We start from the raw sequence: 125,928 nt of genomic DNA on the forward strand, positions 1-125,928 counted from the left end.
TACAATTTCACACACTGCAGAGAGAAATGGGTTCCAAGCTGTTGATCATTTACCACAAACACAAACACTACTTTTAAGTGCACTTGCTTTGGAGAAGGTTTCCCCAGTAGGCTTCATAGTTACAGAGGATTCCTTTTTCAGATGTTAAATGACAGTTTTGATTTGTAAACTACCGTGTTCAAGGGATTGTACACAAAGGATGTCTCAGTCTCAGAATCATTTGTTAAAGACATTCTGGTTTTAGACAGAATTGTTGTAGTTAAAACGTGTATCCTTTGGGTTCTTTGTAAGAACAAATGATTCAGATGTTGCAGTTCCTAGGTTTTGAGGAAAAATTGTCATGTGTGTTCTTTATGAAAGTTAATAGTCTTTTCCCCAAATGAACTAATGACAAGTATCTGTTTTACATAGAGACACATTCTAAATATCCCACACACTGTGCATGAAGGAGCAGACACTTGATGCAGATGTGCAAAATGTTTTTGCGTATTGGACAGGCAGACTGATTTTCCATTTCTCAGAGAATGCTGCAGAAAAATTAYCTTGCTGAGATTAAACAGTCTAATTTTAAAGCCTAGAAAAGTGGTAATCATGAGATACAGACTCTAAACAAAGCCATATACTGCTTACTTAGAAAGCCAAAAACTCCAAATCTCTTTACATTTCTCTGTTCTGTGCATAATTAAGGAGTAGTATCTTCTAACTCATCAGGATTATATGATTATAAGAAAGTWAAACAAAACAAAATCACCACAACTATCCTCCACTAAGCCAAACAAAAAAAATCYACCACACCAAATCCTTAAATGAAAAATTCTTTGCACGTACAAGGCCTAATTCTAGAACTTAAAATGCCAAATTCTGGTTTTGTCARTTTAGAAGGTTTACTATGCTTACTCCTAGAAGAAATGTTATTGCCAACAACAAAGTGACACCTGTGCAAATTTTTAAATACACCACTGCATTGCAGCATGAAATCTTGGACTTACAATCACTGGCCTTTGGCATTATCTCTCTGTTACCTGAGAAATCAAGGAATCAAAACAGTTTCTGTAGTTACTCTAATTGCCCATACTGGAAAACCTGAAATGGTTTTATAAAGCAGTGCCTGTTGAGTATCTTCCTTTGCTTTTTCTATTCTAATTTCAAGRTTCCCCTTTTCATTATAGAACTGATAAAGACAGATGCCATGTTTGTTGTCTCTCAAGAGGCCTCTTAAGATCATCTCAAAAAAGTAAGAGAAATGCAAGAGCAATTAAGTCCAGTATAGATCAATAACAGGATGACAGGTGTATAGTCTTTAGAATAAAATCTTTTATTCATCAATAAAACTATAGTTTACAGTAGTATTTTCTAAATAAATTATAGAATTTTCTTTTACAAGAAATAAAGCAAAATCAAAAATATTTCAAGGACAATATATGTACACAATGTAAGGCCTTGTTATAAATAACATTTTTATCTCCTTTTTACCAACAGTGAAAGTATCTTTAGAGGCTCATTTTCATATGGTATGTGCAGAGATTTGCCCTAACCCTCATACAACATCAGTTCCAATTTCCACTGATGTGGACCTAAGCTATTAGAACTGAGGGGTCAAAAAAAAAAAAAAAGAAATTGATTTTATTCACCACTGTGCTTATTTTTAAATAGGTGAAGCAGATAATAGGTTTTGCTTGTGCATAGTTACAGAGTGCATGCAAATGAAACCACTAGAGAACTGATAAGAAAATATCACTTTGAAGTCCAAAAAAGGTGATTGGCAATATTGTAGAAAGCAGCCTGAATACACAGTTCTTCACAGTTGAGCAAGCAACAGCAGATGACAGCAGAGTGTGGAATGTTTCATGTCATTTTTGTCAAGTCCATCAATCCTTTCTATGGTTCAAAGATCCTGACACTTCTTAGAATAAGTTCTGTTGATTATTAGTCTTTGTCTATTAGGCTCAGCAAATTCCTCCTTCTTAAATGAGGAGTGGAGAAAGTGCTCTTCATTAACCATGGTCACTTCTCTTAGTTTTTCTCTTCACATATTTGTTACTGGAAATAAAGAAAAGGCAAGTTAAAGAGTTGTGCTTGGTTTTTTTTACAGAATTATAAACAGGTAGCATCTTTCTTCACCTAWACAAGCTGCAGCACAATTTGGCAGTGATTCTCTTATGACCTCCAACCCAACCAAAAGCACCGGGTCTCTTTTCTTGTACAACAGCTAACCCTTATGCATTCTGCAGGTGTTGCAGTACTCTTGAACTAGAACTACTTGCTACTGCAAAATGCTGAACTCTGTGGATGTCAGAGAAGACAGAACAATCTGAGAGCACTCAGCATTTCACAACAGCTTATTTTTATTTTGCAGAAAAAAACCAGCAGTCTTTGTACATCATGAATAAAAGTGCTGTCAATTTTGCATGGTACTCTTTCCCCACCTGAAAAATCATATCTGTCAAAAAAATTTCAGACACAACTAATATTCTAGCCAACGTTGCAGCAATCATTATATTTCATACAAAAAAAATAAAATTACCTAATAATGTTAGTGGATTAGAGTTTTCTATACTACCTTCATGTAACAGAAATAGCTGGGCAGTTCTTTGAATCCCTGCAGAGTTAGAGATTAATTGAAAAGAAACTGTTCTTTGCTGAACATCTCATTATTACAACTCAAACTAAGGATAAACTGACAGCTGAAGAATATATTTCAGTAAATTGAATGCATCTCRGTTACTATATTCAAAATGGAGCACAACACACAAGCAAAACAAGGGGATCTGTAATAACTTTACTCTAAAGCCTTTTTAAAAAACATTCCAAAGGTGCAAGGTTTCATTTATTAAGCAGATTTTTAAAGTCACCTTTACATTGTATTTTTTTGATACAAGCACTTAACTAACCTTTAAATAGTTTGACAACTGTCTAATCTTGATTATGAACAAAAAAATCTCTGAAGGCATTTCTTAACCTTATCTAAGAGAAAGATAATCTTTATTTAAATCAATATTTTAGTTATGACTTCTAACACTAGCCCATGAACCTTGAGGAATGATATTTCAATATTATTCTCTGACAACCTTTACATTTCCTACTGTATTGTGGACCAATGTTAGGGTCCACCAATTTTGAACCATCACTATAACCAGTGATGCCAGTGAGCACAATGCCAATTTCTTAAGGAGCTGTTCTGTCTCTCTCTGTGGATTTATGGTCTGGCAAGTGAAGTCTACTACTGTATTAGTCCCTGGATATGCCAAGGCAGTAAATTGCTTAGCAAATGCAGAACAATTTAATATGCGAGCTTAAATTGTTGGACAAGTGAGTAAATTAAAGTAAGCAGAATTCTAAAATCAATACAATACAAGCTAACAAGCTAAAAACAATATAAAGCTAAAGCTAAAATTAWTTTTTTAATCAATTTTAAAAAAAAAGTTGAAAAATGCTAGTGCAAATAAACAAAATAATTTTATATGAAGCCAAGAAAAATTAATCAAAATTCTCATTAGTACTATCTCATTTCTGTCTGAAAGATCAGATATGAATAACTGCAGATCCTTTTCTAATGTATGTAGTGATCACTCAGCATAACTTTTAACTGTCTGGACTTACTACCATTTTTCGCTAAGGAGGCTATTGGTATTGCTGCTGGTGGTTTTATGGTATTCCACAATGGAATTATGACTTATTCTTGTTCCCTGTCCTCTGGTGCTTCCAAAGAATTTCAGTGATTGCTGATGGAAAAAATTCCAATAAAACTTGCATAACAGAGTTGGAGAAAAGAGACCTGAAAATAACTTGTAGCAACTGCTAACTGTAGGAGTCAAGCACAGAAATACTGTTGATGGTACAAATGCCATTTTAGAGCAGATGGGATTTTCAGATGTTCATATTTATGTCAGGTACAGGCCAGTACTGTGAGTGTAATTCTGGAAAGAAATCCATCCAATTCAAGTCACAGGACATGATACTCTAGGCAACATTGTATCCACTGCACATATTGATTACAGATAAAGGAATTTTTTTTTTTTTAATGAAAACTGAGTTTGCTGTAGCAATATAGTCCAAAATGATAAATAATGCACAAATGACACTACAGGATTCATTCCTATAATCCCTGCCTGAGATGTCTCACACTGTGTATATAATGAATTTACAATGTTTGAGCCTAGTTGAGGCTTTTTGTCTTGGAGCATTTTTGTGCTCCAGTTCTCTTTCCATGGATATGTCTTTGAGCTGATTGATTTCCTCTTATGGTGTTTTAAAAGCCCTGGGCATGAGAACATGTAGTTCAGTGATAATACATGCTGGCATTTTAGCACTTGGCTTACTCAGGCAACGTATTGCTTGTAATCTGAATTGGTACCTTTTTAATCTAATCAAGCACCMTGTCTGATTTTCATGCAAGGGTGACTGAAATGTTCCTACTCACATAGTGTTACTTCTGCAAGAGCACCTCTGCCAAACCACATTCAAGTGCTCATTTGTTTTTCACCTCCTACCAGCTTTCAGTTTTATGGGAGACATAGGCCTCYTTTTTCCTCTCCTTTGTGGGATTATGCATGGATGGATACAGGAAAAACATAGATAACAACAGAGGAAAGGAGCAGTTAACCTTACTGCATAAAACAATTTGGCTTGCCCCTTTTAGCCTCAAACAAGATTCTGTTTTGAGGAGAGTGCTTGATGGGTTCCACTATRTGCATATAACATGTTAAGGATTATTATACTCCCAGGGGAAAGAAAGCATGCTTGTAAGTGGGAGGATCTTATTTCCTTTCTCATAGTCCCAAAATTCAGGTTCTGTCTACCATGTTTTTCCACCAGCATCTTCAATGGAAATTGTGAGGCAGAGAAATGGAATCTTCCATAAAAAGAGCAACATATCAAAATTTGAGGTATGCTGTGCAGTGTGACTGTGTAACTTCTAGCTTGTTTTTACATATGTGCTTCCTGAGAATTGCTTTAATTTCAGCTGCACTTATTATTCCACAATAGCACCCTGAAGAAAATGACACCTTTATTAGCATTTAACTGAAATTATGGAAGAGAGTGCAGAAGAAAAGAAGTACTGAAGAGAAAAAAGAGTCAGGCGCTTTGAGAATTTCTAAATAGGCATTTTATAGACCAGTGTTTGTAAATCTGCTTACCTATGCCTCTACAGCAGCTTTGAAATACAAAATTAATCTTCAATATTATTTTAAGACTTAAGAATCCTATATAAATAAATTGGCATTTGGAAATAAAGCACACCATAACTAATTTTTAATGTAATAGTATAATAATATGCTATCCATCTGAAGAAAGCATAGCTATACTCACCAGRCTCAAAATACACTGGTCTTGTTCATCACTACAGTTATTTCATTATTTTATTTTACTGAAGAGTTTATTAATCCATATYCTCAGTAGCTATGACTTTTAAATGATATATAAATTTTATGACCCTTTCCTTTAACAATGGGAGGCAATGCTGTATTTCCATGTGAAAAATTCTGTACTGCCCAAGAGCCTTGCATAGTAGTTAAATATACAGAAGTATTCTCTAAGCAAAAAAAAATCATTAATGAAATCCTATAGGCTAGGATACAGGATGTTCCTATAGAACATACATTTATTTATTTTAAATCCTATAGACAGACCATATATTTATCTAAATCCTATATTTACCATTTACCATCAAATTATTTAAGATGTGCAGTGTCAAAATGGAACCAACTTAAAAGTTTGTCACTGCTATTTACATGGATAAACTTAAAAGTTTGTCACTGCTATTTACATGCATGTCCTTGTTCGGTTGGAAGTGTAAGGGAAATCAAGGCTACTTGAAGTAAATCAATTAAAGAAATGCTTTAGCCTTATACTCTGATTTTACTGATATTGTAATATAGTGTRTCAGCTATCTTTATACATAATTTCATGGGAAGGCCAAGAGCACACAATAGGATAGTTTATAATTGCACATGATGCTTTTTCAGGGACAGAAAGCTCATTCAAACAATTTGAGACTTCACTGCGGAACAGAAGGAGTAAGATGACTTTTAAGTCATTCCATWATTTCTAAGTGGAATTATCACTTTCAAGGCACTCCATAGTGGAGTAAAGTCCACCAGTGCTGGAGTAAAGTCTTCAGGATCAGTTGCACTTGCTGATCATAGCTCAGTGTTAAGAAACTTCTGAAAGATTTTTCTTATAATTTTTACTAATCAAATTCCACAGAACACTGAGACTCTGTTCTGTTCAACAACATCTGGTGATGTTTAACACTTTCCTGCTTGTATATCAGGTGACGATGCCTGAACTGGTAACAATAAATAGGGCTTCAGGAGAATTTTTAAAAGATACCAAGTTTATTTCCAGAGGAAGAAGGAAACACTACTTTGTTTTCTATATCTTGTTCTATTATTCTATGCTATTTAATTGATACTTAAAATTATTTGTATGAATTATTCAGTATTGTAACTATCTTACTAGAATAATTGCAATAATTTAGATTGACTTACACCTACTGGTCACTGCAGATTATGCTTTGTCTCTTTCTAGTCATAAAASCTCAATTTCTTAAACTATTATCTGGGTTAAAAGCTTTATGTAAAATAAACCAATATAACATCAAAGTAAACATGGATTTGAGAATGTATTTAACAGTGCTGCTTAGGGTGGCAGGTGCACAGAATGCTAGTTTGTACTTGGTCTTTTTTCAGAATTAAGAAATCATGGGCCCAGAACAGCATGCAGTTGTGAACCCAAGATGTCTCTGTATATGTGTCCTGGATCAGTTACCAGGTACATTCTCAATTTTGACATCAGCAGCACAGTGTGAGCTTGAATGGAGTTCCCTCAATGTAACACCCGCAACCCAATACTCTTAGCCATAGGAAGATTTTTTTTTTTCCCAACCTCTGTTCCACCTCACCTTACTTGAGTATCTGAATTTCCACAAAAAAATGTTCAGAAAATGCCATTTTTAAGCTTCCCTTTATATTAAATTGRCACAATATTATTTCATGGCATTTTTTCCCCATTAATGGGACAAAAAATCCATAGCTCTTAACTTAGAGGACTAAAATTTGTCCAAGAAGTTTAGCATTTCAAAGCAGGAGGCAGACATCMAAGTGGTGACTGAATGAAGCAACTTAAGGTATTTTTCATTATAATATATAGTGGATAAAACTACAGCAGCTTGCCTTGTGGTAGAAACACAGACAAAGATTATTAATCACAGGGTTAAAAGAAAATCTGAGAATGTTATTTTAACCCACATTCTTTGTCTTGTACATTTTAAAGGGCAGAATGCATCTTGTGACCTTTCTAACCAAGGTTTAGAACAGTTAATGCAGATATCGTTGATTTGCTTTATTTTTGAGACATACATTAGAATTTACTAGCCTGTTCCTAGTGCTCTCAAAAACACGCATCTTTTCCTTCTAACATACTTTATTTACCCTCCTGTGAAAGCAAAAATGCCTTCTGCTCAGCACTTATACTTTAGTATCAYTAAGTTTTCCCAGTCACCAGTTAATTGTTTCCACGTCTACTGAAGGTTATTGGGGGGGCATCCGGAAGTAACAAGTGAGTAAACAAAACAGGATCCTTAACACAACACAAACACCTTAAAAGCCTACAGGGTACATGTGATTAGGTTACAGCTCATTTCCACAACAATCTCAAAATTGTTAAGTAGGCATAAATACAGAGTGTGGGACATGAGAAAGAAGACAGGGTAAGTAACTTCTCAAGATGAGTTTGCTTAAGAAGTAACCTGTGCTTAGCTATGTTATCCAATCTTCTTGAAGCTGTCAGCTGTTCCATAATTAGACAGTTCAGGGTATGTGCCTTTACCTTGATTATTGAACTCTGAGTTTGTTTWTTTCAGGGTGTGGAGAAAGGGTGCTGCTAAGTTCAAAAAGCATCTATGATTCTCTCCACTTAAGACCTATTTATTTATGTTTCTTCCAGACCTTTATTCAGGGGAATAAACAGTGAGTATTTGTATGACTTCCAGAGTTGGGGTTTCATTATTTTTCTGTTGATACTCCTCAGTGGAATACATGTATACTTACTGCAGTCTCCCAGACATAATAGTAAYGAATGTTTTACAAGCTGAAACGTAGCCAAAGAGATCACCATCGCACCTGAAACTCATACAGACAGCTTTACAAAAGGTATTACCTGTGCCTGTCATTGGATTTTCAGAGCATCCACCCTACAGTCTTCAAACCTAAAAAGAAGTCCTTCACAGTCCTACACAGTGTTATGGGTAAATAAGATTCTTGCTTTATAAACTAAATTCAAAGGCTATCAACAAGAAATGGTTGGCCAAATGGTTGTTTTAATGGGGCCAAAAGAACCACAGAACAGCCCAAGTTGAAAGGATCATAAGAGATCACCTATTCCAACCTTTTGCAGGAAAGGGAGCCTGGGTGAGATTATCAAGCATTGCCATTCAGTTGCATCTTGAAAACCACTTGTGATGGGCACTTTATCACATCCCTGGGGAGGTTATTCCAGTGAATCATTACAAAATCAGGTTCATTCTGAATTGTTCTCCTTGAATCATTCTCATTGTAAAAACAGTTGCTTCTTACATAGAGAGCAGCCCTCCCTCACTACAACTGCCTCTTGAGAAAAGAAGGGTCTCAATCCTCTTTGAAGTCATACTTTAAGTTCTGAAAAACTGTGATAAGATCCCTTCTGAAAATTCTATGGGCTGAAAACACCTAACTTTTACAGTTTGTCTTTGCTCAAATGATAGGTTCTCCACATCTTTGACCATTCTTCATGGCATTCCCTTGACCCCTCTTCAGTCCATCTGCATAGGTTTTGAAACTGTGTGGGCTGGAGCTGGGCACACGACTTCCTGTGCAGTCTGACAGGACARGCGCTGATGAAGCGGGATGGTCACACCTCTCCCTGTTAGCAGTGTCCCCATGGATGCAGCTCAGGATCCACTTTCCCTCATTTGCTGCAGCAGTGCCCTGCTGAGCTGTTGTCTGTGAGTTGTCTGCCAGGGCCCCTGGGCTCCTCTTGGCAAGGCTGTTCCACAGCTCACGGGTYGTAGCCTGGCTGGACCCTTTGGTTGTGTGGTCCCAGGTGCAGGACTCTGCCCTTCTCTTTGTTGAGCTTTACACAGTTCCTGTGGCTCTCTTTCAGCCTGTCCAGGTCTGTGAAAGGCGGCTCTCCMTGCTGATGTGTCCATCTCAACACCCAGTTTAGTGACACAGCAAAYGCGGTGAGAGTGCTTTCAGTGTCATCATCCAGATCATTCATGGACATGTTACAACATGGAGCCCAGCACTGATCCTGGGGGAGCYCCATTTGTGACAGACTGCCAGCCTTAGTAAAACATACTGATCAGGAGGAAAGGAGCTATTGGGAACCTCTATCTTGTCAGCATTATTAGTAACGTTTTTCTCTGCCCTGTTTAGTAATGGGTCTGTGTGTTCCCTGGGCTTCTGCTTAAATGCTTATGTATCTGATCAGCTGTTGCTTCTTCTTGATATCTTTGGCCAATTCCAGATTTAGCTGAGCCTTGACCTTCATGTGTACARCCCTACAAGTCCTAACAAGGATCTTGTAGACCCAGAGAGCATCTGACCACCTTTCTATAAAAGGCGTGCCTCTTTTTTGCTTTTAACAACACTCAAAAGCTCATTGTTAAGCCTAACTTGTCACTTATTCTGCCTTCTTCCTTTCACTTTGTGGGCAATGGACTGTTACTGTTCTTCCAGTAGGATGTTATTTAAAAACTTCTAGCATTCACATGCTGCTTCGCTCTCCACGCATGCTTCCCCATTAAATCCCTCGTATTGGACCTCTGAAAATTCCAAAGTTGGCTTGTCTAAAATCCAGGGCCTTTTGTCCTTCTCCTGATCTTTGGTATGCTCAGCAGGATCTTAAACCCACAATATTGTAGTGATTGCTGCATCTGAGGCTATAATTTGAAGTTACATTGTTTCTTCAGTTTGTGAGCAATAAATCTAGCAATGCATTGTTCCTAATCAACACGATGACCAGCACCTTTGGCAGAATGCAGTCGTGATGTATTCCAAGAATCTCATGGACAACTTGTGCGTTGCTGTACTGATCTTCCAACAAATGCCTGGGTAATGAAAGTCACTGATGACAACCAGGCCCTTTTGGCTCAATACTTGCTTGAAGAGCCAAAATAAGTTTTTGTCAGCCTCGTCATCCTTGTTTGAAGGATGGTATCATACACCTAAAATAAGATCCTCCTTGGTGATGAACCATCTAATCTTCATCCTAAGACRTTTGTTAGACATTTTGTGGTCTCCATAGCTTACCTTCATACACTCAGATTTCTTTTTTAATGAAGTGCAGCTCCACCTCCTCTTCCTGTCTTAGCAAAAGGGTTTGCAGACATTTGTTATGACCTTGCAGTCATGTGAGTCTTTCCACCAAGCTTCTGTGGCTCCTATCACATCATAACTCTCAGACTGGGCATGGACCTGCAGTTCCTCTACTTATTGTCCAGAATTCATGCTTTGGTATAYATGTACTTGAGGTGGTTGGACTTGGCTTTCTTCCTTTGCAAAGTGATGGGAAGCATTCCCCACTACTCTAGTACACCTACATGCTCRGCCATACTTTGCTTATGAGCATGGAGATATCACAGCCCTGGATCCTCCCCACCAAGTTAGTTAAAAGCACAATTCAYTAAGTCAGTCAATCTGCTAGCAAGGTTAGGTTGTATTAGCAATTTTTCTGCTTCCCCTAGCATTCCAGGATTCCTGAGTCCCTCTTTTTTGAACTTTACGATGTTGAACAGATGATTCAGGTCAACACTAGATTAACAATGAGCCAAATTAACACAAGTCTTACAGGAATAGATTGATTTAATGGGCTACTTGAGGTCACCGTTAACTAAGTCAATTCTGCATCTAACTGTCCACTAGTACTTGCTACTGTTTTATTTCAGTGGAGGCAGGATGGACAGCAACTCCCCAGAATGTGCTGGATATTAAATTAGTAGTTATTTACTGGGTACTATACGTACTCAAGCGTTGCTGGCTAATGAGAGGACAAAAAAGTCAGGGGCACAGCCTACAGCAAAACAGGATATGACAAACATGTTTCATCTCGATGTAAGATCAGGCACAAACATGTTTTATCTCAACACAAGAAGAATTTTTCTGGACAAATCACTGGAACAACCTCTGCAGGGATATGGCAGAGTTCCCTTTGCTGGAGGGTTTTAAGCTGCGTTGAAAAAGGGTGCTAGATAATCTTATCTAGACTCTGTTTTCCACCAAAGGTTGAACTGGGTGATCTCTTGAGGCCCCATCATCCTGCACTGTTTTATAATTCTAAAATCTTAGGGATTACCTAAGACAAAAATCAGGTAGCTCTAGGGACAAGAAAAATAAAGAATGCAATGAACTTTATCTAGAAAGGAAACAGCCTTGTCTCTGTGAAACATTTATTAGAAACATGAACAGACTTCCCTGTTTTGATTTTTCATCTCTGGCACAATTCTTGCCATTTAAGTCAAGGGAAAATGTTATTAGGATACTATCAGAATTGTTTATGACTTATGAAAATAAGCCTTTGGAAAAAAAATGCCAAGCTTAACATACCTGCCTCCTGTATTTATACTTACAATTTCAAAACAGCCTAAAAAAATTAGATGCACAAAACTTCATTCAACTGGAACTGGAATTGGGTGCCTACTGGCTTTATGTCTGTGGAAGGTGAGCTATAGATACCAAGAGAACTCTTGAGACACAGGTGATATGAAGACAACAATAGACAGACTTGAGCTTATCTTTCAGCAGTCAGATAAACTGCTCACTAGGAACTGAAACAGCAAAGAAAAGATACATTTTTAATGTATCAGCCACCACAATTGGACAACCCTTCAAAGCAGGAAAGRGGGCCATTAATGTACTACATACTGAGCTCTAGTTCACTTGCTTCAAAATCACTGATGTAAACACAGAACTGTCCTTGCTGAGAAAATTTAATTTCTACATTGTAAAGTATTCAATGTGAAGAGGAAAGGTTTTGTTGTTGATATTGTTATTTTGGATTTGGGGATTTTTAACCTCCAATGGAAAACAACAGAAAAAACCTCCTACCATTAGAGAAAAACTGAAAGGTGTTTTTGGCATACTTCATTATTAATGCAATAGTTAATARGCATACAGATTAGTAAGAAATTTGATTTGGCACATCATATTTATGTAAACTTATGCATACRTGAATGAATGATACCTCAAAAAACCTCTGGATCTTGAAGTCCAGCATATATTTTAGTCACTGACTGAGCCTGAGTTTAAGGAATTAAAGGTGAAAAAGCCCGTAAGAAAAAGTTTGACAACTTACTAAGTAGACATCCAAAACTGAAGCATTATCRTTTTCCATTTCCAGTGTGCTCTGTTCTGAAGTCAGATAGATGGCACTGTCTCCCAACGTGAATGTTGAACTTGAAGGTAACCCTTTACTGCAAAGAGAAGGGAGACTACAATCAACCAAAAATCCAACTTGCAAAGAGCTCAGTTGTAGCTGAAAATTTAAAAGCAAGCTTCTCTATTAAACATAAAAATCTTGAAATACTTGAAAAAAAAAGGAATGTAAAGAAACAAAGATAGATGTGTTTGCAATGGCTAGATAATGAAAAGCTCAGATCTGATTAACATACAGCAACCTCAGATACATACATATTTTATTTTTGCACTTACTAAAATTTTATTAGAAAGTAATGCTATTCCTGRGCTTCAATATTTATTTAAAGAATGAAACTATGTCACATGATTACATTAATTTCAAAATACGTTACTTCCATATTACATGTGGTGTAAATTTTGATAGTATTTTGTAATTCAAAACAGGGAAAAAAAGATGAAGCAATTAGCCACATTGTAACATTACAGCATTAGTAACATTGGACTTTTCCATGCAGACATAGATGCCTTGCCTCCAAAAGTTCCAAAGGAAAAGTGGGAGAACAAGAGTTAATGTAATTAATAGACCTCTGCAAGACGAGATGTTTACAGAGCAGGTGTACTCCATTACTTTATTCATAGATTTATTTTTTTTATTTTCTGCTTTTCAGAAATAATGTGAAATTGCAAATGCATCTACATAGAAATCTTATTTTGTAAAACACTWGGTCCACAAAGCTGAAACACTCAAAGGTGATTTAATAGAATCAGATGCCCATTATTTCATGTCCCCACTAGCTGCCAKAAATTAGGCTCCAGGCTACCTTAAAAACTCAGCTGTCAGTTGTGCAGAAACATATTTTAAAAGTTCTTATCTATTTACGGACAAGGTGAAAAGCAAAAATTTTGAATTACAACTTAGTATGAAAACATGGTTACAGCCATCAGTCTAGATATGACTAATTTCCCCCTCTCTTTGCACTACTTTATTTCAGATGGGATATAACTTCAGAAAGGGCAAAACTAATGTGCAAAGCTCAGAATGAAAAAACTAGCACGTAAAGTTGAGATTCAAATGCTCAACAAAATAATGAATCAATGTCATACTGGAGAAGAGCTTTACATCCACCACATTACAATGTTCCCTTTATTATATAATGTACAAAACATCTTTTCAACAGCAAGACTATTTCCCATGCGCTAAGATGACCCAGGTCCCACTGACTTAGCAGCATTATTCTCACACCTGTAACTTATAATCTATTGAGYAGCATAAAAGAGTAAAAACAAAAATCTTGTCATTAATCTCTTAACAGCAATACACATGCTGTCAGCAGGTGGTAACCAAAGTTCAAATTTCTACAATAGCATCATCATTGCTTCATTTATTGCCAGTTTTAATGCAGACTGGTTTTAATGAGACTGGTAAGGCAAAGAAAAATTGGGGGGATACAGGAGAGAAAAAGTGAAACCCCCACATACAGTGTTTCAGAAAGAACAATTCAGTGGAACACTGAATATAGTTTTAAAGAATATAGTTTTGTAAACTTTTAATATAGTTTCAACACTGTATTGAGTTCTCATTCTCTATTCTTAGGCTGAAAAAGAAAGAAAAACCAAGGGAGAAAAAAAAAAAAAAAAAAAAAAAAAAAAAAAAAGAAAGCACTTCTACAGGTACTTGCTCCCATTCAGTGATGACCAGCCACAAGGGGAATGCTCAACTATGCTCTTGCTCTCCTCTGGCTAAAACATTCTATTTGATCTTGGTTCTTAATTAAGAAAAGTAAAAAAGAAGCAAAAATAATTCCATCACTAGCGAAATGGGAATGCTTTGTTTTTCTTTAAGCCACAATTATGTGTTACTTCAATCATAGTCAAATTTTCTTTCCCATGGGGATTCCCCCAGTGTYTCAGTGCATCTGCTCATAGCATTTAAGCATTCAAGTCTTTTTCCTCCACCCAAATGCTCATTACCATGAAGCTTGCATGAATTTAATTCACTTTGAATCAGATTCAGAGAAATTTGTTTAAGCTTCAGAAGCTAAGAGTAGTGAGTGCACAAACAGAACATTTAGACTTAACACATGAAGGTTTGTTTATGTAGAACACCAGACTGGGGAAAGGGATGTTTCATATTCCTTACAACAAAAACCCCAATGCCTACAAAYAGCTACCACTGGAAAAAAMCAGCAAAATATTTTACTTTTATTTTCTAGGCTCTCTTTGAAGAAGTTGTTCGACAAAAAGTCAAACCGTTGGACATTTTACCTCAAAGTCTGGATGCTTCAGGAAGCTTGACTGAATAAGAGAAAAAAACCCGTAACTCTTGAAAGCTCTCCAAAAGTGATCTCCACCAAGAAGCAACAAAATAAGGCAAACAAAGAATTGAAAAATATACAGATAAGAAGGAAGAAGAAAGAAACTACATATACATCTTAGAGAAATGAGGTATAGAATGCATAAAATGAAAAAATAATTAAGATTTCACATAGATTTTTTTTCCACTAGGCTCAGATGTATCAGAAGGAGTCAGCAGTCCTCCTAATAGAGCCCCCTGTATCTTGCCATTACTCTTAAGACATAAGTCCCTTTACATCATGAGCTTTTGTTTGGRTTTGGACCTGGAAGCCATGAGACCTGCTAAAAAATATGTTGGAAAGAGACCTTCTATATTCTTGAAATATTTAAAACATTAATTTAAAACATCTACAGTTTGAAACATTTTTAAATATTTTAAAACAAGTTTCAAACATTTCCAGATGCATCTGTAAAGACACTGACCTTCTTCAGCTCTTCACAATTCTAAAAGCAATGTCAAGTGAGACAAGAGTGCTCATGACATTCAGATTTGTCATCTTTAATTTAATTTTTCAGTACTTAATAGGAAAATTTTTCTGGAATGGGAAAAAAATCCTTTATCATTTTTGCTATAAAAATAAACCTTAATACAATATGTAAGTATTGCTTCCTAAGGTAAAATAAATCAACCCTTTCAAAGAAGTGGTTTTGGACTTAAAATTAAATTTTCTACTGGAAAACAAGCCCTTAGGTACTAAAATATCTCTGCATCAAATATAAACCTACTTGAGGAATGGAAAATATTTGAAAATTTTAATAGAAGAAATAAATTGTCAATTCTATTCTTTAACTGAAGGAGTACTTGACATTGCTCATGACAAAACCACTTGACTGAGATACAGCTTCATGGAACAGAAACCAGCTGTCTTCTGACAAACAAGACAGTCTATATTTGCTGAATAACAGCATATGTCATATTTGTCGGGTTGTTTTGTTTTTTTAATTCCTTTTTCCTTCTGTTTTTTAGGTCCAGGTTTGTTTTTTTTGTTTTTTGTTTGGTTTTTTTTCTGAAAAATACAGCCATTTCCCCCTCTCCACTCTCTTTCGTTCATACTGTTACTAATTCCTCTTCACACCATCTGGATAGCACCTCGGGTTTCCTCTGCATTTTCAACCGAGGAATAAGTTGGTGAAAATAATCAGCTTGCAGCTTGGAAAAACACTCCTAATAAGCTGTATGTTTACGGCTGCTGCTCAGACTCTGTTTTTCATTTTAATCACAAGTCCCCAAATGCTGCTCTGCATTATCTGCCAATTAGTAATGCTAGTTCTAATCTGTACCAAGCCAGCTTTACAAAAACCCTCCTCACAACACACAGCCTCAAGAGTTGGCTCCAGGGCAACACCTCTGTCTTCTTAACCTCAGAMGCAGCAGTTTCTCCCTTTCTACCACAAATGCTGAGCACTTCCAAGGAGAGATGGTGCTGATTGCCTTTCTTATGTTAAATGCCATTTCCTCCCCTTGGGGAAGGACTGCATTACTGGATAACAGAAACAGAGGGTAATTCTGAAGGAAAAACTCAACCAAAACAGAAAACATGGTGTGTGCTTCAAGATATCCAAAAGTATTACTGCTCTCTTTTTAATGAAAAAATAACAACACCTGCTTTCTTAGTGGTGRGGGCACATAATGCTCATTAGCACTAATAGGAGTCAAGGAGCTGTACAAGTATCACATTATTACTATGCGCACAGGATTGTACCCCTTTATTACCTTAAACCAGAAATTTGTGACAGGTTACAAGAAAGTTAATGTACTCTCTACCTTGTGTTATTTTAGTTGGAGGAACAAGGGAAAAGCCTGATGAAGAAGATACCAACTGTAATTCTATTAAACAACAAAGCAGATTGTCATAGTTAATTACATATTTAAGGATTGAAAGTAGGCACACATTTGTAAGCAAATCTTTAATTCAGGCTTGTTTCAAAGACTGCTCCAAGCTTTCTGTTTATCAGAGGCAAATGGTAAAATGATGAATCCCACATCACATAATTTTCTAATATTCAAAGAAAAGAACTCCAGAAAGAAAAAAACTCAGATATCTATAATTCAGTGCTTCATTGAAGCATGGGGGTTTTGGTGATTTTGTTTCCCTGCTAGCTTTTCCCATGAGAGGACTGAAGTTCCCTCAGTGAACCACACCACTATTTAATGAGAAATAAAAACCTCCATCAGGTCCTAGATGAAGAGGGCACACCTAGACCAGCRAAGATGTTACCAGGTAAGCTCTCATGACAGATCTCTTGGCTACAGTGTAGAATGTTTTGACAGAAAGTGTGGAGAGAACCACACATCTGCGAATGCTGGTTCAAGGTGTGCTGTGCCCTCTTGTACTGATGAAGTCAAAGCATGCATACGTGGACTGCAGACACTAACAATCTGATCTTGGAAGATAAGGATGTGCATGCTAATATGTACAACATGTATGACTTGGGAGGTTATTATTGACTGAATCACAACTGGAAAGTAAGTAAGTCTAGATATACAGTCMAAGTGTAGACCTGATAAAAACTTAATTTATTTTAGAATTATTTTGGAGTATCTGTACAGGAAAGTATCATGGACTTACTCACAGGTTTTCTCTACAGTTAATTTATAGAGTAAAGRATATTTGAAGTGTTTTAAACCTGAATTCTTTATTCAGACAACTCTACCATTCTCTTTTCCTGACTGATACTGACACAAACTTCTGTAGTTTTAGTTGATGCTTAAAGCAAATGAAAACTTCCAGTACTCTGTAACTTTACGTCTATCAAAGAAAAAACTTGGTAAAATATTGTGTAAAACTGGAGTCCTATAGATAACCTTTGACAGAAGTTGAAGTGAACTAACTTATTTCTACTAATGCTTATTCATCAGTAGTTGTATTTCCTAAAGCTTGTGTAGAAACATTCTTGCCCTCTATTTAAACTTCATCTTTATCATGCCCAAAACATACCTCGTTCCAAATTTTTATAGCAAACCATMAGACATATGSAAGATGTCACATCAGTGAGATTTATTTCAACTTAATGGAAGTGGAAGCTATAAATATGACTTTCATCAAGTAATGCTGCAASAAATTTTACTTTTTATGTAAATGCAGTTCACAAATATTTAGCAGGAAGAAAAATCCTACTGCCTCAAGATTGCTTCTAAAAATAACCTGATCTTTGTGGGCAACATGCAGTTTACAGTAAAGAACTATATCTTGTCACACGAGTGCATTTATCAAATTTATACACTGAGTAGTTCAGGATTCCAAATTATTCCAAACAATATTCAAGATGCTTGAGTGGCTACCCTTCTTGTTGAAAACAGGCAAACAAAGAAGAAATGGCTCGATACAATGCACAGTAAAGAGATTTGCAAGCAAGCAAGGTGATTCRATGCAGCACATTTCAGGTGCACAAGGAAGTGTACAGGCAATCTCCCAGCAAGACTTAGAGACTTAAGGATGGTATTGGACAGACATAGCTGAAGTAAATTCAAACACAATTCAAATCACATTTAACCTAGCTTTATAGTACCTGCGCCACTTTCCTTAAGACTTTCTGGTTTTTATCCTTCCCATATTAAAATATGACAGGTTGYAATCACACCCATGGAGGAAGTTTCATAGAAATTCACTTCAGAAAATGKTTGTTATGGAAGAGTTTAAAGCAGATTCAGCAGTGTACGTTCAGAATAAAGAACAACTTTTCCTTTTCTTAGTACATCACTATTTTCTGCAGCTGGTTCAGGCTACAGCCAAATTACGAGTAGTATTTCCTACCCTGATCTTAATATGGTTTGATTTATGGTAGAGACTAAGGTCTAAGCAAAGTTTAGATATCCAATTTAGTTTTGGAACATGAAGAAAAAGTCATATAACATTTTTTGACATGTTTATGCTTTCTATTTCATGATCCCCAATTACAATAATTACGAACAAATACATCATAAATCCTACAGGCCTTAGGCAACCCTCCTTCACTGGGAAGGTTACAGAGACACCTGCCCCATCTGCTACTTATTTTGCAAAGCCTCTTTCTATTGAGCACATAGTCAGATTTTCAGCAGAACAGTGGAGAATCCTTTAATACATACACAGACTTTACCTGCTAGAATAGAGYGTAGGTCGATCACGTAGACAATGCTCATCTACATTCAAAGAAGAAGAAGAAATTGTGGTTGCCAAAGAAGCTGCTTCAAACAGAGATGGAGTGCTTGGCACTAGATCTGGCCGGTGGTGCGAACCCAGTACTGCTTATGGAGAAATAAAGAACGTTAACAAATTTCATTTCAAATTGAACCCAGGAATCTGTAAATATATGGAGTCCTATAGTGCCCTCATCAGCTCCTGGAAGTTTCTTAATGTTTGAACTGATGAGATGATCAGATTCATGATTCATATGATCAGATTCATATGGCCATACCCACACTCTTTTTCTACAGAGTGAATTTCAGCTGCTAATCAATACATTTAGCAGAATACAGAGCAACTCCGAGGTCAAATATCAAGCAGAGGTATGAGTAATAAATTATTCTCAGTTCTGGGACTATTCCCATGCTACCAGGGCTCATTTATCAGATGGGACWAGGTGATTGGTTCTGCATTCAGTGTGGCTGCAGGCAAGTTCTGAAAGGGGCAAAGTTGGTATTTTTTCAAAAAGCCTCTAGGAAGAATGAACTGAGCTTCAAAAGACTTAATGTGACATTCAGTTTGTTTAGAAGTCAGTGGAAATGATAGCACTGGCTTTGGCCTTAATTTGCTACCTRGGCATAGAATAAGAAATAGAATAGAATAATTTGACTCTGATYTTGAGAGATCACCCTTACTGGGAGGTTTCTAATTACAGAACTTCTAGAGCTTACACAAAATTTCTTTGAAAACMTCGTTTAGGTTGTTGATTTGAAAGACAGTACCTTCTTCATCAAGGCTGGCATAGCTTTGTCCTTCAGCAAGAATGCCATGCTTTTCATCCTTCCACTCCTGGCTAACTGCACACACTATTTCTTGTGATGCTGCCTTTAGGGCTGTGATGGAATTGCACCGTTTCTTTGAAGGTGAAGGCTTTAAAGCTGCATTACCAAATGAATACAGGTGTTGAATGATGTCATCTTATCTTTCTGCACATCTTTAACAGCATACAGAAAAGTAAGTCATATGGAAAGTCTAAGCTTTGCGTACAGATGAAGAACATATCCAGCTACAAATCCACTTAATAAGCATTGTATTAAAACTAGAGCCATAGGTATTATTATTCGATCTGAAAGAGAGGTAATTTTGTCTTTTTTAGTTTCTTATTGCTTATTATAGGACAATAATTAAGTCACTGACATCACTAAGTTAAAAAATTCCTATGGAGTCTCAACCCATGTAATGAGAGACAGAATGATACAGAAAAAAAAAACCAAACAAGAAACCAGGAAAGCTGAAAAGACATTTGGAGTATTCCGGGACATTACAATCTTTTTTTTTTTTTTTTTTTGAGCTGTGAACTACTGCTAAGTAATGATACTGCAGAATTTCCATTTCAGACCCATGTGCCAAACATTTTCTTTGGGTGAAATAAACACTTCCAAAATCTTGATGGCCTGCACCCTCAAGCATGAGCACCTCTTTTTTAATTCTTATCAGGTCCTGCCAATTTAAAAAGCATTTTGAGTGAAACGAGGAACTGATCATTGCCACTACTATTGAACCATGACCCCCATCTGTAGTTCTTCTTCTGAAGGATGTCAACTAATTCATTTAGTGTTTTTCAGCTGCTGACTGCTGMTCTCTGTGCATCAGTTACACTATAACACTTCATTCATTGCTTTACTAAAAAGTTCAAATTAAAAACATCAAGTCACATGTCTGAAGACTGAAGAAAAGGATCAGATGCATAGCTGTAGAGTATTTTTTAAAAAAGAACATAGTAGATAGCTGCTGACCTAGACTACGCCCAAGACTAAATCCACTTATTAAGTTTTTGTTGTTAGTTGTGCACAGTTGTTCAGTGCAGTAGGGGAAAAAAACAACAGATTCAGAACAGGGCATAAGTGTTTAAACTGAAATGTCTGACTCAAAGCTTAGATATAATGCTCCTGAAGGCAGGAATACTCCCARTTCTTTATTTTACGAAAGAATGATAAAGTATTTGAACAATTATCCTGTATAAAAGTACATTRACAGCCCTGTATACAGAGGAAATCAGTAAGAGTAGGGTACTGAGACTGGTTAATAGACTGGAAAAATGAGACAGATGAATTAATATCAGGGAGAAAATTAGGTGTGATATCCTTTAATTGTACATTGTAGGCTTCAAATACAGAACAGGGTGTCTTGTCCTGGAACAAATATAGCAGTCAGAATTAGAAAGTACTGGGGAAAAAAGACTCAGGTGTTGAGGAAACATATATGGCATTTATTTTGTCAAACAGAGGTATAAAACAGTGAGGAGCAGACACTCCTTATTCTTTATCAATGCAKAGGAGTTCCTTTGGGTATTGTCTCAGACAACAGAACTCCCACCCGTTCTCTGGCAAGATTATTCTCAGATTTAAAGAGAACTATGTCTCAGGAGGCTCCTTTCTCCTTTCAGCTGAACTTTGCTTCATATTTTCTCATATTACATCAGACTCTTTTATTTTCCTATTAATCAATCTTTCCCAAAGGCTTTAACTTTTAACACCTTAAATCATTAATTTACTCTAGTATTTGTAGTCATTCTTGTTTTTCTTAAATACCCTTTACTTCTATCATTTGTTTGTATTTTGCTCTCYCTCTGTCCACACAGACTTGTTTCTCGCTCCAGATAACTAATGAAAATGTTAAGAGACCAKATTAACACTGGTCAAGAAGTATTTGCAAAACACCTTCTTAGTAGTTTAAGACAATGCCGTTGCTCAATACTCCTGTAGTATTTGAGCCAAGTGTCCCTTCCATATTTTGACACTCAAACTCCAAAGCAGATACAGTTCCAYGAGCAGGACTATGAAACTGCTAACTCAGAGCCACTTAAAAGTACACATTCTTCTACAAACTAGATAGTTCTAGCCCATCAGTTTGTACTTATTTGTCAAGAATTCTGCTTCATGAAAAAAAATTAAAACTGAGAAAACATTCTCTTCTATATGACAAGCAAAACCAGTTGTTCTCTTACAAGAAAGAAACAAAAGATGCAGTTTCAGGATCACTTCCATGGTTTAAAAAATAATTKTAGTAAAGGAGGAAGTTAGTATGTATGCATGCTGTTTGAAACACCTAATCTGTATGTCTTACTGTAACGTTATATACAACTTGTTATAATTATTGGAAAAAAACCTCATTGTATGTGTAATCAGAGCAGCTTTTCCCCRAAGAACAGCCTGGGCCACATCAAACCCCAAGCACTCACCTTTGCMTTGCCAGTATATTTAGCCTGTCTTCCCTACAGCCTTCCTTACTGTACACACATTCAGCACATCTCAGCAGCTGTCATAGAATGATTTGAGCTGGAAGGGATCTTAAAGATTATCTGGTTCCAATCCTCACTGACCCCAGGGACACCTTCCACTAGACCAGGTTGCTCAGATCCCCATCAAAACTGGCCTTGAACACTCCGGATGGGGCATCTACAATTTCTTGGGCAACCTGTTGTAGTGCATGACCAACCTCACTATAAAGAGCCTCTTCATTACATCTAACCTAAACCTACCCTTCCTCAGCTTAAAGCCATTCCCTCTTGTCCTATCACTATATGCCCTTTAAAAAGTCCCTCTCCAGCCTTCTTGTAAGCCTCCTTTAGGTACTGGAAGGAGTAAAAGATTGCTACAAGATTTCACTGGAGATATCTCTTTCCTGGGCAACTCGCTTTATTTGACTTCATAGGAGAGCTCTTCCATCCCTGTGATCCATTTGGTGACCCTCTTCTGGACTGTGTCCAACAGGTCCCTGTCCCTCCTGTGCTGGGACCCCAGAGCTGGTGCAGTGTTCCAGGTGGGGTCTCAGCAGAGCAGAGCAGAGCAGAGCAGAGGGGCACAATCCCCTCTCTCCCCTGCAGCCCACGCTGCTTTGGATGCAGCCCAGGACACGTTTGGCTCCCTGGGCTGGGATTGCTCATGGCTGGGTCATGTCCAGCCTTTCACCCACAGCACCCCGAGGCCCTTCTCCCCAGGGCTGCTCTCCACCTGTTCATCCCCAGCCTGTGTTGATATCAGGGGTTGCCCCAACCCAGATATATCACTTTGCACTTGGCTTTGTTGCCTGATGGGTCCACTTCTTGAGCTTGTCCAGATCTCTTTTGTACCCCAACACCACCCTTCTCTGCACTTGCAATGCTTCAGATTGAATTTCCTYTCAGTAGTATGACCAACATAAAAATTATCCATCAAATCATTAATATTTCTAAGACTCCCAAACAGTCTAATTTTCCTGAAAAGCTGTCATAACAGATCATGAATACAAGGGAATCACTACTTAGGGTTAATTAAAATTTTCTCTTTTTCATCTACAGATACCTTCACTCTACTTAAAATACCTTAAATTTTTTTAGTACAGCTACTCTGAGCTTTCTCCTTTCATCTGTCTATCCTATTCTTATTTAGAATTACACAAAATACTTACCACCTACTCTCCTGTYTTCTTGTTGCATCATCAGTTTTTTCTTTTTTTTTTTTTTTTTTTTTCATGCACCTTTAGACATAATCATGTATGTCATTTCAATCTGCCAGGTCTCTAACACTGGTTTTCCTGGGCAGGCTCTGAATTCACAAGCTTAGTTGGTCTTTAGAAAAGTATTATCTTTACACAAGATACTTTAGAAAAGTATTATCTTTACACAAGATGCAGAGCAACAAAGGCCACTACAGTCTGAAAAAAATTGAAATCCAGCAGTAGAAAATGTAGTGAAAATAAAACTTAATCTGAACTTTTGATGGAAGAACCCTGTAGGAAGGTGTCTCTAAACTTTTTTGTAATTTATTTTTTAATTGGTAAGAAGTTCAATTTCCCTAAGTTGAGTCAGTTTTGCCTGGGGCAGTAATTGGTGAATGATCTCTCACTGTCTTTATTTGGACCCACCAGCCCTTTGTTATAACTTTTTCCCCCATCTAGCCGAGGAGGGGGAATGATAGAGYGGCTAGGTAGTCACCTGAAGCCAACATTAGTCCATTTCACCCACTAAGTAGCTAAAAGAAATATGTGCCTTAGCCTTGAGAATTAATTAAAAGATTAAGGAAGAAGAAATGGAGGGGATAATTAGATATCCAAATTCTGGTATATTTTTCCCTGATACAGCACAGAAGAAACCTATATCAAAAGGAAGAATACCTGATGCTGAAGATGGTATGTAAAGAAACTTTACTTCTGGAAATTAAATAAATTAAAATCAGTGGAGGTATTTCTACAAATAGGATACATCATTAGATCATGAAACTTATCTTTCTAGCAATGCTAACATACAGGAACCTCTTTTACCATTAGGCAGCCTGATGTGACAAAAATACATAGAAAATAATACTCTGTAATTTTACTATTATAGTACTAACTTCCCAGAAATTTAGTTTCTTAATTGGAACTATTAAGGTGCTATATGGCATTGAAGAAAGGCTTGTTTTACTACCAAGACAGGAGCATTATAAAGCTATGATTATCAAAATATTTAAGAGTGGAACTCACTACTTCCTTACCTTGAACTTTTTTGAAAACTCTTGCATTCATAAACTTTAAAAATCTGTCTGCATAAAAACTTGGTCGATGAACTGAAACAGTATCCTACAAAATTGAAAAAGGTYTCGGTCACATTTTCCATAAGTAAATCACAAGTATGGTGTCAAGAAAGAAGCTGGACACCTCAGGTGAACTATATTATACATTTCAGGCACAGTCAAAACTAGTAAATCATTACAATTTTTTTCCCTTTTAAAGGTTAACTCTTCAACTGTTTGAGTATTTCATTTATGAAATCATGAGTTAGGAATGATACAGCTATATCCTMCAAAATCTTGCAAGCATTTGAAATATTTTTTTTTCAAATAATGTATATTTTTCAGTTAGAGGTTCATCAGTGTCTTACTAAGTGGCTACTCTTGTGTAAGCTGTATGGACAAGCTCATAATATTAGTTTGATATAGTAAATATTAGTAATATTTAGCAATATTTAGTAAATATTTAGCAATTATTTAGTAAATATATAGCAAATATTAGTAATTTGAAAGCTCAACAAATAAGATCAGAGCATGTATTGGGAAGATTTCAGTGGTAGCTCAAGCCACATGACAATGTTAAACTACAAATATACCAGAGCCAGTTTTTTCCTGSTCAACATGTGTCAAAGTTCCATTATCTAAAATATCAGGAGTTKAAAAAAATAATTAAATCTACTTACCCCATCATAAACAAGTGCTTTCCAAGAATGTTCCAGCTTCTTCATTAACCTAAGTATATAAAACACGAAATCAGAACCTCTTTGCAAAATTTCCCCTTTTATGAGTAATTTCATCTTATTCAGTGAAACTTCATTGAAAATTGAAGTTCAACTCACCTGTAAGATTGGAGAATATCAATAATACCCATAAATAGAAGCAGCTTTTCTCCTTTATGGCTTTTGGCTGGAATACCTCCCATTCTGAGAGAAACAATGTAGTTAAAATATGTTTTAAGATATTTTTCATCACCAGTTACCAGCTGAACTGAACCCAGCTGCAAACCCAAAGGAATGAACAACATTAAAGCCAGATGCCACAGTGCAAAGTCTGTCAACTGTGAGTCACTTAGCATGCAATTGATTTTAAACAGAAAATCTGAAGTATCTGGGATTCAGTGGTAAATATCCACCATCAAAAAAGGAGGGGTATTTTAATATACTTCTTAGATAGAACTGGAAATATTCAGATGATCTGAAAATTGGAAAGAAGTGTTTATCAGTTTATTGCTAAGGAAATTAAGTGACTTTAGATAAGGGAGCCAAGGAAGGACTCAATTTGTCAGGATCTGAGTAGCACTATATTAGCTCAAGTGATGTGGGAGTCCAGGATGGCAGCTAGTGCTACACCTCTGCCATCGTACGACAGCATTGACCATCTTCTGTGTGAATGTGAGTTGTAAAAACTGAGTGAAATAAAGCATTAATTTATATTCTAGAGCTCTCAACATCTGAAAACTCTCTATGAATGCTAAATATAATAATTCACCCATTTGTTTGCTGTAGGTTTAAGCATATATTTCTATATCATTAGAAATCATTATCATTATCATGTATTTATCTACACTTCCTTGAGAACCAGGAGAAAAGTACATCCTTAATTTTAAATTAAATCCTTATTATAGTGAGGGACGGATTATATACAATGCTGAATGGTGAAGATAAAGCCCTCATCAGCACTTAATATATTATGAAGGAAACAATAGAATAACTATTGTCTTTTTATCCAAATTTCTACTGAAGTTTTTGTTAGACACAAAAGAGAAAATCCTCTTAAGCAGTTCTTAATCTCAGGAAATATCATATGTGTCTGCACTTCAGTGGTTGATGATATCATTCTATGTATTGAATTTAGTATTTCAAGATGAAAACAACTGCTGTAGGAATATCCATTTCAATGTTAATTTATAGTTTTCTTCTTATTAGGTCTCACCAGGCTGCTTCCAGTTAAAATTAGATTATAGCTGTGACTCTTGTATTAGTTGTTTAATAATATCTCCTTTATATAAGAATGCACTTGTGCATACATAAGTCACCCTGAACTATCATGCTGCYATGTATTTAAAGATGATCTATCTATTAATCAAGATTTCAATTTCATGCTCTGTGKCAAATATTGATGATGCAGCTTTTGGGGAAAAAAAAAMCCCTCAATCTTTCACATCCTGGAATGCAGCATACTTACGGATGTTTTGCCTGTTAATAGTTCTAAATAGTTTAAATAGTAATTTTAAAAGCAGGTTATGGTACTTACGTATTTGTTGTCTCTGTGGAGACGGAGTCTCCTGACTTCCCAGGGCCCTGTATAGATTCCATGGCTGTGGAATAGAGAACTTTCTGCCCTCCATGACGTTTTGCATCTGATGTGCTCTGGGAGCACTCTCCTTCCTTTTCCTTCATGTTACTGTTCAATATGTGGATCCCCAAAAGCAGACTGTAATCCATGATCTTGAAACTTTCAAGAACCTACCGACAGGAAGAAATGGCTACACTGAAAAAACAAAGCAGCATTTTGCAAAGCTAAGGGAAAACAGGCTTTCAAGGCATAAGCTTCTCTTATCAGGAAAATGGGTGAAATTGCAGTCAAAAACCTTTTACTCCCCCACATAAGTCAAAGTGCTAGTTATCTAATTAGCTCAATGCACTTGTTACAAGAGAGAAAGAAAGATGCATAGGTGAGATGTAACCTGATGTTATTTTGTAGTCACAGAAGATAATTCTGGGCAGCACATTTTCATTTGTAGCAAACAATCAGTTAATGGTTCCATCACATACTCATGAACAATAGACTTTTAAAAGGAATTTCTAATCCATGTTCCAGACCTTCCTGAGGTTTTTGTCTATACAAGTCTCTTATCTCCCCTCCACCTCCTGTTCATAACAGAAAGYGTATTCTTGGAGAATTTTGAAATGTCAGAAAAAAAATTTGCTACCACCCTCTCTTTAGCAGTTAATGCGACTGGAGTACAAAAATCATGCACCTCTCTGCTAGGCTAAATAGGGCCTATTTGAACTCACAGGACAAGTTTTACTTCTGAAGCATAACTTAATTAACCAGACTTTTCTTCTAGTTGTACCAACCATTCCTGTCTCTGGCTGCAGTCAATTTCCCTTCTTTTCCCGTGCATATGTAGTTTCATTTAYTTTTAGTCAGCTACACCATAATGAAATCTGGCCTGCTGTCATACTGTCAAAGGCAGTACAGTTCAAGTCAATACCCAAACATGAGCTAAAGCAAGCTGTGATTACATCTAGTAGTATAACKAAACTGCTCACAGACAGCAACTGTGTTAAATGTCTTACCCAATAGTAGTGCCAAGTGGAGGGAGGRACACCACTAGCAACCAGGAGGGATATGCTATGCCACTCACCTCTCCATCACCTCATGTAGCTCAGTAGTGATTAACGAKATGTTTTGGCACATAGTGCCCTAGGACAATAGTGTAATATCAAGATTCAATAGTAGGACTTTTACATGAATGAGAAAAACAGTGATTTTACAGAGATGACAGAGCAGTAACTCCAGGCGCATAATTTTGATGAAGATTATCCAAGCATAAATATTTTTGGTTAAGCAGAAACATCTCTTCTCTTTAAAAACGTGCAATTTTAGCACCTGTGCAGGTCTAAAAAACAACTGGCAGTAAATCACTAACTTAGTATGGATCTGTATGTCTTGTAATGTTTTCATGCCACTTACCCTAATTGTTGGAAAAAACACTCATTGTTCAGAAAGCAACAAACAGTGCTGAAACAAAGCATAACACACTGCAATCTAAGTGCAGAAAGGCACAACCTCACTCTGATTTTCAGACTCAAAGGATGACTTTAAGACATTGTAGGTTTACTCTTGCACAGAATGATCCTACACAGTGGTGCTTTAGTTCAAACGGAATAAGAAAAAGGCTGCTAATGTGTGCCTTTAATACTCTCCATCTTCTGATGACAGAAATCACAAYGGGTTTCAGACACAACAAAAAAGAGTATTCTAAAGTACCACACCACAAGATTCTGAAATTTTATTGTGCATTGTGTGGCAATGTTGATGGTTTAAATCATAAATTGCAAAAATAGCACAGCTAACAGGTACAACAGCATGTAGTAGCAAAAAAATTCTAATTTTCTTAATTGCTTACTTATTGCTACCCTTTACTCAGACTTTTTAAAGAAGAAATTACAATATAATATATTCATTAAAAATATGTAATCACTGAATGTGTGTCATCAAAATGGAAGTAAATTCTGCATAGGCTGAAAAATAACACCTTAGTAGTACAGTAAGCCACACTGTTCATTCAGAACCAGATTACAGTAACTATTCAGGCTTGGGAAAGGCATTGACACTTTTATTTTWTGTTTATAAACTTCTGCTGACAGCTGTGCCTTCAACATATTCTTTAATGCGTTTTGAATTAGGTCGCATTAGACACATGATGATTTTACTGTACTAATTACATAACCTAGGTCTAGGACTGAATGTAGCCTCATGGGAGGCTGTGGTGTAATGTGCTGCTTCTTCCACAGGGACTTCTYATGTGATGATATTAATCCTTCTGACTACATCAATTCATCACTTAAATGCACACTACTTGTACCGTACAACACACTATTCTTTGAAAATTTATGATTTTGACGTAGGATTACTGAAAAAAATCATAAAACCAAGTAGTTATTTTGTTATTCCAGTTCATTATCAGACTGAAATACTTTCACATCCCAGTGGATTAAGTGCAGTATGGATTCTTACAAACAGCACCTAGCATATGAACTGTAGCCTTTTCACCCCAGACACTCTGTTCACAGCCCTACTCAGAGACAGCATTGTTCTGTCCACAAAGTGTCTTCAGCTTATCATGACATGATCTGGCCCTGTCTGCCTACAGGTTTGATACACAGTTCTGATTACCTCCCCTTAGTAATGTGATAACCAAACCAACCACTCCTTACGCAAATGAACCTTTGTGACCATATCTAAATATATTTCGTTCCCCGTTTTCTAATGAAACTTCTGGTAAGAAATAGTTAACCAGAATAACAACGAAGAATCTCATAAATCAGCACTCAACAAAAACTTACTTTGTGTTCAAACTCCTCAGTCTATATTGAGATAGCAGTTTTACTTCTTGATAAAAGTAAATCAGTAAGATTTACAGCTGCATATATCTGAGGGGTTCTCACATATGAATCTTTATGAATATTTAAAATACCAAATTGTCACAATTTTTTAATAYGTAAGCAACATTTTGCGCACAGAGCTGTACAAAATAATATTGGTTCAACAAGGACAGGTTACAAAATGCAGAACATCGAGACATTTCTGGACATGCCGCATTCTATGAGAACATAAATGGCTCAAGGCTTTTCCTGTGCTGAGGTTCATTTGCAGACAATTTTGATGATTTTAGAGCTGCTTTTAAGATGCAGCAAGTTTTTTGCTACAAAAGGATAAAAATAATAACCTAATCTAATGAAAAAAAATCCACTCGAATTACACAGCTATATTCATAGCTATAGTCAAAAGGAGAAAGCTTGAAAAACACCTGACTCTATCCATATGAGATCACTAGAAACTGACATTAACTCCTAGAAATACACTACCTGTGTAGCTAAAGGGAGGAAAAAGCTCTATCTTTGGTCATGTAACCATTCTGATATGCACCTTGCTAGCAAAATAGCACTGTGAGGTTTCAGCAAGAATGGTCTTAACTATGCTGTGACTAACAAGTAAGTATTGTGTTTGATCATGATAAGTAAACCTTTGGCTCATTAACATGACAGTAAATGGTTCATCTTGATAGTATTTATATAGGCGTTAATTCACTAGCTACACAGATTTAGTCAACACAGTGTTGTCACTTGGTCACCCAGTACTGCTCGCAAGGATGACTTCAGCTGCTCTGAAAACCTCCAGATGGCAAGTGTCACTCACCCCTTGTAGCCTTAAACACTATTTTATTTCATACCACACAAAAACTCATGGCAAAATGGCATCACAAAATATGTTGTTCCAGACCATGAAAAATTAACTCGGTGAATCAGATTTTTTTTTCTCAGAGCTAATCAGATGTTAAAGTATGCTGTGAATCATCTTAGATATGGTTACGCTCCACTATCCTTGCCTACAATTAACAAAGCAAAACAAGTATTTCTACACTGATATGTCATTTTTATTTTACATGCAGCCAGCCCAAACTATGCACTAACCAAGAAATCTGCATTTACATTTGCTATCCATGCAAAATAGCATGCAAAAAAGTTATCAGATAATTTCCATGAAAGGGTCAAGAAAAATACTACTCAAAAGGAAAGAAATTACAAGCTTATGAAATGCAGGTACTAAAAGCTATCATGCAAGGAAGTATTTCCTCTCCTACAAGCATTTTGGAAAAGGGACATAGGAATTAACCCAATAGAAAGAAGATTGATTTCACAATAAATCAATAATTACACTTCAGCATAAGGATCTATATGAAAAATACACAAATTAAAGGACGATCTCACAAAATAAGCATTTCTTAGGAACACGTGCACAAATGTCAATGCCCAAAAATGGATCTGGTTCAGAATAAATCTATTCCGAGAAAATGAATCACCACATTCCCACCGAAGCATATGTGGATTCACTTCCCATTTCAACAGAATTGTCAAAATATGTTGTCAACTAGCACTCCAAAAACTAACAACCTGGATTCTGATTTTAAAAGTAAAAGTAACTAGAAATTTCTGATGTCAATTGATACTACAGGAGTGATAATATATACAGATACAAGAGATCTACATCATCATGCTATGGTCATTTTCCTCAAACTACCATTTTTGACAAAGAGCTGTTCATGTAAGATTAGTACATTCTCCATCTCCATGCCACACTGTGCCATCTTTTATTTCTGTCCCATGCTGTAGTTCAATATTTCATTAAGTTATGCCAACACTACTACTGTATGCAAGGATATGCTGTATAATGCATCACTGAAATTATTTGGGTTAAAGAAATATCTRTTTTGATCAATTGAAGCATTAAAAAGGCAAAAAACTGTGACACATGCCACGCATACCACTAAGGGATTTGAAAAATTCTGTGAATAAATATAGTCATACAAGGTCTCTGTCCCAGTTGCTACAGCACAAAACAGGTGTCCGTTCATTCCATAAAACTTTTGCAGCAACTGACTAAAACAACAGACTAAAACTCAAACCTCAAACTTAGGAGATATGACCCTCTTTATATGCAATTTTGAATTTTCTTGTCTTAACAAGCTTCTTTGTTAGTCACTTTTAAAGTGTAATTTCCTCAGAAAAGTCCAGTGTTCTTTGCCAAAAAGGTAAAATGCAGACTCTGAAAAGCCACTAATTTTTCAATAGTAAAAACTTGAAAAAATTTTGAAWTTTTTTTTTGTTCTTAAAAACTGCACAGTCACAATTTGTTTAATTGTTACTACTTCTGCAACAAGGCAAGCATAGGATGGCTACAGTAGTCGCAGCAATAGTCTGGAATCTGACAGCTGGTTCAAATTTTCAATTGTGCACATTGTATGTATGATAAATTCATGAATGCTCCATCTTTAGGAACACTGTAATGTTATACTCCTTGGTTCGCCTAAGGGGCAAAAACTGCAAAATTATCTGTGAGCAGAGTTTTCAGACACTGTCACATCAGGTGTGAACAAGCAGGGAAAACAGGAGCTGAACAGTGTTCTCAACCTGTACCTGCCCCAATGCAGATAATCTGGAGGCAACAGCCGACAAGGGATTACCACAAGCCACTCAGCTCCATTCTCTAATTGAGCAGGTCAGGCATCTCCTCACCAGCACTGCAGGGAGGTGTGACAGACTGTAATTGATACTCCAGCAGTAGTCCACCATTGCAGCACTCCATTCCCTGGGGAAGGAGCTCTGTGTCAGCTGTCGAGGTGGTCTGTGTCAGCTGAGCAAGAGGACAGTTCAACTAAGCAAGAGAGCCACAACACACCTTGGATGAGAAAAGGCAGCACACAGGACAGGCTACAAAGAAGGAATAGAGAAACTCTACCTGGGCATCTAGGGATGGCAGCTACGGTCAAGGAAGCCAAAGTCCAGATAGAGTTGAGATTGGCAAGGAATATCAAGAAACAAAGAAAAGCTTCTACTGCTAGTGGGAAAAGGCTGACCAATAAAAATGTGGCCCCATTGCTGAATGGGGCAGAAGTTTCAGTGACAGCAGTCATAAACCATAGCAGATCCCCATCACTGCCTTTTTTCATCACCAGGAAGTTCTGCCAGGCCTTTGAACTTAGTGATAGAGCTTGAGCAGGAGAGGGGCTAGCAGCAGGGATGCTTACATTAAAGAAGCAGGAGAAAAGTCTATTGCTTCCTGATTCTGATTGATATGAACAGTGGAAATATAATCCAAATTTAAGCAACACAGAAGAGAATTTCTTAGTCCTCAAATACTGGAAAGATTAAACATTTTCTTTCTTAAGTGAACTTTTAATTTCAACTGACTACATTAATTTTCTTGCATTGGAGTAGCAGTAAAAAGAGATGACAAATTTGAAGACCTAGAAAGCTGATCACTTATCACTCATGCWAAGTACCCATCCAAACACCACATGCGCAGAAAAAAACAGAGGCAAGACTGATGTCCTTTTCATTAAATAGATGGACTATTTCTAGTCTTTTTAAAGGCATAAGCAAAAGGCAGGTAGTCAGATCCAAACTCATTTGATGAGCAAATTCAGCTGCATGAAAGAAAACAGCATCTGCTCCCTCTGTTTTACAAGACAGGGTAAGACTTATTTGAACAGAAAAAAATGCCAGGTWATTTTTTATTGTATGCATATAACCTTCAGTGTGTTTATGTACATACATCTACTGATACGCACAGACATATACTTTATTTATGTGTATACACGGATTACTGTAGGATAATTTTCTTCTTTACATTTAATACTTTTGAAATTTAGCTGGCCCTTTTGGAACTCTAGACTAACTTTAAAGTTGTTAATCTAAGATTAYACACTGAAAAGAATTGTATTAGTTCAGGACTCAAATAACATGTAGCAGGAATTTCCCCAGACTTCCAGAGAACCAGTAAGAATCTCTTTATGCAAAACAATTAAATTATTGATTCTTGTTTTTACTTTTCAGTCCAGTTCCCTCTTTTAGATTTCCTTTATTATTTCCAATACAATAGATTCCCCTAGGCTTTGACTGGATAAGAAACCTTGGACAAGTGGGGGATGCTCAGAAAGGCATCCAGATCCCCAGATGCGACTTACTGATGCATTCTGTGTCATCACGCATCGTAGGAGCTCAGGAAATAYTGCAAGAGGCTACAGAAACAACAATGTTTGGTGTTAGATAAATGTCTCACGCTGAATATGCAGCTGAACATTAGGTCACACAGCTTTACAAACCAATCACAAGGCATTGCAGACTTCTGTGATAGTTAAACAAAAAAATCTATTCAACAGCAAAAACAATGCTTTCCATCTTGCACCACAGGTGGCAGTGAACAACAAACTCTGATATTCAGCATGTTTCTTCTATGTGGTGAGTTCAGAATAGACATTTTGCTTTTTTATTATTAAATTCTTAAGATTCCCCTCAGACAAAGCAATTTTTTTCTGTCTCATAGCTCTGTGRATCCTGGGAAGCTGAGAGATCTGGAGTCTCCTTTTTCCTACTTTATATTTTTTTACCCATGCTACAGAAATTAAAAAAAAATCTATTTTACCRCAATTCTCTGTATCCATAAGAGGAACTGATTCCATTCCCCAAAATCCTCGAAAARAGCAATGATACGTATCCCTCTCCTACCCTGAAAATGTTACATGGACAGCACTACTTTTCATCTGAGGAAGAAATTACTTTGCTCTAGAAATAAGACTGCTGCCACTAGGCCTGCCTTTCCATTTCTAGCTTACCRAGAGACAGAGTCACAGCAGCTCTACAAACAGTTTTATCATATGTAACAATGGTCCCACAGGGCTATTTATGCCTTCAGAAAAAATAATTAAAATCTCCAGATTAATGGAAATAATAAGAATAATAATCATAATCATTAAATMTACTGGACTTCATCCCTGCATTAATCTTTACTGCCACAGAAGGATCAGTGTAATCCTGGATGTACAGAGAAATAGAGGGATAGCCCTGGAACTTAGGGTTGTGCCAGATGACAAACTCAGTGAGTCAGCASTGTGCCTTGATGGCCAGAATGGCCAGCTGTACCCTGGGGTGCACTGAGCACAGAATAGCCAACTGGTCTGAAAGAGATGATTGTCCCACTACRCTCAGCACTCACCTCAAGAACTGCGTGCAGTTTGGGTCTCTACAGCGTAAGGAGGATATAAAATACTAGAATGTGTCCAAAGGAGGGAAACAAAAGTGGTGGAAAAACTACAGGGTATGACTTGTGAGGAGCAGATGAATGTATTAGTTTTGCCTAGCTTAGAGGTGACTGAGTGGGGGGAATGAATCACTGCCTATTTATGGTGGTGCAGAAAGGGTGGGGCTGATWTCTGGGTGCCTGGTGGTAGGATGCAAGGGAGCAGCTTAAAGCTGCATTAGGGAGGTTCAGAGTGGATATAAGAAGTTTTTTAGTGGTCAAGCTCTAGAATGGGTTCCCCAGGGAAGTGCTCGAGGTCCCTGCCCTGTTGGTATTCAAGAAGTATAAGGACATTCTATTCTATGACTCTATGATCTCAGCTTAACACAACAACAGCTTAACTAAAACACAGGCTTCTTCACTGACCTTACGTAGTTTTCCCTCATTAAATAACATGTAAAACAAAAGGAGGTTAAACAACATATACTAAGCAAATTGAGAGCAGATGAGAACACAGAATTTTAAACAGCCAATAATTTTTACTCACTCGACAGTCACGCTGTAGTGTTTTCATTAGTGCACTGTGTGTTTCAGAGTCAAAATACAATCCTTCATGCATATCTTGCAAGAAGTCCAGGTCTTTGAATGTAGGGTTGGACTTCTCCCTCTCTTTTCTTGATGCTCTCCGTTTGTAGGTGGAGCCTTTCAAGTCATATGTGAAATGCATTTTCAAGGCTCGTGGCAAAACATTGTTCATGACAACAATTCTAATATTAATGCCTCCAGACTGAACACAGTACAGCCCATAAAATTTGGGTAGAAGAGTCCTTGGATTCTGGTTCAGATTCTAAAACAAAAAAGAGATATTTTTAAATACATCTATTTTCAATGAACTTCCATGCTTAAGAAAGGGTTGTTTGTTTTGTTGGTTTTTTTAATGAGAGAGGACGTTAATAAACATGAAGAAAATTGTGATTGTTTTCTTATTTAGAATAGTTTCTCCAACAGTTGATTTTCTTCGTGGGTTTCTGTTTCAGAAGGCTAGTATAGCCACTGCTTTTTTGCCAGGAATTTCCATCTACCAAGAGCAGTGCAGTAACTGCATTTATGCAAGGTTTCTCTTTCTCACAATAAATAGCAGACTGGGCCAGGCCTAAAAGCATCCCATAGATTTATTTTTTTCTGACCTGAACAACCCTTGTATTTCACCTGCTGGAAGGAGTTTGGGTCAAATGTATTTCAAATCATCTTGACTTGGATTCTGAAAAACAGTACCCCTTTCTTCATGAGGCTTCACAYATTGAGGGTTAGTGCCAAACAACTAAAGGAGTGTGAGGTCATAGCAGAACCACAACTGACCATCAGAACAGAAAAGTGTGATATAATCCAAATTCCACAGCAGGCAAAAAAATTAGGTAGGAGAGGACAACAGAGGCGAGAGAGAAAATCCTCCAAGTACAACTGCTCTCAGTCATTGGCATGAAAAAGCAAGAAGGGGAAAAGTTACTTCAGGTTTTACATGATTACTAAGCCACCACATACAACTATCAGAAGCAAGTACTTTCACAGAAAGTAATCACAGTGATTGAAGTWTTTTCCTTTGGAAACTATCGCCTAGCTGTGAGAAGAAATTTCCCAGAAACAACACAAATTGGCCTTATGTATACTTGTAACAACCCAAAATTATGCCGAGCAGATTATCATGACTAGAAACAACAAAAAAAAGTACCTGCCACACTGTCCTTTTTGATGTGTCAGTACACACCGTTTTTTTTTTTTACACACAGTGAATCTAGGTAACTTTAGTGTAATGATGACAACATTCCTCATCTTTAGTACAAGTGAGAGGGTAATTTTCAAGTATTTACTTCAGAAAACAAAGCAAGAAAAGAAACTGAGTCACAGGTCTAATAATACAAAGTCTCACATACCACCAGAAGACTCTGGTCATTTTTATAAGTGGCTTTCCTTAAGGAAAAAAGAAAATCTACTTACTTTTAATCAATTGTTTTCCGTTCTGATGATACATAAAACCCAACACAATGAACTTAGAATTAGCCATCAAAAAGCTCAATTTAAATATTAAGTTTTGAACAAATTATATAGATAAAAATATCTTTGACATTATTGCTTTAATACATAAGAATGGAAATCAGAAGTAGTTGGAAACAAAAGTGAAACTGACCGGTCTAGTTTCTTTGTCCACTCTGAGTGAAATGCAAAGGGTAGACAAACACAAAATGGAGAAAAAAACGGAATTAGAAATTTAGAAACCTTATTTTGTTACTAGCTTATTAGAAGCAAAGTTTGGTATCAAATCAGATGGTGACATTAAGCTTCATCTTGAATGCTAAAAAAGCACTAATTCTTATCTTAAATATCTTTTTTGGTTTATATCTATTTTTTTCTGTTGTGTGTGGAGCATGAAGTAGAAAGGCAGGTAAAAATGTAAAAAATATTACAAAAAATACAGACAAACCAAATGAAATATTACAAAACAAATGAAGCTGAGTTTTCAGGAATGTGACATGAAACAGGAGAAATAGAGGTGAAATACAATCTTCAATTACTTACCATATAATAACCTGGCAAGAGCTTCTGAAGAAACTCAGCCTCTTTGTGTTGAACTGTTTTGATGATGAATTCATCACCACTAGTTACAAAGAATAACGACCCACTGGCACCTGGRTTGGATAATTCAATTAAAGGTTCACTGCAGATTGAGTACTGGAAGAGACAAAAATTTTTTTCACTGCCAAAGCATGGATTACCCAAACACAAGTTTAATACAGAGAACTGCAGGTTCAAATAGGCCCAAGAGAATAATGTAGCAATACTACTGCTGCTGAACAGCAAACTGATTCACAGTAATTTGGCTGAGGTTTGGCAGGACATGTTGCACAACCGTGCAACCGTGGAARGGCAGCTGGCAGCTGTGCATACAATCCCTCTTCTTGTTCCACTGCAACAGGTGGATGCGCCTTTGGCGTGAAGCCAGAGGTTGAGGCCGAAGAGTTGATCCTCACACTGTCAGCACAGTAAATTCCTGAGTCAAAAACTTTAACAACACATTTTCACTGCAACTGTTGGGTCTCCATATCCATTTTTAAAGGAAACAGATAAAAAATGGTAGAAAAATACACTGGGAGTAAAGGTTTCTCACTGTAGACAAATAGGCAAAACCTATTCTGTGAAATTTGGATTAAAACTATTAGACTAATAATCCTGGCATAGCTATAGCTACTAATTGTAATTWTTTTTTTACTATTTTTCTGATTGAAAACTGCTTGAAACAGAAAACAAATCAACACCAGTAAGCAAGAAAAACTGGGATGTGGGGAACCATTATTTTGCATATTTAGACAGGCTTTCTCTTCTACAGGACACTTTAAGAATTACAATCACATTAAGGAGGAAAAAGACGCCAAAGACTTATCCCTTACTAGCAAACCAGATATCACGCAGAGACTAATGTACATTTATTAAATGTCCACTAATTTAAACATCATTCAAATTAAGTGGAGAGTAGACATTAAGCTCAAAACCATAGAAAAATCTCTTTAYATTAAATTTGAAAACAGTGATAAAAGAAAATCTAATAATTATGTTCTTTTGTGAGCACTTGTACTGGAGATGCATGTTACTTATGGACTCAGTCCACAGACTTAATGCATCTTTTAATCCTAACTCCAGCTAAGGCTTGCAGTTTTTAAGACACTTTTGAATAATATATAAATATTTCCTGTTCCTCTCCCTGCTTCTGAGCCCATTCAGTTCCAATTAAGAAAAAATACCTTTCTTGTTAATCCTACAGCTGCAATTTTCTATAGACATAATGGCATAGAAAGWCATATATTTCTATAGACATAACCATACCAATCTGTAGCAATGCAAACCTTTAGACCAAATCAGCAGTTGTATTGCAGCACTTACATTTTTCTTGCCAAAATGTTTAAAGCTTCATGAATAACTGTCACTATGATAAACATTTGAAAGCAAGTATCCTAAACATTAAAGCTCAATAGAACAGTTTCACATAAGCACAAGACATTGACCTACACTCTGTGTTGGTCATTCTACRGTAGTATGCGTTTCTGTAAAAAAGTCTACCCACCATATGCTTTTATACAAAAGCCCAGCTAGTTTGGACTGGACACCTCTCAAAGCTAAATCTAAACCAAAAAGTAAGAAAATCCCCAAGAACCTGACAATTGAGTACTCACGATGAAGAAGTTTCCTTGCAAAATGACAGTATTCCATGATGTTTCCAGTGACAATTTAATCCTATGAGTTGTTCAAATGTATTTTACCCTTGTTAACCTGTCTGATTCCTGTAGTGCATTACCACTCATCCTCCTTGGGAAAGGTAAAGTTTTAAATCTTGGAGCTTTATCACTTCAAATTAAGAGTGTAAACTCATATATGCTTGCTTTAATTTCTATTCTTCTTATTTTACTTCTTTTGCCCTTCAGCCACAACTGGACAATCATTTACTACTTACCACATACCAYTAGTGTCTTTTGCTGTGCCAAGAGAAAAAAGAATCTGCAACAAGTTGTCTTTACTGGGAATTTCCCTCAGGGAATGGTCTTTTTGTACTTAAACTGACTGCCACAAATCTTATTCACAACATGCAGTCTTTCTATAATCTTTAACTTCTGTTACTGCAAAGGCTTCCTTAGATGGAAAAGAATTTGCAGGTGATAACAGCTTTACTCTAGGAGGCACAATCTTTTTAGCATCTGGCAACACAGCCTACATACTTTATCTTTTGCCAAGTCCATAAAAAGAGATAATATAAATAACACATTACATAATGTGAACTGTCATACATGGCCTTCTTGTCTCCAAACTGGAGAGGCATCAATTTGATGGATGGATCACTCAGTGAATAAGGAATTGGTCCACCCTAAGAATGGCCAATGGATGGCAAGGCATTGGAATATGTGGCCTAGAGAAGCTGTGGATGCCCCATTCCTAGCAATGTCCATTAAGAGACTGGATGGGGCTTAGAGCCTTTACTAGTGGAAGGCATCCCTGCCCATGGCAGTGAGGTTAGAACCAAATGATCTATAAGCCACTTCCAATTTAAACCATTCTATGATTCTATGTTTTATAAAACTCCTAAAGAACTTTCTTTCCTTGCTACTACCATTTATAATTCAAATTAATTATCTAWTTTTATACAAATCGTCATAAGGACTAGTAACACAAAATTCGTACATAGCACTTAAGACTTAAGACACCCACATTGAGACACCCACATTGAGACCTAAATAAAAGCAAAACCAGATAAATTTTGCTTTCGGATTTATTGTCCACGTAGGAAGAAAAAACATTGTAAAAGACTGGAACACAACAGAAGCAATATATTTAGTAATATATTAAGTAATGTTTCAGAACCATTTAATCAATTTTTCTTTTTTGGTTTTAAGGAAGCAGTTATCAATAATAGACCAAAAAGATTTTAAAACTCATTCAAAAAGTGCATARTATAACTTTGACTTATGAAGTTGCTAATTTGTACCAAGAGTCAGGTTTCCTGGGTGACCTACCATGAAACAAACTGGATGTGGGGCAAACACCTAGAAGACAATCCAGCTCTTTGCATGTACACTACAAAAGCACAACTACAGGAGAAATGGAATAGTGGATACTTGTCCTAGCAGTAAAATAAAGCACGCTTTTACAGTTCAGCAAATTTGTAACTTCATTTCTCTCAKGTAAACCACTGAACACTGTGAAACAATAAGTCTACAATTTATGAAATGGAGTGAACAAAGGAGTTATTCTAAAATGTTTCCATTTTAGTATGCTGTTCATGTTCCTCAAGGCTAGATAGGAGGAACATTTGCAGACATCACTTTGTAWTGAAGTAACACAAATAACACAAAAGTATTATATTAGAACTGAATTGAAAAAGGTCACACAACTACTGATTGTAACTTCTCTAGAAAAATTATATTTTTGTTGCTCTAGTCAGTTAACAAAGCAGGTTTTTTATACAAACCATCTCAAAAAAAAAAAGAAAAATTTTGATTCTAAAACATTAAAGATTACTTACTAATTTTATACTCCTCCACACATGAAATTGCTTACTGATTTGGGCACTCTTTAAGAATCCTCTTCTGCAATAAAACTAACATGCTTTATAGTAATTTGTAACTCAAATAAAAACTGCAAGCTCTTACCAAATAGTCATCAGGCTTGATACCAAAAAGTTCTCTGAAATAGCGGAAGGCAAGAGGTGCATACGTCTTAAATCTGAAGTCGGGGTAATGATGAGCAGGGGTAAGATTGCTCCCTTCACTGAAAGCAAACAAAAAAAAAAACCACCAACCAAATTACTGAGCAATTATTAGCAGYTCATTTTACTGTCAAACTGCCTAACTTGACCATTTGGCTGCTGAGAAAAGAGTAATAAATGCAGACAAACCTCTTTATCACCATTAATTATGTAATAAAATGTCTGTGAGAGACACTACCAGCAAATTGTGTTTTCTCACCTTAAAAGAAATTACTATTTTCACTACCTGTATGCATAYGTATATGGATCATGTTTAAACCTGAACAGGACAAGGTCTGCAGTTCAGGAGAGACTGACTTCACTGAGTATTGAAAACTCTATCGTGTCATGGCCACTGTGCCCAAGACAGCTCCAACCACAGCATTTCCCAGCAGCCCTTCTCTGTTTGTAAGCAGTGTAGCCAGCAGGGCTGCTTCCCTGGTAGGCTCACTTTCCAGCTCTGTTGGGAAGTTATCTTCACACATGCCAGAAACCTCCTGGACTCCTTCCTCGCCACTGTGTTGAGCTTCCAGCAGACATCTGTCAGGTTAAAATTTCCCACAAGAACACGGGCTGATCAACATGAAACATCAGCCAGCACAGATTACAGAATAATCCATCCACCTCCTCATCCTGGTTGGGTGGTATACAGCAGATTCCRCCCAGGATATCTGCCTTGTCAGCCTTCTCCCTGATTGTCAYCCACAGGCACCCAAACACTGTCCTTGAGCKCTGTGCAGTCAAAATGCTCATGATRTMCACATACARAGCCACAGTTCCCAATGTACAGAGCCCACCCCATCACCTCCCCTTCATTGCCTGTCCCTTCTGAAGAGCTTGTGGCCATCCAGTGCAGCACTCTGGTCATCCCACCATGTTCCTATGGTAGTGACTATYTCATAGCTTTTCTGCTGCACTGTGGCTTCTAGTTCCTTCAGTTTGTGCTGTACTCCATAGCTCTTTTTTTATATTTATCATTTCACTGTATTTTTAGGCCACAGTTACAAATGTCTCGAGATGAATACATTTAAGCTAAAGGAAAAGGTCATTAGCAAAATGCTGCTAAATTTAAAAAAACAAAACAAACCAAAATTTTTTCAAGGATTCATTTATGATGGAAACTGAGAGAGGGCTTTAAAGCAGAACAATAAAGTTCTACACTATGGTTTCAAAACAAACAACAATGCCTTTAAAACAAAGTCTTGATATTGAAATCAGTCAGATAGAAACCCTCTACCACAGTTCTGGGTATTAGAAAGCAGGTCTTTATTACAGCACAAAGGTCACTCGGAAGACCTTTCATCTAATCAAGTGTCTCAAGAGCAGGGTGAACAGAGTTTTTATCTTATACACTGATTACATACTCATTAGCTATCCCCACTTCCTTTGATTATGACATAGTCACACCTTTATCAGAAGTCCTTATACATATATATATATATTTTAAAATATATATTTATTTATATGTATATAAAGAATATATATATTCTTTGGGAGGTCCTTTTTACTTTGCTGTTCCTCGAGCTCTGCTTTTGAGTAAGCGCAACATCGCTGTTGTGCATAACTTCTGCTTTGTCAGCCTTGCAGAGCTGAGCTGGCATCCTGCTTGCTTTTTGCATGATTTCTGTTTGCCGAAGTCACATCCTTGATTTATTTCTCCAAGGTTGTGCTGTTCTGTTCTACTGCCCTTGATAAGACTAAAATGCTGTTCTGTTTTACTGTCCTTATTCAGTTTGGCCAGTCTCTGAATGGTTTGATAAATAGATAAATGAAAAATATAAGAGTTGACACAGTAGCTGAGATCAGCTTTTCCACCACTTAGTTACTCATTTACCCTAGCTAAATTATTCAGAAATGCAACATGTACCATTATGCTTAGCAATACAAATATCCAAAGCCTCCAGAAATGTATGAGACTTCAGACTGTTGAACAGGAGACACAAGGAAGGRAAAAACCCAACCAAATTTCTGTCTGGAATTCACACATAAAAATGTGGTTGTGGAAGGCCAATGATTCATGCAAAGCCAATAGATTGCTTCTGCTTCTTGGAGTGCTAAACCCTGCAGGTAAGAGTGAAGACTGTCCAGTCCTAATGAACTCTTTATATCTACTAAACACTTTACAGTACRATTCCAAGTATCAAAATCAAATCCACATATGCTTTGTTGTTCCATTATAGAGCCAAAAAATGGAAATCAGTAGGATACAAGCTAAAGATCGTAGTTTTATTATACATTTAAGATAGACTTTCATAATGCACTTTCATAAGGCCTTTCAGCTGCTCTGAACACTGCCAGGCTTGTGTGACATTAAGTTTTATACAGCTGGTTGTGACTCATTGAATTTTTGTGCATGATGAGGACGGTCACATTACACTCGGAACCGGAGGTCATAGTTGTAAATGCATTTAATTGTCACAAGATAGAGCCAAGAACATAACAGAGTGTTCTCTACTGAAGCATCACATAATTATCAGGGAATAGAAAGCATCTAAACTTTAAAAAGTCCTACYTTTCAGTACTAAATACTTTAATAAATCTGCTTCTTCCAGCCATAACTTCTCATGTGAAAGCATGTCAAATAGATTCCTTTCGGTACCAGAGCATGCACTGTCACTGGAACTTCACTGAGGTGAGATGAAGGTAGGAGGTTTGCTATGATAATAGCACAGCTCTGAGCCATTTCATAAATGCATATGAAGCAAAATGACCAATGCTCAGTCGGCAGATGCATCATAGTGCATAGCAAGTGTAGATTTATTGCAAAACRCAGCAATTGTTTTGGAATGGCTTTTACACAGAGGGTAATTCCATAGAGCACATGAGATTACTTTACTACAGATACGACAGTCAATTTCACTATGCAGACAAGTTTCCTTAATCTTTATAAAGTCATCCTTCAAAAAATAACTTCTATTTAAGGTCTACAGAGTATTTYATCATACCCTACTGTTTCTGTTAATCGTATTAATTAGTTTCAGCTTCACTACCTAACAGAATAGTTTACTGATCCCAACAATAAGCTCTTCTGTAATTTAAAAGGCAAGCTTGACATGAATTTCTTGTTAGAACGCTGGAAAACAATTTTTSAAGTTTTCTTGATGGTACTTTTAACAGAAAAAGCACCCTCACTTMCAGTAATTTCCCACAGTAATGAAAAATTTTCCAATTTCTTATCAATTTGTAGTTCATGTGACAAGTATGAATTGAGCATAGCCTCACTCTTGCCTGAAAAAGTCAAATTCCTCAATACAGAATGCTTGATGTAAGTACATCCCTACCCTATTTAGAATTATTCACATTCCACTCTATTAGCTATCAAAAGAATCTATTCTGTGCTTTCTCTCCACATTTTCTTGATGCATTTTACAGTTTCACTCTAGTGGGATTAAAGTATATGCGCAAAGCACTACATATAACAATTTTTAATCAGTATAGGGAGTTTCGTCTTTGAAGTTGAGCAAAAAAAAATACCCATGATCTATTGACAAAAAATTAAATGTACCAAATGGTACTTTGGACATAATAGAAAGAGGGTAACCATATAATTTCCCTCTCAGCTAGTTTAAGCACAGGTCTACCAGAAAAACAAAGATAAAGACCCTTAAAATGAGCTCTGATTCTGGCAATCTTGAGGAATTCAAGTCTTTCTACACGAGCTATGGCAAAAAAAATACAGGCTTTGGAAAGATTAGGAAGCAATTGTAACTTATGAGGTATTTAAATAACCTTAGCCATTAAACSACACAAAAGAAAAAGATTTATAGGCAGACTAAAGAAGAGACAAAGCTTAAAATGCAAGTTTGGTTTAATAGTTAAATTGTATTTTTTTTTAATCAAGCAGATCTAGAAATGACAGTATGTCATCTTAGACTGTCTCTTTGTACATGTTGAGAGTGGATTTAAAGCATAGATGGTGCAATATCAAACTAAAAATGAATTTAATTACATTTTTAACGGCTAACCCCATGGCTTGCAGAAATTTGTTAAACGAGACACCCAGATACGTTTCTTGGCAGCTTTTCTTTGCTATGGCCTCACCCTGGTAGGATGTGCTCAGGAGATATCACACCTATCTGAGAGGCAGAGAAAACCAGCTGCATATCTTGGTAGAAAGCCTTCATCACTGAGCCATGTTTAAAGGCTCTGATGAAGCTGTTAACAAAAAAATTAGCCTGTAGTTATGATCCATGGACAACTTTATTGTGTGTATTGTGAAAAAATTGAAGAGGAGGAACATCTCAATTGAATATCTCACTCAAAGATTGAAAAAGCAAAATAAAATGTCTAAACTTAAATGCTCTCAACATCAAAAACTAAGGCTTTCTAATTTCCATTTAAATGATCTTGGATACAGCTGCTTTTTAAAAATTCATCAAAATGTGTTTCAACCCTACAGACTGCATCGAATAAACACATGCTGCAGGTCACATAGTCCTTTGGTATATTTATTTCCTGTATACAATTTCAGGAAAGCATCATTTCCCACATGATGGAAGCAGGTATCTGTACAAACAGGTGTGTCTGTGTTTTCTTCATACTGTGGGACAAAGTCCAGTGATAATATCCTTTTTCCTCATTTATGTTTTCATATACTTTCGGTTACCAAATGCTATCCTAAGCAGCTCCCAGTAAGGCAGCTTTGAAATMCAACTAGGCATGGTAAGTGTTTTAAAAGCAAGTCAAGCCAAACATATCTATGTGATGAACCATTTACGTATGATGATGAAGATATGGCTACTAAAATACAGGATCTCAGAGTACTTTAAAAGTGGTTTAAGTATGTCTACATAACCGTACAACCATCCAGGTTATCAGAGGTTTACCAGTCATTTGCTGGTAACAGAAGTAGCTGTGTCTAGTAACTCATAACAGTTTTTTGCTTTTGTTGCCAAAGTATCCCCATTTCTAATATTTGTTTAGCATCCTCCTCTCTGTTCTATCTCTCAACTCACAAACCATAAAAACTGTCAGAACCYGAGTCCTTTGCATCTCTGCAATCAAACCACTAAAACTGAGCAGCAGCACTTCATCAAAATATTTGGGCCTCTTTATCTGTCTAACTACCCAATGGAAACACATGTCCAATGGTGCAAGTTACACAACAACTCATCGTTAGTGTGAACATTTAAACAGTTTTCCTTATTTTTCTCAATTAGTCCTCAAGAACATATTAGAAAGCAGTAGACTTCAGTTTTAGATGTAGGGTAGAACTCAGACTGGCCCAATATGCTTAAGGTTTTACTTTTTTAATACTTTGGACCACTTATTTGGGCTGTTATCCAAATACTATTGGAATATAATGGTAAGCTTTTGAAATTAAAGAGTGGATAGTACTCTCCATTAGCATCACAAGCTATAGAATAATCGCCATTAGCATCACAAGCAACCAAGCAATTTGTAAATGAACCCGTTCAGACTGTAGCAGCAGAGTGCATACAGGTCATCAGCACCTAACACACTTCCTAGCTCAATGAGAAACCACAGCAACTGCTCTCAGAATGTGGGGTCTACACCCTGCAATAAGTGTATTAGCAAGGGAAGTGCATAAAACTGACTAACAACTTGCTGCAAAAAAGGTTAAACTGAACAGCTGTACTTAGAAATAGCCTCCATCTAAGAAAAAAAAAATGCAGTTTGAAACATACCATCTTTCTTGAAATGCTCTGCATTTCTGAAACTTCATAGCCAAAATTAGCTGATACAATGGAGCAACTTCTGTTTGGCTTCTCAATCATCACCACAGAGAATGCTATGTGTCTGTGAAGACCTTAGTAAACTACCTACACTGCCAGTTTAGAAGCAGCTGTTCAGCCCCGTRGCCCAGTGACCAGCTTGAGCCACAACTGCTTGCCAGAGCTAGGCTTACAATGAGCCACAAGCCCTTCTAACCATGGCCATCTCACTGGGAGCCAGTATCACAGCCAAGTCAAACAGCCAACRAAATATTGCTGAAGCCACATGGTACAAAGGACTAAGCTGGAAGCATTGTGCCACCAGGATCTGGTTCCAGCCCAGGAAGACAGGGCTGTTCTACCCCTCACAGCTAAGTCACAGGACAGAGCACAGAGAGCACGTGATGGACGCACAACCTTCATACTGAACCCTCCAGCTGCAGGTGCAGCAGTACCTGCACTAGGTAAGCATCTCTGTTGCTGGATTTCCAAAGTGGAGTTGAAAAGCCAGAAAAAAAGATTACTTTGAGTGGCTTCCCTTATGGTTTCACTCTATTCAGAACCACGTGGGTCAGTGCAGGGCACATTTGGTTTCCCCATCCCCAGAGCATATTTGCATAGAGCTGTTTAAACTCTGTCTGGATGAAGGTTCTCGATGAATTCCATTATAGCAGCTTCCAATAACACCTCGTTTTTCAAAAGCAACATGTTATATAAAGTCCTGAGGAGCTAGAAGAGAAAGGGATGAAAGGAATGSCACAATGTGAAGCACAAAATGACAAAGGCACTTTTCCACCCCCTCGACTACTAYCATGTGCAAATGAAGGCAAGCACCTTTGCAATTCAAATCCACCCACTGTACAGAGACACCTGTACTTCACTCAAAGTCACTTCCAGAAATAAACACCTAAATTAATCCAAGSTAAACTCTGACCAATTCAACACAGTTACAAAGTAACTCTGGACCAGGAATAACCTGCAATCCAGGGAGTTACTCCTGATTTAAATGAGTAGCTCCTACAATATGCAGAGCAGTTATGTTCAGATCTGACCAAACCACTTTTTTGCCTGGCATTTTTCTCCCTCCTTAATGAATCCTGAACACTGCTGGAAGTGTTTCRCTATGGCTACTGAACCAGAGGTATGGGCTGAGGGATATTTTGGGGTCTGAGAGGTAGGTAGAGACTGTTCATCAAAGATGAAGCAGGACACGTAAGAGGCCACAATGAAGGCAAAGCTCAAATGATAGCCTGTTTGGAGTTCCAGATGAATTATTTGTACCCAAACAAGTGGAAAAATACTGCGCCTTGCTGGGTAAGCACCTGTTTCAGTGCCACTCTTGCTGCACTGTTAGGTTCTCCTTCAGCTGCAAACTTCTGCAAAAAGTTTACTTAACCTCAGCTTGCTTCGGGGTATTCCACGTAGAGGTCAACCAACTTCACCTGCTGGTGTAACTAATTTCCACTAATTGCTTTTCAACCCAGACCACTCAAAAGGGAAAAAAAGTCATTATAGTAATTACTTTTAACAATGCTGCCATCACATGTTGGTACCCCTGCTCCCCCCACCCCCAAACAAAAAGGGAAAAGCACCTGAGGTACACCTTGGGAGTACCTAGCTGTAAAGAATATGCAACCTTTGCTTTTTACTTCTAACATGGGTAATGAATCTACCTACTGATATGACTCCRAACTAGTCCACGTAATGCCATCATGAAGCAGCATTCCAATGCTCTCAACCAGCAAGAAAGAATACTGTATTATTTGGTACAATCCTAAATTGTCACAATCCAGGCACAATAATACAGTTCTGGCTGAACATATTTTAGACAAATAAAAGTGCATTTTACCTTGAGACATAGCAAGGATTTCATATTTGATATTTCTGTGCACCAGCCTAAGAAAGATTTGAAGAGATTGCTACAGATAGCCAGCTTTTAGTGCCACACAACAGGCAATGTTGTCAACAAGTGCTCTTTATAGAGAGGGTCTTTGTTACAGCCAAGATGATTCACTATGCCATATACTACTGCTTACTACCCAGCTATGCAAAAAAAMCACCAAAACTACACTGCTTTAGCCATTACTTTCATTTGTCTAACTTTCTTCAAAATATTTATTTTTTATAAGAAACTGTCCGGAAAGGTACTACTAAAGTTTTTCCCTTCGATTTTACTTTACTGCAATCAGTCTCTTCTTTTTGCTTTTGTTTCAAGCCAGAATCGATGTGTCCCAGCTCTTCCTTAATACCATCACAAAAGAAGAAAATCTCATTTCTGTGTGTACATGCATGTGGGTCTCACAGGAAAGAAGGCACATGGCTATGCTATGGACTACAAACCATTTTATGTTACTTGTTCCTTTAAAACTATGTTTAAAAAGAAAGAGAATAAATTTTCTTTCCCAAACTGGATTATGTAATAAAACAGTTTTAGCATGTGGGTTCCATTTAGTTTCCGTGAACAAAACACATAGCACACATATCACAGAAGCCTCCATCACTGTCATAGGAAGACATTTTTCTCACCAAGAAACCTTTGTTACATGAAATGCAAAATTCTCACCTTTGAGCTGGATTTTTTAAACAAAATTTTTTGATTATAGTATATGAAAACACATGTGTACAGTTACCTTCTCTGTATCTACCTAATCTACAAGAGAAAGACTACTAACCTGTGCAAAAACCCTATCATCAACATCAAAACAAGGATATAAATGACCTCAACTACTAGAAACTAGACAATGCAATGTAAAACCTTCATTTCACAGAAGGTTTTTTTTTCTGAAGAATATCCCAGTTCAGTGAAAACCAGGAGAAATTTACATGAGGAAATACCAAAATTTATAGTGCCTGCAATTATTATGTATATTGTTAATTTAACTTGTCTTAGAGACACCAGTAGATACTAAAGATTATAAATTATTCTGAACAGTTTATGAAGTAGCATTTAGACTGTACATGAACAAAACTTTGAAAAACTGATGGAAATCATTCCCAAATCCAGGAAATACTACATACATAGCATGTCCTTACTTCACTTACATGAAATGAATGCATTTAGCATTTCTGAGAACCGAGCCAACACTGAACAAAGTAAGTCATCGTGGCTTTGAAATACAAGTTTCTCCAAAACTGTCTTCATCTCTTGGTAGCATATGTAACTTGGAAAGGACACATGGCACTGTACTTCTTCTGAACACCAAAAATCAGTGTGACCTTGATTTCTCTTATCAGCACAACTGTATTGTTACAATTTCTACGCCATCAACTTGGCCGTGATACAAGCTGAGGGGGCAAACCAGTAAAGGTACACAACCTGTAATCAGCATAGCTTGTAGGAGTTGAGTGCTGTCACAGACTAGAGTCCTGGAGAGAATTTTGGAGTGTAAATGTAATGCAACACTTTAGTATAAATTTTTATGTTATACTTTAAACTGCAGGATTTGTATTTTCATAAATTTTTAAAATCCCTCAAYAAAATGTCATGTATTATCCCCCATTTTTAGAAGCTAGACTGTAATTAAACAAATGTGTATGTTGGATCCACAAATTGCTTTGAGTCCTAATTGACAGCTCCTTAACTGAGTGCCAAAATAACTTTCCCACTCCGTAAACACTAAGTCTCGATTCTTCAGAWGAAGTGTGCCTTTTCCAGTTCTCTCTCTGCCTTTGTTTTCAATGACAACGTGAAGACCGGATAATTTTCAAGTTTCAGATGTTAGAACTGGAAAACAATCCTGGTTCAAAATACCTAGGTAAGTGTTTAATTATTAAATTCTATTGAAGAGAAATGGAATATGCTTGTTCTTACCTTGGTAGAAAGACACTTTCCACTACATAGAAGTCYTGCATAAGAACATCTCTGTCTGGTTTTGATGTAAGGCTTCCTACTGTGTATCCTATTCCCAACTGGATAGCGCCTTTAATAGCTGAGGATGCAGTCTGTGTAGAAAGTAAGAATTCATGCATGAGTTTGCTAAAAGCAGATTTATGCTCCTTATAAGTAATATTATAGCTAAACTATTTGATCATTTTCGTAATAACAACATCTTTTCGTAATAACAACATCCTGTCATCTTTAACATCCTAGAACACAATGAAATAACTGATTTTTAATTAAAACGTTTAAAAAATCACTATACAGTAGCAAAATCTACAAAAATCAATTATCTGGTTTTACAAACTGAAACTGCCCAAATAATTTAGACATTGGGTTCTAACCCTGCAAAGTATCACAGAATGGCAGATTTGAAGGGAGCTCAAGAGGTTCCACATTTCTTGACAAAACCATGGTCTAAACAAGACAGCCAGGAACCCTGTTAAGCCAAATCTCAAAAATGCCCTGTGTTGGGGAACCCACCAATTTTGGGGAGAGTAGTCCACTGGCTGATTGTTTTCACTGTGAAATATTTCCACTTGTGTTCAAGTGAAATACCCCCAGGACTAACTTTAAMCCATTATCACTCATATTTTCCGTGTGACTCCTTGTAGAAATGGAGTCTCTGCCTCCTTTGTAGCCACTTTCAAATACTGAAACGTAGTGATAAGCTTCCCCTCAACCYTCTTTTTTCAAGACTGAACAAATGCAGCTCTTGAAGCCTCTCCTCACATATCAGGCTTCCTAGTCCTTTGATCATCTCTGTGGCCCTTCTATTCACCCTCTCAAGCCTGCCCATATCTTTTTTGAAGAGTGGGGACCAAAACTGACCATGCTATTTCAGATGTGGCCTGACAAATGCTGACAAGAATGGGGTGACCTTTGCTGAGGATGCCCTTGTTGAGGCAGCCCAGGATCTCTCAGGGTTCCTTTGCTGCTGCAGCACTCTGCTCACTCATATCAAGCCTGTGGCTCACTGGGRCTCCCAGCTCCCTTTCCACAAAGCTGCTCCCAGCCTCGTGCTCCAGCCTGTGCTGCACTCCTGGATTATGTTTTCCCAGGCATAAGACCTTACACATGTCCTTGTTGAACCTCATAATATCCTTATTTKCCCACTCTCCCAGCCCACACAGGCTTTCCTGCAGGGTGGCTCTCCCTTCCAAAGTTCATTTGAACYCTGAGTGATGGCAACTGCTCTGSATKACCACTTTTGAGGACATGGAGCAGTGATGGGCCCAATTCCTGSGGAACCCCACTTGTGCCAGGTTGGAAAAGGAGCCATTTACCCCCACTCTGGGTGCTGCCTGTGTGTCAGCTCCCCACCCACCACATGGACAAYTTGTCCAGACTGTAAATCCACAGCTYCACCAGGAGGCTGTGGGAAACCACCGAGAGARCCTTGGAGAGACACAGGTAGGCAATGTCCACGGCCTGCCCCACATCAGCCAAGCAGGTAGGTGACTGCTGCGGAAGGCAATCAGGTGTGTCAAGCACAATTTGCCCTTGGTGAATCTGTGCTGGCATTTCCTAATCACGTGCTTTGTCTGACTTGCCATGCCTCACAGGAGGATTCTTTCCATAACATCTTCCTTTGCCTTAAGTACCAACCTTTAGAGTGCACAGCCGGACCCCAAACTCCACAATATTGTGATGGCTTCAGCCATCAGTAACTGAGGTRTTACAGAGCTGTTTCTTGGTTRGTGAGCACCAAGTCCAGTTGTGCCTCATTCCTGGTTAGCACAGCTAACATTTTATGAGGGAACAGTCCTCTACGCATTCCWGGAGCCTGATGGATGATGTGACCTGCAGTATTGCTCTACCAACAATGTCTGGATGGTTGAAGTCACCTTAAAGACCCAAGATCTGTTATGTAAARCTGGCTTAAGTGACCCAAATATTGCTTCCTTGCCCAAATCCTCTTGGTTTGGAGGTCGGTACAGATGCCTTATCTAAGATCCCCCTTGGAGATGTCCCTTCTGATCCTGACCCAGAGCATTTGATAGGGCTTCCATACTCACTGCAGTTGACTACCACATGTTCAAGATTCACTTTAATACAGGGCACAAATCCTCCTCCTCCTCTACTTTCCTGCCTGTCTTGACAAAACCTACAGCCATCCTTTGTGATCCTCTTAAGACATTTCCAGACTAACTATACATTCAAATTGCTTCCAAAGTTTCAAGCAGCATGCATTATAATCTGGAAAAAACCAGTCACGAATTCCAGGTGATTGGAATGTCAAAGCATCACAATGCAAGTTTATGGCTTAAATGCTGATTCTAGACGCAAATGTATTTATTACATTCTGCCTAACAGTCAGTGCAAGAGGTACATTGACTGTAGGAAACCCAGAGAAAAATTAAATTGATAGGGAAAGCAAAATCTCTCCATAAAATCTAYCCTTATAAGTGTAATGACTAAATTAAATGGCCCGAGCTCATAGGACAGAGAAGGCTTCAAACCAACTGCATGAAATTATCATACTATGCATGTGTGAATTGAGACCRTGTTGGAAACCTTCCCATGCTGAATAGACAGTCTTGCTGCAAGGATTAAAACAAATGGCAGAACTGAGTCAAAATTAGAGACTAGTCAAGAAAGGAATTTTCATGAAAAGATGGAAAGCRTGAATAAAGAGAACCATTGCACAGGGAAAGCAGGAAGGAAGTATCTTCCCTTGCATAATCACCAGGTTTGACAACATTTTTGGTCACTGTTTTTAGATTTTACCTCCTACCCACCGAAAAAGCAAGAGACTAAGAGCAGAAGCAAAGAACACCAGAAGTTTCATGATCTGAACCACTTCAGCACTTGAACAGAACCATTTCAGAAGTGGAAATTACTTAAGAACTGGTTCAAGAACACAAAGCTAATTTGCTTGAAACAGTATATACTCGAGTGGCTGCTTATTTTTAGAAAAGACATAGATGTGTAGTTCTTAAATAATTAAGACTGCACACAAGCAGAACTTATACTTGCATAACAGTTTAGAACAGGCAATTCAGTGGGAACAAACAACACTCCATTCTGAAACTGCTACTTCRACTACTAAAAAGATTTGGCTTTGTGTCATAAGAAGAGTCACATTTTTCTTTCCTTGAAAGGCTTCTATTCATGAATGATTAATGCTCAACAAAAGCTGTAATTATGTAACTTTGATCAAACCAATACACATAGAAATAGTTTCTGCTTCATTGCTGGATTCCCATCTTGTTCRCTGCCACAGCAAGTAACTGTCTGAAAGAACAGCAGACAGTACAGTACAACGAAAGACATACCAATAAACGCTAAGAAAACCCACCRAACTCCAAAAAAGCCCAAGACAGGTAACCTGGCAATGTGATTTCAAAAAGAAAACTCTGGGTCATCTTTCAAGCTCATTAAAAAAAAGAAATCTGTAGTGTTTTTTTTTTCAAATTCAAAAGAAGAGCTATAGACATGACTGAATACATGGCCTACTACAATGACACAGACCTTTCCCACAARGCTACCTCCTTGTTAATCTCTGCTCCTGTTCAAGTGTGTCATTAGTAACCACCCTTCATCTCTGCAGCAAACAGAGCAGTTGGTTTAGCAGAGAAACAATGTTATGAAATTATTGAGGACACTTTAATAACTTCTTTGAAACAAATTGATAGTGGCTACAGTACGCTGAAGGCAACTGCTAGCCCAAACTCAATTCTTTGTCAATCACTAYTAACACCAAAGGTTGGTCATCCAGCATCCCCTCAGCAACTGACAAGTTTTTGTTTTCACAATCCATAAAATAAAAACAAAACAAGCCTTGGAAATTATCTTTAAGACATCACTTAATTTTTTTTATCATTAAATACAAGGAAACGATAAAAAAGCTATTTCTCAAGCCTTGGGGAGATGTCCTTGAAATATCCATTTTATTACTATGGAAATGTATTTAGTGGAAAGTGCAAATGCATCTGGAAAAATTGAAGCACCTTCTGGCAATTTTCCTTATTCAGGCACCTCTTTTAATGCCCRTGAAGGCAGCAAAACCTAGTTTCACACCTAAGTCCCTTATTTCAATTTGTCTTGAATACTCGCCTGCTATAGAGCAAACAATAACATCCAGCACCCTACTGTGCCACGGGTTTTTTCAGTCTTTTAGAGACTGAAATAAACTTTTCTTCCTATTAGACTCATGAAGAGGTTCAGAAAATGGCCCTAAGACCATTTATCATCTCTAACAGTGAAGCTGAGTGTGCACAGTGACAGTATAGTGATCATTTAGCCTATTATCAGCCTTCTGAAGATCAAGAAATATTAAGGGATGAGAATAASCATCAGGATAAACAAGAATTTTAGGTTATGAAAGTGATTGAATTTGTAGCAAATGGTGCACACGCTGATAACTGTCTTTGTTACATAAAGGGGCACAACAAAGTAAACTTCTCCCATCCTCATTGTGCTGTTTAGAATATTACTGTCTACTGCACAGGTGCTTTGATATTTTTATCCCTGCATAAAAACCTTAAGCTGTCTTTATTATGATGAAACACACCTTTGCCTCTTTCTGTCAAAAATAACTATATATTTTTTCTACATTTGTCATGTTTGTTTGCTAAAAGAGTTTGTAGATACAAAAAAATACATGCAGACTCAAAGAATAACAAGTTACAGGATGAAACACTATACAATATAGAACACAGACAGGTATATGGAATATTTGCATCACTGATAACTATTTTAGCACTCAATACACTGTTCTCTTATTTTCTCTGCAGATGGGTCTTCGACTTGCTCTACATTGCTCTAAGCTGAAATCCTTTTTCGGAGTAGCAAAATTGATGAGAATTTAAAATCCWCTCAAATCAGGTCTTAAGTTTGCACATGACCCCACAAATAAACTAAGCAGGATTTAGACATTGTTTTTCCTACAAATAATCACTTTTACAGGTAGCCCTGTAAAACTTTAAGTCATTATTTTCATAAAATAAAGGTGTTAATCAGACACACATAAYGCATATAAAGGCAGTTCACAATCACATAACCAAAAAAAAATAAACTAACTGAAACTAGCTAACAATTGTGCAAGTTAGGGACAAGACTATTGAAAGGATTGAAAAATCCTTCAAAGTAAATGAGAAAAAAAAATTCAGGGATGGCAAAAATATTGATACTATAATTTCAGAAAGTCTATGATAAATTGGCCAATAATTATTTCCATTGGCTTGTGAAGGTTGTAAATAGCTGGCAAACSTAACAAGACACTAATCTGTCAGTAAATGTACAGAATACGTTGTACATAAAGATGTTAGATATTGTAAATAGATCTACTATTTTAAGCAAGTGTTTTTATATTTTCTCCATAGCTGGATGGGACTWTTAATGGCACAAATCATTTAACAAACTGTGAGCAGAACGGAGCTGAGCAGGAATACACAGGCTTCATCTAACTTAATAGAAGTTCCCCTCTGCAGCCATTCACTGTTATTTTTCTGTTCATCTTTCAGCTCTCAATTGTTTTTTGCTAAATCTATGTGCATTTCCCACAACATGCTCATGAAATGTAACTCTAGCATTCTTAGCTCCTTCAAAAGTAGGCATCCTAGGGACACCCTTTAGGATGTCATGAATGTGAACTTTGTCCTTGTTTATGTGTTCTCCTCTTTTACAACTCMCTTTATTGCAGCTGAAGTTTGACCTATGAAATTTCCGGGGCAAAGACAGTGATTTTTGCAGAAGACATCTGGTTTATTGCAGGTGCTATAAAGATGAAGAGAAATTAACTCTGCCTCAGAAATTCTACCTCATTATCACTCTGGAAGGCAAAAAGATATTGCCTTCTTTACCTTCTCTACTACTGTCATTCAAACAGGTTTTAAAATCTGCTTAATGAAATGGCAGCCACCTAGCTACCACAATTTTGTGTAAGAGATCAGGAGAAACAGACATCTGAACAGAAGCCTTAACTGGTTAACATTGCTTYGCTGCCATGCTTCCCAAAAAATAGTTGTCACTAGTTAATTTCTCCCTGCTACTGTATGTGGAGAAGGCAGCTTTCTCACTATCCCACTCTTCTCATTTGTGGCACAATGAACTGGACTGGAGTAGAGTACTGCCTGTCTTCAGGCAACATTCTCAGGGAAATAAATAAAGGAAAAGAAAGAAAAATATTCATAGATCTCACTTGACCAAAATGATTCAATCTACATGGCTTATACCAGCTCTGAATTTTGTGCTGCGAGTAGACATTTGTTCATCAGTTTTACTAGTTACCATAAGTACCAGGAATCCTCCCATGCTATCACTTCCAAGCACACCGGTTTATCTTTTTCTGACTTGTGAGAAGATAGAGCCTGCCATAAATTGGCGTAAAGTCGTAAGCCAAAACATCTGAGAAGAATGCCTGTTGAAAAACAATACATTTTCTTCAAGCAGTATTTAAAAAGAGCTCACTTAAARTATTAGGAAATTGCAATTAGATGCAGGAGGTACATGTGGTTATTGCCTAGGTCATTGCTTCTAACTAGATCTGTCTTGTCTTTGARAGCCTGCTGTGTTTACAGTCTCATTGAAACAACACTCCTTGCAGCTGCTTCTACTAAAGCTTCTGAATGGAGGTGGCTACGCTATCTCAGCATGCTTTTTGCAGCTGCCATATAATAAATCACAAACAGGRACATACAAATAGCCTTGCCAGAAAATCCCATTAAAGTAACTCATCTTACTGTTTCTCCACAACTTGTAACCATGGTTCAACTACAGACACAGKACCCCTTCAATTTTCCTTCAGTTCACACTGTTCTTCTCACCAGCAAATATTTGTCCACCTTCTGTAGGTCACACTTCATGAAGGTGGGCTTCTGTCCACCATGTGTGTATTTGTGTCCTTGTTCAGCTCAACTGCAATCAGAATGATTTTCTGATCCAAGCTGAATCTGATCTCCCTTCATCTTCCAGAATTGGATTCAGGTGACTCCATGGCTTTCAATTAATTTTGCCTCCATCTCAAAACACTTATGCTGAAACTTCAGGAGCCATGAACACAACCACTCTGGTTGTTCTATCTTTCAGGAAAAGAATTTGGCACCTCTGCGCTTGGAAGCAGCCATAGCTCTGGGCAAAGTCACTAAAAACAGCCATATGTGTACTTTTGTAGATGCATAAAATCTGCCACTGAGCTCCTAGTGCTGCAAAACCTCCAGTGGTGAAGTTTCAGCATCTACCCTACCTGCAGGCATTAGATGCAGGGCACAGGGAAATGCCAAAAGTGATGGGGAAATGCTGCTTGCACATGTTTGCAAGCTCTAACAATAGGTAGCTGGCTTCCTTTATCCATGCAAATTCCCCTTGCTCCTGGCAAAGTGACTCATATTTACAATACGCAGTTTTGAGCAGCTTACATAAAGTGCTTGTAATACGCTAAACAGAAGAACCGCAAGGTATGTAATGACAGGAAACAAACCCTAATTATACACTTGTGTGGCAGCCTCCAGTATAAACCCAGAGACTGGCAATCCAGTAGCAGTTTTTCACAAGTGCACATTTACGTCTATTTTGTTTTCTGGTGTGATTTTCTACAAACTTCATGTGCTTTGACAGACCTGTCTGTGCCTCGTTCTTGCCACCATCCTAGTATTAAGCTTCAGGTTGCTACTGAAATCTGATTTGACAGGGAGCAGACTCAGGGATGGTGTGATTGAYGACATTGCAATGCAAAAGCTGCGTGTGTGTCAGCAGCTTCTCATAACAAAGTCTGCAAAATATGGAGAAAATGAAAAAAAGTAGCAACTGCTAACTACAGAGGCCAATCACAAGGCTGTGATGAATATCCAAGAGAAACTATAGTCTGACGACCAGGTTTTTCTCTTGCTACTTCACTTAGGATCCTCAAGAATACAACAGAACAAATAACCAGTCTCTCTGATGTCCCTTACCCTGCTTCTCTCTCAAAAAAACCCCTTACAACTAAAAACCCCACAAACCCAAACACACWGAAAAACCAAACAAAAACCCCAAACCAAAGGCAAAAACCCACAAGACTAACCCATAATAACCAACAAAAAAAACCCTSCACCCTGAAAGTACTGGCCACAGTTTGTACAATTTACAATTCCTTTGATCTCAAAGTTATTTTAATCCTCTACCTTAAAAGCTGTCTTGAACATGTGTCTGTGAAGTGTCTCTTCCATTAACTAAGTTCTTTGATCTGGGTGACTGAAATACTTTATTGTTCATACTCAGACTGTAGCAGCTTCTCAAAATTTACAGATAGAGAGTAGTTTCAGATTATGATGTTTGTAGCAAATGCATGCAGCTGAACAGCTCAGCAGCCCACCTTAAAAAACACCATTTAAGAAAGAAAAGCACTGGTTTTCAGAAGGAAAAAAAAGAAGCCAAACAACCTAACAAAAAATCAAAACCACTAAAACCTGCAAACCCAACAAACAGAAAGTTGTGTTCACTCTTCTCTGAAGACTTTGACTAGATAGAAGAGCATTTCTGTCAGAATGCAGTAGCAGAAAAACTGAAAGCTAAAAATGAAAAGAGTAGAATGAAGAAGCATTATTCATAATAGAAATCATGCTCTGTCCTGGTCCAGTTACGCATTTCAGAGTCTGAAAGGATAAGAYAGCAATGCTTGTGCAAGGATTTTCCCAAGGGTGTAGAAAGGTAAGAAATTTCTGGGAACTTTAAGGTGTTTACATTCATGCAGCTGGCAAGTCAGCTGACTACTGTAGGAAATCGTATAACASGAGATTCAATTAATTCAGATAAAGATGTTACCTATCTCTGACCTGAACAAAATAATAAAGAAAAAATTTCGAGAGACGAAACTGATAGCCTTATAGACTACTTATTATGCTGARAAGCTTTACCATGGATGAAATCCAGAGATGCTCTCCTGGAGAAAAGTTTGTTTTCACCTAACTGACATTAACTTAAAASTAGTGAAAACCAGTCATTACTACAGAAGTTAGAAAGAGACATGGAGATCTCTTATAACAAATTCACATAGATTCAGGAAAACATGGAACATATYGCATTGCAAAAATTCTAGAGGTCAGAAATAAACTTTTCCACTAGAAACAAAATTCCTGGTTTTCCCCATGATGAACAGATACGTAACTTCTTTGGGAACTCTGCCAAGGCAAAAAATCTACAAGCCACAGCACAAGCCAAGCTACTGACATGTGGTTTAGGTTTCGGTCATCTGGACCAACCTCCCTGGTCAAGCAGAGCCTTCAAGATTTAAGAGAAAGTGCTAGGCTTCTAAGGAATTTGGCTTAAGAAAAGAGAGACATTGTTCAAAGTGAGGCACCAGGCAAATATATACTACTAGTTAGCCCTGCATGGATAAATTATAAGTTCATAATTTATTAATAGTTTATTAAAGTAATCACAAAAAGGAGGAGCATGGTGACAGTATTTGGTAATAATATTAAACTACGGGACATGCAACACAGGATCTTGAACACAGAACAAATGAAGATCTTGAACAACAACAATTATATGAAAAGGAAATAAATTGATATAAGATATAACAGCTGGTGGTTCAGGGACAGAATTTGGAGATGACAGTCACTGTCATCTGTCAGTGTGATGTGGCTGTGAATCCTAGGTCTTGTCAGAGGTACTAGCAGTAAATACACAGTAGAATTTGTGCCATAGAGAGAAGACTTTATATGGCTTCCTCTGAAAGTCTGTGAATTCATAGTTGAAAAGGAACAGAGAAGAGCAGGTGGGATTACTGGGGGAATGGAACTTTACCTGTGGCTACTGGTAGTCTAGTCTAGCAACATAAGCCTGCAGAACTGTTCACTTCAGGTGCTGAAATTTTCTTCCTTTCTCATACTAATTGTCAAGAAAAATCTAGACTTTTATATTTAAAAGTCATAAACTGGGAAATTTAAACTAATGGTATTGAAAACAAACACTGTTTTCCTTCGTTTCTGAGAAAATTTTCCGGAATGCTAAGGTCACTCAGGTAACTGCCAGAAAAAGGAGTGGGAAAGGAAGTACCTTATTAATCTTGATTTTGGCAGCAGCACTGTAAGCAACACCCAGAAATAAAAAACTCTCATCATTATATGTACTGCAGAAGCAGGTGGACCTCTGCTGGATTACAGAAATTAATTTAAAAACATAATCACAATTTCTTTGACTTGATCTGTCAAAAATTTATCACATTCAGCAGCTAAAATTTGGTTGTGTAAGTATGTATAGAAAATATACATATATATTTTTATTATATTATATACAATTAATATAATACAATATAATTATATACAATTATATAATATATATATAATATATACAATACATATATATATAATTATATACAATTAATATTAATACAATAATAATATAATATTATATTATATTATATATTATATACAAACTATATTATAGCCCTGCTTAGTTAACAAAATTGTTAATGGACCTAAATAATGCAGGTTACAGACAATCAGTGTTAGAAAAACAAATCCCAAACCACTTTCAGCAATATCTAAAAGGACGGTCGATACATGCTTCCACACAAAATACGTCCTCTCTTAAACATTCCTTTYTAAAATACACTTAGCAAACAAATATTAGTCTGCTTGGCGAAGCACTAAAAAGGTGCTTTGCTTGCTTTTTGGGTTTGTAGTCTAGACCCATCATATAAACATTCAAAGCATTTGGAAAGTTACTGTACTAAATTTCTCACAACAGTGTTTATGGCCAGAGATGTTTCTGTTGCTAAAAGCAAAGAATTTCTATCAATCAAGCAAGATGGTGTTCTTTAAAGCTGGACCTAAAAAGCTTTAAATAGTCAGCTCTRCAGTGGGTAGGAATACTTTATGATTTCACAGAWGGGATAAAGTACTTTCAAAAACCCCATGGAACATGTTTTATTTGTTCTCGGTTTTAGTCAGTTCTGAAATATATTTCACTTATAGCAGGTRTGAATTACCAACACAAAGGGAAAACATACATACAGTAAAAAAGTTCAAAGTTCTACTTACCTTTTTATATGTTTTCTCTTCATTTGGCTTTCCAGCAGTAACATCTCCATTTTCAGTAACAGACGACATCTAACAACAAAAGCTTGAGTTATAAAGAAGGTACTTGCTTTACAAAAGTAACTGTTCAGAAAATTCACAGAATTTATTAACAATTTTTGCTACACCCGAACTGCTCAGACGACAGTAAACTACCAAGATCAGTGATATATCTAGGATATTCCTCTAAGTATTTTCCACAGACTGAAAAAACAGCACTGCTCCAGGAGTATGTCCAGCATATGACTGATCCTGCACAACTGTGCTTCTTTTTCCCACACCAGTATGCAACAAAATCCTACTCCTCAACCTAAAGCATGAGATGTTCTTGAAAGGTCCAGTGGTGGGCAAGATTATGAAGCTGGTGAGCCAGATATTCAGTCTCAGAAGTCTAAGGTCCTTGGCTCTACAGATATGTTTTATCTCCTTAAAGTAGTAAGGAGATCACAGAATCACACAGAATCACAMAATATTCTGAATTCRAAGGTGATCCTTGAGATCTCAAAGATCACTGAGTCCAGCTCTTAAGTAAACGGSCCACACAGAGGTTGAAGCCACAGCCTTGGCATTTTTAGAACCATGCCCTAGCCATTCCACATTGCATCTTCTCACAGCTGTAAAGCCATGCTAGACCAAGAATAAAACCTTAAGCTAGAGATCACCTTGGTCAGACACATTAAGTATGATTGCCAAAGTAAACAAAACAAAAACTACAATTACATTACAATTTTAAATCTGTCTAGATTTATCAATACATTCACAATGGAATTACACTTACCCTTACGAATAACWGGGCAGGTCATCTGGAGCTGAGAGAAGAGATCAAGCCATACATTGGTAGTGTTAATATTTTCCACAACCTATTATAAGAAAAATCTGTCATCACTATGCTTCAACAAATTTACATCTCACAAAACAGATGTAGATTTCCTTTTTTTACCTATTCTTCAGTCCAAGCAAACACTTAGCTATTAGTTAGGCTTTTCAAGAATCACATCAAATAACTTGGTCACTATACTTAGAACTTACTATACTTAGAACATACCATAACTTGGTTAATATACTTAGGAACTAGCAGGATTACACAGGAGGGAATCAGTGCAGTCTATTTTCCTTTTGCCCTAGATATTTCACCCTTGTGGCATAAGCAACTCTAAAATAAAACATTTATGTAGAGCAGTACATATGCATGCTCTGGAGCGTTGAGTAATTACATGTGTAATTAATCTCATAGCCTTATAATCTCCAATCACTTACAAGAAATAGCTGTGACTGTTTGGAGGACAGCACATTGAAAAGATTACAAACTCATTTTGGAAGTTTTCCATAATGATAGTCACTATCAACCAAATTTCTGTGTGTAATCTTGTTGTGAGACCATTCTCATAGTTAAAATTATTTGACTAAACGTATGAGAAAACACGACATAATCAGATGCTATTTGATACTTCGCTAGAATCAGCTCTCCCTTCCATCTTCCACATCCATTTTAAGCCACACTAGTAAAGCTATTCTTCAGTTTAATTTCCCAAACATAAAAACCAAAAAGGACTCATTTTGTCTTTAGGCAGCACAAATAGCATCTTGTACATAATTAAAAATTGGTTAAAAAGAAGTAGTCTCAAGTCTTATTCACTGAATTTAATTTTCCATTACTCTAAAGTATATACTTAGCATCCCCAAGAAACCTTTTCATAAAAGCTTTCAAAGTCAGTATTTTCCTTCCTCTAACAGTATTGACACCACATGATGTTCTACTGCACACCACCTTTCTAAAATATGAGCACACACATTCAGCAAAAGCCAAACATGAATGCAACATGGGAGCTTTCTCTGAGTAAGTTAGCTGAGGAAAGYACTCATGCCAGACATGGAAAAATAGCCTGTTTTTTTTTCCCAGCATAGACAGACAAACTAATCAAGAACACTTCATTCATATGAAAATATACCTCTGTAATCCAATTCTGCCAATGATAGGAAAACAGACAATGAGAGACCAAGTTCACTAACTCCCAAGTACAAAAACTCATACACCATTAAGAATACAAATTTTTCCTGTATGTGTAGGCTTATTTCCTGAAGGCATCTATAGATTTATTTTGGTTCTAATCTTTTGAGAAACAGATCATACAGCTCTATCTTAACTGGAGTTAAGATATTATATTATGAAACAATCTTCAAAATCTTTGCTGTGAAAACCATCTCTTGTTCCATGCTAACTATTATTTGAAAAACATGCATTACTTTGGGTATATTTCTCCCTGCCCTAGGGCTACTGAAATGGTACACAGGCACCTTCTCCCATGCTTTATGATGTGCACAGCAACAGCCACTGTCTCAGTTCTGAGTCTCAGTTCTGAACCTCAGTTCTCATGTTTAACAGCTCAAAGACAGGTCACAAYTTACAGACTTGGATTAACTTCCAGGCTAAGCTACAACTATTTATTTTTTTTTGTTACCATAGCAGGAAACTACTGTAACTAAAGCTTTAAATCTCTGTATGTACCTGACAAAGAAAATCTCACAATAAAATAAGAAACAGGGTAGGGGTGGGTAGAGGAAGAAAATATTATGTTTCAAAGATACTGTAGCATGCTGACTTTGTCGGGATAAAGTTAATTTTGTTCACAGTAAACTAGCATGGGGTTACGTTTTGGATTTGTGCAGGAAACTGTTGATAACTCAGGGATGTTTGCTGCTCTTGCATAATGCTTACACAGCACCAAGACCTTTCCTGCTCCTCACAGCACCCCGCCACTGAGTGGGCTGGGAATGCACAATGAGTTAGGAGGGGACACAGACAGGACAGCTGAACCCAACTGACCAAAGGGTTATCCCAGACCATCTGGCAGCCCACAAACCTGAGGGAAAAAAAAAGGCAGAATAGTCAAAGTGACAGTTTTTCTTCCCAAGTCACTACTAGGTGCGATGAAGCCCTGCTTTCCTGTGGATGGCTGATCCTGGCAGCTTCCTGCCCATGGGAAACAGGGAGTGAATTCCTTGCTTTGCTTTGCTTGCATGCACAGCTTTACCAGTTAAGCAGTCTTATCTCAATCCCCAAGTTCTCTCACTTTTACCCTGTTGGCTCTCTCCCCTGTTCCACCAAGGGGTAGCCAGTGAGCCAATGCATAGGGCTCAGAGGCTGGCTGGGCGTAATGCATCAGAGTGAAAGATRGCTATAAAGATCTCCTCTTTAGCTTCTTAGATGCTGTCATCCTATCTGATGACAGAAAAAAAGAGGAACATTAAAGTACAGTAGAGATTTAAAGAGTATTTTTCCAAAATGCACTTGAAAAGCTAACACTTTGGTCACAAATCTTATGTGCAGCAAAAGCTGACATGTACAGTTCCTGAAACACAGGCTTACAGCCTTTAGTTCCAGTCTTCTGCTCTGAACACCTCCTTGTCCTAAAAGCAGACTTAAAAAAAGATCACATCTATCCAATGTATGCTTCAGACAAAAAAAAAAAAATGTGTTTCACAGTTTAGTTTCTCACACTAGAATCACAGAACCACATGATTCTTAACTAACATAAACTGCCATTTCCATCACTCTAGGGGGAAAGCACCGTATGCWTTTTCCCCTAGAGCTACAGGGACACCTTTTTAATTTCGCTGATCAGCCAGAAGCCCACAATGTTAACACCACCCTGCCCACCACATAGCTGGAATTTTGAGAACTGAGATGACAGACAGCAAATGTGAGCTTCCGACCCAGTTYTGAGTTCTTGAATTTTTAATTCCGTGTTCCTTATGTAGCCAAGGTTTATCTTCTACTAACATCATAAGGTATTCATTCTGCCAGATTATAAGTAACTACCAATTTTCACACAGCCTTGGTCGCTGGGGCCCATCTCACATGAACAAGTACTGGTACTTATACCTGAATGGCCTCTCAGCTCAATTTCAAGTTGACTTTAGAACTCCCAACAACTTCAGTGAAAGACAACATTCACGAAAAATGCTTTTGCTGGGTTCTTACAGGCCCGTGCATTAGTTCATTCAGCCAAAAATCAGTTCTGCCTTCTTTCGATTACCATGAAAACAATTCTTTTTGAAGAAGGCATTTCTTACCATATTTAGATCATTTTCTTAAACAAATCCTTTTTTAAAAGCACTAATAAAACATACTGTTGAGGAATCACATTCCAAATAAAAGCCATGTAGCTTTTCACCACACATTCTGTCTTGTTCTGGCTGATAGATAAAATTGAAATATTTTCCTAACTTTTAAAACAGACATACCCCTGGGTGTACCGCTGGCAAGCTTCTACAGTGAGTTAGTACAATCAAAAAGTGTTACTCAAAAGAAAACGCATGCATAACTTCTCTCAGGCATAATCTATAATTTAAACATGAGGTGTAAAAACCCAAAACAAAACAAAAAACCCAAAATTAAATGAAGWGTTAAATTTTCCACTGGGCATAGAGAGAATACTAGAAATTAAAGAAAAGAAGAAGCAATTATGCATGTTTAAGATGAATAATATACAAATAAAATAGACTGTATGGTGGAGATTTTTCAGTCTGAAACACACAAATGCCCTCATCTTTCCCCGATCTTTGTAATACCATCAGGACAAATGCTGCAGAGAAAGCAGCAAGCAAAAACCAACACAAAACTGCCATTTAGACTGTTCATCTACTCTAAGTCCTGTCAGSTGTTCACACCACCTTTATTTACCCAGCTTTAATAACACACATTAGTTTCAGTGCCCTGCCAGATCTTTTAGTCTCTCAGCAACTAATCTCAGTACAATGCTAAGATTCTGACACTGTTTGATTTCTACAGTTCCTCCCCTCCTCCCCCCCCACCCCATCCCCCCAGTTTCAGGAATATGGCACAGTACATGAATTTCTTTTAAAAACATGGTAACAAGAGTAGCATTTTGTTCATTTATTTTTTAGYTTGCTGGCTGGATTTAAAAAGTAATTTATCATACTGCCCATACTATAAAAACATAAGTTCATATTGTAATGCTTTGATTTACAGCAAAAAAGGTCAGATCATCTATCTTCCTCCTTTAGCTTTCAGAAGGAAAAAAAAAAAAAGAAAACTAGGACTTCAAAAAATATTACCTCAATCAAAGTTTACATATATTCAAAATACATATGATTACACAAAGATTTGACAATCTACAAGAACCCTTTCCTGTTCCATTTAAAGCAGTACTCCTTTTTCATTAACCTGTTCTTCGAGGTGAAACACAGGACCACTGTAATAACTGGGGCCACAGAAACAGCACCAACATCACAAACTATAGCTACAAATCATGTCCTTCATTTTGAAAATAATCTGCTGTGATTCTTTCAGACGGAAACTTTTTTACAACAATGCAAATAAAACTGAAAATTCATGGAAGGAACCAAAACATAGAAATCCTTGGATACACAGCATACGGTGTTCCTTCAATAAAGCACATAGATTTTCATTTGTAACTTCTGTATTTTGTAATTCTGCCTGTTACAGATAACTTGCAAGCAAGAGGTGAGTTTGTTGTGCTTCTCCATGAGTTTTGAAATTCAGAACTTCACTCCAAGGGTCTTAAATCTATCTCACTCCTCAGCTGCCTATTAGCCTACAAAATCTGTATTCTCAACTACTCTGTCTTCTGCTCTCCCCAGAAGCACCTAAGGATCTCTTACGTCTTTCCAAACACCGTCTGTAAAAGCAGAGGAAACTTTCTACTGCATACTAAATGGTGTTGATGTTTAATAACYAAGGGACTTTTCCAAATCAGTGAGCTCAGATCAGCCACCAGAAAGAACAAACATTTGATCTCTGACATAACTGACGTCACATTTGTGTATCTTGTAGAAACTGTTAACAGGCCCTCCTTTTACAAAGTGCAAAACGGTGCCATTAACTTCTCATTATTTTGTAACAGTCTGAAAGCATACAAAGTAGAAAAGCGTATTTGTACATAGCCASACTTCCCAACTGCTACTTACGTTTTCACAATTCTGATCTCATGTGCCAACAACAGTAGTTTTTAGAAGATTATCMATCTTTTTATAAAGCCATCTGGAACTGCAAATTAATAAAAATTGCCAGGAAGGGGTTTTCTTTGAAACAAGTGAAAGAAGAAGACATCAGCACAATTGTCTGCAGTAGAAGTTAGGGTAGTACCACAATGAAGGGCACAGGTAGAAGACATTGCAGAGCCCAGAACAAGAATTTTGCTCCTTTACTTTGGCAACTTTGACATGGCAACGGACTGCTGTTACTAACACATGCCAGACACAGCACTTTGAGATAACACCACCACATAATGCATGCTGTCCAATAAAATACTGCAGCACACTGAGACAAATGGTTGAGGAAAGCAAAAGGCACAAGCAGAGGGAAAATTCTTCTACATTTACCTTTGATGGTACATGGAAAATTGARTGATACCTATCACGTAACACTGTGGTCATGATTTTTTGAAAGGAAAGTAAGGCAATCTGTATCACTCATATTATCAGCATGTAAGATCCATAGGGAATGAATGCAAAAAGGATATCAGTGAAAATGTCAGTTTCTAAAGGAATGACACAGAGATGCAAACAATCCCACCTTGCTGGGCGGGAAATATACATAAAAGAGGAATTTGATCAAACTAAAAGCTTCTGCAATCTGAAACTCCAGAAGGARACATTTGAGAAAAGGAAAAGAATTCAAATGGACCTCGGAGAAGGCTAAATATTAAAAAAAAAACAGACTGAACATGAAAGATAAAAAGCAGAAAAGCACAGCACAAGTTATTTTGATAAGAAATGTGTAACTAACAACAAGAATGTCACAATAGTTGCAATGCTCTATTTTGAAACCTTTWTCTTTTTACTCATCTGCATTTTTCCACCTCAACAGAAGGTCAACTACACTCAAAACTGCTATGCAAACATATCTTTACAATGGAGGAAGTGATAAAAAATGGTAATAGGACTTCTTTGCTTTAAAAAACGTTGAGATTTTTGGGTGGACAACACAGAAAAGCTGTGGTCAAAATAATTTTCATGCACTAAAGCAGATGGCAGAATTTCTTCATCACTTCTACACAGGTAACTCATAAATGAAACACTACCGGGAATTATTCAGGCTATTTGCATATTAGCATGTGATTACTCATAACAAAGTTTGCAGAAGGATATCTCATGGAAACACAGAACTAAATGAATGAATGGATTTTTATGATCTTTAAGTTCTCTATGCTATCTTGCCCTGGGTCCTGTGAATGCYAGCTTTTAATGAATGCTAGCTAGGTAAAGCCATTCAACAGACAGATTATCTAAGAAATTCAAGTATTTTAAAATCCCTTTTTTGTCTCCATTTCAGGGCCAATTCCACAYAGCTGCAAACAGGAGTCAAAGAGATTACCTTGGAGGATGTGACAGGTAATATTTGCAGKTTTTAAAAATAGATTAGACAACTGTTTAGAAAATAATTGGTACTGTCTTGAAGGAAGTGAAAGATCCGGTAAGTGTCATAACTCCTCGCAAATTCCACTCTATCACTATGTATCACTCAGACTGCACACCTGCAACAGTTTCAGCTGGTCCAGGCTGGTGATGCTGCCGTCCTGCCTTCCAAATATGCATCCCCTAGCAGCCTTATTATGCACCAGCACTACTCCAGCCCCAAGAGAACTCCCCTAGAAAGTAAAACTAAACCAAAAAAATAACCTGCCAAAGAATATTAATCATAATGGAACTCCTTACAACTCCTTTGACATGGTCACCAGTGAGATSGAAATGTAGGAGGGGATGAGGAAGGCAATGAAAACAATTGGACATTTGGTCCACTATGGAAGAGAGATCAATTGTCTCAATTGTTTCAATCACATACTTCTGCATAATCCCAGAGCCACCAGTCCACTAGTGATAATACCAGGAAGCACAACTGAGAGACAGACTGAAAAAAATGTCAGCAGCAGTGCCAGATGGACCGGGCAACAGGACTCAAACTGARCTCAACATTAGCTTGAGGGAAATAGTAGTATATGGCTAAAGTTAGGTTCCTAGAAGTATATTTATATGGCAGCTTGTTTTTCAGGTGCCTAGCTTGTACGAAAAAATTAGGTCACTCAAGAATGGATATAAAAGATTGATGTATGCAACAAATTCAAAATTCTCTAAATTACTCTACTGAATAATAAAATCTATTACAACCAATTAAGTTCTCAYCCATTATTTTCCTTCAGGAAAGTTAAAAATGCAATTAGTAGAAGTTTTCCTTGGACCCTTCCAATTTAATTTTAGTTAGCATTTCATATAAAGCTCACTTTATTCTTGAAAATAATTCAAAAAACAGTCTTGTACCAGCCTCAGCAGAGAACAAATCCTACATTACCAAAATTCCTTTGATTAAATTAAGAGCTCTCAGTTTCCTATAGAGCAGAAGTTCCTCAGATATCTTTCCCAAATCACTTGCAAAGCTATAGAAAAGGAAACTATTATCCGATTTTATGAAATGCGCTATAAAGCACAAAAGACGGAGTGTTCTTGGTTTAAAGGAGCTTTGTAATGTGTTCCTTTCTAAACTACAGAGAAAGCTTAAAGGGAGAAAAGAATAATTTCAGAAGCAAGAATAATTTCTCCTGCAAAGGAGAAAAAACWCAAAAAACATGGTTAATACAATAACATGAAAATCTGGAACCAATTAAGTAAAGAACTGCTCAGCATGTAAGGAAATAGTGCTATTTGTCAGAGCTCCTATCATCAAACCAGGACAGACATTTTAYAGCCACTAGCGCAGAACTGTAATATGTGAACCAAAAGAACTGCTAGCATTTTTTAAAAGTTATTCCATTCTCTGACTGGAGTGTGGCTACTTAAACATAAAGGTTACTACTGTCCATCTACTTCTGCTCTCCAAGCCACATYTTAGATGGATGGACCAGAATGGGCACTTTTTGAATGATTACTTTTTTTTCCCAAGAATATGCTTTGGCACTCATCTGAATTAGGAGCATATTTGCACTGTAATATTCAAATCCAAAATACATCAACACACATACCTACCCTATTGACATTAAGCAACATGAAGTCWACCTTGGTAAGAAATGTGTACAGTCATTTTAAGGTATGGACACCCAGTCACAGAATTTTAAAGTGGCAATACAAATGTTTTCAAGTAAACCTTTATAAGTAGTTATTTCCAGCCAAATGACATCAGCAAATTGTTTGCCAACAGTATTTCACTTGCCAAACCAAATTGAAAAACCTGTCCCTGAACAATTTTGGCAGCAAGAAAGTAAAATGAAGTAATTTCTAAATGTTTTTGCCAGTTCTGAAACACTCTATTATTCTTCAGATGTTGTTTATACTCTACATACAGTTGCACCACCATGAACATTCTTTAAAAATACAAGTTAATAAACAATATAGAAGAACCACCAGTCTTCTCCTCAGGAACTTCTTTGCAAATGACTAGCTGGATTTCTTTAAATAGCCTATCTGGAAATACTTTGGGAAAAATCAAAATACTAAGCTATCACTCTAAGTAAAGACCATACCTGCACATAAATTAGCCTTTCCAATTAAAAGGGTCCGTCCACATGAGAACAGGACTTTAAAAAAGACAGTTTACTACCAGCAACAAGAGTAAGCAATGGGTGATCACTTTGTAGAAGAACCATATACAGCCTGACATCAGAACCTGTGAGTTCTTCCAAGGAGAATGAGCATGACTTTTCCCACAAATTAAAATCACTCTGAATTCTTGAGAGGCTTGAATAAGAATCTCCTTCYTTCACACAAAAATCTTTTGAAACAATATCTACACCTCTCAATGCATCATTATAACTGGGTTGGAAGCATCAGTATAAGTAGGTTAGAAAAGGCACCCAGTATTATCTGTAAGTCAGCTAACAGCCCACACCACAGTTTTCAAAAGGTAAAAATACAGCTTTCAGAATTTAGAAAGAAAAAACCTACACCACTAATCAGAGCTTTTGCTCAATGTATACTGTTTTATGAAKCATTAACTAGAAAAAGAACAAGATTCTGACAAGATGAAATATGGCTATGAATATTATTAAGATTCCATAGTCTGAAGTGAAAAAACCCCAACAGTTCATCTAATGTGTTCCCCCAGGAACAGAGTGCTCTTACAATTTAAGGTATACAATGCAATAGTCAATTTTGTGATATGCCTTACCTGGCACYGATCAGTTGGAACACCTGATTAAATAAATTAAACACCTTTTTTCAGCCTACAATTTTATTTGCTACTGTATTTGGGTTTTTTATTTTGAGATTATAAAGATCAGTATGCTCAAAAGCACATACTTTTAAAYGTATTTATAGAAAATTGCCTTTCAAGAGTTGCTGCTAACAGTGTGTAGTCCCTGAACCTCTGTTTTGTATCTGTTCCTGGGAATAAGCAGCCTGATGGTCAGCTATGTAAGAGAAAAGTGATATTCATTAAAATTTCAGTCTAGCTAGCTATGCTTTTACTTTATAGAAATAGAGACCTGTCTTCTGTTTTACTTGCAATATGGCAACATTGTATGAGCAMTGAGCTGCAGTCCAGCACAAGTTACTAAGGATTGCCAAATAAAGGGCATGAATATCATGAGACAAGAGCCAGCCAGACAACCCTGCCTCCTCATCCTTGATCATCACTGTAGCAGCAAGAGTGGCCACAGAACAAACAGATGGTCCTTCCAATGCAGGAGCAGGTGCAGCAGATCATCACCAAAAAGGTGATGGTGGCATGAACAGTTTTCTTGCAGAGCACTGTATTACTCAATTGTCAGTAACAGGCAGCCATTATCTTAAGAAGTTCAGTTTTAGATCAGCTGAAAACCTTTACTGAGATTTACCAGCTCTGGCTGGTGTGTTTATATGTCTGTGGACAAGTAAGTGTGTGTATATGCAAAAGTGACAGAGAAGAAGGCTAGACACCAAGATACCTCACAAGGCCAGACTGAAGGTGCTGTAATCATATTAAAAAAAGCTGTTGTTAACAAGCAGTGACTAACACTGGTCTGGCACACAAGCTGAAAAAACCTGGACATTATCCATATCTCCCTTTAAAGCCAATAGTTTTCAGTAGAAAGCACTGGTTTGGAGATACAGGTCTGAGACAGCAATTTTGTTCAAGAGGATGAAAGAGCTGCTAGGTGATGGTGAAGTGAGGCCATGACAGAAAGAAGATGCACAGACTTTACACAGTAACGGATGGCAAATCCCTCTCCCCTCACAGGGGTAAGGCAGCAGTCAAACAATGTTTTTTTGGAAGATGCCTCACCTGGGAGTTTCTGCAAATCATGACAAAAATTATGCATTTTTCTAATTAARCTAACTAATTAGAAAAACTAATTTTGAACTAATCCTTGATTCGTGTTCTGCCAAAAAATTTACTTGTTTTGGTACACCTGTCTTTGAACAACCTCGTGCATCAATGGGCCCAGTGGGTCACAAAGATGGGCTTTCCAAGATGGGCTTGGAAAGATCTCTTCCCACACCATAGAGTTAAAGGTAGCACAGAGGCTGCATAACAAATAAAGCTTTCAAGAACTGACAGGTATCAGGGTGGATGAACAGAAGAGGAATCTCTAGTAGGAGAATTTCAAACCTGCATAGTATGCATCCCTGTGAGGCTGTGTATCTTTCTTTACTCAGAAATCAGTCAAGGTTCCTGAAACTCTCTGTCTCTCTCTTTGTTCATTTACTTTCCACTGTTTATGTCCTCACAGCAAGAAGAAAACTAAATTTAGCTGAAAAGCATACTTTCTCTCCTTTTAAAGACTTTTAAGCACCAAATAGACAGGAAGGGTGCAAGTGAACATCATGACCAATTTGGGARGGAGCAAAGTGAAAATAAAAATAGGTAAGGAGGGAAGGGAGAGACTCAAAAAGAGATGGTGCAGAGTTGAACTGGAAAGAAAGGAGGAATGGGAAGCAGTAGTGGATGAAGAGCAAGGGAGTCAGAGTAGAAAGAAAATGCCTGTTAACAGGAAACACATGCATAGGAAAGAAGTTCTGTTTGGTCTACTAGAAACAGGCCTTCAGTGCCATTACATTTGACTAGTCAAAAGGATACTCCAGGGAAAGGAAAAATATATTTAAAAYGTCAATAAAGAGCTGATAGTTACATTGCAAGGAAGAGTATAAAGAAAATAAACTTCTTTCATTTCTTTAAGTAAGGGAAAAACCAAACAAAAAACCCCCGACCAGATTTTAATGCATCACTGTGAGGAATACATCAAATACAGCAGATGGATCAGTATTAACTATTAACTGTGCACACAGCTTTGGCTAAAATAAAAAGCAGTGATAAAAAAAAATTCAGCAAGATATTAAACACTGTTGATACTTCCATACTTGCTGTCAGTACTGGTAACCTCCTGCATGGTTATTTCAAATATAGTGATCTTTAGTAGAGATGCTGGTAAAGGATCCTCCAAATAGTATTTTTCCACACAAAATAGACACATCTGGAAATCCAGGAGCACACTGACCTAGCAAAAAGTTACATTTGCATATTGTCTGCTTGGATTAGATGGCTACAAAAGAAACATCTGAACTAGGGAAGCAGTCAAAGGAACAAGATGTGAATCGCCACTTTGCAAAAGTCGGGTTACACTGTTCTTGCACATTGGACAAAGGCATAAGTTTCAATTTCTTTCCTACCTCTGTTACCAGGGGCCAAAATTAGCTTCACACGGATGAGATGACCAGTCATAATAAAGCAGAAAAGGTTTGAATGAGTGAAGTTACCTGTGCAATACTTTTTTTTTTTTTTAATAATAGAGAGCCTTTACCATGGGCACCTAGTCCTCATGCACCCTTTCCTTTCCTCTGTTATTATAGAATGCAAAAGAGATCACAGATTAAAGAGAACAGAAAAGGCAAAGGTTGTATGCATAGACTTTTTCTTCCAAGTCACATACAAGCCTAACTATAGGCCCTGAGATATAAATACAGGTTACCACTGTTGTGATTTATATCTCATGGCCACAATTCCAGCAAAGAGCACTTATGTGAATTTTAGTATAGCATTTTATAGAATCATAGAATGGATTGGGTTGGATAGCATCTTAGAGATCACATTGTTCCAACTCCACCATCATGGCACCTTTCACCAGACCAGGTGAGACCAGAGCCTCATCCAATTTGACCTTGAACACTGGACATGATGATGTAATTCCTAGCTACGGATATGTCATTCATCAGGTGTGTTCCTTTGTGAGTTGGTGAAAYTGGTAAAAAATTTGATTTTTTAACACTCTTTTATCTTCAGCATCTGGACTATCTTTGTGATTTCAAGCGATTGATCTACAGTCCTTCTAGACATTTTCTAGCTTAATCTCCAAATTTCTCCTGCTTTCAGGATAACTTGAAAAACATAAGTTTTTTTCCATTTTACAGCATGTTGTTATGTAATTCTTGCCAGGAATATATATATTTAATAATAAGGRAAAAAATACAGCATGATTTTCCCCCCACGCCAACACCCTGTGTCAAAAGAAATTTATTATTATTTTTGAACATGAAGACATTCCATAAATACATTCCAAGTAGGCTTTTTGCAGAACATACCGTTTTATCAGTGTTAAATTTGAGATACAAGTCCAAGAGCTGCCTTTGCAGCTCATTAAATCAATGCTATTTTGACAGTATGCTGCAGTATATGTGCTCCTATATGAGAAAGTTTCACCACTACCTTTCTGCACTCCAACTTTGTCACTGCACACTTCTCCCAATATAGCTCCCTGCTATCATTTGGCACCATGCGCCACTATTTCCATTGGCCTGTAATATTTTCAAAAATGCAATGATAATGCCAAGACTCACCAAGCAAATGATGAAAGGACTACATCCATTTCCCTGAGGTGTGTTTCTGGACAGCATTTACAAAATAACTAGGAACAACCTTCAGTGTCACAAGAAGTGGCTCAAAATTAAGAGAAGCAAGTTGCTTCTGAAGAAATGTATTTTCCTTACTTCCTGCATTACTATAGCMTTGTAAAAGCAAGTAAAATTGCTTCAATGCACAGCTGCTTGCAGAACCTGGTCAGGGTTTTTTTTTTTTTAGTTTAAAAGAAAAAAATGGAAGTATTTATGTCGTGTATTGGACAAGACCCCCATGTCTACTGCAGTAGCTTCAGAAGTAACCTCATAGGATAGGAGCGGCAAAACTAATCCTAAGGAAACAATCGCATACCACTTTGTTAGTTTTGTTGCATGACTTATTTGGGACACAGTAAAGTAGTACAAATCCAGTGCCTTCTGGTCTGATAAAATTCAGCCCTCATTATTATCTGTAAAATCTACTTTTATTATATATTTGGATATACTGAAATAAAAGCAGCATTTATTCTCATAGATATGATGCTTCTCTTACCCCATTTTAGAGCATAAATAGTGAAAGCCCCAAGTATTTCATACCTATTACAGGAGCCAGTCTACACAGATGTCTGTAAATGTCATCCCAAACAAGTCTATTACCCAAATCTCAGAAGAATAAGAAAAACACAAAGATAAACCCAAGATGAAGGGGAGGCAGGTTCACCACTCCAGAAAATCACCTTGCTAGATAAAGTACAGGCAAGGAAGTTACTGGTGCATGTTGCTGCTCTGAAGAAGAGCCAGAGGAAAAAAAATGTGTGGTCCTGCAACAGACTAGCAACTGGAAGCTTCTTTCATCTATGTCCTCAACCTCATACTCTTTCCCCTCTAAGATCATCCACTGTTAAAGCTTTTTACTTTCAAATGACAGGCATGAGTTACCAACAGTTCACAACCCACAACAGGCACTTCATTTCTGATGAATGGTATTTCAGGAAACTCCCTGAGAAAGAAAACTAGCACTATCTCACATGAAACTTTTAAAAACTGTTTTGTCTTGAAATAGTAGTTTTTGAAACTGCATTTAGCACTGACTCAAAACAAAGTCCTGGAATTGAGAAATAATGCATTTGAACAGCTGAAAAAAGAGAAGGCTYGGCAGGCTGCATCTGCATTATGCTGTAGCTCCAGAYAGGACTACCTGTACCACATTTTATKAGAGGCCAGCAATAAGWGGTATCTTTTAAAAATGCACAAAAGCTGCTCAGTTTCTTACAATCCCATATGAAAACAGTGTCTTTTAGCTGCACTTACTACCTTCAGGAGCAGAGAATGCTTCTTGAAACACCATGACTGACAAGAATGATTATTTTCCCTGATTTGGCTGCTGGTTCTGCAAGTGTTTGCAAGCATCTGGGGTACAGCTTTGCCCACTATTCTTGATAACTGAGAATATCTGAAAAGGGAGTGCTCATTGGTTTCATGCCTGCCCAGCTCCATTAATGCTCCAACAGTGCAAGTGGAAAGTATTTTTGCATTTCAGTGTTTGAGTTGCACAAAAAGAACATTAGGAATTGCAACTTGTTTACAAGAAGCTCTCTTGAGTTACAACTTCAAGGAGGCACTATATACCTTACCAAAAATCTAGATTTCCTTTTAGATGTTGGACAAATAGCAAGAGACTGAATAATTCGTGTGGCTGATGCAGACACTTGTAGGCTAAGCAACCTGTAAAGTWTATGCATATAATATTACAGAATCATGCAGGATGTGTTTGAGTTCTTACAGGGTCGAAATAAAACCAGGGAGGAAAGGTCTCCTTAATAATTCACACATTTTCAAAGAAAATGTTGCTTGAAATTACCTCCTTAACAATAATTTCTCCCCCTCCATAATGTAATTCAAGACAGAAAAACACTCTACTGTAACTAACTTGTGGTCTTCGATTTTAATAGAAACAAACTGGAATTGAAACATACTGCTGCTTTGAACAGACTTTTGAAAACAGCCTATGCTTTTCACCCTCTGTAAATGCACATTTTAAAGCCATTAGGGAGGCATTTTGGGATGAAATGGAATATATAAAATGTAAATCCTGCCTGACTTCARAAAAGCCCTTCATAAGTAAGTTGAAGAATGTTTTTTTACATGCATATACAATTGATGTATATTATGTATATTATACATACTGTCTATATTACATGTTACATATGAGATACAGTAGTTTATTATTGTATTTTTACTGTCTTATGAAGATCATAGATTGGTTTTGTTTGGAGGGGTTGGTTGGTAGACTGGTTTGGTTTAAAGACCACCTATTTCTAATCCCCTGTCAGGGTCAGGAACACCTTCCACTAGACTGACGTCACACATATGTACACTGTACATACGTACACACACAGATATAAAGCCTATAAAACACAATTTGTTGCTAAGATGCAGTGGCAGACTGAAAAACATTCTCAACTGAACACAACATCAGAACTGTGAAATGGAAATGTAAGTTGTCCCCAAATAACCCTTACACTAGAAAAGACATATTTTTACTGAAGAGTAGTATAAAAAGTGATAGGATKCTATATAATAACTGTAAAATAAAGATATATTCTTATATGTATTTATGTTCTCTCAATATCTGAAATGCAAAGTATATCAAAGCAAATATAATACTGTATTTTTGAAAATCATTGCATAATATGAAATATGAATCAGTGAGTAATAGATAGCTTCTCCAGTGCATAACTCATGTTGGATACCTGTGAATTTTCGTTAAAAGAATTAGATTTTAACTTAGTCTGAATACTGTATTCAAATAAATTAAAATGTTATTGAGTGGCATTGCAACATTATTAGATCTGAGTGACTCCTGGATTTCAAATTTCTGTGTCTTTATCATGTCAACAGACAAACTGCTTTTCATAGCATTTTTTTAAAACCTCAATTAATAAAAATTGCTGCCAATTACTGGCATTTTTAAGCCATATTGCTACACAAAAAGAAAAAAAATCTTGTCAATAGGTAGTACAGGCGCTGCAATGCCAACCACCATGTTTCATAGGTCACATCTAAATCAATCCAGTTCTGGCTAAGCAGGAATGACAGCTTCTCTTCACAGTGAAACCCAGATATGTACAGTTTGCCACTGTACACAGATTTTTAAAGACAACTACATGATGATTTTTGGTGTTAACTTTGGTTAACTTTTGGTAAAGTTGAAATTACTCTATCTCATACATACAACTCACAGTATATCGAAGAGTATCCTTATCCTATGTAAGATGGCTTTTGCTACTGTTGTCACACCCTTGCTATCTGCGCAACAGAAGTTAAAACTTGAACAAGTGGTATTATTTTACTCCCTCTACATTTATACCCACTGCACACCTCTGAAATGATTGTTCACTGTCTGAGCATTAACTTTACTAAAATATTTGCTTTGCCTGCTGAGAGCCTTATTCTCTTGGAGATAATGTAAATGAACAGATGGAAGTATCACAAATGACCTTATGACTTGCCATCATCACTGCTGGCTTTGTTAATTATTCACTGAATACCAGGTCTGATCCTCACCTGCAGGCATGGAATGTTGTGTGTCAAGAGAATGTGCGTGGCAGACAAGAATATTTGTACCATATTTCATAGGTACAAATAAAAAAGTCACTTAATAGAATATATACCCTTGTATTCATGGTCAAGGCCCAATAGGTAAYACAGACTCTGGTGCTGGAGTCTCTTAGGAACCCCAGAGCACAAGCAGGTTCACAGCCTGCATTTGCTTACCCTGAACACAGACACACAACAGGCTCTGCTCTGCTGCAACGCAGTGGCAAACCACAGGAACACAGCATAGACATGGGCATTATCAGAGGATGTCACCCTTTCCTGTACCACGATGCCTTTCGTTTCTTCTGTCAGCCTGTAAAGGTACAGCTCCTACAACTTGTTTGTTTAGTCCTTAAGAGTCTCTTACATAAAAGACTGAACTTTTGGAACCCTCAATTTTGCCAGAAGAAACTGCAGTGACTTAGTAGGTCTTATGGGGCTAGCCCAAATTTTCTCCTTATGTCCCAGGTTTTATGGGAAAGCTTGCTGCAGAGGATTGACAATCTAAGCATAAGTTCTCAATACTAAACAAAAATCTACATAGCCCAGGCTTTATATATGGCCCTTCATGAGGTGTTTCTTCAGTGCCTTATACAACAAATCTACGCAACCAGGATTGAGACTAGGGCCACCTGCAGCTTGCTGAACTAGACATTTCCATATAACTGCTAGCTTCAATTCTTCAGCAAAATCCAAAGTTGCTCTATAAAAATTCTGTTTGAAAATTTCCATTGAATTTTAATGGTGAAGACATGGTGTCCAGCAAACCTTATAAAAGGTCTGAAGATGAAGATTGTATTCCTCATCCTTCCAAGTTTGGGGATGCTCCTGCAAATCCAGTGTGTTAGAGGCATACTACTTTTCCCACTTTGCAGATTCATACTATATAGGTTTCTCTGACATTGCAAAGCCCATTCTAAATATCACTTCCAGCTGATAGGTGGGAGCAACAAATTAATGGAATCAATGTTTATAATTAATATGTCTGAGGTCCCACAGAAAGACTCTGAACATCCATCTCCCTATATCAACAACTGCTGTTCATTTCAATTAGCCAAAACAGTTAAATCAAACACAGTTTGCTTCCAACCTTTTCAACCAAACTTTTGCTGCTTCTAAATGCTGTAGTCCTTACCATGCCAAAAGCACTCTGCATAAAAAGATAAACAATACTAAAAGCAATGCAAGCAAACATCCAAGTATTTAATGTGGTTGCTACTAAAAGAAACTTTAAACCCAGCAGTAACAAATTCAGATATTTGTCACTAGGATCCCTAGATTATTGCAAATGCAAAAATTAGGTCTCCCTCTTCACAAARTCTAATTGCTTACTCTACTTCACACTACTTCATAAGAACCCGTATTTCTAGTAGATTTCATGTCATTTGTGATGCTTTAGCACAATATTACAGTGTCAAAAACACTGAGAAAAATGTTTACATTTCAACAAACAAGTTAAACCCCTGAAAGAAACCYATGTCCATGTAATTATACCTCAAGTTTGAAGCTAAACTCTTTGAAGTCTATGTAAATTGTTCAACAGCAGCCAACAAGAATATCCTAAAATATCTTCTGCTTTTAACTTGACATTTAGGAACCACACTTCTCATCATGAATTTTACCACCATTTATTTGCAAGTAAATAGAATTCTTCTATTAATGTAATCCTGCGACAAAAAAAGCAAACCAAAAACAAACAAAACCAACCAAAACCCAAAAACCGAACAAGCAAAAAAACAAACACCAAAAAGCTCAGAAACAAAACAAACACCCAACAACAAAAAAAAACAAAGAAAAATCTCCAAAATAAAACAAAAAGAATGCACAACTTGAAGCCAAACAAAAATCTTATAAATTGCTTCCTACCACAGTCTGATATTACACATCTAGTTTCAACTAAAATTGTCACTGGAATTTTAATGTCCAGTTTAACCATATTTAACAGATGRTGTACTTGTGTGCTTTTATACTTGCCATGGGTAATGATGCTATCCTGACATTATTAAGTCAGAAATATACTGAATATTAAGACTGAGGGAATTTCAGATCATATTTTCTGGCTACATAAATGCAACTCAAAGTTCTATAATATGTGTGGGAGAATATATGAATAGACCAGATAATTTCAGATTAAAAGAAACTGAACATATTATTTTAGATTTAAGCTCTTCCTTGAACCCCAAACAACCATGGGAAAATCCCCTTGAGTTTTGGAAAGGGCCTATGAGCAGCTTGACACTGCTATGTCCCTATGACTTCTGAGGTCCTTCTGACACAGGGACGCAGTCATAAACAGGTAAAATTCGGCTCTACAGAGGTGCAATAATGCCATGCATGGATAAAGTTTCAAAGACATCTTATCTAAATTACTGTGGCATCTATTGTTGAAATAAATCACCCCATTATTTTTGGGAGCCTGCCTCAGGGGGAGGGAAAAAGCCAACACAAAGCCAAACAAAACATCAGCATCTTCCTTTTAAAAAGCAAATGTATAATCTAAATTGGATTATGACCTGGCAATATATGCCATTATTCAACAAAAATTAACTAAAGCAAGTTAACTACTAATACCAATTAGTACAGATGGGGGTTTTGTCCTACAATTCACACTGACTTAATTTAACAAAAAAGACRTTTGCTTTTTAGCTTTTTTCTTTTTGTTCAAAGACAGTTTCAAATTACTCAAATACAACCTGATGAGAAAAGAATGTAACATATAAAGCTACTCTCCTTTTTGTAGTATCATATGTCAGACTGAAATGCTAGAGTTTATGACTTAAACGTTTTCATGACGGACTTWCTGCGTATTATAGCAAAACTATAGGAAAGCTGCAGAGCAAGCCACCAAAACCCTGAATGGRACCCTGGCTACACTGCTCACTGCTTGCTGATCAACGATAAGATACACAACAACTCAAAGCTGGAGAGAATGACCCATTCACAAAGGTATCACGCTTAGCACGTCGGGTGGGGACAGTCCCTCAGGGCTATCAGCTGTCAGGCCAGCACAGACCCTCACATCAAMGAGTGATGAGGGGACAAGAGAGGCTTTGGGTGTGCCTGCGGTCAGAGGCAGAGAAACGCCCCTGCTCTGCTGTGCAAAGGAGCTCAGCTATRGGGCCTMGCATCCCGGGACAAGCTGATCCAAGCTGATGTGGACAGTCGAGGGGCTGTCATGGCCCATCAAAGACCCCCTAAARGGGTCCCCAGACCCTACAGCAGAGATGATGCAACAAATCCACAGTGTTGCAAAGGACAGTGTCAAACCGAGCCCCCCGAAGGGGTGACACGTGGGCGTTCCCAGCTGGCCCAAAAGGTGAATTAATGCACTGGATTCTGTACTCTGGCGTGGCGGTGTGGTGGCATGGCAGCAGAGGCGGGGACTCTCAGCACCCAGAACACCGGATGGAGGGGAGCAACGAGACGTCGTTGGGACCCCCGGAAGGGTGATATGTTTCCATCTAACCCCTGTCACCTTCTCTCTGTCCCCCTGGATTCTGCCCCCTCCCCCCCACAACTGCATACTTTCTATTWCTTTCTTTCTTCTCCCGCCTCTTTTACTATCAAATAAAATAGATCAATTTTTTGGCATCGACATTTCATCTCGTTTGGTTTTAATCTCGTTTTGGGAATATTCTGAACCTTTTTTCATTCGGTCTGCTTTTTTCATAGACACTTAATTGCCTCTGCTTTTCCGTGCTSAAATCATAACATCGTATCACTACCAAAGAGATCAGACAATCCTCCAATCACAGGTAACTTTGACTACTCTTCTTAAAATTTAACAAACATACCAAACTAGATAGAGATTATGAGTGTGCATCAGTTCTTTTATGGAACCATGTCACACATACTCCAAATATCCAACTCCTCACCATCATTCATCTGCATCAACACCGCACTTATGTCCAGCCCTGCCAGGGGCACACCTGCCCAGACCACTGTGCACAAGGCTCCTTTAGGGCACTGGCAAGGCTGCCCTTGGGAAAACTGATAGTCAGGACCAGAGGGGTCTTTGCCCACATCACAGAAATGCAAGCAAGTAAGGAAAAGCTGTGATYGTGTAGAAGACCCATTTCAATCTTTGCATCAGGGCACATACCTATCCCCAGAAGGGCTTCCTTTGTTTGCCCAAAGAATACCTAGATTCAGATCTCAYCACTTCAGCTCCTACTGATCTCAGAGGGACAGAATGTGGATGAGAAGAAGCCTGTGCAGTGAACTAACAAACAAAACATGAACAGTGGGATCACACAAAAGGGTCTTGATCAGGTTTCAAATTTCTGTTGTCACAGATTGTCACTTCCTACCAAGATTGGAACCATGATCTAAGTAGTAAGATGCAAAGGGCAATTTTGAATTACGGGTAGTTTCTGCAATGTATACACACAAAGTGTAAGGAGTCAAGATGHGTGATAAAGGTAAGTGCACTTAGTAACTGTGTATATGTTCAGGGCTGCTTACTAGTTAATAATTGACCACCCCATATGGGCAAACAGCTGTTAAAAAATTATCACTCTTACATCACAGGTAAATAAATTCAAGCAACAAAAAACATGAGGTACGATATTCCTACAACRCACAACTGCTTTGGGGCTGCACCAAAGTCACAGGTTGAAAGCAAATGGACATAAACTACAGCASTCTTTCTTGAACAGGTTCAAAGAAGAGTTCCACAGTGCACAAATACTGTAAGAATCCTTACTCAACATTTCCCCTGAAGAAACTATGATAAAGTACTATGGTGCTGGTCTCAGATGTTCATTTTGATATGTCAATCCTCCACCCTGTAGAATTTCTGTCACTTCTGCAACATTAAGGACACAAAGCAGAAGCTGGGTAGGTTCAAATAATTATCAAAAGTATGAGAATACTTATAAAAATGAACACAGAAGCCAGTAATATGCAAGACATGCTCTGTTTGGGCTTTAGTAAAATGGACTTCAGATGCCAAAGAAATACACCTAAATCTTGATACTGGAGCCCCCTAAGACAGAGCACCCTATGGCTCTTGTTTCCATTTTAAACAACATTTTTAATTATTTACATAGTAAGAAAATTCTGTTAATATACATTGCTGAAACACAGACAGCAATCTTCTTTCTTGGTGCAGCATTGTACATTTRTCTTACAACTCTATCAGCCTTCCCACAACAAGCAGAGTATCTTTTAAAATTAGGAGTGAGATAAGTGCATGCCACAGCTTCCCCTTTAAACACAAGCCTATGAAGAAAAGGCAGAATACTAACCAGCAAAGCAATAATTYAGTGACTTACTGGGTTGCTACTGAAAAGAGGAAGTGAATTGATCAGTTCAGCTGCTCAGAGAATGCAATAATCTCAAGCTGGGAATCAGTAATTCTGAAGAGCAGTTTCAGATGGGTTTCTTCTTTTATCCTAAAGCTTCATATGCTCACTTTTGTTAATACCAGCACAACAGGAAGGTCGGTGCACACATAACTAAGACAATAATAACAACCTGGTCTGCTGAGGTAAGCAGGCAGAAATGAAGGAAACACTGCCCTCATTGCAGGATGTATGGGGCTATAATGACTCAAAGCATTCATTTGCTGCTCAAGTCTCCAGTTTTGCTACTCTGCAATAGAGAGATCCTACATGGGGTCTGTCTGTTTGCAGTAGCACTTCAGACTCGAACACAAGTTATGAAAAATACAACAAAAGTCRCACCTAGAGGGACAGCAACATACAACAAAAGCTGGTACGTTSCCTAGAAGAGAAGCAACCTTGTAAACACCAAACAAAGGCCAGGAACAGCCATTCAAAACACCCAGCCCTGCTAGGCACTCGTATGTTTCTTGGCTATTTTGCATGAGAACACCACAGTACACTGAATCTGCTCTTTCATATGCAGACAATTAAAATACTTCTCCACAGACAGGTCAAAATTAGTTGCCTGTGTTCTACATAATTCCAGACAGAAAGCTTGGGACTGAGCAAAGATGACAGTTTACAAGTCTTAATTAAAGCTTTGCAGGCTAACAAGTAGGACACTCCTCCTACTGCTGGAATTTCTTTTTTTTCCAAACATTTAAGCATAACACTTTTAATAAGACATCCTTAGAAATACATTTCAGATGAGAAGCAATACATGAACTGCCTTAACCTAAATATTTATAGTTACAAACTACTCAYTCCTTAGACCTGACTCTGAAAACATATTTATATATTTTTTTAAAAATTAATTCAACTGTGAACATCTTAGCAGGTATTCCTATGTAAATGAGACAAAAGCAATTTGCCATCCACATTGTCAGTTAAGACCTTTGGATGGATTGTTTTACTGAAAAGGTCTCAAACTCTTCCTTCTTATTATCATCACTAAAACTTTTCTTTGTTTTGTCYAGTTTTATCAGAATTTTAAAACGTCCTTAATATTACAAAATTACACAAAATTGTGCTTCAATTTCAGGTACTTTTAATATCTCATGCTTGGATTCCATAAYTTGCACACCATTTAATAATATTCTGCATGTGTTTTTCTGCCTAGAAAACAGATGCCTCTTTAACAATGACACCTCTGCTTTCTGCATACAGTAAGAATCACCACACTGGCAGGCCTGAAGATTAAAGCAGTCCCAGAAGTATTGTATCTCTGTGTGCAATCAGCACCACARATTTCAGAAGTCTGACACCCACAGAAAAAGTGACTGTGAAAGACTATGACCCTTAATCAGCCACATTCTCAGTAGTTTCAAACTGTTTCTGGTGGAAAGACCAGCAAAGGCTCTAAGCAAAGTAAGTTTCCAATTTAGATTTCTATTGCCCCTGAGAAATAAACAATAATGTTSTTTACATTCCAGTACTTAAGAGTCCTGCTATAGCAATCTGCGAATAGCTGGCAAAAAAAAGTTTACAGTGTAAACAAAAACTGATAACATTAAACATACAAGTATCACTATTTAACAAGATGACTTGTTACATCACCATGTTTGTACTAAAAACAAAACCAGAAACTGTGGACTCCCATGAGAAGGTTTACTGTTTTCTAGCCAGAAAGCTCTGCACAATACTTCCTTTGTTTTCATGTTGAACAAAGTGACTAAACTTGGTGGACATCTCTCTTCCCTCCCAGGAGCTTCCATTACCACTCAGAAAATGACAAGTTTCTTTTCTTCAAAGCTGAGTGGAGTGTAAAGGGCTAAAGCACCAGTCCTTCAAGGGCTTCTGTGTGTGCCAGCATTTCAGGCACTGTCACATWCCTTATACAGTTATCCATACTAATTTCTACATTACTCAAAATCAAGCAAAGGCACAAGTGGCAGACACTGGGTACTCAATTTTGTTGTAAGGGTGTGCTCCTTCATGCACAGTAAGTGATACGAGCCTTTTTCTTTGAAACGCTACTTGTATATCCACACAAACATCACTGAATCTCTCTGCAGCCTGGTGACCTGCAACCTGAAGCCAGGTTGGCTCAGTAAGAGGCAATCTCCACACCAGACCATCCCCTCTGCTCTGTGAAGAACCTTTCCCATAAAACATACCACAAAGAAATACAGAGCAGGTGAAACACAATCAGCACATGCAGGTGTGGATCTGCTGGTTATGTATTGCACTATGAAGAGAGTAAAGGTATAGTGATCTTTACTTTGACCCATACCCCAAAAGACTGCACTGCATGGCATCCTCTCTAACAACCTAGGAGATAAATTTTCAGCCTCAGATAAACCTATTTTAATAGGGTCAGCAAACATACTGAAGAAAAAGTCTGAATAGAGCTACATATTTTCTTAGCAGTTTTCTCAGAATTATGCATACAGAAATATTTTTATATTCAGACAAACCAGTACACAAGTCCTCTTGAATCTGTAAGATCCTAGAGCAAGAGAAACAGACACTAAAGACAAAGGACCATGACATTGCTGACACATCCCTTGACAGAGTTCTGAATACCAAACTTGAACTGAAGCAATTTTAAGTAATAAATTGACCCAAAAAACTTAGCTCAGACACCACTACAGAAAATAAAGTTCAGTGTTCTTATCCAAGAGGGTTTTGATGCCATGTAGTACTCCTTGCCACACTAAAYCTGACCATGGCCTCGATGGAAAAAGCCTTGGCACATTAAGACCAAGGTATAAAAGGGAAGATCCTCTGCAGACACTAGAAAGTTATCTTAGCAGCAACCAGCGAATCCCAGAATCTTACTCTTTAGCTCAGTCATCCTTTGAAGAYTTTCCATACAGCTCTAATGGGAGAACCACAAATTTCTCAGCTCCTTTTCAATAATACTTTAATAAACACCTTTAATAAACTTTGCTGCTTGGGGTAGAGAAGGTATATAACCATGACAACTATTCTCCTAACACAAAGTATTTTCATTAATCTTTTAATTTGAGACAGGCAAAAACAGTGGCTGCAATGGATTTTTAAACTATACTAATAAAAACCTGGCTTCTTCCAATTTTTCTGGCTCATGAGAGTTTAGAATGTTTTACCAGTAACTGAGTTTGCTTGGGGAAAAAAAGGCAAACAAAAAAACCACATTTCCCAAATTTTGTAAGCCAGCAGATTGCAAACTGTTCTCCAAATCACTCAGAGACCAGCAGAAAGGTTCACTAAACTAACAAAAGGCCAATTGATATACAGCCTGTGACCTTATGACTGACATTAGTAATGTGCAAACCACAGTTTGAGCTGTACTATTTCATTCAGTTAGGCCTCTTCATGAACTGGAAAAAAAAATCAATTTTAGATCTGGGGAAGAAACAACAGTTTGTAATGAATACAAGAGCAAACTGCAGATCTCATGGTCCAGTGGCTTACGGCAGGAGACTTCATAAGAGTTTACACAACTAAATGGCATTGCCATTCCAGCACTAGGGAACTTTTCTACACATGCCAGTCAGCAAGAGCTGCAGACACAGAGCAGAGGCCAGCATGGGTTACCAACCCCAGAGCAGACCTGGAATTTCCATCAGGTTGCCACAGCTGGTTTCTCCCGGCTTCCCCAGCTGCTGCARTTGGGAATAGATACACTGAAACCTGGAGAATGAGAGGCACACCCCTGCTACAATTAATCACAGAATCACAGAACGGTTTGGATTGAAAGGATTCTTAAAGATCATCTAGTTCCAATCCCGCTAGCCACAGGCAGGGATACCTTCCACCGAACCAGGGTGCTCAAAGCCCCATCCAACCTTTTCAGGGACAGAGCATCCACTATTTCTCTAAGCAACCTGTTCCAGTGTCTCACCACTCCTACAGTATATATTTATAATACCTAATCTAAATCTACACTTGTTCAGTTCAAAGCCATTCCCCTTGTCCTATGTTCCCCACATGACACTCACCAGCTCTCTTGCAGGCTCTCCTTAGGTTGCAATTGGAAGGCTGCTCTAAGGTCTCTCCAGAACCTTCTCTTTTGCAGGCTGAACATCTCTAGCTTGTTCAGCTCACCTTCATCAGAGAGTTGTTCCAGCCCCCACACCATCTTCATGGCCCTCTTCTGGACTGTCTCCAACAGGTCCCTGTCCCTCCTGTGCTGGGACCCCAGAGCTGGATGCAGTGTTCCAGGTGGGGTCTCAGCAGAGCAGAGCAGAGGGGCACAATCCCCTCCCTCTCCCTGCTGCCCACGCTGCTTTGGATGCAGCCCAGGATGTGGTTGGGTCTCTGGGCTGCAAGTGCACRTCACATCCAGCTTCTCATCCACCAGCACTCCCAAGCCCTTCTCCTCAGGGGTGCTCTTGATCCATCCTCCTCCCAACCTCTATTTGTGCTTGAAATTGCCACAATCCCCATGCAGAACTTGGCCTCGTTGACCTATATGAGATTCACATGAGGTTCTCAACCCTGTCACAGTCTCACTGGATGACATCCTGYCCCCCCAGCATGTTGATCACACCACACAGCCTGGTGTAGTCAGCATGCTTGCTAAGRGTRCACTTYACCCCACTATCCCTGTCACCAACAAGGCTGTCAACCAATACCAACACCAACCCCTGAGGACACCACTTGTGACTGCTCTCCACTTGGACATTGAGCCATCAACCACAACTCTTTCAGTGCAACCATCCAGCCAATTCCATATAAAACAACAGGTCCACCTATCAAAAATCCATGTCTATCCAGTTTAGGGACAAGGAACAGTGGCAAATGTTTTGTGTAAGCCTACGTAGGTGGTGTTCGTTGCTCTTAACCACCAAAACTATAACCTTGCTATAGAAGGCCATCAGATTTTTCAGGTACAGGTTGGCACTACAGTGAAGCCATCTTGGCTGGCACCAAATACATCCTTATTTTCCATGTCCCTGAGCATAGTTTCCAGGACGATCTCTGCCCTGATTTTTCTGGGCACAGAGGTGAGACTGACTGGCCTGTAACTCCCCTATAGTAAAACTATCATCTAGCTGCGTGGATGTATCCTCTGGCACTTAGCTGATTCATACTGGCACTCAGGCCAAGAACTTCTTGTGAAAACAAACTCACCAGGAGAAAAAAAAACCAAATTACTTCCCCAGATAGTGAAGGATGGGAATTTCTTGTACAGCCCGAGGAACCAGCCCGTTCACTCCCTTGGCAGGCACTGGTTTGACCATGGGCTCTGCTACAGARTAGTAAAAATAGTTAATTTTGCCACAAAGTAGCAACAACGAGAAGCAAAAGCCCTGAAGGGGACAGAAAATGAGATTCAAGCTGGGGATGTGGCGAAGGCAATGGAAATCAAGCAGCGTATTTCTCTGTCTTGACTAGTTTACAAGAACATCGACAGTCAATCTGACATACTCAATCATCTCAAGAACAAGAGAAGCTATCAGGTCTCACTCCATGACCTCTTCTCTTGTGCCTGTCCACTGCCGTGTACACCTCCCACAGCACAGCCCCAAAAATTCGGGCTGAACCTGCAAATTGTGCCAGTTAAAGGGCCAGTTAAAAGACAGCTGCCCTTCACACTTTCTTTTGTTCTTGCAACTGTTATCCTTAATTCAGATCAGTTCACTGATCCGATGTTATCACAAAGTCTTACCAACAGTTGTGCAAACTTGGCCAGGAAAGTGGCGATCTGCCATAATAATTGGAGCACTTTTAGTCAGCTCTGGTGCTCCAGGCAGCATCTCATTAAACTGCATTGCTCAACAAGCTACAATCTTAAATGGCAGCAGTTTCCTTCAGTTCAAACGGCACCGTTGCATTTCTGGAGTTGTTAACACGACTCAATAACTGTCAGCTGCTGCAGATTACACCTATATTTCTACTACTGAATGGTATTGATTTTAAGTATTTCTGTAAAGGATCTTAGTATTTTTGTTCATGCTTAATATAACTGTGATAATAAACAAAAAGCTCCATCAAAGGACATCAAGACAGACTTTCCAACTTACATCTTCCCATGCCAAAATACTGCCAACTCCTAAGTTTGCACAAAGACACAAGGAACTGAGTGGAACCTGATGCCAGAAGTCTGATACTTTTTTTCATAGGATGAGTTTTATGATTCACAGTGATCCTTTAGGAAAMAATAAAAATCATCTTACCAACACTGGGTCTTGATCTGCAGTTGCACACTTCTTATTCACTGAATTCACTGAATGAATCTTTCAGCCTCTGTGCCTCGGCTCCAGGGTGGGCAATGTGTGTGCTCCCTGGTCTCAAAGAGACATTTTAAAAGGTACATCACCATCTACAGAATTTCAAATACTGCAGTAAAAAGGATCACATAAAAACCRAAGGGTACCAAACACAGGGGGCTGAGCAGGAAGCATGCAGCCACRAAATACATGAATCTAAAAGAACTAGCAACAAAAATTAACACAGTTAATAAAATGGCCATCACCCAGCACCTGCTTTACTCAACAGAAACACCCTAKGACTATGCAAATGCAGAGCACCAAAAAAATTTTTAAAATAACTTAGTTTTTGATTATGAGGCAGATCATAGCCATGACATATTGAAGAAACTACTGCAAGCTTATTCTTACTCTTAGTTTCTAAAAATCTCAAATTTCAAAATATAAAACACACACACATCTATGCAGTAGTGAAAATAKACAAGGTAATTGCAACACCTACAACTTCCTCTACTTCACTGATTACAAATGAAACAGTTTTACTGCAAGGAGGAAACAACAATAAAATGGTAAATTGTACCTTGCAACAGGTTGATATGCTTTTCTAGTCGCAACTGGAGAATGAAGCAGGAACATAAAAAAATGGGATTTCCAGTTCAATGAAGGAGGACTGCAAGTTTCTTTCTCACAAAGGAGGAAAAAGGCTCTTTCGGGACTGTACAAATGTGAAGAATAAGACAAGACACATGACCACATAATCATAGCTGGAATCTGAAATGACAAATCAGACACTTGGTCTATTCAGAGAAAATAAAATTTAGAATATCAATGGTATGAGCCCCTACCAAGCAATGACGTATAAAAGAGATTCAAATACAAATTACAYTTAGAAGAGGAATGGTCCAAGCTGTACCTGACCCTGAATGGCAGGAGGCTGAGCAGAGAAGACATGAAGACCACRTTCCCAATCCCTTCTTAGTACTGCCAGCAAAGACTTAATTTTAAAAAGCATTCCATTGCAGTTAACGTGTGTAGAGCTTGTTATTAAGCACTATGGGGTTTTAATCAATAAAACATATACACAACTGTTCATCAATATGCTCCTAAATGCACATTTTATTTTGCCTGATCACTGACATTTGCTTTTTAGCTTCTACAATATATAAATTTCGAGCATGGCATAACATAATTACCAGCAGTAGAATCATAGGATCATTTAGGTTAGAAAGACACTTAAGGTCACCGAGTCCAGCTGTTAACCTGACTGAGCCAGGTCCACATCTGAACCACTATCTACACATCTTCTAAATGCGTCCAAGCACAAYGATTCTGTCACTCCCTTAGGCACTCTTCACCACTGTCTGACCAYCCTTCCAGGGAAGAAATTTTTCCCATACCTTATCTAAACCTCCCTTAGGGCAGCTTGTGGCCATTTCCTCTTGCATTATTGCTTGTTAGCTGCCCAGTGCAGCATAAGGCCATTTCATCTTGCCTTTTTGCTTGTTACCTGGGAGAACAGAACCACCCCCACTTGGCTACATGCTCCTTTTGGCCTTCTTTTCACCCCCCTAAGCCTCCTGTTCTCCAGGCTAAACAACCCCCATTCCCACAGCTGCTCCTCACAGGATTTGTGCTCCTGACCCTTCACCATCTCTGTTCCCCTTCTATGGACACACTCCAGCAYCTCAATGTCTGYCCTGCAGTGAGGGGACCAGAACTGGATGCAGGATTTGAAGTGTGGCCTCACCACCAGTGAGTACAGAGGACAATCAATGTTCTGGTCCTGCTGGCCACGCTATTGCTGGTACAGGCCAGGATRCCATTTGCCTTCTTGGCCACAGCTGGCTCATGTTCAGCTGCTGTTGACCAGCACCCCCAGGCTCTTATCTGTTGGACCCCTATCCAGGCRCTCTGCCCCAAGCGTCTAGCACTTCATAGAGCTGTTGTGACCCAAGGACAGGCACTTGGCATGTTGAACCCCATACCACTGGCCTTGCCCATTGATCCAGCCTGTCCAGATCCCTCTGCAGAGCCTTCCTACCCTCCAGCAGATCAACACTCCCATTCGACTTGGTGTCATCTGCAAACTTACTGAGGGTATACTCAATCCACTCATCCAGATCATCAATAAAAACCTTTAAAAGAACTGGCACCATTAGTGAGCCCTGGGGAACACTTGTAACCAGCCTCCATTGGATATAACTCCATTTACCACCACTCTCTGGGCCTGGTCATCGAGCCAGTTGTTTTAATCAGCAGAGAGAGCACCTGTCCAAACCAACAAGTACACATCCTTCAATCTCTCTGTAAGACAAATCTTGGGGCATACTCTCAGCAATTGCTAGCACAGCACTGTTTTGTGCAGAGTGCTGAAAAGTGCATGGAAGCTTTGCCAGCTCTTATCTACCCTTAAAAGCAAATGTGAGCTGGGGGAACAGGGGAGGCCTTACAGTCAGCTGCCCGAGGAAGAGTTGTTGCCAGTATCTACTCCACAGTAGCCAAGAATGCCAACACACCTAATGTGCCCTGGTTACACAGAATACAAACACACAAATTAGGTACAGTATGTTCAGGACTGCAAGAATCACTAAGCACATTTTCAGCAGTACATGAAGCACAATAAAAGACCACAGAGAAAGTAGTTTTTATAGCTTCTAGCCCATTCTGCTGGTATCAGAAGTGAAAAAATAAATTTTCTAGCTCCCTACAGACTAGATAATAAAGAGAGAAATCAACACTATTCTGCAAACACACCCAATTACAGTAAAACATGTGACCAAATGCTTATTTTTAGGCACATGTTTCAATTGTCCCAATATCAAGAACACCCAAATAAATAACTAAAGAGAGCCCTTAACTAGTACCCAATGAACTTAGATAAAGAAACCTCCTGCTGCTTTGAATGGTTTAAGGATCAATTCCTAGACTTAGAACATGCTTTTCAACTCCCTGTTTTATCTAATTGGGGGAAATGAAGAATGCAAGGAAGATATGTAACACAGTAAAATAGAAATAGTAAGAGGAACATTTTTACAATCCTGTTTTATTTTCTCCCAACAAATTAATTATTAGACACTGATCTTTAAGAACAGAAGAGATTTGAGCACTTGTGTTCAATTTTGGTTTTTCTGAATCGGTTTTGAAATAGCTATAAGGGAAAAAACCTAAATAACGGATAGGAGAAAGTATTTGGATGGAGAAAGAGATGTGACAAATTAAGTATTATTTATATTCTGGAAGAGTCAGAGTAACAACGACATTAGGCATTCATCAGAATATGTATTCTCTGCTTTGAAGATGGAAGAATTTTGAGACACAATTTAATGAACTTCATTATAAAGCATCTCACCATAACAAACGATGAGATAAACATCCTATAAATTTACATTGCTACATAAAAAAGCCCAGTGGGTGCTACAACATATATTCACAAATTTCAATACTCCTTATGCTAGGTTCATTTTAAGAAGTATTTCTGTGGTTTTAATTTTGATTTAAGCCCTCCTCACCTTACATTACCCAAATATCAGTGTCAAAACATCTACATAAATACCTAACTCTAATAAAACAGAAGGAACACAAACGTGTTTCTTCATGTTAAGCAATATCCTTTTAGAAACAACATGAAACAAGCATATTTACATTTCCTTAGGGAGAGATAAAACATCAGCACCAAGTTTTCCTAAAGCAACAGCAAGCACCATAGCTTAGCTTTTAAGAGGCAGCATTAAAGAGAAAAGGTGGGGTAGCAGAGGATAACCCMAAAACCTCTTATCACTCAAGCAGGGTATTAGAAAAATTGCTACTTTACAGAAGTCACTTTATGGTGCTAACAGGTAAGTTGACTATTTAAACACTTTGCCGCTGTCGTACTCTACTTGGCAAAAACRGCGTCTGGGGCAGAAACGTCTCAGTCCAGCCCCGTTCACCCTGCGGCGCTCAGCCGGACCTCACGGGGATGGGCTGCGCGCACCTGGAAAAGCCCGTTCAGCTGCAGCAGAGCTCAATCCCGGAATAGCCAGCGCCTCAGGCACCCAGGAATCTACCTCCCACCGTCCCCCCACATGCTGTTGGGTGCCTCTTTTCCTTAAAAAGCTGGAATCCCACAATTAAGAGACTCAAAAGTCCGTGGAAGTTCACAGAAAAATCTCCCCCCTCCCAAAGCGAACACATACACACACACACACACGCACATGCAGAGAGACAGAGAGAGAGCACAGGAATAAGACAGGTTTTCCGCCGGTCCTTCAGGCCTCGGGTGCCGGCGGGACTCCCAGCRGGGACAGGGACCCGCCGCTCCCGGTGCGGCTCACCCCTTGCCCCGGCCCGGCTCGGGGGCCCCGCGGCCTCAGCCCCGTGCCGCCCGCCTTCCYCCCTCCCGGCCTCCTCGGTGGGGCCGAACCGAACAGCCCTAAAAACACAACCAGACAAACCCGGAGAGCCCGCGCCGCAGTCCCCGGGCACGCCACTGCCGCCCGCGCCGCGGCGGGGCACACACGGCGGGGCAAGGCGGGGCGGGGCAGGGCAGGGCAGGCTCCGTGCTGCCCGCCGCCGGACCGGGAACGCTGCTGCCGGGCGTGCCCTCGCCGGCGCCCCGCCGAGCAGCCGAGGCCGGAGCGGGGACCCAGCTGGCGCCCCGGCGCTCCCGGCCGGCACTGCCGCGCTCCCTCACCTCCAGCGGCGGATGACGGCGGGAGGCGGTGCGGCGGGACGGCTCCTCCCTCAGGCGGCTCCTCCTTCCCGCCCGGACCGGGGCTGAGGCGGCGGCACCGCTCGGTGGGGTYCGGCCAGCCCTCCCGTCCCCTCCCCGCCCGGCCCCTCCTGACCCCCGGCCGCTTCCCCTCGCCCTGCGGATGAGGGCGCTCTGGGAGCTTGTTTGAGGCACGGGAGCTGAGCGGCGGGGTTTGGCGGGTCCCGGTCCGCAGGAGCGGCGGTGTGAGGGGCCGTGCAGGGCTGCGTGCCGCTCTGATGTGCGAGGCCGTGGCGGTGCACGGAAGAGTGACAGCACCTGCTGGCCCGTTTGTGACAGAGAGAGCTCTGGCTCCGCTGCTCATACTGCGAATTTTCTCCCTAATACCTAGCTAGATTTCCACTCCTTCAATTTGTACTCATTACTCCTTGYCYTATCACTTCTTTTTGTCTTCCTGACAAAGAGTTCTTCTCCGACTTCCCTATAGGCCCTCTTCAGATACTGGAAGGTCGCTCTGAGATCTCCACTCAATCTTCTCCACGYTGAGCAGCTTCAACTTTCTCAGCCTTAGGCCCTGTTCTCAGCCCCTGTCCAGGACTGAGCCTGTTGGCCTGGACTAGAATGTCACCTTCCTTGCCTGTCATTCTGTTTCTCCAGGATCATCTTATTTATTACATRTGAACTCTTGAGTTTTGTTTCTCACATAACACTACTTTGGGGCTGGTCGCCAGCAGACATAGGCACCCTGAGCAGGACCACAAAAGAACAGCCACAGACAGCATCTGCGTGGTCATTTCCATCTATGCTGAGAATGCAAAAAATCCAGGTTGTTAATTCCCCCAACATGTACTTTCCATGTTTAAGTTTTTCAGGCCTCCAGGAAAAAAATGAGGGGGGAAATTGAGGACGAGGAGGGTGAGGAAGGCTACAAATCAGTGTAAATGAATGACTGCAGAGAGGAAGCTGTGAGAACAAATATGCAAAGATTTCCTGCTGAAGAAAATGGGAGGTTGCTGGGACTTCATCTGCGTCCAAGAGAATGTCTCTCCTACAAAGCCCTGAGTTCCTCTCAGAGAGCAGAGTGCTGGGGCTGTATCCCTGCTGTGTGAAGTAARGCTGCACAGTTGACTGCCTGCTCGCTGCCTGAGAATGGTTAAGAACCCTGAGCAGCTGCTGAAGACCTTTTTGTTCCTGGTAGAATAGACTACTCCCAAGCTACACAACATGAGTGCATAATAGCTCTGCATTTATAGCTGTAATTGCTGATATCGGACAGGCTGACTCATGCACATTGAATTCCTAGTGCAGAAGGAACTATTGTATGCCTGCGCATGTTAAAGAGAAGAAATAACATAGCATTTCAATGTTCTGCTTCCATTTTTTTTCCACTTTGTTCAAGGTCCTTACTTCACTGCTGTTTATCTTCCCTGGTATTTATAAAACAACTTAATCACGTGTTTACTCAAAGTTATGTGCAATAGTCTCACCACTTAAAGACAKTGGCTGCCCGAGGTCAAAGCTGCAAGAGAGATTCCTGGTAAACTAGCTTCATCCACTGATGCTTCAGTTTCTGCTTTTCACAGCAGTAGGAGTAGAGTGGCTCATATACACTGCAGTCAGCTGTGCCATCTGGCTCAGCTCTGAATCTTTAGAGTGGATGGCATTTTTTTAATGTATTCAAAATCTGCAGCATTAACTAGCTTCTGTTTATGGGAGAATTTGCAAGACAGACAATGGAAGATGGGAACAATCTAATACTATCAGATCTCAAAATTTCCTTTCAGGTTTTGAAGGCGAACTGCTTCATATTATATTTCACCTCAACGGACAAGACTAAGCTGTCATACAGAACTCTTGCAAAGGAAGTTTTAAGAACTGCAGATAGCAGTTTCACTGGTCCCAGCCCCTGTTCCAAGAGTGGTCAGAACCCTGGACTACTTTCAAAACAGAGATAGTTTCTTCTTTCTTGCTTCTTTATGCTGAACCAAACAGGTACCTGATTTTTTTTTTTTTCCCCACTCCTTCATATAATCACCAACAGTGCAGTGTGATATAGGTAAACTTTCAGTAAAAGTTATGAATTTCAATGACCATGTTTTTCTCCTCACACTGTCAGGGTGTCTTCACAGTGTTCTGGATTCTGCCAGCTGCATGATGGTATGTGAACACTAGACAGGTGGKATAGGAGTTGCCAGTAGTTGTGGTAGTAGATTGCTTGTTATGATCTAATTTTCAGCAATTGTCGTTTTGGTAGATTGGCCTTGTCATGGTTTATCCCCAGCTGGCAACCAAGCCCCACACAGTCACTCACTCACTCTCAGAGTGGGAAGGGGGAGAGAACTGGAAAAGTAAAAGTAAGAAAACTCATGAGCTGAGATAAGGACAGTTCAATAGGTAAAGTAAAAGCCATGCCCACAAACAAAGAAAGACAAGGAATTAATTCATTTCCCATGAAAGGCAAATGTTAAGTCATCACAGGAAAGCAGGGCTCCATTCTTCCCAAGTAACATTGACTTGGGAAGAAAAACACCATCACACTCAACATCCCAAKTCCTTCCTCCTTCTTCCCCCTGTTTTATATGCTAAGCATGACACCATGGTATATTGAATATCCATTCCATGGTGTGGAATACTCCATGGGTCAGTGGTCCCCACTGCGTCCCCTCCCAAGTTCTTGTGCACCTTGTTTATGGGGTCCTGTGAGGAGCAGTAAAGACCTCAATGACATCTAAACACTACTCAGCAGTCACAAAAACATCCTTGAGTTACTGGCATTTTTATCCAGCACAAATCTAACTACTGTAAAGAACATTAATCCTTCCCCAGCCAAAATTCCATGTTATGCTGCTCATAGCAGATAGCAAGGTAACTGYAGAAAATCTGGAGCTTTAGGTGGTAGTGGAACACATTTTTCTTCTTTGTGCAACCACTGTTAGGTGGTATTATGTGTATGTAAAGGAGATTTATGGCATCCCATAGTATTTTTATTTCACAAAATACCTGAGATGGGAAAAGTACTATTATTTACTTTTATAAAAGAATAACTGAAGACAGGCATTGACAATATACTGAAGGCAGTTTTAAGACTCATAATTCCAGATCAAAAACACTGTGGTGGAGTGATGATCTGGTATAAACATGCTTTTGTGACTGAGACTCTTTCAGACAATTTATATGAAACCATCAGTAGTGGCAAATGGATCATTTTGCCAGTGCAGAATATTTAAYTTTTTTTGTTCATCTTCACTTTGTCAAAACTTTTGCATAAGGATGGCAATACAGAGTGCTCAGTCACTGCAGGATACTTGAGTTCTAGTTGTCTCTACCAGAGGAGTGAGATCAGATAATCGAAGTAATTTTTTTGTTTTGAGATTCATGAAATAGTGTTGATCGCAGCTACTAACTGCAGAAGTTCATTGTACAGAGTCTAGCACATGCACAGATAATATTTCAGGCCSACATTACTAATTTCATTTTTACTTTCTTTGATTTTGTATAAACGGTAAGCATGGACTAATTTTTGAAGGAGAGTTGGAAAGTTACACATAGAAGATTGATTTTCTTCACCCTTAAAAAAAAAATCAGAAAGGATTTCTAGGAATCTGCAAATGCAGTAAGGGGTATATCTTAGAGTTTTCTGAGCAGGAATGGGCAATGAAGACTTTTGCATCAAAAGCATCTCTCTTGAACATGTCTTATGCAGGAGGTAAAACTTAACATGCTGTGTCCAGACGGATAATTCTGTGATATGTTAATTTGAAGATTTTTTTTCTCTTTTAAGTGAATAGAACTACAAAGAGCTTTATATTCTATTTCTTGCSTTAATTAAAATAAGCAATTCTCTTCACTATGTTCCTCTCTCACCACGAACAAGCAAGATTATGTTAAAAAGCAGAAGCAGATTTTTTCCCACTTCTGCTGATTGGATCAGCTTATAAAAATATTAAAAAGGTAAATATTAAAACAATATTAAGCATGCTCATTAAGGAGACATTTTACAGGGGATTAAAATTTATTGGTTTCTTATATTTATCTGAATATCCAAGGACATTCTTTTTTCCCTTCTGTCTAGTAATTACTGATTTATATTCTCACATACTATCGGGGAGATGTGAGCTATGTCATTTTGGAATGTTAGCACTAAGCCTGGATTTTGTTTGCTGAAAACAAGGACAGGACACAAGGCCTTAAAAAGGGTCCTGAATGCTTTAAAAAAAATACTTTATTCAATAGTGATTACCTGGATTTCTGATGACTGCTTTCAGATGATAATCAATCTTTGGAATCTAAGAACTGATTCTTTGTGTCGTTTCAGCCCCACTTCCTCCTCCCCAACCTCCTTTTTTTGTTTTTCACTTGCTTTTTTTTTTTTTTTTTTTTTTTTTTTTCTCCACAATGTAGATAACTGAGCAGAGCTAGGCACTCAGTTTTGCTCTAGAAATCAGAGAACTCTTCATACAGCTATTCTCATGAGCCACAGTCTCAAGCTTTAGACAAGCTTTGTCTGTCAGCTGACAAATCAATCATCCTGATCTCTTCCACAGAACAAAACTACCATCCTTGTACTGTGGACATTATTATCCTAAAYAGAACAAGTGTGCTTTTCTGAAACCAGTAAAGATGGGAAACTGTTTTCTCCTCAGCTTTCAGTCCAACCAGCATTACAAACAGATTCTGTTTTTCTGGATTCCTCATTCATAACTCCATCCTTTTAGCCACCTGCATATTCCTGCATTTSAGTTACTTAGTGAACTGTTCTTCAATAAGCTGGACTTTTTTCAATTGTTCTTGTAATTGTGAAGCTGCAGAGCATGCCGACAACTTGCAGACAGGACTTTCAGTCTGAGTGTTGCCATCATTTCCTGTTTTCTTGAAAGAAATTGCAGAATCAAAGACAGGTCCACAAAGGAAGTTGTATGTAAGATAAAAGAGGTTGTAAACACTTTCTAAAAATGAAAGAAGCATCTGGATGAGCTAGAAATCCAGCACTGCCAAACAGAAAACATGTGAAGTTCTGGCAKTTAATTAGTTACATTTTGCCACAAGTTTGCTTGAGCAATGTTGAGTTCTCCTACCTGCCAAAAACTAGATTGCATCAATTCTGTTTTCCATCTTAGAGCATCAYCTGAAGTGATCGAATCTCTAGGTATCCCCATGGAGTAACAGTAATGAAGAAATTCTAAACCAGCCTTTCCTTTCCTTCTAATTTTATTGCTTAGAGCATGTAGATGCACACTGGTACAGAGAAGGGGAATAAATAAGGAAAATGTTCAAGTAAATGTCTGACTGTTTTATTGACTGGTTTTTTAGTTTCGTGCTCTTTAAAATAACAGCATAATGACTGTAGAAATGTCATTTTAGATAGAAGGATGATATGAATTCATCCTTTTTTAAAAAATCAGATTTAAAGTAAGATTGCATTTCTAAGTTTTGCATGTTCACATATTATGCAGTCATTAATTTGYAATAGGTTGTGTTATTTGGAATATAAGACTCTGCTTCATATTTGAAGTAATCTGTAAAATAAAATCTTTAAATTCTGCAACAGGTACAGTGACACAAAACAAACAAACAAACAAAAGGAGGTATTGGTGTGTAGCTTACACTCTGCAGACTTCATCTGTTTTTTGTGACTTTCTCCTCCTCAAAGTTATGTTTTCTCTTTGAGACACTGAATCAAAGTATACTTTGGTCTGAGCTCATCCTTCAAGTTTCTCTGACAATAAAGTATAGAACTCCCACTTTGCTGCCTGGCAGAGCAAGACTGTTTTTCAGAGAAATCTAATGGCACTGCAACATCTTCCATGCAGAGAGATGCCTTCTACCACCCTTGAATCATTTGCTTTTAGTCTTTCAGTGCTGTTTAATGGTTTTCTGTTTAAAGAGATCTCATCTTTAGAGAAAAATGTACTCAGGATTCATGTCAGAGAATTTAACCATGAGAGTGCATTTTCAGTGGCTGTTGGCACCCCTTTACTGATAAAATCCTGCTCTTGAGATGCACATGTGTATAACTCTCCTCATAATTATGGCAGAGGGGAAGGAAACTCTGTTTCTAAGAACACTCAGAATTGGATTGTTTAGGTATCAGTGTGATATCTTACTATTTCAAAACATGGAATTGCTTTTGCAATATGCAGACAGTTACATGAAAGTTATATTGCACTTATTTCAGAAATATCTTCAAAGTGTGGGTCTTTAGCAGCTGGTAACAAGATAGAAATAGATGCTTTATTCCCTAGCTAAACAGAAATTCTAAACCATGAGACATATCTTCTGCTGGATAGACGTAGAGACCAAGCCCAYGTGGATTTTTTCTTCCAGACACATACCTTTTTAACTGGAGTTAGGTTGCAGTGTATTTCTCTTTCTATTACTGTATCACAACATCATGTTGGAGAGCAAATCCTGATGCATCGTATTCCTGGGCTAAGGCCATCTACCGTCTCTACAGCACAGCACGGAGCTGGRCAAATACATGGATGGGAATTCTGGTGCCGGGTAGAGTAGAGTTGCACAGGCACTGAGTGAASCCAGACAAAGGCAAATCCTGCACAGGTGGGGTTCCAAATGCGATGTCTTTCAGCACTTTCTGTAAATTGTGATAATCAGGCAGACTGTGACTCGCTAACACTGCATGAGATGCAGCATTAGGCTTTGTGAACAATCAAGCAAATGTTCTGTAGTTAACGAGCTACTGCTTTTAAGTCTGTGGAAAATGCTAAAAAAAGTGTTAGTAATTGTTTCCAGTCAGAAAAAGAAAGAAAAATAAACAAACTTAATAGAACAAACAAAAACAGAGGGACATGAAATGAGTTTGTAAGACATTTAGAATTCCTGCTCCTCCTCTGCCTAAAACCCAGCATGTTCAGGACAATTCCTTTCAGACTGTCCTCATCTTCTTTTTACTTCATCCAGTGGAGTTGTGTGCCTGGAAAACCTTTAATAAGTGAGACAAGTATCATGATGCTTCAAAAGTTTTTGTTATTGGTCTATTACTCCGTGATTTTTGGGTGTTCAGAACTCGATGTCTGAACAGAAGACTGTCAAAGGTATTGAGACAAAGATGCAGAAAATGTGTCTCTATTTAAAAGCCATCAAAAAACTATGGATAAAATTTTGRCTATGTGTTCCTGAGTTGTACATAGGAATTGCTAGCTTTTATCATGCTTTTGATTGAGATTATGTCCTGGAAATACTGGAATAAAATTGTTAGATTATGTTAGATAATGTCAGAAGAAATTTGTCTCTTTAACCCTTTAATTCTTCTGCAGATAAATGCGGCATTTCTGACATTTCTGCTGAGTTTTTCTGTGTCATCACTGATTATTGGTATTCAAATGCTGTTTAAGAAAAGCTTTTAGAGAAAAGAAACATTGAAATGCAGAGAAAAGTTCAAATTTGGCTTCTTTTACAYTCATGGCTGTATTCATATCTCTGTAGATGAAGATGTGTTTGAAGAAGAGGCCGGGAAAATTTAATAGTGAATAGGTCTGCATGTCTTAAAATTGGATGTCCTCGAATCACCTGGTTATTTTGCAGAAAAAAATATGCTAGGCTCACATTCTCGAGCTCTTATTTTCCAAGGTTCATTCAAATTCTTCATACATTAAAAGAAAACCCCTTTTCACTTGGTGTGAATTCTTTTCTTCATCAGAAGAAAAGAACAACCAAGACAGTCGGGGACAAAAACTTTTTTAAGATCTGTAAGGAACAAAAACCCTGTTTCTTTCACCAATAGGCATGTTCGAGGTGTCAGACTTTCTTCAGCTAGACAGAACTAGAATAACAGAGCATTCTCACTTGCTACTGGCTTGGTCATAGCAGTTAATGCCTTTTTGCTAAGATTTTCGTCTTTCAAATCAGTATATCCTGTAGACAAATGTWGAGCCTCAGCCAAACGAAAATTAAGGTATCCTTGCATACCTCAGAGCAAGGTTGTCTTTGCTGCAGAAACTCTTTCCTAATGAAGTCACTGTCACTGAATTTTAGTTAGTAAAGAATGGGCCATTTTCTGCCTCATGCTAGTGAGGTGACCTTCATGGTGACCTTCAGTCATATAAATGGTTGATTTCCCATCTGTTTATACAGCCCCATGAACGTGCTGTGGACTTCTCAACAGAAAGAGGCACAAACCCCAGGCGTGTGACTTCAGCAATACATCACACAATATTTWAAATCATTTGGGAGGAATAGGATTGTCATTATGGTAAAACAGCCAATATTAGTAACTAYGGTAATTCTGCATAATCAAGATCAATCCAAACTTTGCTCCTGACCTGCTACTGCATGGCTAAGGCCTGAATTCATAAAAGTGCTTTTTTGCTTGACTACTTCCAAAAATATTTTTCTTTCAGTGGGGTGRAGTCAGATTCCTAGAGTGTACAAGCACAGAGAAAAGCAAATTTGAATTCTAGATGATATATAAGTATAGGTCTCATAGCTGTATCACTTGCTTGGATAAATCACCAAAATCTTGAATATTTTACTTGACTTTCRTGAGTCTGAGGTAATATTGGGCTTTTCATCATATGTGCTTGAAGTTTCTTTCTTAAATGGTAACTGCTTTTAGGAAACAGAAAATTGATTAATCTTTGTAATTGTTCCAAGCAGAAAAAAAAAATTAAAAATAAAGCACACTACCACTCCCGCATACAGAGTGCTGAGCAATTAATTATCAGTAGAAATACTTCAAAAGATGCACATAAAAACTTGAAAAACTTGTATCATTTGGTTTTTTTTCATGTTTATCATCAATATTTCAGGTTTTGGAATTACTTACATTTTCATTCTTTTTTTTTTTTATCTGTAATGTTCATTATTTTTTCACCTGATTTCTGTATTCTCCAAAGTTTTCCCTTGAGTGCTGCTTTTAACCATAAATAGTTACCAGGCAGTTCAGGTTTTGTTTTGGTTTGTAGAAATATAGTCTCTCAAAGTTAAGTGTTATGGATTCCTGCACATTTTGCCTTTCACAGAGTCACAGAATGGGTCAGGTTGGAAAAGACCACAGGGGGACATCTGGTCCAACCTTCCTCCTCAAGCAGGGTCATCCCAGAGCACCTGGCACAGGATTGTGTCCAAGCAGTTCTGGAATATCTCCAGTGAGGGGAAACTATCTCCAGTGAGGGGAACTTCACAGCCTTTCTCATCAACCTGTCCATGTTTTTCTTTAAAATGTTCAATTCTCTGTTAGGTTCAAGGTGTGCAAGTTTATTTCACTTAAACTTCTTAACCATGCTGGCTATGTGGGTGGAGAAATCATCAACAACTAAATGGGAACTATCAAAGGACTTTCTCATGATGACTTCCTGCTTTGAACTTTGTACTTGGAAACGCTTCCTGTCAGTATTTCATTTTCTCACTCAAAGTGATATAGATAAGCAGAAGCCCAAGTACTTACCAGTTTTACTGTTAAAAAGGGTTTGTCAGCTTCCACTTAAGAAAATACGTACAAAATTTATCTTGAAATTCATGTTGCTAAATGCCTGGTACTGTGTAAAATCTGAATTCATGTGAATAGAGAACTTCCTTGCCTGGACCAGCATGCCTGGTTTTCCCACACACAAGGACACTCTGCAGCAAAACATCATAACCTGAAACTCAACATTGCGTAGCTTTCCCTACATAGGATTGCTGATTCTGTAGTATTATATGTATATATGTGTATAATAAGATCTTGCAATTGTTTGATTGTTTGTCTGTCTGTTTGTTTGTTTGTTTGTTTGTTTGTTTGTTTGGGTTATAGATCATCATCTTCCTCTGATTTGGTGTTCATGCACGCAGGACAATGAATCCAAACTGATCATTTAAACTTTTGGGATGTACTTAACCTTACTTCAGATTCTTCAGGATTGTTGATCATGTCCCTAGGTCTGCAGAGAATTACCAAGTTGCTTAACCTTCTAATAATGAAAAACATTAGAGAGAGAAGTAGCAGTTAACTTACCTAACAATACATTATTTCCTCTTGTAGTGTTCTAATCACTGAATTATATATCCAAMTGTCCCAGGTGAAATCCATAGGAAATCTGGTTACTTTAAATGCATTCTTTAAGTCTGTAAATGATTATCAGCAACAGCTGAAATATACTTGCCGAGCAATGAAAAACAGGATGTGGAGTTRGCGGGTTCTTTTCTGAAATTGTAAGTTACTTCACTTTTTTCAAGCCAGTGTTCCCATAGACAAAAATTTCAAATTTACTTCCCCTTAAATCGCTAACCATTTAAATACAAAGCAGGGGTTTTTTTTCAGAGGTGGGATGACACATTTTCCTCTCCATTCTGTAGTGCCAAAGGCAAGAGGAATCTAGTCTTAATTGTCATCTGCAAATTTGTTATAGTGTATTTCAGACCATAAATTTCTTAGGAGATATTTTCAGCTTATTCCAAATTATCATTTCAATTTATGTAAGGTAACAATAYCCATGTTGCTATGATGATTTCATGTCTAACAGTCAATAAGCTGATATTCATTCCTGTGAAGTGAAAAGGTAAAAAATAAGCTATATATAAACTGTATTGGTTGTCATACAATTTTTCCCACAGTGAATCTAAGTAGTAAATGTTAAATTTATTAGTATCCCCTCCCCCCAACAAGACATGTTTCGGAAGGTCTRGTCATTCCCTGGTGTTAGTAAATTAAAAGATAGTCCATTAGCACAGGAAGTCAATAAAATCTTACTGCAAATATTCAGCTGAAGGTTAAAAGTACACAGGATCAGAATGTTGGCATAACCTTTTTCCTTTATGAAAATTTTGTACTTCAAAAGTTATTGCTGAATTGCTGAAGCAACATCTTAAGTGCTTTGGATTGTTTCTTTGCCCTTCTGTAGTTATTAGTTATTGGTGGACAACAAGCTGTCCATGAGCCAGCAGTGTCCTGTGGCCAAGAAGGCACCTAAAGGAGTTCATTAGGAAGAGCACTGCCAGCAGGTCAAGAGAGGTGATTCTGCCTCTCTACTCTGTCCTGCTCTGRTGAGGCCATGTGTGCAGTATTGTGCTCAGCTCTGGGCACCCCGGGCCATGGAGAAACATGGAGCTGCTGGAGCTGGTCCAGCRGAGGGTGACAAAGTTGATTAAGGGACAGGAGCATCTCTCATACAAGGAAAGGCTGAGAGAGCTGGGCCTGTTCAACCATGAGTGGAGAGGACCAAGGGGGGTCCTCATCAATGTCTATCAGTACCTGAAGGGAGGGTGTCAAGAGGGTGGATCCAGRCTGTGCTCAGTGGTGCTGAGCAGTAGAGAAAGAGGCAATGGGCACAAACTGATGCAGAGAAAAGTTCCACCCAAACATKAGGCAGAAYTTCTTTACTGTGCAGTGATAAGCACTGAAACACATTGCACTGAGAGATTGTGCAGTCTCCCTCACTGGAGATATTCAAGAATCATCTGGACACAATCCTRTGCAATGTGCTCTGGGATGACCCTGCCTGAGCARGGAGGTGGGACCAGATGACGATGACCCACCATAGTCCCTCCCAGCTTGATCCGTTCTGTGAGTTTACTTTCACAGTGATTGTGAAATTATTGTAATAATTTGTAGAAACCCCACCCTCAAACTGTGTTTGAATTGTATCACCATGTTAAATAAAAACTTCACTTTATCATACCCACTGTGCAATCTGACACATTTGAGTCAGCAGTCTGGTGAGTAGAGCACTTTTGGTGACAAGTCCTATTAGTCATATTGAGAAATTCATTGAAGGTCTAGCTCAGCAAAATCAGCGTGTTTCAAGTTTTTCAGCTAATGTCTAAGGGATTATGACTAGATCAATGTTATGTGAAACCGCACTTCTTGCAAGATAGAAATAACTTAGAAAAATAAAGATTTTGAGGGATTGAAAATTTTATTGTTCTTCTGGTGGATTTTTCAAGCCACTAAGGGTCTTGTCCTTGCATTACTAAAATTGACAGCAAAATCCTCAATTATTTCAGTGGGACCAAACACAAAATAAAATGGAGTTCTGTGAAAATACCAAACCTCTAATACAAATGTAACAAATATAAGTTATGATAATTTTGATCTAGATTTTTTTTGTTAGTAGCTGAGTATCTTGCACAAGGGTTTATTTTCGTCTTTAAGAAAAAACAGAGACTCAAATGTAAAATCCAACATACATCCTTTTTACAGTTTGTCACAATGGAAATTCTTGAATACAGCAATAAGGGCACTCATTACTATAAATTATGGATTGATTTTCTTCCATTCTCCAATTCTCTTCTGAGTGATATTAGTCACCAAATAAGTCTGACAGCTAAACTTACATGATTGCTGCTTAATCCCTCTGCAAGTTTCTGTTTGACACAATTTCAGAAAAAAAATGATGAATCTAAGTTGTAATTATTTGATGCTTAGAACTAAATGTGCCTACTGGCCAGAAGTAAAWTTTTTTGTCTATTCAGGCAAAAATAATATGTTAAATATTCAGAGTACTGTGTACCAGTAAGCCCCTGTCACAAAGGTATTGYCCTGAAGGATTTAGTTCTTCTGAGTAGTGTATTGATCTTTTAAAYTGAACAAAGGACTAGGAGTTTGTCATGCAGCATCATAACAGGAAGAATCAGAATAAGCACAACTAGCATCCATTCACATAGTAATCAAAAGCTGTTATTTATTTAGGGATGTTTTTGCACTACTGAGTTAGAAAGAAATTAAATCCCACTGCTAAATCCATGACCTCTTTTCTAAGACTTCTGGTCATTGGTGTTAAGAGGGAAGAGGTCAAGAGAATTCCACATGAAAAGGGACATGTGTATGTTGGGGAGGGTCTCTGTTTAAAATTAGGTTAAGGAAATGCCATACAAACAAGACATGTAGCAGCTTACACATAAGGATTTAGCACTGAGAAATGTATGCAAAGAGTGCTGTAGCCTTTAGTCTGCAAAAATTTATTTTTAACTAAACAACAGCTGATAAGGCTTAGGCTGCAAAACTGAAGGAGGAAAATAATGCTTGCAATCATTCTTTCTAAATAATTCAGCATCAGTAACCACTTTCAGGAAACAGCCTTTATGTGAGCACTCAGAGAATACAAATAGCATGTAATTAGAAAGGTTAGAAACAGCTCTACCTATGCAGGAGTGATAAAGCCAACACTCTGGCTGCAGACACACATGGCAAGTGGGAAACACATTAAGAACTTACTAGCTGCATCAATTGTTCCTGCAGAACCTCAGTTTCTCTTCAGGCTAAATGCATTGGCAGTTTTTAAAGGAAATTGTAGAAAATAAATTACTCCTGCAGTGAAGTCACATGCAGTGTCACAATCACTAAAAAAGACTTTGTCAAATCTTCTCATCACTCTCCTTCCTAACAGGTTTACTTTTGCCCAAGTCCTCATCTACACAAATCGTCTCAATAACCTTTTGCAAATAAAGATGGATTACATCACATCTTCACGTCTCTTCACTTCAAGAAGTGAGCTCAGGCCACCCATCTATTCCTTAAGAAGTCCTGGTCTCTGTCATATGCTCCCATCACCTATCTGTGAGCCATATGTGAAATATGGCCCCCAGACCACCTCTAAAACATGCTCAACATTTGGTAAATCCTTTGACATGCGACTTCCTTAGGCACATTTTAAACTGTAGACACATTTTAAACTGTAGACACATTTTAAAGATTACTTCTTTATTATATAGCATGTGAAAATTGAAGAGTTTTCATAAGTAGTTATTTAGGATTGAATTAAATTAGCCATCTGTCTTTTCTCAGATCTATTCTGTTGAATTAATTAACCCACATTTTACAGTACTGGCTATAAATATTAGACAGAGCTGTGTTATTAATAAAAGGGAATACAACAGGGAAGATTAGGTAAATAAGAAAGTRAATAGCAGTAGGAATAGTGAAAATTGAAGTAGAAGAAAAGACAGAAKGAAAAAGCATAGTAGGTGCCCTGGTAGGGAAAAATAAAATGTAGAAGCAGTGTATCGGTGTCCTTGTTATCAGTAGCATAATGCAATTAATTATCCCACAACTCCCCAGCTGCAGAGAAACTGGGACTATTTCACCCACTTTTTCATACCTTTACTACTTGGCAGATATTATTAAGTTCAAATTAACATGACAAATGAAAAACGCCTTAATTTCTGAATGCCTAGACCTCACATATGACAAACACAGTAGCTGGAGATGTGAATAAATTAAGAAAATTGAAAAGGAACAAGAAAGGCTTRAATAATTGCTGCCAGTAATCTGATTAAAGGCTTGAACCCTCTCATCTTGTGCGTGCAAACTTGTACTTTGACTCAGTATAAGACTGTCTGCATGTAAGAGCTGTATGATTATATAATTAGCCAGAATTGCCATAGTACTTATGCTGTACTGATGTTCAGGGAGAGTTTCATTCCAACTGCATTTTAGCAGCAAGGGAGATCTCCCAGAATCCCCAGCTCAAAGAGCTGCTCTCCCTTCAGAACCCAGACAAAGTTCAAATCTTGTTTAAAAACATATTTCTTTACTAAACTGAYGGATTTCTCACTGTGAGGCAAATATTCTTTCCATAGTTTCATGGCTTTTTCTTTTCTTTGTTTCCAAATGAACAATGGGTTGTTATTAGGTGGCAGGTGTTCAGAGTGGTGTGCATGTGTGACCCGAGTCCTGTTTTCAGATATATAAACAATGTCATGTTACAGTATCATACAGACTCTCCAGGGGAGACCATGTACACAAGGCAAAACAATGGATTTTGAGCTTGACTCTTCAGAAAGGTGAAGGTCAGATTTTACGGTTTGATAAACTCATGGCACTCCCAGTAAAGCAAAGAGAGGTTATATCTCACATCAGAGGACAGAACTCCAAAAACTTCTTTTTCCTTCTGCTTACCAGTATAAACAAAATGAACTCATCTCAGACGGATGGGTTTTAAATCACAATGGAACTTCACTGTCACGCATTGAGATAAACACATAATCACAGGTTCATATTTTCAAGAAGCATCTGAAAGGGATGAAAAGAGGTTAAAATKATCTGATTTTATTGATACAGCTTATAAACCATAGTATTTTGACATCCCAGGTAACAGTCCTGGGCTGTCACTTGTTTTTTTCTTTCTTCTCCATTCCTTCTTGTGAGGTGATTAAGCTGTATGTAAGAAGAATTCRGAGAGTACACTTTTCATAGGTTGCACTTGATCTCCAAAATAATTTCCAACCTAGCTGATTCTGTGATTCCCTGATTTCATTGAGGTGGCCTTTAAACCCCTATTTGCATAGGTGGATGGGAATGCCCAGAGAAACTTACCTGCTTGAGGAAAACAGAAAATATTTATGAAAATAAAGACATGTTTGAGATACTCAGAGTTTATATTTTTGTCCTCCCCACTCTTGCATAAAAAATTCAAGGTAGCCAATGCCACATTACATTTCCTAAATGCTCAGCAAGTATAATTGGAATAGAGTAGATACTATTCCTGAAACATCTTGTTTAACACGTTTTCCAATAATTTCCCACAGTTTTCATATATTAGGAAGTAAGGAACTGAATATCACAAAGGATGCTAGCAGCTTTTCTGGGAGAGCAAAGCTTTGGCAGAGTGGAGAGCATCATTTCCCTAACACAGAAAGTAACTGTATCAGGAAAATGAGCAGAGGAAAAATCCGCTTTTACTCTCAGTATAAGCATAACCATATGTCTTCCGGAAAAGAAACAGACTATTATCCCAGTAATCAGGTGCAACTCAACAGCAAAGGCAGTGGTGGTGAGATGGTAGAGTAACAGAGTTTTGGATCATTTTGAAGTATTCATCTGTTTGGATGTAACATTTCTGAAATAAAAATCATGTAGCCTGGCTACCTGAACACAGAGGACTTATTATGAGGCCAACACGCTAAATTTTGTGTGGCAAGATGTGAACTTCAAATTTCTAGATATTTTCCTCAAAAATGCAATTTAAAGTCATAACATTGCCAGATCATTACCACAGTCCCCATAACACTCTCAAGAGCTGGGATATGATGACAGTGATCCTGCAGTTTAGTCTAATGGCTGCAAATGTCACAGTCCTGCATAGATGTTCCCTGCTGCTGCTTCTCCTGCCCTCTCCAGAGTCCCATCAAGGCTGCCTCCCTGTCCCACCTCCTGGCTTTATAGGAGGTGGCAGATTTCTAGTTGCCATGGCACTGCTCTTGTGAGCAGCTCTCCCTTTAGCACATTGAAAATGCTTTGTGCTCTTGGGAGTCAATCTTTTCGTCATGTTGATGTTGCAGCTGTTCGCAGGAGAGAAGAGCAGACATTTTCAAAGCAGTGATTAATTTCATTTCGCAGTGCTTGGGTGCCTGAGACGAATGTTTTTGAGGGTTTTATTGGAGAGAGTTGCTGGTTTGTTTTGTGGGTTTGGGTTTTTGCTTTGTGTTGCTCTGTATTTTTGGAGTGTTTTTTTTTTTTTGTCCATTGGGATTCTGAGTGTTTAGGAATTAAACTTGTGCAGATAATTATAGGAATAAAYTGCATAGGAAATTCTGCATGTACACAGATGTGCACAGAAGACCCACAAGCAGAACAGCAGATGTTCCCCTCGGATGCATAGGCTATGCAAAATCCTCACAAAACCTCTCTCTAGTACAGCACTACACAAAGAATTAGGGGAGAAGTCGGCAGGAAAAATGACGAGAGAGAGAAACTGGGATGCCACTCTGGTGCATGCTCAGAGGATTGTTCTTGCTGAGATCAGAAGGCTGTCAGGGAAGTATTAGAACCTGTGGCTACATGTACCCAGTGCTGCTAAAACAGCACCTACCTGCTGGRGAGCACAAGGAGCAGCCTGCTCTARAGGCTGCAAGAGGGGATGCTCAACAGCCCAAACCCCAGCTCTAGTGGGCAGCACTCAGGCAAAGCTTAAAAGAGGCAGAKCAGTGTGATGCTGAATCCAGGCTGTTACTGCTTCTGAGGACAAGAGGCTTTCATTTTTAAAAAGATAAGCGGAAAAAGTTTATGTCTATGAGTAGCAAAAAAGGGTAGCTTGTACCTTGTGCAGGCAAGCCTTGATTAACAGAAGGGGATGTGTACTGTTGTAGCAAAGTGTGATTCTCAAGTAGTACTGCTTGAGAATTATTAATACTAATTATTAGTACCGCTTTATTATCAACAACTGTTTGGTCACCAGGGGCCTCAGTGGCATGATGGAAACAGATCGAACATGTCAAGATTTATGAAAAGATAATCCAGTGGATCTTCAACCCGTAAAGGATTTATAATCCTTTTGGTTTATAACCCATTCCAGAAACATGACACACAGCTATCACTTTTCCTTGCAGAGGATCTGTCCTGTTGCGTGGAGCAGACAGTCATGATCCAAAGGTTAAATAACTTGTTGGGAATCATCAAGGACTATTCTTATCAGGTTCATGCAACAGTAAGTGATTATTATAGCTTTCTTAGTTAATGTCAAGAGRGAGACACCTTGCTGCTGCAAGGTGTTTTGAAATTACATTGGGTTGTCTGCTGTGACTCTGTAATTAAGGATTTCATGTTGTTATCACCAAGTAAAATTGCTTTCTAATGGCAGATCTGATTAGATAACTGCTGTAATAATTTTGATCTGTCTTGTAAACACATGGAATATATGCTTTGGGTATGTTCCACATGAATCTTCTTCACGCTTTGAAACAGAAAGGTTCCATTATTTGAAGTGCTGTATTTCATTACTTATTTTATTTAAACAYTGGATAATATCTCTGTTAAGACTCTCTTACTGTCTCAAGTTGGCTATTCCTTTTCCTGTGTGCCATAGGAAACACAGTCTCAAAAGGTACAGTGTTTCACTAGATGTTGACCAAAGCTATAACCTAACCACTGAAATATGATACTGCTTATGGTAAGGAGTCCTAATCATGTTAAAAATTCAACTTTACAAWCGAAGTAAAAGGCTTGACATTCTCCCCTTCACATTGCTGATAATAATACTAAAGTATAAAAGGCAAAATACTAATGCTTAGTATTAATCAATTTGTTTCAGAGTTGTGGGTTACATTCTGCAGCCTTTGTTCTTTAACATTAAAACCAGCAGGGCTTTTTCTTTGACTTCAACATCACAAGACTGAGTCCCTTGTGACTTTTCTCCCTGTTTTCTAGTCACTGATCTACCTCATGTGTCAAGCAAAGCAGCGCTATTACACCATTATTCTGCCTAAGTAAACCGTGCAGATAACTGAAACACAAAATGCTCAATAAGAAACTGCAAATTAATTTCTACTGCTTTCTGTTATAGAAAAAAAATAGAAAAATAACCCATATGCTGTCATTACCATCTCTGTCTTGATTACTCTTCATTACTGCCATTGCATCACGATGATTACTGYAATTTGACTGCTGGAAAGTCGTAATGCAAGACTCATGGTCGAGTTGGCTGTTTGGCAGTTTCACAGCACAATTCTTTCTTCTCTCTGACACAGAACAATACAGAACTAGTAGTGCTATTAGTGTAAATTCAGCCATCTCCAGTGAAGGTAGCACAATCAGTGGTTAGCAGACCTGCTGRCAAAGAACTTCCAATTTAAAGCACACAAGAAAATAAAGCACAAGCCAGGGAGGCATCTGCTCACAGGTGGAGTACTTCCCWGAACAGATGGGTTTTAAAGACCATCTCAAGAAAAGAAAGGAAATTGGAATAAGCTTTTACTTAGAATTTYTTTCTATTTGGCATATGCACTATTTTTATGAAGAGAAGTAAAATAGGAACTGGGCAATCTTTATTAATCTCTGAAAAAAACTGTGAATATGGAAAAAGGTGAATAAAATAAAGATGCWGATGTATGGTGGTAAGTTGTTGGTTTCCGGTGAATTTTCATATGAATATTATTAAACTTCAGCAGTAGCTCTGGATCTCATGTTTGCTAGTTTATTTAGCATTTTGCTAGAYTGTGCTCAAATTCTGAAACTGATCAGAAAACCAAACTGTTTCACTGACTTTACAACAAACAAAACTAWAACCCTTTGGGCTTCCTGTAGGTCTGCTTTCCTAATGATCACTRATTGTTTATCAGGGATGCTTCTAACCACCAGAGGGTCAGAAAAGATTGTTACATCCCACCTTTATTCTCCTAGTAACGCACACAGCGAATCTTTTGCAATGTCATGAGAGCAACACATTCCAGCTGTCAATATGAGAAAATAATTTCTCGGAAAAATGGGTGAATGTGGGGAGCTCACAGTCAATGAAGCTTTTAGCTGGGCTAGATGGSCAGAAGTATCCAAGGAATGCTGAAAATGAGCTGGAGCAGTTTCCTGCCTGCCCGCCATGGGGACTGCAGTGTGTCGCTGGTAATTTAGAAGGAAGGGCCCATACCCTTCTTTCTTTGGGCACTCCAGCAATTTCAGGAAATATCCATCTGCTACCTGCATGCCTTGCTGCTTCATCACAGCTTGAGATCTTTGAGCAAAGAGCAGGATACATGCTTAGGAAATGTGATAAATATCTTTATTATCTTTTCTACTTAGGTGTTTCACTTGAAATATCACTAGAGTGAAGCAAGCACAATATATATCCAGTGTCTTGGAAAATGTCACGAGGACACTAGGCAATTTAAAATACAGAATTTTCCTGATGTGTTACTTTTGTAGGTATGCTCACTACCTATGAAAAAAAGGAATTCCCTGGGAAAAAAATTCCCTTCTCAGTATGACRTTGCTTCTATATTTAAATTGTAGTATATGTCTGGGGAGGTGAAGACGCAGAGCAGACGCAGACGCATATGGGAGAAAAGGAATGATCTCTTTGGTTAGTACGTAGGGAATTTTGTACTATTTTTCAATAGGCTATTTGTTCATCACAAATGTGAACGATTTCAAAATGTTGTGACTGGAGACCTCAGCCCTTTTTCAAAACCCAACGTGTTTGAATATCATTYGTGCAGCTACCGAACTTTACAGAAACAGCAACCAGTGCTGACTGGTTAACCAAAAAGTAACCTCTGTACACGGAGGTGAGTATAAAGTTTTTCCACATTTCCTACTGAGTCCTTATCTAACAGCTAATCACACAGGTCAAGTAAAAATGGAATTTGATTGACGTCACTTCATTCTAGAATCTTAATGTAGCCAGAAAATATATGCTTAAGGAGCTTGCTGATCTTAATGGTTTTTGTGATACCTTATCTAGGGAAGAGTTTTTTATGTGTTTACACCTAATCACAATAAACAAAATAAGGAAAAATAAGGAAAAATAAGGAAATGTTCTCAATAATATGTTCCAAATAAATTTTACCTCATGAAAGCTATATGTAAAGAGTAAGGAAAATTAGTTGCCTTTCCCTAAGCAAATCTGTGCATGAAAAGGTGGTAATCCTATTTGCTGCTTGTCAATTAAACTCTCCCTTGTTTGGCACTATTTCTAGAATATTGGATGAGGCATTGTGCTGAAGAATGCATTTGTGCTAAAAGAGCAGTAAGTGCTAATATTGTATAAACACAATGGCTCACCAGACAGGAGGTAAAGAATATTCTGAACTGGAAGGGACCCACTGGAAAGGATCATGTGTTAAAATTAGCCAGGCTTTCTGCTTAAAAATATTCAAGCCATTCTTTAAGTTATAATTATTATAAAATTAATATGAGATTTTATACTGTCATTAACCCACATTAGCTCAACAGAACTTCTTATTTGATAGTTTATTCCTGTATGCAGTTTGCAATTACAAATCCTCTGGTAGTATACAAATGTATTTTACACTGTAGAGTGCAAACCACAGGAGTCCTCATACCACCTTCAAAAAGCTAAATAGGATGCCATCTGCTTCATCATTTTTCTCAGGGAAGCACTGCTTCTTCATTGCCCAGTCAATTCTGTACTGGAAATTAAGGGCTGCTGTGGTTASGACAAATATGTATAAATTTGTAGCTTAGCACTATTTGGATGAGCATTGTTGTGCTTTCTCTTTATTTTAAATTTGGAATTTTTATTATCAGTCACATGATGTGCTGAGGCCTGAGCAGCAGAGTTAACTGCAAGGTGGGTCCTGGGCACTGTGTGACAAATACCATTATTTATTTAGCTAAAAATAGATGACAAAGACATTTATGCTAGTTCTTGATAASCTTGTGCATTTATCTGCAAGAAATGTATCATTTTAAGAAACTTTCTCAAATGACATGAATAGAGGCTTATTTGTAGGGTATTTTAGGGGAAAATGCTTCYAGCCAAGTCCTGGGCTCTGACCAATCCCTGGCCCTGGCTGATTGGGAAGTGTGCCATCAGATCCAGGTGTTTCTGTGCTAAAAATACAATCAAGTAATTTTGACTTGCTGATTTGGACCTATAAAAGCTGGACTCATTCCTGGGGGSAATTTGGAAACCTTACCTTTTGGTGGATGCACCACACAAAATTTTCCCAATTGCTGGGAAGGGTTCTCCAGGTCCTCACTGCAAAACAGGGATCCCCAGTGACTGCAGATTCTGGATTATGGTGAAGTATTTAGGCAATTGGTGATGGATCTTCCTCGACCACTATAATTTGCCTCATATGGTAATGATTAGGTGCATTACCTTCCTTATTTTTGCTTSCTGCTAAAGCCAAGCACAAAATTTTATTGAATGTATCATTTTACTTTTGTGTTGCCTTTCCATTGGTGTCTATGTCCTTTAAATCATCCCCATCAATTGGCAGGACAATCRCGTCACTCACTGCACTTTCATGTTTTAGCTTAGAAACAGAAGCACGAATAGAGCCTGGAAAAAGTCTTTTCTGCCTTTCCAGGCTGGGTGGGAAGCACAGTCACATGAGAACAATGAGTCATAGTTTGATATCCAAAACCACTTAAATATGTTAGAACGAGATCCAAACCTATGCATTGTATTCCACTGAATCAGAGAATCACAGGTTGACTGGAAGGAATCTCTTGAGGTCACCTAGTCCAGCATCCCTGCTCAAGCAGGGCCACCTAGAGACTTGCTCTGCATCATGTCCAGATGGCTTTTGAGTACCTCTGAAGGTGGAGACTCCATAACCTCCCTGAGCAATCTGTGCCAGTGCACAGTCACCCTCACAGTATAGATGTGTTTTTTGATATGCTGAGGGACCCCTCTGTGTTTCAGTTTGTCACTGCCTTCCAGCCTGTCACTGAGCATCACCGAGCCTGGCTCCATCTTCTTTGCACCCTCCCTCAGGCACTACTGCCATTGTTAAGAAATTTTGGTAGAGGCCTCACAATGACATTTGGCAGCTCCCAGAGCACTCATGGGTGCTTACGCATCATGGCTCATGGGCTTCTGTAAGSCCTGTTTCATTCAGTGTAAACTGACGTGATTCTTGTCAAAAAAGGTATATCTCTCTGGCTCCAGACATCCCCATGGTCTCTGAGATCTGAGAACTCCAAAGCCTTTGTCTGGGCTCACTCAGTAAAGACTGAGCATCATTCACTAATTCATCCTTTTCCACATCCTTCAAGGGGCCACATTTTCCCTAGTCTTCTTTTCATCATCTATGTATTTATATTTTATACACTTTATTTATTTATACAAACAGTATGTATTTACTGTATGTAGTTACACTTCTTGTCTTTGTCATCTTTGCTGTATTAAAGAATATTCCAGTTTTTGCTTTCCCAATTCCCTCCTTGGGTGTTTGGACAGTATTCCTATATTCCTCTAAATTTATCTGTCCTTGTTTACATTTTATATGCTTCCCTTTTGTGTTTGAGTTCAGCCAGAACCTGCGTGTATCCATGCAGGGCCCCTGGCACTTTTGCCTGGAGTTTCTTGGGAGGCACTGCTCTTGAGTTTGAAGGAGGCAACCCCTAAATATTAACCAGCTATCTTGGGCCTGTCTTCCCTTCAGGGTCTCACCTTCTGGGAAATTTCTTTGGAGAGGTCAGAGTGCGCTGTCCTGAAGGCTATGGTTATGATCTTTTTACCTTCCTCACTGGTCTCAGGATCCAAAACTCCACAATCTCATGGTCACTGCAGACAAGGCTATTCCTGAAACACTCGATCACACAGTGGTCTTAAAACASTCATTTATGACATCTTCACATTCACATTTCCAAAAAGCCACTAGTTGTTGGTGAATCCAGCAGACCATCTTTCCTTGCTGGCAGAGCTGGTTTTGSTTGAGTAGCATTCAAAATGAGCTTTCAAATATCACCATCACAGACATGCTCTGATTGCTAAAGACATGTTCTTGTATTATCATTCAGATGTCACTCTGGGAGTCAGAGTCACACCACCCAAGATTTTAACTGCCTGGACCAAAGCCCCTTTGCAGCTGGCATCTCCAGTGACCCGATGGTGCCCGTTTTGATTCTCTCCACACCTCGCACCCACACTGTCAGACAAGTTCTGTTCCTGGCTTGACCCTGGGTCTCCCACAGCAGAGCCTCAGACCTCTGGTGCCTTTAAATAATAAACTGTGGAAAAGCAACCTAAGAGCACAATCTGGGTGTCCCAGGGAGGGACCCTGAGTGCAGGAACCCCTGACCCCTGCAGTCATTGCACYCACTCTGCACAYGCTCTCCATGCCCTTTGCCTGTGCCTCTGGGCCCAATGTTTTATTTAGTTTGGGGTCTTCTCACTGTTCTTTGGGTCCTTGGAAGGCTCTGGGTGAAGCTGATGCTGCTGTTCTGTGCCCTTTGTCAGGCAGGTCAGTGCCCTCCAYAGCTCATTGTTTGGGGCTCYAGCCACRTCCTACCAGCCAGGGCAYAMCCTGCAGCTTGCACTCCAAGCTACYGGCACAAGGGGCAAGTTTAATTTTGAGATGTTGTGTTAGTAGATGATTGTAATTGTTGAGGCAGATCATGTCGATGTGGGGTGCKGGGGACAGCAATGTCTAACATGAGAACTCACCAAGGAGTGACACTCCTCGTCACAGGCAAAGGCAGCCAATCTCCAGCTGATTGTCTACACCTTGCATCTGCAGAAACTTACTTCCTAGAACCACTGGGCTTACAGGAATCTTTCCAAAAATCTCTGTTTAAAATARTAGTCAAATGATTCTGCAACTAAAGATAGAAATAAAACGGCAGATAAAGAAAGTGAAGAGGGGAAAAGCATAATTTCTTTTAACACAGAAGTTCTTAATGGACTAAAGAAAATGCAGGCACTATGCATGTGAATCAAAGCTGTATGTGCTTTTAAAATTTSCTACCAAAAAGACTAGCTGAGTATGTCAGAGCTTTTTTCAGTGGCTTAGGTCTGCTTGGTCAAGTGAGCTCACTGGTGACCAGAARTACTTCATTAAATACACCTTTATTGACCTGGGACAAAGCTATTGTATTTTACAATACTGCTGAGCTTGCCAGGCATTAACTACCTGAGCTGTGAAGGTGCCAAGCGCGTACAACAGGTGAGCAGCTCCTTACAYCTCTGAAAGCAAAATGGATGCTCAAATCCAGTCCATAAAGATATAATATTGAGGACTTTTTCCCATCAGGCCTCCAAAAAGGTATTTTTACAGGGGAAAATGTTTTAAAGAAGTGTGATGTTTATGTAACAAGGATCAGGAGTTCATATTACTTATTTTTCCAGTGGTTATTTGCTTTAAAATAAATTCCCTGCTAAGACAAGTAATATATTTACACAATGATAGTTCTAGAAAATGTCTTCTGTGCCCTGGTCCCAGTGTTATCTTTATTCTTAGTTTCACACCTTCAAAACAGACCTATTACCAGCTACCCAAACAATTGCATTGCTTGGACTCAGGAAAATGTACTTTGTTCTTGCCACAGAAATATATTATGCTTTTTTAAAAATCTAAATAAAATACTCAGCTGACAGGTGAACACAGGAATTGAGAAATACTAACATGTTTGTAAATCATACTGGATTAAAAGAAACCCTATAAACTCAAAGTATGGCTCAGATTAAGAAAACTTCAGGTTATTTAAAAGACAACTTGCATATCTTTGTTAAGATAAATTTGAGATCTAAAAAAACCCTGGTATTTCTGCATGAATTGATATGTTCAGGCAGCCAAGGCGCTTACAAAACCCCAGCAGAAATGCTAAGAGTAGATTTATTTCATTAGATCACTGACTAAAGAGTCTAAAGACACCACTGTGCTAYAGAAACACTGGAAATGGGATCTCAGGCATGGTTAGGCTCGGTCTGATCCCAGCAGAGCAGGGGATGCACTGCCTGCCCTGGGGTACCAGTGGGTCTCACACATGTGCATTTTATCACAGTACTGTGCTTCCAYGACCTCTGAGCTTTTTGATCTCTATCCCAGCAGGATGCTCAAGTCTTTCTGTGACAAGYCTCTTAAGCCTCTGATGACTTCTGTATTATCTCAGCAGAAATTCTGCTTCTCAAAACAGACACAGGATAATCAGCAGTAAATATGTGAAGCTTTCCACATGGATATTCTTAACCTACCCAGCCATAAGGTCACTTTGAGCAAACTTGTCATCCTCCTTGTCAAATCTTGCGTTTTTAACCTTTTTCTACCMACGATCTCCCCTATTACTTTATTTGCCGAATCCTGTATTAACTGAGACAAAACATGTTTCCAAAATGGTATGTGAAGTGCAGGATGTACGTGAGCTGACACAGGCGGGCAGAACAACCAGAACAACCACAAAACCATGTCATAAATGCACAGAATAAATTTATTTCATTACTTCACCGAGCAGGAGGATCCCAAGGCAACACATGGGCAGGGATAGCCAAGCAACAGCACCAGCACTGTCCCAGCTGGCAGGCAGCAGGCAGTGGGTCTGCTGTTTGCACCAATTTCTCAGGGGCCTGCACACAGGAAGTTGACCATGCTATGATCTCTAAGATTTGATCCTCTTTCCCCCAAAGAAGGATTCTCAAGCAGGGCCATGAGACTGCCCCCAAGTCCCTCCAGACACCTATACTATCTCTACACAGAATTTCTATTTCTCAAAACAGAAAGAAGATAGACAGCAGTAGGCATACTATATGGGAATACCCATACTGTTGCTGTCCAGGCCTTGGCACTTCCAGCTGCAAAGTTACTTTAGCTAATCTACCATCCTTCACATCATTCTGACACCTTTAAAACTTTTCTCCTAACAAGAGGGACTTTATAGGGTAGYCTTACATTGTGATTGATAGTTTCTTAAACAAACACCTAAAAATCAATTACTTGACAGCATAAGCAGCAATCCAGGGCCACAGAAAGTTCTGTGTTGCATCAGATCAATGTTTCAACTCTGACCAAGAAGTGCTTTAAATATTTCAAAGGGACACTTTGGCATGGTTATCTTTAAAACAGTCTTCTGTAAATCATGCTATTCAGCAATCTGACTTGTGTCCCCAAACCATGAAGGTTCTTATATTTTTAATAGCAACTAATCTGCAATGGTGGATGATCATATTATTCATATGGATAAGGACAGTAGAACAGAACAGCATTTTAGTCACTTGATAAGGATGGTAGAACAGAACAACATTTTACTCTTATCAAATAAAGGGAACARTGTAGCCTTGGAGAAGCAGACAAAACAGAAATGCAAAACGTAAGCAGGATGTCAGCTCAGCTCTGCAAGGCTGACAAAGTAGAAGTATGCAAAATAATGATATTGCACTTACTCAAATGCAGAGGTCAAGGAACAGCTCCATAGAAGGGACACCATATGCTGGAGACCACAAAAAAAAATCCCCAACCAACCATGTAAGGACTTCCAACAAGGACTGTGACTGTAAAATAAAATTATATATATATATATCAAGTAAGCAGGAGTACCTAATGAATATATAATCAGTGTGTGTGATAAAAACTCTGTTTACCCAATGCTAGGGCACTCAATCGAAGAAAATTAAGAATAAAGAAGGCCTGATATCTACCAATCAAAACTCTTAGAAAGTTTCTATCTGGCTGATTTCAATATCAATATAAATGCATAAAATCCACTGAATCTATGGTGTTTTCTGAACAATCTTTCCATTCAAATCAAGTGTACAAGACCAAGTARATATATTACCTGGCAGAAGTACCTGAATAACTTATTCTATTTCAGTTACATATCTAATTTTTCTCTTCATAGAATCATAGACTAGTTTGGGTTGTGAGGAATGYCAAAGATCATCCAGTTCCAAACCCAATACCCCTTATGTTTTCTACCTGGCCTGAAATGAAGAACTCTCCAAACCTTATGATGATTTGTAATGACATCTCCTGTTCCTGCTACATCCTGTTAGAGATGTCTGGAAACCGTAACAGTAGYTCTGTTTCAGGCACATTACTGATACCAGCTAGAAGTGGCACGAGCAGTGGGGTTTCTGCTGTGTTCTGTATGCAGCTGTGTAATGTCCAGCACACCATGTGTCAATGACATATTAAAATCTGTATTTTGAGAGACAACATTATAGTATCAGGTAACTGAGTCCACTCATTGTTTTCAAACAGTATAAAAATCATTGCRTAAAGGTTATAAAATATGTGTTTCTTGCCTCTGTTTTGATCTGGTATGTAGGTGGCTTTGCTCCTTGTCCTCCTCAAGGGTCAGCTGGGACAGAAACAAGCCCCTCATGCTCTTGGAGCACATACTTCTGTTTCCAGCAGATGAGGTCTGCCAAGATACCTAGAGGCAGCAAAAGAATAAAGGACTGATTTCAGAATTGGCTTTCAGAGAACTACCCTCGTTCACATCARAAATCTATAAAATGGGTAAAGATGTTATTTCTCCTAAGGTAAAAYTTTTTTCTAAGGGCCCAGTGAATCCCTCTAACTTGCGGAAATGGCATCATACTGGAAGAGGGAACAAACCCTGGAAATACGGGGTTGTAGTTTTACAAGGAGCACAAAGAGAAGCTTGGTCTCATAAGATTCACAGGATTAACATCAGTGAGTTCATCTATGTTAGGTTTAAGCTGAGAGTTGCRTGACCAGCCATGAAAATAATGTGAGGGGAGAAAGAAGGCAGAGAGGACTCATTTTTGCCGGCCCTGCTGTACTAACAGGTGCTCTTCGGGTGGTGCTCTGGCCGTTCTGCTGCGCTCCGACATCCCAAGAGCTGTGCAGCCCTGTCGGGCACTGCCGCCCTGGGTCAGCAAGGGCTCCCTTCCACACCTGCCATTAAACACATCTTCATTCTCTTTTGTTTTCTTCTAGAAATCTAGTGYGGTCTTTGGTACAGCCTTTTAAAGATCTTTTCCTGTAGATACCTCTCTTGTTAGCAGCTTTTCATCATGAGCAGTGATTATTTGATGTGTGATGTGTTTTCATTGCTGCAAGACTGACTTCTCCTCTCCTGCTTTCCACACTGCTGACAARTAGGGGAATAAAGGAAGCTGGTGAAAATGAAATGAAAGAAATATCTCTGTRCAATGTGGTGCTATGCACGATCCTTCTTTGAGTTCTGGGTTGAGTCATGGAAAGTTGCCCTATCTGCTGGATGGAGAGAGAGCAAGGGCTGGGAAGCAGGAGGTTAGCCATCTAGCTTTCATTTCAATACATTCCTTTCCCAAATTACTGGTAACATTTACTAAGGGGAAAAGCAACTGCTTTTGAGAACACAATTTTCAAGTTTTTACACCTTTTATCCTCTCATAGGATAGAAATTCTCATTAGCATAGAAATTCTGATTACTTTGGAAGTAATGTGTGAAAGGTTTCCAATACTTCCCCATACTTGTATTACATTGCAAAAGCAGGAAATGTGTGGGTACAAAGGGTGCAAGAACACAAACACAGCTCTCTAAGCATTCTCAGGCTTGTGAGAACAATAGCATTTCTCCAGACTAACTGCTTGTGCTCAGTATAAACAAAGCTTGCTTTCTCTCCTAAGTACCTACAACAAGAAAGAGAACAAACTGTTTGTCGTCTGAGTGTATTAGTGTTAGTATAGTCAATTTTTCTGTGTCAGAGCAAAGCTGTAGCTGTTGACACTAGAAACACCTTCTTGCCCACTCATGGGAGAAACAGCAAAGCCCCAGGTTACAGTTTTCCAGCATGGAGTGTGTTTGTAGTTCAGTTGCTGGCAGTTGTTCTTTAGCATCCCATGAGCCTACTTGACAGAAGAGGATGTCTTAATTCTCTGTCAGGAGAGGGCTTCATTCTATCTAAGTGTGAAAACAACACTAATGCTTTACCATTTTCGGTGTAGTTTTCAAGACTGTCAAGTGGCCTACACACATGGATCACCTTTGTTTTTTTCATACAATAGTATAATCAAAGTTTTTTCCAATGTTTTAGATTTCTTTTTTTCTTTCTTTCTTGCATTCTTGCTTTCTTGCTTTCTCTTTCTCCCTCCCTCCCTTCTTCCCATCCTTCCTTCCTCTCCCCTCAGTACTAGCAACCATCTAAAGGAGAAAAAGTTCATCTGTTCATACTGAATTAAACTGAATATGATTGTTTGTCTTGATTTTTTTTTCCCTCATGTCTGAGATCTGACACTGGGGAATGCTGCAASCTTATAAATATTTTTCTGTGAATCACATTTGTTTGTCTCGAGAGACAGGGCTTAGCAGGAATGTTCACTGAGTACTCTTGAGAACTTCCTCTRCTCTGGAATTCAAGATTTTCCTTGTTTCCTTTCCATTGGTGTACAACCCCCAACTCTCAAATTATTTGTAGACAATTTTCTATTGGGACTATACAATCACCATGCAAATGACTAAATGATTGGGGGTTTGGGGTTTGAGTGTTTTTTTAATATAGTGTAGTTTTTCTTCATGGCTTCTGAGAGTTTGGATTTTCAGGTGTGACTAGATCCTGCATCTGCTTTGTCTTGGTTACAAAGCCCCTCAMTGCAGGAAGAATCCCATGGGGCAGTATGGTCACAAAAATTCCAGCTCACTGCAGGTCTGGGCATGTGTTTTCACCCTTCCTCTTACACACGTTAACTAAAAAAGGTCTCAGCCCATTTCCTACTTCAGCTTCAACAGATTTCCTACAAATTTTGTCTTMAAAATCTAAAGTCTTTTTAAAGGGGAGTAGATAAGGACCTCCAGTAATTTTGGGCAGTTTCACCCCTGTTCAGGACAGATAGTCTGGCCTCTCCACAGCTTCCCAAGGTCTGACTTGGCTTTTATCAGTTGTTCCATTTTGCAATTGTTTGATTTTACTCTATGAACAAGTTGGTAAGTCGTTCTGTTTCCCATCTGGTAAATATTGATTCCAGAAAACCTCAACACAAGAAGCACAGCGCTGCATTCCTTGTCCTTTGGGCCTGCACAGGCAGCGTCTTGGCAGTGTGGGTGCATGGTGGCCTTGGTGAACTGGCCAACCTCCAAGCCAAGAGACACTCAGGAAAACTTTTGCAACACAAACCCAGTTAGCTGAAGGCGTCAGATTTTCAGACTGATTTTAGACAAGTCACTTTGAGACCTTGTTGTGACCATCCTGGACTGCCTTTCACATCTGTTTTTTCATTACTTTTCTGATCTCCTAAAATGGCCTGAGATCTTTTTCTTTTTTCTCCAAAGACAAGTACTTTTGCTCAAGAAAGTCTATATTTCAAGTCTATAGTGATGAACTATACTACTCACGTAAAGGATATAATGACTTTGGAAGATGGGTTTAAATATGTCTACCAATACTTACTCCTATACCTCAAATTATAAAAGATCCTCCTTTGTATGGAAAGGTCTGGATCTTGCCCCGACCCTTTTTTAGCCATAGGAGAATCTGTGATACACTCATATAAAGAAAAATAAAACTGTGAGGAAGAACAGTAGGATGATCCACTTAGTCCGATCCTTTCAAGCTAACATCTGTGTAATGTTCCTGTCTTTCATTTCACCATTAAATGTATCACAAGTTTTGTCTGCAATCAATATATTGTGTTCAGCCAATTTTGCTAAAGGTTGAAAGATATTTCCATGACATAAGTATTTTATATCCTTCATGCAAAGTTTCATAGGTCTCTATTTCATCACATGCATGGCAAAACCCCT

The 125,928-nt window shown here is 38.4% G+C and overlaps 1 protein-coding gene across 4 annotated transcripts; it reads right to left on the minus strand.

Annotated features, from left to right (window-relative positions):
• Positions 1-1,316: 1,316 nt before the first annotated feature.
• PIP5K1B (phosphatidylinositol-4-phosphate 5-kinase type 1 beta) lies at positions 1,317-95,072 on the minus strand. 4 transcript variants are annotated; one of them, XM_057365547.1, is made up of 17 exons: positions 94,876-95,072; positions 91,023-91,157; positions 90,410-90,517; positions 62,312-62,393; positions 61,498-61,566; positions 50,465-50,595; positions 40,884-41,001; positions 37,267-37,419; positions 35,240-35,539; positions 26,638-26,849; positions 25,224-25,307; positions 25,068-25,116; positions 24,370-24,454; positions 19,639-19,794; positions 18,831-18,978; positions 12,334-12,451; positions 1,317-2,040 (listed from the first exon to the last, which is right to left on the minus strand). In XM_057365547.1, exons 5-17 carry the CDS (start codon positions 61,564-61,566, stop codon positions 2,038-2,040), a joined length of 1,626 nt encoding a protein of 541 aa, XP_057221530.1. In that variant the 5' UTR covers positions 62,312-62,393; positions 90,410-90,517; positions 91,023-91,157; positions 94,876-95,072; the 3' UTR covers positions 1,317-2,037. The 4 variants fall into 4 exon arrangements, with proteins under 4 accessions (XP_057221530.1, XP_057221531.1, XP_057221529.1 ...); XM_057365548.1 differs by lacking the exon at positions 94,876-95,072 and adding an exon at positions 92,893-94,778; XM_057365546.1 differs by lacking the exon at positions 94,876-95,072 and having other exon boundaries at positions 90,410-90,522; positions 91,023-94,778.
• Between the last annotated feature and the right edge of the window lie 30,856 nt (positions 95,073-125,928).

Source organism: Malurus melanocephalus, unplaced genomic scaffold (genome assembly GCF_030028575.1).
Source record: "Malurus melanocephalus ecotype Western Australia unplaced genomic scaffold, MMel_1.1 scaffold_54, whole genome shotgun sequence".
Taxonomy (NCBI): domain Eukaryota; kingdom Metazoa; phylum Chordata; class Aves; order Passeriformes; family Maluridae; genus Malurus; species Malurus melanocephalus.